Raw genomic sequence first — 133,685 nt, forward strand, 5'->3', positions numbered from 1 at the left:
CTCTCTGCAGAGCTTTATTTTTATGTTTTTCACCCAGATACAACATGTGTCAATTCACTATTTTTGCAGAATTTTTGCACAACTGTTTACCATAAACTTAATTTCTTTATTTTAGCAGTTAATAATAAAAACTCTTATTGTAACTTATTGATCAATAAATTATAACCTATTTTTCTTGAGCAAGCTTCTTGGAATATCATGAGTTTTCTGTAAAGCATCTATAGTTTCTAAAAGGTCAGTTTCTACAAAGCAAATTATCTTGTTTATAGCATCTCGATTAATATCTCTGTCTATTTCTGCACTCTTCTGTTTCACGTAAGCGGTAGATGTCACATCCCTGCCTTTCATAGTATTTATTAACATGCCTAATGGTAGCAATTTTCTGTTTTCGGGAAAGCAAACACCATGTGTCCTGTCCAGCAGGACCTTCAACATGGGTAAACCTAGGAGAGGGAGTGAGGACAAGGGAGAGGGAATGGGGACAAGAGACGCAAGAGAGAAATGAGACAAGACAGGATTCTGATCAAGTCTGTTTATTAGCACCAAATGTGCTGTTTTTAAGGCCAGGGTAAGGGGGAGGTTAGCAGCTGGGGGCAGTTGGTTGATGTGGCATGTTGTCATGGTGATCAGCTGTTAACTGGAAGGTCCTGGGTGATTCATAGGGAGGTGGGCAAGTTACCTGACTTACAAGAAACGGTACAGTGGTGACAAACAAAAACTTTTCTTTGTCAAGACTCTAGTTAGGAAACAGAAACTTATCTTGTAAGCAAGGCTTTCTGTGAACAATGGCTATGTGGCCATGCCAATAGCAACCTTGAGGGCACATGTGGCTCCCCACATGTCCCCCTTCCATATAGATATGGATACATGTCTTGATGTTTGGTGGACTTTATTTTGTGGCAGGGTGGGCTGTGCCTGTCTTAGGTTGGGGATCAGCCTTTCCATCTTACCCGTCATTGGAACACATGGTTGTTTTTTCTGCCCAGTAGTACCAGGTGCCCTGTCTTAGGTTGACTGGATAGTACTAGTTTCCCCTTTACCCGTCATTGGCTAGCCAGCCCTCTACATGGTGGACGTCCTGATGGAGGGGGGCAAATCCTCCGCAGCAACTCCATTTTCTGCCATGTCCAGCCTATGATAGTGAACTTGTATAGGTTGCATTTTTATGGCATCAATCTGTTGCCGCAGAAAGGCCATGAGCTTGTTAAGAATTATAGGACCTACTGTGAGCAGAAGTAAAACAAACAAGGGTCCCACAACTGAAGGCAGCCAGGTAAGGAAGGGGGAATTTATCCATTGGTGTGAAGAGTTGGGATTATATCTATTTTGTAGTTCTCAACTGAGTGTTTGTAGGTTTTCAACATTTTCTTCTATGATCCCTGATTCATTAATGTAAAAGCAACATTCTTCTTGTAGGGCTAAGCATGTCCTCCCTTTCTCTGCAGTAAGGAGGTCAAGGGCTCGTTTGTTTTATAAGGTAACTTTTGCTAGGGATGTAATCTGTCTTTGTAGTGACTCAAGACTGTTTGTGGTGGAGTCTATAACCTGTTGTAATTTGTCAGAAAATTCATGGGAGGAATATATAGAATGTCCTAGCGCACCACCAGCTATGCTGGTAGAGGTGGCTAACCCTATGCCAACTATCAATGGGAGCTCTTTTATGAATGGAGTGTAGGAGCCATGTGAACTCGTCGGGTTCATACAGTGTAAGTTGGGGGACTATGGCCACCATGAGGCAGGGTCCAGGGGTGGTGATATTTATAGTAGTCAGGAGTGTCCCGCATCACCAATAGTAAGTCAGCGGGGGCGCTGTATGGACAGAGCTTATTGAGACATTACAGATGCAAGTGAAATTAACTGGGCTGGAGTTGTTGGTATAGAGGCATACCAGGATGAATGAGTTACTTATGTGTTCTAAAAACAGTGGAACTGAGGGGACAGGGGGATATGGCCCTGCAGGGGGGCTTTTTGTGGTAGCATCTGGGAAGATTGGTGATGTGTTATTTAAAGGTGCTGCAGCGAGGATGAGTCGAGAAAGGGATGCGCACAGCAAGCAGCGGGAAGTGCTGGGAATGATCTGAGAGTGATTTAAAAGATTAATTGCATATTGAAGGTATAGGGGTCAGGTAGCCCACTTATTATTATTATTAGTTTCCATGGCTGAGTTAGTTTGAAAAGCCAAATGGAGATTATTTTCTGTTTCTATAATGACCTGATTTATCTTCTCTCTGCACTCGGCCAATGTCAGTTGCCGGGAGATAGATATAGTCCCTGCAGGGTATGAGGAGTACCCATTATTATATAATTTACCTGTAACTCCCTCTTGCCAACGAGTATCCCAGGGATCAGAGATTTGAATAGTGAATTGGGACCCCTGTAACCTGAGGACACTAGGTTTTCTGGCTTTAGTCTTTGGCGAGAGGGCGTCATGGAAAATGCAGGACCAGTAACGGCAGCCTCCATAAGTGGGGATGTCAGTGAGGCATCCACTTCTATCTTTATTATCAAAGGGAAAACAGGCATAAGGCCGATATGTGCTAGAGATAGTCTTGGGAGAAATGTTAATAATGACAGTTTCCTGGCAACCTTTAGGAGGACAGCGTGCCATGCCAATGTTTTGGACTGTAGTGTGTGTATCTTTGGTTTGTGTCTCTCTAACCTGGAATTCCCATTGATAAACAAGAGTAGTGCGGGCAGGGATGGCCAATAATAGGGGTGTGTAGAGAAGAAAGGGAAGCATCTTATGGCTGAACTTCTCTGGAGCCATCTTCAGAGTTTAGTGTTATTTTCTGAAAGAGAGAAAAAGTAAAGGGCCTCAAGAACTTGTGTTCTTGGGCATGGAATACATTAGTGACTCTCAGGGGTTTAGGGAGGTTCATCAACTTGTTTGACCAATCTTTCGGGGAGCCAACAAGCAGAATTTGCGGTTTGTGAATATATGCACACTGCTCCTCGTTCCCAGATCAGTACTGGGTCTGGTCCATTCCATTTGTTGCCTAAGGGATATTTCCAGATAACAGAAGCAAAATTTTTATCTGTGTGGGGGTGCCAAAAACAATCAGCTGTTGAATGACCATCCTTGTCTAAAGTTTAAAAATTCAGGACAAAAACTGAGTATGCAAGAATGTTCCTCGGGGTACCTTTTGTAGGGTACCAGTCACCCCTCTTAGTTTTTTCAATCATATTCTTTAAGGAGAGGTGGGCTCTCTCTACGATACCTTGACCCTGAGGATTGTATGGGATGTCGTTAGTGTGGGTGATGGCAAGTTGTTTGCAGAAAGTTGAAAAAATGTTGCCTGTATAGCCGGGCCTGTTATCTGTCTTAATGTATTTATGCAAGCCTAGGGTAGAAAGGGCAAGAAGCATATGGGCAACTACATGTTTACCGGCTTCCCCTGATTGTGCAGAAGCAAAAATGAACCCACTGTAAGTATCGATAGAAACATGAACATATTTTAAATTTCCAAAATCAGGGATATGGGTGACATCCATCTGCCAAAGAGCATTGGGGACAAGCCCTCTGGGGTTTACTCCAAGATGTGGGATGGGTAAAAAGGTGACATAAGATTGACATTGTCTAACTATTTGTCTCGCCTGTTCACGAGTGATCTTAAACATAAGCCTAAGTGTGGTTGCATTAAGATGATGCAGAGCATGTGCCTTTGTGGCAGAGATGACCCGGTCCTCAATGGTTTCTAAGGTGGAGAGAAAAGCAGTTTGAGTGGCTATATCTGCCTGTGCATTGCCTTCGGAGAGGGGTCCTGGAAAGCCAGTATGTGCCCGCAAATGCCCAATAAAAAAATGGGTGTGCACAAGCCCAGATGAGTTGTTGGATCTGGATAAACAAACAGGCTGCGGCAGAGGACGATCTAATATGGGCAACAGTTTCTAAAAGGGGAATAGAATTAGCAATGTATGAACTGTCAGTATAGACATTTAAAGGGGTATTTGGAAAAGTGCTAAAAGTTGCAAGGACTGCATGTAGCTCTACCAGCTGGGCAGATTTAGTAGGGGTGAGAAAACTGACCTTATTGCCTTCATGACCATAGGCAGCCTCATGCCATTTGAGGATCTGTCAGTAAAGACCGTAAGGGCCCCCTTTATAGGGCTCTGTGATGTTCTTTTAGGGAAAACAACTGGATGAGTTTTGAGAAAGTGGATAAGCTTATTGGGGGGATAGTGATTATCTAATGTGCCAGTATAGGCAGCACAGGCTATGGGCCAGAAATCAGTAGTCTGAAATAGCCAGAGAAGTTGGCTTTGAGAATATGGTTGGATAATAATTTCAGGTTCTTTTCCAAAGTATCTCCTCCCCTGATCTCTTCCCAGTATCACAAGGTCAGCCACAGCCTGATAGTAAGGATATAGAACTTTTGATGGTGAAGAAGGGAGATGAATCCATAGTATTGGGGAAGTTTGATAAAAGACAGCTGTTGGAGCTATGGGTGTGTTACAAATGATGAAGGACAAAGGGTGGGTATAATCAACAGCAGTAATGAATTGATTTTGTATAGCTACTTCTACTAGCCGTAGTGCCTGATGGGCTTTGGGGGTGAGATGCCTAGGGGACCTGGGGTCTGTGTCTCCTTGTAAGAGATTAAACAAGGGTTTGAGGTCCCCAGTGGTGAGTTTTAAATAGGGGCGGAGCCAATTAATATCTCTAAGGAGTTTTTGGAAATCATTTAAGGTTTTTAGGGGGTATGTGTTGATCTTAATTTTAGGCATAGAGATTGATTTCCCTATTAGTTGAAAACCAAGATAAGTATATGGGTCTTTGAGTTGTATTTTTTCTGGGGCAATTTTTAAGCCTTTATTTTTGAGGGCAGTGTTCAAATTATGAAAACATTTAAGGACTTCTCCTTTTTGGCTGGCTACGAGTATGTCATCCATATAATGTACAATATACATTTGAGTCCATTGTTGTCGCAAAGGCTCAACAGCTGAAGCAACAAATTTTTGACATAAAGTCGGACTGTTTGCCATACCCTAAGGAAGAACTTGCCATTGATATCTCTTCATAGGACCCCTGAAATTAACCGATGGGACGCTAAAAGCAAATCTTTTTTGGTCTGCGGGGTGAAGAGGAATAATAAAGAAACAATCTTTAAGGTCGATGACTACCTTAAAATATCCCAGGGGGATGGCAGCGGGGGTGGGGAGGCCTGGCTGGAGGGCCCCCATCATTACTATGGTTTTATTAACCTCTCTAAGGTCTTGTAGGAGGCGCCATTTTCCAGATTTCTTTTTAATGACAAATATAGCTGTGTTCCATGGGGATGAACTTTCTATAATATGTCCTGCTTCCAACTGCTCCTGTACTAGAAGTTGGATGGCTTGTAATTTTTGTGTAGTTAATGGCCATTGGTCGACCCACACTGGATCATCCAACTTCCAGGTTATAGGGTCAGCATGGGGTACAGGTGGATCAATGGCCATTATGGAAAATTTCCTAAACCTTGTCTATGGGGGTGTGGGGTAGGTTGTACAGGTTGAGTGATGCCTGTTCCATTCCTCCCCAATCCTTGGCCAGGAAGAAAGCCCTGAGATAACATCTGAGCTGTTACAATATCATTTGGACTGCACATAATAAGTCCCATTTGAGAGAGTAAATCTCTACCCCATAAATTGACTGGGAGTCCAGTTATCACATAGGGCTGAATAGTGCCTTGATTACCATCTTTGTCTTTCCAGTTTAGAAGTCTGGAGATTTTTTCTGGATTTTGACTCTGTCCTATTCCTTTAAGGTGACTAAGTGTGGCCGAGAGTGGCCAGGTCGAGGGCTAAGAATCTTTTTGATAATGGTTACATCAGCACCTGTGTCTATGAGTCCTTCAAATTTTTTTCCATCTAGCCAAAGTTTTAGCATGGGTTTATTGTTAGAGACAGTTTGTACCCAATATGTATCAGAGGAGCCAAGGCCTTCATCTCCCCAGGTTGTCTTGCAGCTGGGGTTGTCTGTGGATGTCAAGGGTAAGAGGAGTAGCTGAGCCACCCGCTGACCCTTTGTAATTGTAGTGACCCCATATTGGGAGGAAATCATGAGCTTAATTTCTCCTGTATAATCATTATCAACAACACCGGGGGTGATGAATAGGCCTTTAAGGATCATGCTGCTCCTTCCTAATAATAATCCAAATGTGTGAGGGGGGAGTGGGCCATAAATGCTGGTGGGCAAGGACTGAATAGCCATGTCTGGAGTTAAAACTGTGTTGGCGGTGGCACAGAGGTCCAGTCCTGCACTCCCTGAGGTTGCTCTAAAGAGATCTGAGATGAATTGTCGGCGGAAGGGACAAACCTCACTGCCCCAAGGGCTTGTCTCGGGTGGGGGGCCTGGGGCTGGTCTCAATTCCTGTTTCCCTGGTGGGGAGGTAGGGGATTTCCCTGAATCTACGATCCCTCTCTATGATGCCTGTGGCAGACCACCGTCACGCCGCATCTGCCCCAGATGAAGTAGGGGTCGCAATTGTGTTAATGACTGCAGATCTAAAACAGACATTCAGTAAGGTCTCAGAATTAAACTATTTCAGTCTGCATCCTGCTCTTCTCATTACTTTCTCATAGAACTTCTTGTACAAGAAGCTATACAGAATATACTGTAAGGCCACTGCACTCCACTATGTGCACCACTGTGTAGCCCCTTGATTCAAGATGTTGAAGGACAGAATAATCGTTTTGATTCAGAGTAATAGTGCACAGTGAAAATTAATATGCTTTGTGCTCAGATACTATTAGACTCACAAGTACTTGCAAAATATTAAGAGAAACACACATGGACACAGTACTATGGACACTAAAGTGGTCATGAATGGCAGAGTCTTCCTTTTAAGATAAAATTACTGTCATGTGCTTTAAGATTATGATATAGTCTAATATTCATATCACTCTCAGTGGGGAAGAATTTTTGGAGTATGACAAGCCTCCCGTGATTTGGCTTATAATTGATAGAGCCCCTGACTCCCAATATCAAAGGAATGTTTCCTCATTCATACATTGCCTTTTAATCCAAACAATCAGTCAAGGAGTTCTTAGAACTAGAAGAGCTCACTACCTGAAGAGAACCTTTACCCAGATGATTATATAGCTGAGAAAGACACTCAGTCAATCGGGTTAAAAAAAAACATATATATTTAACTGCATCAGTAACCATGGAGTAATATTAACAAGGTATGTGTGTATAATACAGCTAGAAAAAGACAACTAAGAAGTCCATTCATTACTCTAGAAGATTTTCCAAGGAAATAATGTTTAAAATATTGAAGGAAACCATAGACAACTGGCATGGATAGCTGGCATTCAGAGAGAGAGAAGTGGTGATTTGTTTCCATCCATAATGTCACAAATTGTGAGTGACCTGAATTAATGTATGTAAAAAGGGAGGAGTATAATGGTTCAGGAAACAAAATTCAATGTCCCATTGTAATTCAGAGGTGCATCTATGTTTAAGAAACATGAACTCAAAGTAAAAATGGTTTCAATAATTTCAGATACGTTTACTCTGGTATTAAATTCCTAAGTAGAAATATCTAAATGTAAAAATATTAAGGAATATTATAATGAAATATTAGTTTTCAGGCACAGACATATGACTTTAGATGGGTGATTTGGCTTTCAGATGTTAATCTTGTGTTTGATAACATGTCCACAAAAACACCTGATTTGTTTAAATAATTTTTACTAATACCATGAAACAGACAAACATCTAAATTAGGTAAGTCTGAATATCTTGGGAGAAATCTTTCACACATGGACTAAGTGAGGCTCCCCCCCACATACTCTCCACTATGAATTCTATGAACTGCTATTTCAGGAACAATGAAGACAAGTGATTCTCTAAATCACCCCCCAACCCAGGACCACCACGAGACATTTTATCTTGATAATTTGATTCTGCACATTATGTCTCTGAGAACCTGGTGAACCTGCTTGTTCCTCAGAGTGTAGATGACAGGGTTCAGCAGTGGGGTCACCACTGTGTTCACAAGTGGGTATAAGGTGAGAAAAATAGACAATTGCATCACTTCACCACTCATGAAGTTTCTGTCTAAGAGGTGGGTACTGGGAGCTTGACCCTGTGTCCTCATGCATATTAACTGATGTGCTCTTGTGTGTACCGCTGCAGGGCGTTTGTTGTAAAGCATTTTATTTTACTTTAATAAACTATAACTTTGTAAATATACAAGTATAATGTTATTAATACTGCATTTAAATATTCCTGTTAGAAAAACACCCCCAAGTTTTTCTCTTAACTGTATTTTGAATGTCTAATAAAGAATTTAAAAACCATAAAATATCTATGTATCCCTTTTAAAGTATTCAAGATGTTATATGGTTCAGATGATCATCAACATCATCTTTTATTGTGAACTTTACTAATTTTAGGTATTTTTCTTATCACTTAAGTTTAGAATTTCTATTACAATTCGCTGTAACCATGCTTACTAGGTTGGTTTTATTTGTGTATGTAATATTTATTTGTTTGTGGTTTTTTTTTTTTTTACCAGAGCACAGCTCAGCTCTGGTATATGGTGGTGCTGGTGATTGAACTATCCCCACTTGCAAGGTGGAAGCTTCATGAGCTATAAAAGAAAGGGTAGGGGGGTTGTTGAGACAGTATAATGCTTATACAAAAGACTTGCATGCCTGAGGCCCCAAAGGAAGCAAGTTTAATCTCCAGCACCACCAAAATCAGAGCTGAGCAGTGCTCGGGTTAAACACACACACACACACACACACACACACACACACACACACACACACACAACAACAACAAAAACAGCTAAATAAATATTACATACACAAATAAAGGCAACCTAATAAGCATGGTTACAGTGCTCTTCCACCATGTGCTTACCTTCCACCTGAAGAGAAAGCCTTGCTTTACTTATCAAATGAGAAACAGCAGACATTTGATTGTTTGACCTGTGATAATTTTTCCACAAGACTAGTTGATTCCCAAGTAGGATGTAAGAGGACCTTAACATCTTGTACAACTCCAGAACTTTACTTGATGATATAGGAATAGAAAGGAAAAAAAGGACTAGTGCCCTGGGAGCAATGAATTAATTGGTCACTTAGAGAAAAGGAGCATTTGACAAAATCTTTGTTGTATTTCCACTATCTCTGATGATATTAGTTCCCAGATGACCAGTCTGGCCTCTGCCAAGAATTTTCAAGGAAATTATGGAACTTAATCTCTTCAGAGTTTCTAAAATATTGATTGGAATATTACTACTAATTCTAGGTAAAAAAAAATCAGGCTAAATTTTCTTGTGCATGATGTGTATATTGAGACAAGTGACAGTGGTTAAAAGAATAGATTTAATGTAAATAGAATGAAGTGATTATGTAAATAGAATAGTGTTAAGCAGGGGGGATTTAAACCAAATGAGACAGAAGGGGTCTCATGCATACCAACAATTTGTGAGACCGAAACCATGGAGACATGATGCTTGATACTTTCCCCATCAATGTGGCCCCCAACAAGCATAGGCCTCTCCAATGGTATCCCTACTCCTTTGGAGATCTTAAAGAATTCCATCAGGTAGTAATAGAGGATGAAATTCATGCCACTTGGACAAAAAAAATCTCCTCCTTAATCTTAATCAAAATCTAAATGCCCCCCAAGATTGAAGTGATACAGCTCTCACCACCCTCACAGGGCCACTTTTTGTGCAATGGGAGGCAGTTTTTAGATATCATTGCATTCAGCAGGACAAGAGAAACTGGGCCAAGGCCAAAGAACCAGGAGAGAAACCTGAGTGGGACTTCTGGACGCTCATGAGGGAAGGGGATTATGACATGGACTTAAAGTAGGTTGAGTTCCCTTTGGGATATTACGAATAGGTTCACTGGTGTGCCCCCCAGTCCTGGGAAAAACTCACCCCAGCCCAGTCTGCCTCAGATTCTTCTCTCTCCCTTTTGCATCAGGAACCTGACGAGATACTCCCTAAATTTATAGTAAGAGTAAAGGAGAGCCTCGACCGTAAGATAAAGAATCCTGGCACTCGAGTATTATTATTGCAAATCTGGTCTGGGATGAGATGCTACCTGACTTTCTTTTGGCTTGCTGGCACTGAAAAGATGCCCATTACAATAGGTGGATAATAGATACCCAGGTAATAGGTGCCCGGACCCATCAGGCTACCACTATGGCAAGGACCTTCATGACTGCCATTTCGCCTGATAAAGGGGGTTGTTTTAATTGTGGTGGATCTGACCACTGGCTAAGGGAGTGCCCTGCAACCCTGCAAAAGGTACTTAAGTTTCCTTCATCAGTATGCCTCAGGTGTCAGAAGGGATTTCACTGGAAAAAAAGATTGCTGTGCCAAATACCACAAAAATGGCACTCTGTTGCCACCTTTAAACTAAATGAGGGGCAGCCCTCATCCCCATACCCAAGAGAGAAAGCCCTAAGCCAAGCTACTGAGTTCCATTGGACAACTTGTATAGAAGAAGGATGGCACCCCAAGATTAACATCAAATTAGAGGGACACTCATTCAAATGTTTGACTGATACTGGCACAGACAGAACCATTCTCAGAAAACAGGATATCCCTAAAAATTGGGAACTTATCCCTGGCCCCTGCCTTGTTGGAGTTGGGGGAGTCTCCCAAGCCTCCCTAACAAAGAAAACTAACTCCAAACACAGTTTAATTTTTTTTAGTATTTTTATAACTGATATTGTTTATGTTTAGTTCAGAGTTAACAAGTTTTACTCTTATCAATAGACTGTACATATTATGGAAGAAAGCATATGAGTTTCCTGGCAAGAGCATACATGTATAAAATTTTCACATATGTGAAATTTGATTTTTCTGTTTTCCTGAAAGGTGAGGTTGTTGAAGGTTTTGGTCTTGCTGCCTTTATTCTCAAACTGGCAAACAACCTTAGGTACATTAATCTTAGCTGTCTGGAACATGTGGCTTTGAGTGTAAGACCTCTGTGGAATACTTTTGACAAGGAAGAATTTCACCCACTTAATAGAGGCTCATTTAGTTCCTAGTATGGCTCTTTCTATGTTAACTTCTGCTCCAGAACAAGGGCAACTAAGAGGGCAGCTCTATATTCTACTTTCCTTAACTGGAATTATCAGAACCTCTTTCTGGTATACACCCCAAAAGTGCTGAGATATGTCATATTGCTTACCTTGAGCTGGTAGAGGGTTATAGTAGTAATCTATTACATAAAAATTCCAGAAGTGATAGCTAAGTCACTCCACACACTAAGTGACTCCACATCTCTGTCAGAGGTACTCCATGCCTTTTGACAGAGATGGAAATGCTGGCCTCCATGATCTGAACTGGGAGAGACTGATATATTCAAATATTAGGCAAAGAGCCCAATATCATCATTATTCCCTTCTCCTTTTCTGATATTCAGTGGCTGATGCGTAATCATGTCCGAATTGCAGTTAGCCTGGAGGGCTTTCTCAGCCAGCTGGACAACCACTTCCCTCAAAATAAATGGACCACTTCCCTTCCACTCTTGCCCTGGGTAGGACCTTGTCTTTTCTGCAGCTCCCCTGTCCCAGTTGCCCCTTCCATCTTCACTGATGGAGGTCCCAAGGGTGCTGTGGAAATTGTACAGTTTCCATCTGATCGCCCACCTTGTTCTCTTTGAAAACCTCCCTGATTGTTCTCCCCAGTTCAAAGAGTTATATGCTGTCTATTTAGCCCTCCAGGAATTCCCTGAACTTCTCAATCTCTTTTCTGAAGGTGAGTATGTTACAAAACTCCTCCCTTGGCTCTCATGCTCCTTTGTTAGACTAGATGGCATCCCCCTCCTCCCCCTTTTAATTCAGGTTTATTCCCTACTTGGTTCTAGAAAAACACAGATTTACATCCAACATATTAGATCACACAGTCCTTTACTGGGGCCCCTCTCTGAAGGAAAAGCCCTAGCAGATAAAATGGCCTCCACAGGAATAACAACAGGCTCAGTGGAAAACCACAGAGAGGTTTTATTCTCTGACTCATATAAACCTCAAAGGCCTATAGGTCCACTTTCCTGACATTCCTGTTGCTCATCTTAAATGAATCCTGAATACCTGCTCCTCCTGTGCCTCCTTCATCAACATCCCTGGTATTCAAGCCCCCAGGGTTAAACCCCGCAGCCTCAAGGCTAATGCCTTGTGGCAGATTGACATCACCTATTTCCCCAAGTTTGGAAAATAAAAATATGTCTTTGTATCAATAGATGCATACTCCAAATCTATCTCGGCCATAGCCCAGTTTGGAGAAAGTACTAAGAAACTCATAGCGTGTATGCTATCCTGTTTTGCCATCATGGAGCTCCCATTGCAGATGAAAACAGACTACACACCAGCATTTACAAGCCAAAGGTTTAAGACCTTTTGCTCTCTCTGGAATATCACTCATACCATAGACATACCATATAACCCCCAAGGTCAGGGGAATGTAGAAAAAGCACATCAAACATCAAAAAAAATCAAATTATAAAAGAAAAGGGGGAAATACACTTCCCAAATATACAATTGACTATAGCCCTAGCCACCCTAAACCTTTATAAAAATTATAAAAGTTTGGAACATCTCCCTATGGTTACTCACTGGCAAATTCCACAACCCCTTCTAACCATTGAGGTTAGGTGGAAGGACCCCTTATATGGCCTATGGAATGCAAAGGGCTAGACCCCCTACTAATAACAGGAAGGGGATTTTCATGTGTCTTTCCACAGGATTCCCCCCGCCCCATCTGGATCCCAGCCTGGAATGGCAAGCGTGTCCCCACTAGTCAGAAAGATGGCACAACTATCCCTGATGGAGATGACTGGGCAGTGGAGAAAGCAGAGGAAGCCCCTATGAAGAACACCAAAGATTCAGACAATTTAGAAGAAAGTCCACAGTCTAATCCCTGAGGCCCAAATAAATCACTTTCCTCACTCCTCCCTTCTCCTTATCCTTCTTACAGTTCTCACACTTCTGTGCACTAACCCTGTCTCGGCCATCTCTGTTTATTTTTGGCAATTTCAGGTACATAAGACTTACAACAGACATAGCAGGATTAATAGGAACAGGGAATTGTTCCCTGCAAGGCTGCCAGAGCACCTTGGAAATTCCGGTTCACTCTACCTCCACTTATGCTAGTGCTTATGGCAACAATCCCTATGTATGCTTCATACATAATAATTCAGGTAGCTGTCTTTGGAATTTGGTCACTTACAAGGGCTGTTATTACTTGTCCTGCAATATTCATGGTGTCCAAAATTCATTCGGCCAGTACAAACTCTCAACAGATGTTCAAAATTGACAAGACCAAAGGACCAGGTCACTATTTTATTAAATTTGTGATTTATGACCCCAGGGATAATCACTGGCAGGCTGGGCTGCATGGAAAAATGTACCCATCTATGTCCACACATCTCCTCACCATGGACATTTATATTTCCAGACAGCTGGTGCAAGCACCCAGAGCAATTCAGATTGAAAAGGATATACAAAAGCAGGAACATGCATTAGCTAAGAACCTTGGTACCTCCTAATCAGAGGCCCTGATGTGGCCCCAATATTTTCAGTATGCTGTATCAGTACTCAACCAGACCACCATACATCCTAATACCTCTCACTGTTTCCTCTGTGCCTCCTTAATCAGAACTCTTTTAGCAGCTGCGTCGTTAAACAACACCCCTCCCACCATTGCAGCCTTATCCACACCAGCACCTACCACTCATAACTGCTACCCTCTCCATGCTACTAGCATTCCGGTGTTGAGCTGCGCCGCGGAGAAGAGAGAGGAGATCCGGAGTGAAGAGGGAACACAAATCTTTATTTGAGCTGGCACCTCAGAGTTGGGTGGGAGAGAAGCAGCTTGGATCATGTGGAGGTAGCAAAAATGGCTGCCTCACACAGCAACCTTCCCTGCGTCTATCCACCAAAATGAAGGGCCGGCAAGAGAATGAGGGGCGGTAGAAGGAGGGCTTTTATGGGAATAGCTCTCGTGAGAATGGGAAGAGGGAGGAGTAACCATAGCACTCCAGGGTAGAATAATAACTCTCATGAAAATGGGAAGAGGAAGGAGTAACCATAGCACTCCAACTATCGTGGGGAATTGACAATGCCCTGAGGGCACAACATGGTAGAACAGGCGCTCCAAGAATGTCCCAACTCTCGCGGGAACTAGCAATAGCCTGAGGGGACAACATGGCAGATGTGACTGCATCTGCACTATTTCCCAGCATCCCTCTTTTTTTTTTTTTTTTTTTTTTTTAGCATCCCTCTTTTTATAGAAGGACTTGGAGACCATCACATCTTGGTCTGCCTCATTACTAGCTCCCCTGCTGGTTCCTCCCTCCCTCCCCCTGCCTGCCCCATGTTCCATCAATCACACTGTTTCTAATGAACTGTATGCCCCCCACTTTTCCATGTTCTGGTGCAACTGGACTCTTTCCCCGTGTATCAATAATTCCTCCCCAGGTCCATGTTTGGTGGTTGCAGTGGTCCCTCAACTCACCTTCTACAGAGAGGACAAGTTTGCCTGACTGACCCAGAGAACAAGAGAAAAGAGGACCATGTTCCTCTCTTTGCTTGTTGGCATTGGACTGATCACTTCAATTGATGTGGCCGGTGGAGCACTAGGGCACACACTACATTTTGCAGCTGGCTTTCAGGGCTGATTACAACAAGCTGTTGATACCACCACCTCAGATAGCCTAGAATCCCTGCAGTGACAGATCACCTTCCTTGCCCGGGTGACACTTGAGAATCAGTGTGCGTTGGACCATCTGACTGCATGGGGTGGGGCGGGGGGGCATCTGCCTTGTGCTCCAGGAAGAGTGCTGCTTTTATATCAACGAATCAGGACTGGTTGAACAGAACATTAAGACTTTAAATAGAATCAGTTATGAACTAAAAGCCCACTATAATCCCAATTCCCCTGGCTTCTGGTTTAACATCCTCTTGACCTTGTGGCTTCTCCCTCTTAGGGCCCCTGTTAGCAGTCAGCATATTGTTACTTGTCGCCCCCTTGTATGGTCCAATTTTTGAATACATCAAACATCTACTGAAAGAGCTACAGCAACATATTAACAGCAACACAGTAATAGTAGGGGACTTCAACACCTCACTCTCTCAACTTGACAGATCATCCAGGCAGAAAATCAATAAAGACATGAGGGAGCTAAATGAGGAGATAGATAAACTAGATCTATTGGACATTTTCAGAGTCATTCACCCCACAAAACTGGAATGCACATTCTACCCAATGCCATATGGGTTATTCTCAAGGATAGACCATATGTTAGGCCACAAAGACAGCATCAGCAAATTCAAGAGCATTTAAATCATCCCAAGTATCTTCTCAGACCACAGTGGAATTAAACTAACACCCAACAGTCAACAAAAGATCAGTAATAGTCCCAAAATGTGGAAGCTCAACAGTATGCTACTTAACAACTACTGGGTCAAAGAGGAAATAAAGGAAGAAATCAAAATGTTTTGAGAGTTCAATGAAAATGAAGACACAAGCTATCAAAATATTTGGGACACAGGTAAGGCAGTTCTGAGAGGGAAGTTCATAGCCATACAAGCACATATTAGGAAACAAGGAAAAGCACAAATAAACAGCCTTAAAGACCTAGAAGAAGAACAAAGGAACTCTAAAGTAACCAGAAGGACAGAAGTAACTAAAGTTAGGGCAGAAATAAATAGCTTTGAAAATAAGAAAACCATAAAAAAGATCAACAAAAGTAAATGTTGGTTCTTTGAAAGAGTGAACAAAATCTACAAACCTTTAGCCAGTCTTACAAAACAAAAAAGGGAGAACACTCAAATAAATTGGAATGTAAATGAAAGAGGAGATATCACAACAGACACCACAGGAATTTAACATATCATGACACCTGCGAAGTTCCAAAATTAAATAAAGAGGAACTAGATAATATGAATAGGCCCATCACAGCTTACAAAATTGAAATAGTTATCAAAAATCTTTCCAAGAATAAAAGTCCTGGACCAGATGTTTTTACAAATGAATTCTACCTCAGCTGTTTCAGCTTTTAGCTCTCTAATAACCTTGAGATAATTAGTGTTTTCTTCCAGAGTGTCATTTGTTGTTTCTGCATTTCTGATGACAATTCTTTCAAACTCTTTACTCAGTCCTGTTACTATCTCCTTAACTAGTGTTTGGATGTTGACCTCACTATTTTGTGGTTCACCCTTCAGGATTTTTTAGCTGGACTCTTGTCCTAGTTCATTTCTCCAATATTTCTTCTTGTTGGCTTAACCATTCTATATAGTATGTTATGAGGTCCCTCTCTCAGTACTTTTCAAATTACTGATCATGCTTGCCTGGATTGAGCTGTGTCTAAGTAAGGTACTTAAAGAGTTCACAGTTGTGGAAATTAACAGTTGTTTCAATATTTTAATATTGAAAAAAATAAATAAATTTATTATTCAATATTTTAATCCCTGAGTTGGGGCACAGTGGCTGTTAAAGCTTCTTTTGTGTTTTCCTTCCCTGTAGACTGTGGGAGCCTGAGGGCTTTTAAACTATAAGTAGGCTTCTTAGCTAAACCAATTACTCTGGACCAAGAGATAAAACCGGGTGGGGTAGAGATAATACAGTGGTTATGCAAAGTGACTCTCACACCCCAAGGATCCAAAGCTCTGGGCTCAATTCAGCTTCTCTACGAAGCCATGCAGCACTGCTGGGCCCTGTGACATTCTAAACTAGTCCTCTTTATAGTAAGTAGCTTCTGAGGCAATTATTCACCATATTCTCTTCAGGAGAACAATGTGTAAAGACTCTCACTATACAGCCCCACTGCTAGGCCACTGAGGTGTAGATTTTCTCCTGAGTTTCCTGGTCAGTTCTCTGTCCCCCGATACCAGCACAGGGCCACCCCCCTGCTACTCCAGCCTCTGAGGACAGTAGCAATGGAGACTCATAGTTGCATTTGATGAGAGTCTTAGGGGAGTCCTCTACTCCCTTCAGCAGTCTTTTTGTTGGTAAAACAGACTGGAGGTGGTGCCTCAACCGGTAAACTGCTGGACTGTTACCAGCCACTGCATCTTTCCTTAGGCTCCTTTTTGTCCACCAGACACGTGTTTGCACTCACCAGTTATTTGGTGGGTTTCTGAAGTCATTTTAGTCCTGTCTTGTTGCATCCCAGGTGATCTCCTTTTGTATTCCTAATTGACCTGGAGGAGGAGAGGAGAGAAACACAGCTGCTGCTGCTGCTCCATAGCCCCACCTCCAGTAGTCACTCAGGATAGTTCTTAATATTGGTCTTGTGATTGTTTAAACATAAAGGAATACAATGAACAAAAGCTGTTGGATTTTGCTCTACAATATATTACCATGTTCACCATAATGCTATGGAAGTACTCTTAAAAAGTCAGGCTACACTAATATCAAGGATATAGCATCAAAACTAGTTTGACTTCATTGTAGGTGGTTTGTATAATCTATTTGAGGGACTAGGCAGTGGCACAGCTGCTAAAGTACATGCATTATAATGTACAAGGATCTGAATTCTAACCTCTTGTCACCACCTTCAGGGGAAAGCTTCATGAGTGGTGAAACAGTGCTGTAGGTATCCTTCTATCTCTCTCCCTTTTTATCTCTCCCTCCCCTCTCAATTTTTCTCTGTCTCTACCCAATAATAAAATAAATAAATAAATAATAAAAATATTATACTCAATTCAAGTATTGGATCCCTAAGAAGATTAAGTCAAGTATATGGGAAGTTAGACTCAATCATCTATGGTTTTGTGAAGGATTGGAGCAAAGGACACTAATATGAAAAAGAAGTGAGGTTGAACTGAGGAGATGCACCATAAGTGGGTTGAACACCACTGTGAGGGTAAATTTCCTATAAGCCTGATAATATATTAATAGTCAAACTGCCTTCAAGGAATTTTCATAAAAATATTCCAACGATACTAGTATGAACTTATCAATAGAACACATCAATTCCTTTCCTGAAGGTTCATTAATATCATAATCAATACCTTTCCATCTCTGTGAAGAAAACTATATTAGTTTATGTAGCTTGGAAGTAGTAGGATGTGCTGGAACATCTGGATTTCTTATTCTTTTTACATCTTGATTTCTTAAATTTCCTTTGTATCCATACAAATGACTTTCCCAATAATTAAGTCAAATTATGTGGTGTTTTAGGCAGAGATGGAAAAAGTTATATGTAGACCTCAGAATCAAGGTCTTTTGTTCTGTACCCTGAACTTCTCATTACTACTTCATTGTAGAATTTCTTGTACAAGAAATCTCATATAATATCTTGCAGGGTAATATCTGATATGTTGGTGTTAGTGGGAACCAAGATTCTTAAGCACTGCCATCAGTCTTAAAACTTTTAAGCATGAAATAGTAAATGAAGTATTTTGCAAATTGCTACATTTTATACAATTGCATAGTAGTTCCAAATTAGCTTTCCAAATTAACGTCTTTGAAACAGAAGTAAAGTTTATCTTTATTCTTCCCTTGGAAGCATCTGGGACATCTGAGCAGGCTAGTTATTTGTTATTTCAGTATATAAGTCTTCCATTTCTTTGATAGTGATTCCAATGGCATTTAATCTTCATTAATGTTTTAAAAATTTTATTGCCACCAGGTTTATCACTGGGGCTTGTTGTCTGATGCCATTTTTCCTTTTCTTTCCTTTTTTTTCTTCTTTTCTTTCTCTATCTCCTCCCTATTTTGCTAGTACAGATAGAACAGAGAAACTTAGAGAGGAGGAGAAGGTGGAGGTAGGAGAAACAAAGAGACACCTGCTATGCCGTTCACCAGTAGTAAAGCTTCCCTGCTGCAGTTGGGTGGTAACATGTGTGCTCAACCAAGTGTGCCTTGCCCAACTTTAACTCTTTCTTTCCTGTATTTTTATTAGTGATTTACAAGATTTTAAGATAATAGAAATATTTTTCTACATCATTCCCACCACCAAATTCTGTGCCACTCCCAAGGAAAAGTACCATAGTTGTCCCAAAAATCTTAAATATGGGTTTAATATATATTCCATTCCACGTTTCAATTCTCTATATTACACACATGAGTAAAATCATATGGTAGCTGTCCTTCACTTGCTAATTTTACTAAGCATAATTACTACCAGTTACATTCATTTTATCCTAAATACACAATCTTTTTTAATTGCTGAGTAGTATTCCATTGAGTATATGTCCTAGGACTACCAATTCTTAGTTCTCACCCTCCTCTTCTTCCTCCTTTCCCTCCTTCTCTTTCTTTTTCTCCTTCCTTTCCTTTTTCTTCCCCTTTTTTTTGTATTTATAAGACTCAAATGTGTAATATGTATTCTATTGTTAAGGACCTTTTCCTTTCTACTCTATCAAAGTGTTTCTTATAGTTATTTTTTTCCTCCAGATATGTAAAAACTTTTAATCAGGAAATTTTTTTCAAAATGAAAAAACATGCTTTAGAGAACCTTGTGGGCCATTCAGACAAAGATGGATGAAAGCTGATGCCTGTTTTTATTCACTTCTAAGGTCCTGCCTTCACTTCCTTTCTAAGCTATTGCTACACCTATTCTAGCTTTGGGGTATTTTTTCTTTTCCCTCTTCATTCTCCAGTAAGGGAAACAGGGCCTGACTTTCTCAGATATTCTCCAAATTTCCTTCCCTTTCAGTGACTGGGAAAAATTTAAATATATATATTCCTGGTTACAAAGTTACAGGTCTCAATGTGACTGGATCACAGGGCCCTAACATTTCTCCATCTTTGGTGTAGAAGGAAAGAGGTCTTTGCTCCTTTGCTGGACATGAACATTGGCTGGTTAATCCACATCTTCTTCTTGTCCTACTAAGGGTAAGACTCTGGAAGGGTGAGGTTCTGGGACACATTTGCCTTGATGCAATTATATTTTCCCCTTCGTCATTGCAAATAGAAATGCAACAGATTTATGTATATTAATCATGTGGCCTTTTTGTTATTGAATTCAATTATATCTTGTAGCTTTTTGGTAGAATATTTAAGGCTTTCTATATATTAGCATATAATTTACATAGAGCAATAGTGTTATTATCTTTCCTTTTATATATCTTTTCTTGCCTGCTTTATCTGGTATAACTGTCTAAACTATGCTGAACAATAATGATGAGGGTGAATAACTTTGTCTTGTACCAGATAAAGAAAAAAATACTTAGTTGTTTGCTGTTGATGTGACAGTAGTGCAATCCTTGCGCCGGTCCTAGCACTTTAAGCCATGTGCTCTTAACCCATTGCGCTACCACCCGGTCCCCAAGTAGTGCATTAATCCTATATGGCCTTAAATATATTGAGATATGATCTTTATTTTTTGTCTTATTATTATTTATTTTGAATAGAGAGTGAGAGAAGTTGAGAGGAAAGGGGAATTTGAGAGGGGAGGAGAAAGGAAGTAAGATACCTGCAACAATGCTTAACCCCTTATGAAGCTTCCCTCCTACAGGTGGGAACCAAGGGCTTGAACTAAGCTCTTTATGCACTGTAATGGGTGCACTCAACCAGGTGCAGCATCACCTAGTCCCTTGAGATGTGTTTTTTAATATTCCCATGGTATTAAAGTTTTGTCATATATTGTGGCATCTTACTCAGTGCTTTTTTGGTCTAAAGTGAAATGTTCATATTACTTTATATTTATCCTTTTTAATGTGGGATGATCTCACTCACAGGCAGAAGTTGAAAAACAAGATCAGAAGAGAAAACACTAAGCAGAGCTTGGAATGAAGCTGGTATATTGCACTAAAGTAAAAGACTGGCGTGGGTGGGGGTGGGGGGAAGAGTTCAGGTCCTGGAACTCGATGGCAGAGGACCTAGTGGGGGTTGTATTGTTATGTGGGAAACAGGGAAATTGGATGCATGTACCAACTATTGTATTTACTGTTGACTGTAAAACACCCCCCAATAAATAAAAAAGATTTATGGACAAAAAAATACAAAACAGGGAATATATGAAAAGTTCCTAAATCTAGTTGAAACTATATACAAGCCTACAGCTAACATCATATTCAAGGGTGAAAGAGTGAAAGCATTTCCACTTAGATCAGATACTAGACAGGGATGCCCACCACCACTGTTACTATTCAATATGGCATTGTAATTAGGCAATTAGGCAAGAGAAAGAAATTAAAAGGCTACAGACTGGAAGAGAAGAAGTCAAACTGTTATATTTGCAGGTGACATGATAGTGTACATAGAAAATGCTAAATAATCCAGCAGGAAGCTCCTAGAAATTATTAACCAATATACTAAGTTGGCAGGTTATAAAACTAGTATACAAAAATTGCTGACATTCCTTTACATAAACATTAAATCAGAGGAAAAAGAAATTCAGAAATCAATCCTCTTTGTAATAGCAACAAAGAAAATCAAATATTCATTGATAAACCTAACCAAAGAAGTGAAAGATTGTATACTGAAAATTATATTACTATTCAAGGAAATAGAAAAATATACAAAGAAATGGACAGATCTCTTGTTCATGAACTGGAAAAACTAAAATCATCCAAATGACTATTTTACCCAGAGCTATATAGAGATTTAATGCAATCCTCATCAAGGTCCCACCAAATATTAAGTGAATAGAATAAAAGTACAAAAGTTCATAGAGAGTTAGAAAATACCTAGAATCACCAACGTAATCTTGAGAAAAAAGAAAAGACTAGATATGTCACACTCCCAGGACTTAAACTATTTTATAAGGGTAAGTAAAAAACAGATACAGTGACCAGTGGAATAGAATTTAAAGTCCTGAAGTCAGTCTTCACACCTATTGTCATCTGATTTTTGACAGTGAGTGGGGGGTTCAAAATATTAAATGAAGAAAGGAGAATCACTTCAACAAATAGTGTCAGGGACATTGGGATGGGACATGCAGAGGAATGAAAGTAAATTACTTCATCTCACCAAAAACAAAAGTAAACTACAAATGGATAAAGGGTTTGGATATTAAAACAGAAATCATTGAATATTTAGAAGAAAATACTGAAAAATTCTTTTCGTCTAAATTTTATATGAGTCTTCAACAACTCAAATCCATTTACAAGAAAAACAAAAATAAATTAATGAAACTACATGAAATTGAAGTGCTTCTTCACAGCAAAATAAACCACCACCCAAACTGAGACTTTTTAAAATTTTATTTATTATTGGATAGAGACAGAAATTGAGAAGGGAGGGGTGATAGAGACACTTGCAGCTCTACCACTAGTGAAACTTTCCCCCTGAGGGTGGGGACAATGGGTTTGAACCCAGTCCTTGCGCACTGTAATGTGGGTGCTTAGTCAGGTATGCCACCACCTGGCCTCAGTAGAGAGACTTTTTACAGAATGGAGATCTTTTTAGGCCATAATTCTGGGGAAAAGTTAATAACACCATATGCAAAGAGCTCACCAAACTCAGTAATAAAACAACAAACAACTCCATCCAAAATTGGGGAGAAGATATGGACAACATATTAACCAAAGAGATTCAAAGGGCCAACAGACAAAGGAAAAAAAAAAAAGCACAAAGTCCTTGATTATCAGAGAAATGCATTCCTCCTTTTGCAAGAATTTGAGAGCTTCAAGCGTAAATAAAGGGAAAGGGAACACGGTAATATCCTGCTGTCCCACAGTGCAAAAAAAAAAAAAAGTACCCTATATTCTTGGTGTCCTTGACTGATGAATTCTTATTTCTGGAGTCCAGAATCTTTCTTACTACAACAAAGTTTAATAGCAGACTTAGTAATGATACCACAGAAATAAGCAGACAGAAAATAAATCACTTTGCACTACCTATAATTCTGGGTAAGAGATTGACCCTACTTAGGGTTCTTATTAAGTCAAGGAATATCTCTCAGGGAGTAAAAAGCCAGCCTAATAAGAAACCTTATGATCAACACCCTAGGTCAGCTAATGGGAGTAGTCAGTTTCTCCTATTTCCATCTCCAGGATCTGCCTAGACGATTCTTTCACCTTAAGCATTCCATTATTTTGGGTGCACCTTCAGCACCCCACTGTGGTCTTCCATGTATTTTTCTTCCACTAAAAAAAAAAATCCTTGTTCCACTCTGTAATATCTGAGACCTCTACAATGTTCCCCCTAAGATTGATCACCAAGCAGGGTTACGTACAGGTTGTGAATGAGATCACAAGACCCCCAAACCTCATTAGATGCTGAAGGGACAGAGATAGAAAGTGAAGTCTGGGTTTGTGCCTTGGGAATAACTAATTGGTCACTGTTGAGAATGAGAAATGCTGACATAACTTCTGTGTTTTTCTTTCTACAGTATGTGGTAACATTAGTTCCCAGATGTCCATGGTATTCTCTGCCAAGGATTTTTAAGGACTTAATTTCTCAGGTGTTGCTGGACTCCTAATTTGAATGTTGTTACTTTTTCTAGGTAGATGTCCAGATTAAAAATTTTCATGTGTGGTAAGTATACTGAGGTTTTAGTTGGAGGTTCAAAGAACAGATTTATTTATAAGGAAGAGACAGTACAGCTCTGACTTTCATCAAATTTTTGGGAGTAATTTTTGAGGAAGAACCTAGAGGAAATCTCACATTCCTTTCTTAACCATTCTTTATGCCTTAATATTATATTCTTGACCATTCTTTATGCCTTAATTACTATTATGATTCTTTTCAGTACTTTCCTCTGTTTTTGTGTCTCTTACATTGTCCCAAAAATAAATGCTAGGTGGTTTCTGTGCCTTTACTTTTAAGAAACCTGATAAAGAAACCCTTTTAAAAGTCCTTCTAGATAGAGAAGAGGAAGGAATAACTTTTAACGACAGGGTGGATAAACTGTTGCCACAGCAACAACCATTCCTAAACTCTGCTTTCCTTCCTGAATGACTCATCAATAACCACAAAAATATCTTCCTTTTTTTTCTCCCTTCCTACTTTCCTCTCCCCCCCATTTATCTCTCTCCATCTCTCTTTCTCTCATCTTTTTCCTTCTTTGTTTTTGACTTTCCATCTAAACACCAGTAAACAGAAACAAACTTCCAAAGTGTTTTCCCCCCAAATGTTGTATATATGATAATTATCTGGAGACCTGTTATGCCAAGTTCTGTACTCTGGATTAGATCATAGTAATTCAAGATAAATATCACAGAAATAATGTCATTGATGTAGGTTCTTGCTGGATTCAAGGGTTTTCAGTGTAAATTAGTTTTTTTTATTTCTTTATTGGGAAATTAATGTTTTACATTAGACAGTAAATACAATAGTTCATACATGTATAAAATTTCCCAGTTTTCCATATAATAATACATCCCCCACTAGGTCCTCTGTCATCCTTTTTGGACCTGTATTCTGCCCTCGCCTACCCCAGAGTCTTTTACTTTGGTGCAATACGCCAATTCTAGTTCAGGTCAAGTAAATTATTTTAAACACCATCAGTGGTAAGAGAAGTGTTCATGGGGCCAAGAGGTGGAACAACTGGTTAAGCACACACCTTAGAGTGCACAAGGACCCAGTCCTTACCTGTGGGGAAAAAGCTTCAAAAGTGGTGAAGCAGGGCTGCAGGTGTCTCTCCCTCTCTATCTTTCTCCCTCTCTATCTCCCTTCCATCTAGACTTCTTTCTGTCCTATCAAATAAATAAAGTTAAAAAAATTGAGAGGTGTCAAGTACTAGCTTGTAAACTAAGATGGAATTGTATTTCAAGTACTAGCTTGTATCCTAAGATGGGATTTTATTAGTATTGCATATGCAGACCTCCACCTTTGCATTTTTATTGAGCATATGCACATATATCAAAACAGCTATATCAAGTATATATATATTTTTGTTTCCAAGCAGAGTTTTTACTCAGTGCCAGCTGCATGATGCAGAAATACTTATGCCATCTGAGGAAGTCTCAGTACCAACAGAAAGGGGTGAAAGGTAGGAAAAGAGGGCTGGCTTATTTTATGGTGAAAAGATTTACAAATGAGTATGCTTAGATAGAAATTGGGTGAACCACTTTAAGCTTCTAGCCTATGAGAACGTTTGCTCATAAAAAAATTTCAGTTTTCTTGGTCTATATATTTGTTGCATAGTGTTTTTATTTTAAACAAACCTTTGATATTTCATTTCTATAGAAGCAATATTGGTAAATACCTCAAATTGGAAGCAACCAAATGATCAACAATATGTGGTTAAGAAAGTTGTAGTACATATACACAAAGGAATACTACTCAACTGTAAGAAATGATGAAATTTTTTCCTTTGTCATATCTTGGATGGAACATCAAGGCAGCATACTGAGATAAGCCTAAAGGAAAATAAGGGATACTGGATGATCTCACTTATAGGTGGGATTTAAGATGCAAGGAAAGAAAAGGAAAACACAGGGTGAACACTGGACTACGTGTATTGTAAGGTATCCTTTTCTATCCACTGGCCAATTGCACATCCACCTGTGGTTAAGTGAGTTTCTTCAGAAATCTCAGTTGTTATTGGTAAGGTTTCAGATGAGTTTTCATTGCCTTTTCCAACTGATCAGATAAACTGATGCTATACATAAGTGTTATGATAATGATAGAATAATGATTACTCTGAAGTATTAGAATTATCAGAAAAATTGAAGTAACATACCAGATGGTAATACACTAAGGTCCCAGGTTCAATTCTATCACTGCTGTAAGTAAGAGTTGGGTCATATTCTGGTCTCCCTCTATCACTTTGCCTCTCTTTCATGGAAAAGAAAATTTGATGTCCAGCCTTCCCAAATTACTTTATTCTCAATGGGTGATAGTTGATCAAGATTCCAGAAGATCAAATAACCAAAACCCAGAGATAAAATCTAACAATTTAAAAACAGTTCTAGCTGACTCAGATATTATTCCACAAAGCTACAAATGAGTTATTTTTATATCCTAGTGGTACAAGTGATGATAGCAAAAATAAGGAAAAGAGAAATTCATCAGAGTATTTGAATTTAACAAAAATAAGACCAGGTCGAAATAGAACAATATGTTTTTAACAAACATGATAGAGAACAACAAAACTAATATGAAAATTATAAGTTATTAAATATTCAAACAAAGAATGAATTAAAAGAAAAGAATAGAGAACTTAAATACATATGAAAACATAGCATATGGAACATGTTTAATTAGAGATTTAAAAAATGAAAGGAGATGAGATAGAACAAATATTTGGATAGCAGTTCATATTTTTAAGTTCTGTGAATGCAAAGTGGGTTCAATACGATAAAAAACATACCTGCTAATTATTGCAAAACTAGTGAAAATCAGAGACAACTTAAGAAGACTCAAACAGGGCAGGGGTAGATAGCATAATGCAAACAGCTTCTTATGCCTGAGGCTCCAAAGTCTCAGGTTCAATCCCCTATACCACCGAAAGCCAGAGCTGAGCAGTGCTCTCATTAAAAAAAATTTTAAATTAAAATATAATAATAATAAAAATAAATTAAAAATAATAAAATAAGAAGAATCAAACAATAGTAATAAAACTGAAGTTAAATTCTCAATAGAAATAGAAGTTAGAAAAAATATATCTGTAACTGAAAGAAAATAACTGTTAACATATATAAATACATAGAAATAGTTCCTTTAGAAATAAAGATGCAGTCCCCATATAAGGAGTTGAGTGGTAGCGCAGTGGGTTAAGCACAGGTGGCGCAAAGCACAAGGACAGGCATAAGGATCCGGGTTCAACCCTCCACTCCCCACCTGCAGGGTATTCACTTCACAGGCAGTGAAGCAGGTCTGCAGGTGTCTTTCTCTCCCCCTCTCTGCCTTCCCCTCTTCTCTCCATTTCTCTCTATCTTATCCAATAACGATGACATCAACAACAACAACAATAATAAAACAACAAGGGAAACAAAAGGGAATAAATAAATATTTAGGAAAAAAAAGAAAGATGCACTAGAAACTTTATTAATATTGTTCATTTAATTATGATCAACAAGACCGTAGGATAAGAGGGGTACAATTCCCACCACCAGGTTCTGCATCACATTCCTTCCATTGGAAACTGTCCTATTCTTTATCCTTTTGGGAGTATGGATGGACGTAGGATTGTTAGGGAAGCAGAAGGTGGAAGGTCTGGCTTCTGTAATTGCTTCCCTGCTGGACATGGGCATTGGCAGGTCGATTCATACTCCCAGCCTGAGAAGTTTTTTTTTTTTTAAGTTTTTTTAATATTTATTTACTCCCTTCTGTTGGCCTTGTTGTTTTATTGTTGTAGTTATTATTGATGTCATCGTTGTTGGATAGGACAGAGAGAAATGGAGAGAGGAGGGAAAGACAGAGGGGGGAGAGAAAGATAGATACCTGCAGACCTTCTTTACTGCTTGTGAAGCGACTCCCCTCCAAGTGGGGAACCAGGGCCTCTAACCAGAATCCTTACGCCTGTCCTTGCACTTTGTGCCACCTGCACTTAACCCGCTGCCCTATCGCCCAACTTCCCTGATGAGTGTTTTTTTTATATATATATATACTTACTTATTTTCCCTTTTGTTGCCCTTTTTTTTCATTGTTGTTGTTGTCTTTGGATAGGACAGAGAGAAATGGAGAGAGGAGGGGAAGACAGAGAGGGGGAGAGAACGATACACACCTGCAGACCTGCTTCACAGCTTGTAAAGTGATTCTCCTACAGGTGGGGGGTAGCTGATGAGTGTTTTTAAGCAAAAACTGGAAAAATTTATTCCCAAGGTATTCAACTAAAGTAAGCAGGAAAAAATGAAATTCTTCAGGAGGAATAAAAAAAAAGAAAAGAAAGGCCAAGCAGTGGTGGACCTGACTAAGCGCATGCACTACAGTGCACTAGGATCTGGATCCAAGGACCTGATCCCCATCTGCATGGGGAAAGCTTCAAGAGTGGTAAAGTAGAGCTGTTGGTATATTCTTCTTTGTCTCCCTCTCTATCTCCCTCTCCTGTCTCAGTTTCTCTCTGTCTCTATCCAATAATAAACAAATTTAAAACATGTAAAAAATAAAATAGAATGTGGAAATATAGAAGGGAATACAATTATGAGAAAATAATAGGAATATTGACTATGTAAAGATATAGTAGTTTAGTACACCATTAAAAAATGTCCACAATATTAATACATGCTATACATAAGTGTTATGAGAATGATAGAATAATGATTACTCTAAAGAATTAGAATTACCAGAAAAATTGAAGTAACATACCAGATGGTAATACACTAAGTCTCCATATTTAATTTGCTATGGTAGTAAATAAAAGATTAAAATATTGTATAACAGAAAGAATATATGTCATACATTCATTTAAATTAATACATACAAGTACACAAATGCTTCTCTATTAAAAATATAAGATGGTAAATGTATTTGGATAAATATATAAGCCTTGCTTTATATCTATAAATGTAATTATGTTAAGTATGAGTAAGTTTTATTTCTATAGTTTAAATAAGACACTCAAACTAATAGAAAATTAATCAAGTTATAGGCTATTTATAATAAAAGACATAGTTGAGGATAGGAAGTTTGAAAGTAAAATGAAGGGAGAAGGGAAGCTATAGAAAGAGTTAAAAAAAAAAAAGCAAAACTAGCACAATTTCTAAATCAAAGTGTCTGTAAAATGAAGAGAATTACTAGCAGAAAAGGAGCAGAAGGCTATATTTGGTTTGATGACATGGGGAGAAGGGTAAGTAGTCTAAAACATAAAGAAGGTTTTTGGTTAGATATATTGGAAGAGGAGGCCTAGGTAACAGAATCTTAAAAGTGTGATTCCGCTTTCTTGGCAACAGGTCCCAACAGACTTAGAACTTTATTAACTAGGCACCAAAATCCAAGGAAAATAACAATTTGAGCTCATTTGACTAGAGACAGCCACTGGAACAAAATGTTTTCTGAGCCTCTAGGCTAAAGGGAATCGAGTGAGAGATACCACAATTTCCGCAGACATCAACTTGCACAACTCTGGTCATTTGGAAGGAGGCACCCACAGGTAAATAAAGGAAGACATGGTATATATAAACAATGAAATACTATCCAACTATTGAAAAGATGATGGATTTTTTTTCATTTGTAGCAAAATGGGAGGAATTTGAGTCAATTCTGTGCAACTAAAGGAGAAGGGAAAATGTGGATGATTACTCTTTATAGGAAAAAAAGACATAAAGACAGACAAAATAAAAATAAGTCAGTGAATATCAACAAGACAGAATACTCAGAAACAGAGCATGGGGAGTGGGAATAAAGGTAGAAGGTGTCTAATCTGTGGTCACAGTGCTTGTTTATTTTTATCATTTAATATGAGATAGGAAGGGTGCTGTGTACTATGAAATTTTAAAAATCACAAGGCTGGCAATTAACCAGGAAATAACATGTTTTTCCCCAAGGGGAAAGGTCTAAATTCAAGCAGAGACAGAAAAGCAGCTGAGAGCAGTTCAATGGTTTCCACATATGCCCTTAACCTCTCACTTTCTGGGACCTCACACACTTCTGACCATTAGGTGGTAATGGTGGGGGATCCTTTTGGAACAAGAAAATTGCCCAATGTGACCAGGTCATGAGGTGTTAAGCACAGACTCTCATCTCTGAATGGAGAAAGTGTGCAGAAATGCACATCTTATTGTGTGGTTAGTGAAAACATGAGACCAGAGGCCGTGGGCCACGCAGAGATACAGTACATGACAGCTCATCATCTCAGGATAATTTCTTTTAATTTTATTTTTTTATATTTATTTATTTTCCCTTTTGTTGTCCTTGTTGTTGCAGTTATTATTGTTGTTGATGTCATCATTGTTGGATAGGACAGAGAGAAATGGAGAGAGGAGGGGAAGACAGAGAGGGGGAGAGAAAGACACCTGCAGATCTGCTTCAACGCCTGTGAAGCGACTTCCCTGCAGGTGCGGAGCCAGAGGCTCCAACCCGGATCCTTACGCCGGTCTTTGCGCTTTGCGCCATATGCGTTTAACCCGCTGTGCTACCGCCCCACTCCCAGGATAAATAATTTCTAACAATAGTACTTCTTGATTGCCTTATCAGTATTCAGTAGTAACTGTCTTCCACCACCTGCACCTTATTTTCAGTTTTATCAATAGGGTCATGTATAGTCCATCTATTTTTGTTTTCTATTTGTTAAATGAAACCATATGGAAAATCTCTCTAATTGGGGCGTCAGGTGGTAGCAAAGCAGGTTAAGCGTACATGGTGTGAAGCTCAAAGACCAGCGTAAGGATCCTGGTTCAAGCCTCGGCTCCCCACCTGCCATGGGGTCACCTCACAAGCAGGTCTACAGGTGTCTTTCTCTCCCCCTCTCTGTCTTTCCCTCCTCTCTCGATTTCTCTCTGTTCTATCCAACAACAATAACAGCAATGACAGCAAAGACAATAATAACAAAAAGGGCAACAAGAATGTGAAAAAATGGCCTCCAGGAGCAGTGGATTCGTAGTCAGGCACCAAGCCCCAGCAATAACCCTGGAGGCAAATAAATAAATAATTAGAAAGAAAGAAAATTGCTCTAATTGTGTATGTGTGTGTGTGTTTTGCTTTCTTACTTAAAAATACTCAACTAGTGTTAGCACCCTCAAGTTTGGGATGGTTATAATCAAGTAAAAGTTGTTTGCCATGATTTTAACAGGACAAAATAATAATAATAAAACCTCCACAGGCTCCAGAAGGAAATTTCACTCCAGGGAAATTCCTGCAAAGAATTGAAAACAGGGACTCAAATGGACACCTGTACACCTGTGTTCTGGCATCATCATTCAGATGTGAGAAGGAATGAGAGGTCAAGAGATGTTGAGACCTTCCTGTGCATGAGGTCCTGGGTTCAGTCCCCAGAACTACATGGAAACACTGTAGGACACACTGATGATGGAATGGTGTAGTGTCCTCTTTCTCTCAATAAAAAAATGAAGAAATTGAGGTGCTACATGAAAATATATCCAAGTCCTACCAAGAGTTTATAAATCATAATTTTAGCGTATATTCAAATCATATACTGTAACTTTTAATCTTTTAAGTATATAGTACCCCGCTGTGTTTTTTCTTAATCCGTTGCTTTTTCTTACTTTATTGAATTGTCTTATATTTCTGTATAGTGATAAGTAGTTTAGTTGAATTTATTTATTTCTTATCAAGTATTTTTATGACAAAAATAACATATCATGCAAACACCAAAATAACCCAAGTTTTTCTTCATAAATAGAAACTTTCCTTCTATAACACCAATTCCTATTATCTACTTCCCCAGTTGCAGAATCTATATTCTACCTCTTTCTGTGAATTTGACTGTGTTAAGTCCTCATATAAGTGAAACTATTATTTTTTCACTTCACTTTGTTCATGCTTTTTCATATAGCCCTGTATCTTCAAAGTTCATGTCAAATAAATAAGTGAAAATTCAACACATTAAAAAATGCCCCTTGACTGCTTCCATAGCATTTCATAACAATGAATATCTATATTGTTGGACTACTTTACAGCATTGTTATTGTTTCTCCTTTTTTAAGTTTTTTCCCCATAATTTACAGTGTTTATTTATTTGACAGAAACAGAGAAAAATCATGAGGGAAGAGGGAGATAGTGAGGAAGAGAGACAGAGAGACACCTACAACACTGCCTTCCTTACCTCTCTTGAGGCTTTCCCCCTGCAGATAGGGATCAGGGATTTGAGCATGTGCAGTCAAGTGGGTGTGCCACTCCATAGCCTGTTTCTTCTTTTTAAAACAAACCTGGAATCACCAATCTTCATTTTGCTATTTTCTCACAAGTTGTTATTATTATTAAAATATACGCATTTAGTTTTTTTTATTTTGTGTGAAATTGGGGCTTTATGTATGCAAAGGATGTGCTTTACCAACTGAGCTATCTCTGTAATATCCAACAATAAACTTTGTAAAGAACCTTTAAATATGAAATCTGAGTTTGAACATCTATGATAGAACCCTTCAATATAATCCCAGTGCATGTAGAATACACATTAACTCTTTACAAAGCCTTATGAATTGAGACCCCTGCCTTCCTCTCCAACAATATCCTGTAGGCCCAACCCTTCACTAAACTCCAGTTCTGGTGTCTTTTTAGTTTCTGGAACATGGTATGACTTTTTTTGCTTCAGAGATTTCCTGTGGTTCTTCCCTCTATCCTTAGTTTAAATGTCACATCCTTGGAGAAGCCCCTGACTAGCCTGTTTGCAGATCACGTGACACTCACCTGTCAAAACATACAACTCTTATATGAAAATGTCTTTGTTACTGGTTAAATTGTCTTTTATGTATCCCTTATAGAACTAGACAGTCCATGAGAATGGAAATATAGTCTGCTGATGTTATTTTTCTGACATTGTTAGTATGGTGGATTTGTAAATATTTCTTAGCATGGTGTGCTTGGAATAGATAACAATTTGTTCATTTTTCACAGTTATATTAGCTCATAACTCCTAATTCTGCATGAAGATTAAAGTACAAAGAGACTACATCTAATGTCTAGCTGTCACCCAGTGTATGTGGCAGCTTTTTGATTTTGTTTAGAGAAAAACTAGATCAGATAATGGGAGAGAACTTCATCTAGAAGACTGTGCATGTAAGGTACACCAAAAATCTTTTAGAAATGTCTGCACCCAGAATCACTTCTTTGACCTTCACCTCCATCAAAAGGTCAGATTCTCACTTTCAACAGACAATTTACCTGGGACTAGGTGCTTGTTGGTCACTGGGCTGAATGGGACAGAGAAAAATGGCCCAGTACTTGTAATTGTCACCATTTGCTGTGTCTTTGGTGAGCTCTAGCAAGTACTTTATCTCCTTATTTTGTACTACCCTATTGCTGTAGTCCCATGTATAAGCACCTCACTCAGATGTCACCTGGCGACAGTGAAGGAGTCTTTAGTGTTGTGGTGTCTTTCAGAGGGATAGCAGGGATACCTCTGTCTCTCTATCTCTGTGTCTATCTAAAACAGTTATCTTGGAGACACAAAGACATGACTACAGTGGAAAAGATATTATTTCAGCCTTTTTGAGAGCTTAACATTATTAAGCAACATAAACATTTACCACAACTTCTTTATACACTCATCCATTGCTGGAACTTAGGATTTTTCAAAGCAAATAAGCAGTTGGAGTTAACAGGACTACATACAAGTAGAGATGAGACAATTTCATGTCCAGTCTGATCCCACTGTCACTACTGGCTTTATTTATTCAACATGAGTGTTGACATTCTCCATAAATCCTGAAGATAAAGTTTCAGCTTAGCACTTGCAAGCATAGGGAAGCTTAAGGGGCTGGGGAGACGGGCCGGGTGCAGCAAACAGAGCAAGGGGTCTGTGTGATGACAGCACAGTCAGCTTTGAACCCCTCAAAATCTGGCACACAGTGTGGTCTGGTCAGTGTCTTATTAACCTCAGTGGAGGTTTGAGTCATAACACATCTGTCAGCTCCCTCAAGGTCAGCTCCTGGAATTCATGAGAGCTTGTTTGGAGGTTCTAGCAGGGGAGCCAATATCACTCTGATACCAAAAGCAGACAGGGACACAACCAAAAAAGAAAACTACAGACCACTATCTCTGATGAACATAGATGCGAAAATATTGAACAAAATTCTAGCCAACCGGATGCAGCAGTATATTAAAGAGACTGTTCATCATGACCAAGTGGGGTTTATCTTAAGGAAGCAAGGTTGGTTTAATATAGGCAAATCAATCAACGGGATCCACCACATCAATAAAAGCAAGACCAAAAACCACATGGTTATATCAATAGATGCAGAGAAAGCCTTTGACAAAATATAACATCCCTTTATGATCAAAACACTACTAAAATCGAGAATAGATGGAAATTTCCTGAAGTTAGTGGAGTCTATATATAGCATACCTACAACCAACATAATACTCAATGATGAAAAACTGGAAGCATTTCCCCTCAAATCAGGTACTAGACAGGGTTGCCCACTATCACCATTATTACTCAACATAGTGTTGGAAGTTCTTGCCATAGCAATCAGACAGGGGCAAGGAATTAAAGGGATACAGATTGAAAGAGAAGTCAACCTCTCCCTATTTGTAGATAACATGATAGTATACACAGAAGAACCTAAGGAATCAATCAAGAAGCTTTTGGAAATCATCAGGCAATACAGTAAGGTATCAGGCTACAAAATTAACAGTCAGTGGTATTCCTCTATGCAAACACTTAAGTTAGAAGAAGTTGAAATCCAGAAATCAATTCCTTTTACTATAGCAACAAAAACAATAAAATATCTAGGAATAAACATAAGCAAAGAAGTGAAAGACTTGTATACTGAAAACTATGAGTCACTACCCAGGAAATTGAAAAAGACACAAAGAAGTGGAAACATATTCCATGTTCCTGGGTTGGGAGAATTAACATCATCAAAATGAATATACTACCCAGAGACATATACAGATTTAATGCTATCCCCATCAAGATCCCAAGCACATTTTTAGGAGAATAGAAAAAATGCTACAGATGTTTATCTGGAACCAGAAAAGACCTAGAATTGCCAAAACAATCTTGAGAAGAAAGAACAGAACTGGAGACATCACACTCCCAGATCTCAAACTGTATTATAGGACTATTGTAACCAAAACTGCTTGGTACTCGAAAATGAATAGACACACTGGCCAGTGGAATAGAACTGAGAGCTTGGAAATAAGCCCCCACACCTATGGACATCTAATCTTTGACAAAGGTGCCCAGACTATTAAATGGGGAAAGTAAAGTCTTTTCAACAAATGGTGTTGGAAAAAATGGATTGAAACGTGGAGAAGAATGAAACTAAACCACTATATTTCACCAAATACAAAACTAAATTCCAGGTGCATCAAGGACCTGGATGTTAGACCAGAAACTATCAGATAGTTAGAGGAAAATATTGGCAGAACTCTTTTCTACATAAATTTTAAAGACACCTTCAATGAAATGAATCCAATTACAAAGAAGACTAAGGCAAACATAAACCTATGGGAGTACATTAAATTAAAAAGTTTCTGCACAGCAAAAGAAACTACTACCCAAACCAAGAGACCCCTCACAGAATGGGAGAAGATCTTTACATGCCATACATCAGACAAGAGGCTAATAACCAAAATATATAAAGAGCTCACAAAACTCAACAACAAGAAAACAAATAACCCCATCCAAAAATGGGGGGAGGACATGCACAGAATATTCATCACAGAAGAGATCCAAAAGACTAAGAAACACATGAAAAATGTTCCAAGTCTTTGACTGTCAGAGAAATGCAAAGAAAGAAAACAATGAGATAACACTTCACTCCTGTGAGAATGTCATACATCAGAAAAGTTAACAGCAGCAAATGCTGGAGAAGTTGTAGTGTCAAAGGAACCCTCCTGCACTGCTGGTGGGAATGTAAATTGGTCCAACCTCCGTGGAGAACAGTCTGGAGAACTCTCAGAAGGCTAGAAATGGACCTACCCTATGATCCTGCAATTCCTCTCCTGGGGATATATGCTAAGGAACCCAACACACCCATCCAAAAAGATCTATGTACACATATGTTCTTGGCAGCACAATTTGTAATAGCCAAAACCTAGAATCAACCCAGGTGTCCAACAACAGATGAGTGGCTGAGCAATTTGTGGTATATGTATACAATGGAATACTACTCAGCTATAAAAAACGGTGACTTTACCGTTTTCAGCGGATCTTGGATGGACCTAGAAAAATTCATGTTAAGTGAATCAGAAGGATGAATATGGGATGATCTCACTCTCAAGTAGAAGTTGGGAAACAAGATAAGAAGAGAAAACACAAGTAGAACCTGAACTGGAATTGGCATATTGCACCAAAGTAAAAGATTCTGGGGTGGGTGGGCTTGGGGGGAGAATATAGGTCCAAAAAGGATGACAGAGGACTTAGTGGGGGTTGTATTGTTATATGGAAAGCTGGGAAATGTTATGCATGTACAAACTATTGTATTTACTGTTTAATGTAAAACATTAATTCCCCAATAAAGAAATTAAAATAAATAAATAAAATAAAATAAAAAGGATATTTCCTTGAGCATCATTAAGGAAATTTCAAACCATATATTGGTGAAATTCTTTCCTCTTAATCCAGAGTTAGAAAATCAGCATCCATCTCAAAGTTCCTTCCAAAGTATTTTCTGGTCTCTTAAACACCTTATGACACTGACTGACATGGCAAGTCGTGGCTCTTCTTGTATTTGCCAGTTGGCCTTCCAGAAGGCTTAATATTAGAAATGAGCTAAGTATGGTGTCAGTTTGTAAAGCATATGTCAGATTCAAACGGAGTCAAATTCTACACCCTAGAAAAAAAATTTTGAAATCAATCAGTGTTATTAGTTTTCATTTTTCATGACTGAATAATATTTTATTTTAAAATAGGTCATCACTATTATGTAAAATACATTTGTCCATTATTAATAAATCACTTATAGATATTTGTGTATAGCAGTGGACATTTTTATTGTTCAAAGATATATATATATATATATATATATATATATATATATATATATATCTTTTCTGAGTAATATGATAAATATGTTCTCATTTTATTAGAAAATAAGAACCTACTTTCCAAGTTATTAAATTATTTAACACAATTAACTGCAATTTGTTAGACTTTCTGTTTCTTCTACTTCTTTTTTTTTTTTTTGCCTAACCCTAGTTTACATTATTTTTTAAATTTTGGCCATTTTAGTAGGTGTATAGCTTGTTTTATTTTCTAAATGTATGAGTTCTTAATTCTGTATAATAAATCAAACTTTAGACTTTATTAGACTAATCATTAGAAAGTGAAAGTAAAAAATTTTTTTGGAGACTGCCTGTTTTTTTACAGGAGAATTAAGTGTATACACATAAGTTCATACATAGTTCCCTTAAATACCATGTTATACAAAATATTAAGTATTGGAGACCGATACAGAATAGGTCCTATTTTTAGTGTTATTCTATTGTATGCTTTAAAAGTAATTAAGGAGGTAGATCTCATTGATGTTCTGACTGTATAAAGGAAATCCAACAACAAAAGTAGCTGGAAGAAACTTTTGGCAGTGATAGAATGATAAGATTATAACATTAGTAGTGATGACTTTTCACAGATAAATAATTGTCCTTAAGTATATACTTTTTATTTATTTATGGGGGATTAATGGTTTACAGTCAACAGTAAAATTCAATAGTTTTTACATAACATTTCCCAGTTTTCTATATAACAATACAACCCCCACTAGGTCCTCCTCTGCCATCTTGTTCCTCTCCACCCCAGAGTCTTATACTTTGGTGCAATACACCAACTCCAGTCCAAGTCCTGCTTAGTGTTTTTCCTTCTGATCTTGTTTTTCAACTTCTATGAGTGAGATCATCCATCCTTCTGTTTCTGACTCATCTCGTTTAGCATGATTCCTCCAAGCTCCATCCAAGATGGGGTGAAAAAGGTGAAATCACTAAAGCATGTTGTTTCATACAATACATCTATAGTTTTGTATACCAATGATACTTCAATAAGTGGCTACAGTTATTACTGTAACTCTCTTTCGTGGATAAATTAGATAAAAAGATTAGTCTTAATGCATACTTTGTGCCACTAGACTCTAGGATATTGATTTTCATTGTGTACTGTCAGGCTGTGCCACGGAGAAGAGAGAGAGGAGGTCCGGAGCAAGTGGAGTACACAAATCTTTATTATTGGATCAGGAGGGGGTGGCTCAGGCCAGAGCGACCATGCAAGAGAGAGAGAACAAGGGGGGGAAGTCGGAGGGCTTTTATTGGGCAACAACCAGGGGTTACGTGTCGGGACAGGATTGGTTGAAAAGGGCACTGCTAGGATATCGCAGGGAGTGCTAAAACCTGGGGGCATAGAATGCATCTGAATAATTCCTCAACATCATCTCCTCCTTTTCCTTTATTTCTAAATGGACACAGTAAGGAAATATGGAATGGAGCAGGCTTAAATGTTTTTAATGAATGCCGTGCTCAGGTGGGAAGATGTAGGACATTTCTGTGGAGGAGGGAAGGCTTAAATGGCCACCAACCTTGTGATATTTATGTGTCCCCCCTGTGCTCAACCCCTCTTTAGAGAGAGAGACTTACCTGGAGGGACTCATCTTATAGGTTAAGTACTGCCTGCTCAACCATTTCCTCACAATATCTCTACATCTTTTTCTATCTTTCTATCTAGTCATTGCATAAGATGGTTCAAAGTCTGTAAAAGACTATCTATGACAGAGGAATAGTAGTGTAGGGGTGAGCAGGAACCTTTTGGGCATAAACCTAAATGATATAACAAAACAGGAAGGGACAAGTAGGGGAGTAGTAAAAGCCAGTGTGATGTCAAGGGAAGGATTGGTGCGTAAAGGAACGTTCCCTGTTTGGGGGGGGCAAGGGTACATAATGAGAGGGAGGTGGGAGGGCATGACCCACCAAGAAGAGGGGCTATTTGGCATTGTATAGTCCTCAAGGCAACAGTCTGTAAAGTCTATGAAATACTTAGGGTCAGTCTATGAAAAACCAGCAGTGTGAAGGGAAAGAAGCTGCTTTAAAATTGTGTAAAGTGTCCAAAGGGTATACCAGCAAGTCCAATAGATGTCTCAGTCCAAAGTAGATGGCTAGGGGAAGAAATGGCAGGGGATGAAATGCTGCATGAGGAAGGTCAGCCACTGGAATTCTGCTTTTCTGTAGAGAGCGAGCTGGAACTGCCAAAATGTGACAGTCAAAGCTGAATCAGGAAAGGCAAGCAGGTGGGAATTCAGCTTTTCTGTAGAGAGCGAGCTGGAACCACCAAAACGTGACAGACAAAGCAGAAGCAGGAAAGGCAAGCAGGCATTAAGAAAGTTCTGTCCGGGGGTCAGGCTGTAGTGCAGCGGGTTAAGCGCAGGTGGCACAAAGCACAAGGACCGGCATAAGGATCCCGGTTCGAACCCCGGCTCCCCACCTGCAGGGGAAGCACAGGCAGTGAAGCACGTCTGCAGGTGTCTTTCTCTCCTCCTCTCTGTCTTCCCCTCCTCTCTCCATTTCTCTCTGTCCTATCCAACAACAACAACAATAAAACAATAAGGGCAACAAAAGGGAATAAATAAATAAAAATTAAAATTCAAAAAAAAATTCTGTCCTTGGAGTCTGTGTATCAGGTTCTTCAGATTGCGTCAGGTGACATCTAGGGTTTCGGGGGGTGTGCCACAGTAGTCGTGCAGTCTAGTGGGTGACGTCAGGGTGTGCAGGGGCTCAGATGGTTTTTCCCGGGATTCCTGTCAAAGAAACACAAAAAATCTGCTTCTCGTGGTTAGCAGGGTATCTGATTTGATTTTTTTTTTAAATATATATATAGAAAAAGAGGTTTGGTGCCTTAGCCAACTGAGCATTGGGGGACGAGATACATCAGTTAAGTGTAGAAGAATATGTGAATGTTGTTGATTCACATAAGTTGTATATGGAAGAACCTTTTATACTTTAATACCTTACCATATGAACAAATGATTCTGATTCTTCTTATGAAGGCTTGAGAGCTGTGATCTCGAGCCTTCATAAGCCTTTCATGTTTTGTGAAAAAAATAAACTTGTAACAAGTTAGAGGTTTGCTATAGTTGATACCTCGATGATTATAATTGGTTTAAATATCTTTATGATTTTGTTTAAAGGTCATCTAATGTGACCTGTTGTAGCAGTCTCTACAGCAGGATCTTTAGACCAGTTTTAGTTAAAATATGTATTTTGATTTTTAACTATATTTACTTTGGACTATAAACAGACTCAAATTACTTAGAGAGTTAATGCATTTTCATGACAATGATTTAAACATTTACAGTGCCAGATTGATGCCAGATCTGTTGTGGAGTAATTTCCAAAAGATAGTTTACAGGGCACTTTTGGGGGCCCTCCTAAAGCGCCCTGTATAGAGAATTTGCATTTTAGTTTTGGGGATATATTGTCACGTTAAATATTTAGACTTTACCTTAAATAGTTAGTTACTTTAGCAAATTAACTTTACCTTGCCTGGTAGTAATATAGCTTCAAGGTTACACTTTTAACCATTAAATTAATGTTTTTCAAACTTGAAACATACATATAAACATTTAGTTATAACACACAGGAGGAAAACAACTTTTGTTATAAAAACATATCATTTAAAAAAAACAAATTTATATCTATCATTACTCACACAGTTTAAGACTGAACACTTACATATATACCAAAACTTATATATAAAAATCAAAAGAGGGAGAGAAAAAGAGAAAAGAAAAAAAAATTTGGAATGTTTCTGTACATCTCCAGAAACTTTGGCTGCATCCAGAATTTTTATATAAAGTCAATTACCTTTTAGAGTACTCTGAGCAGATGGGTCATGCAAAAATTTTTGATCATTCAACACACTCACTCACAAAACACAACTGGCCAGTCATAATATAAGACATTCAGGGAAAGGGTAGAAGAGAAGTCTCTGTGAGCCAGATTTTGTAGGTTCTGCCATGTCATATTATGGGTCCTGGGATGTATCCTGCATCTAATCCTCTTGTATTTCTTGTTCTTCAGGGATAACAGTGCCATCATGCGGGTATTGTCAGATATGGCAGGCAGGAACCCAGACAGGTTTAGAGTAATTTTGAGGGGAAACACATTTGAAACCCATTCCCATGGTCAATAGGGGGTCAAGCCCTTTCCAAATTTTATCGAGTGGGTCTTTCCATTTGACCTTAATAGCTTCTTTCCCTAAGACCTGCACAGACCTATTTCTTCCTTGACGAACCATTAATGCTAACACATCTATCTCAGTGAGGAGTCTTGGAGCTCCACCTACTGGCATGTGAAGCCACTTGAGAACCCCATGGTTTTGCCACAATGCCCCTACTACTGTGGGGGTGGAGTTAAAGATTAGAAGGTTTACAGGAGAGGAGGGGGAGAATCAAACAAGGTGCATGTCCTGGAGGGCCTGGTTAACCCTTTCCAGTGCCAAGGAGGCTTTGGAAGTTAACCAACATTTTGAGGAGGGCTGTTTGTTTGCTTTTAACAGGTCAAACAGTGGTTGGAGGCAGCTAGTAGGCAGATAAAGATACTGCCTAAGCCAATTTAAATTTCCAAGAAAACTTTGTAAAGAAGCAAGAGTAAGGTTAGAAGGGAAAGTAACACTAGGTTTTATGGGACGAATTTGCGTTAGAGAAATCTCTGAACCTAAGAAAGATATTGGAGGAATTAGCTGTATCTTCTCAGGAGCTACATTAAGGCCACTTTTCCTTAAGGCAGGAATGAGAAAATCACATAGGGCACAGAGATCTGTATCTGATTTTCTCCATATCAATATGTCATCTGTGTAATGAAAAACATTAAGGCCCTTATGAATATATGGAAAAATGGCAGATATAACAGCCTCTTGACAAACTGTAGGACTATTGGCCATGCCCTGGGGCAGCACCACCCATTCAAATCTATCAGCAGGGCTGGCGTTATTAATAGAAGGAACAGAGAAGGCAAAAGGTTTACAATCTTGCGGATGCAAGGGAATAGAGAAAAAACAATCTTGTATACCAATAGCTATGATTGGAATTCCCATGGGAATTGCAGAAGCAAGAGGCAAACCCCTTTGAGGGGAGCCCCAGACCTGCATGGTTTTATTTACCACACAGAGATCTTGGAGGAGGCGCCATTTTCTTGAGCGCTTTTTAATCACAAAGACAGGAGTATTCCATGGGCTTCGAGAATGACGAATGTGTCCCAAGGATAACTGCTCTCAGACAAGCTCTTTTAAAATTTCTAGCTTATCCCTAGTCAAAGGCCACTGTTCCACCCAGACAAGCTCATTAGAAAGCCAATCTAAGCAGGGAGTTTCGTTGCGAACAGTGGCAGTTAGTATTGGGGGTGCTGAATAGGTCTGGTTTCACAGGAGCGGGTGTTACACTCTGCAGAGGCATCTGTGGATATCCTAACATCAAGACATTCTAGAATATCCCTGCCCAATAGGTTGGTGCTAATATCAGCTACCAATGGGTGGAAGTGTCCAGTAGAACCTTCCGGGTCTTCCCACATGAGCGAATCTCGTGTGAGAAAGTATTGGGTCACCCCTCCAACTCCATGTATATGGGGCCCCAGGAGGAGTTCCCAATTTTGGGGAACCTCTGCTTGCCTTAAAAATCGTCTTTTCTGCCCCTGTGTCAATCAAAAATTTAAAAGGAATACTTCCAATCTTTACTGTCATAGTAGGGTGACCTCGTTCTAAAACAGGAGTGGTCCACAAAATCTCTGGCCCCGAATTTGTACCATTCAGGGGAATGCCATCTTTATGAAATTTGGACCAACAATCTCTCTTCCAATGAAAACCTTTCGGACCTCTAGGATAAAGTGTTCGTGGCTTCTGGCTCCTTGACTGAAGGCGGGGTTGTCCTGACTGGAGGTGTGGTTGCTCTAACTGGAGGTGTGGTTGCCCTAACTGGAGGTGTGTTTGCCCTGACTGGAGCTTATCTGGACATTGGTTACACCAATGCCCTTGGCGGCCACACTGAAAGCAGGCCCCATTTTGATTACGTGGGGTAACTGCATAAACCTGTGTCATAATGGTTGCCTCATAAGAGCCTGATGTAAGCTCCTGTATCGCTAAAATCCAATTATCTGGGTGTAGGTGTTTAAGACTAAGGCATGCCTGACAGAATTGTGGGACCATGCCATCCCAGACAATAGAACGCAGAAGGAGAGAACGGACTTCAGGATTATAAATCTTCCTCTCTAAGGTTGACTGCACCCTGGAGATGAAATTCGCTAAGGATTCATCAGTGTTTTGGCAAAGAGAGTTAATGGGGATTGAGGCCTCTACTGAGGTTGGGGTTAACCTTTCCCATGCTCATGTTGCGCAGATGCATACCTGTTCTAAATAACCAGTTGGAAACTTGGCTTCTGCCTGCTGAGTTCCAGTTTCAAACTTTCCTGCTCCAAACAAAGCATCAAAATTCCATTCTATCTGTTTGTTACTATTTTCCTGCGATTGTCTAGAGCATTCATCATGGAAGCATGCCTTCCATTGCAAGTAGAGGGAGTCTGGGAGTGCAGCACAAGCCAGGTCTTTCCAATCCTGGGGGGTGTTAAGGTGCTGGAAAAAGCTTTGTAAAATGGACTTGGTCCATGGGGCATGAATTCTGTCTTCCTTCACGGCCTGCCTGAGTTCTCTGAAATCTTTGGAGGAGTATGGATCCCACATCTAAGGGTTTTATCTATTGGGGGCCACATTTACCAGGAAGGTGTGGACTTGGTTTGATGACGTGGGGGAAAGAGTCACAGAAGTGGAAGCTGCCATAGTGGCCGCAGGGGAAACTGAACACGTATCTATGGGGACAGAGCTCTCAGGGCAGACTGCAAAAGGTTTAAGGTCTCTAAGCGCTGAAAACATATCCTTTAATTCTTGTATCTCAGCCACAAGGTCTCTTAATGATGAGGTATCTACAGGGGGAGGGGTCAAAGAAGCAGAAGCCGCTGTAGAAGAAACCGAACATGTGTCTGTGGGGGCAGCAGGGGGAGGAGTCAATTGAGCAGAAGCTGTTGCAGAAGAAACCGAACACATGTCTGCAGGGGCAAAAGTTTTGGGGCTGACTGCAGATTGCTTAGGGCATTTAAGTCCTGAGCACATATCCTTTAACTCTCATATCTCAGCCTCAAGGTCACTTAACCTTTTGGCAGGAGGCCTTGAACATATCCTGAAAGTAACAAATATAGCCATGAGAACCCACAGTGTAGCAAAAATTAAAGTGTCTCTGAGATCAAGAGCCTGTCCCAGGAGAGAAGGATATAATGTCTGGGACACCTCCTCATAAAGCGGAAAAAATCCCATGGTGGGGTGAAATGTGGGGCCACAGAGGCAGGCAGATGCCACTTACCTGTGTCTGGGTGACTTTTCTGGACCTCAGGCTGGGCCACCCAGTGGGGCGTGAGTGCAGGACATGATGGGCACCAGGTGTTGGGCTGCGCCGTGGAGAAGAGAGAGAGGAGATCTGGAGCAAGTGGGGTACACAAATATTTATTATTGGATCAGGAGGGGGTGGCTCAGGCCAGAGCAACCATGCGAAAGAGAGAGAACGAGGGGGGGGAAGTGGGAGAGCTTTTACTGGGCAACAACCAGGGGTGACGTGTCGGGACAGAATTGGTTGAAAAGGGCACTGCTAGGGTACTGCAGGGAGTGGTAAAACCTGGGAGCATAGACTGCATCTGAATAATTCCTCAACATCAGTGTACCATAAGTAGATGGTAAGGGTAAGACTAGATTAATTGATTAAATTTGTAGTTTATCTTCAGGTCATTTGATTAGTTTGAGTGTTATAAATGACTAAAACCTTGGAAGGGGCAGACTCTTTTTAATAGTTTGACTATAACACAATGCTTTGATTTAGTTCCACACTTGCTAATTCTCAAACACTTTAATAGTTCCACTCTCAGTGTGGAACATCTTCTTACAACATCCTAATATTAGTCTCATGATTACTTTTAAATGATTCTAGATTATCTAGAGAAATCTCCACATTTAGGGATATGGTGACTAAATTGTTTCAGGGAATTTGTAGCTCAGAATTTGGTGGGGTTGTCTGTCCAGGGAAGTCTGGTCAGCATCATGCTAGCATCTGGAACCTGGTGGCTGAAAAGAGAGTTAACATACAAAGCCAAATTGTTGAACAATCATGAACCTAAAGGCTGGAATAGTGCAGATGAAGAGTTGGGGGGTACTCCATTTTGTAGATAGCTAGTAGGCATATTTTAGTTATATTCCAAAGGACCTGTGGCTGTGCTAGTTTTTTTTTCCTTTTCTTTCTTTCTTTTTTTTTTTTTTTCCTTGAGTCTGAAATCTGATATGCAGGTGGATCCAATTTATTGTCTGGGGAGATGATGTCATGGCTGGAAAAGGAACAGAAAGTTGGATTAGGGAAGAGAGCAGCTCCCTAATATGGAAAAGGGGTATAAATATTGTTGATTGTAAACCCCATCGATTTGATTTGGTCAGACTTCCCTGGACAGACGACTCCACCAATGTGTCCTGGAGCTCCGCTTCCCCAGAGCCCCACCCTACTAGGGAAAAGAGAGGCAGGCTGGGAGTATGGATAGGCCTGTCAACACCCATGTTCAGCGGGGAAGCAATTACAGAAGCCAGACCTTCAACCTTCTGCATCCCACAATGACCTTGGGTCCATACTCCCAGAGGGTTAAAGAATAGGAAAGCTATCAAGGGAGGGGATGGGATATGGAATTCTGGTGGTGGGAATTGTGTGGAGTTGTACCTCTCTTATCCTATGGTTTTGTCAGTGTTTCCTTTTTGTAAAAAATAATAATAATAATTCAGAATTTGTTCTATGCACAGTGGTTCTTAGTCTACCATTGGCTCCTGTGTATTACATTTCTACTCCTAAATCCCTTGAACATCATTATCTCTCTCTTGCTTTATGTAACACAGTCCCTAGACCAGCTTTCATACTCAAATCTTGAATGTTTCAAGACTTTTTCACACAATGTCTGCATCTATGCAGTATGTCGCTAATTATAGCCTGTTTATGATTTTTGCGATGTCACAGACTCTTAGTTGTCTATAAAATAATATATAAACCCTTAAAATAAGACTTTCAAAGTTGAGGGAGATCCAATTGTCATAAAAAAATATTTTCTAAAATAAAATTGTGACACCCGACTTCATTATTTGAGTAAAAATAAATTTATGTTAACATTCTAGAGGTATATTCTCTGAAAAAAAAAGCAGACACATTTTTATTCTGGAGTTTAAAAAATAAGAATATAAATGTTAAAGACTGAAATAGTGAAAATACTGCTTTTCAAATAGCTTTCCATTAAGAAGATAATGATTTGTTTTATTTTCATTAGTATTGTGGAAATAGATAGATTCCATTGTACTGAATCTCTGAAAAAAACAAAATTTATTAATTTATTTTCTATTAAAAAATTAGGTTACAGGATTGTTTGATTACAGGGTATAGTTCCACACCACGCCCAACAACAATGAAAATTTGATGTAAGTATTTACTTCACCTGATGTACACATTCATTTTTTATTAGTGATTCAGTATTGATTTACAAAATTATATGTCAACAGGAGTTCAATTCCATACCATTCCCACCACCAGAGTTCTGAATCCCAAGTCTCTCCATTGCAAACCACCCAAGGTTGCAGACATGGTTTAATTGTCATGTCTACAACTATCTGTCTACATTTTCACATAATTGCCCCCTTTTTCTTCCAAGTCCAATCCTCTCTTCTCCTCCAAGCTACACACAACCAAATTACTGCATCTAAATATCTCTCCTCTTTTTGTCCTCTCTCTCTCTCTCTGGGATCTGATGGAGCTGGTGTTCAGAGCCCTCTTATCCTCTTCCTCCTATTACTTCTCTTCTACTGGGAGTATGGATTGAAGTTGTATTTGGGGCACAGAAGGTAGGAGTTCTGGCTTCTACACATGCATGTTGTAGTGGCAATTTAGGATACAAAATAATAAATCAAGGTTTTTCATTTGAAGGGCAGAGATAGAATAAATGACTTAGGAAAAATAGGGTAATTTGTCAGTTATGGTTATTCCTTCTCTTTAGATGAGAATATTGCACTCAAACGATTTCATTCATAAGGGAAATGACCTACGCATGTGAAGGCAAGTCAAGTATCAATAACAGCAATTACGAACACATTCAATGCATATGTATATGCTTTATGTTAGGTCTAGAAAAACTGTGGACCTGAGCATGGTAGTTACAATAGGTTGCTTCATAACTACAATTCAACATAAAATTTTCCATCAATTAGTTAAACATCTTCCTTGGTAATCATTTGATTGTTCTAATGACCCACGTGTATGGATACAAATAGATAATATGAAAAGAGTACACATTGATGACTTTTGGAGTTTTCTAGCACATGGCACATATTAGAAGAAAATGCAGGAAGATTTTGCAATTAAAGTTAATTTTCATAATATGTGGAATTTTTAGGTATCTAAGAGATATAGACACAAATGTATAATATAACCTTGACAAAACTGTGATTTTATTGTGAATGTGCAGAGTTCAAATAAACTCTCCACTAGGAGCTCTGTGAACTGCAGGATCAGCCTGAATGGAAACAAATGGCCTTTTGAAGTTTCCTTTTAGAAGACCATACCATTTTTATGTTGCTATTTGCATTCTACACTTCTTCCTCAGAGCTTGATGAACTTGTTTATAGATGGCAGGTTCAGCAGTAAGGGTCACTGCTGTGTTCAAAGGGCAGCCTCCTTGTTAGAATCTAACCTGTTTTACTTCAGTTTCACACAACTGCCATACATTGGAGGACAATGAGGTGAGATGAACCCAGTGATGGTGAAAACAAAGGATGTCATAATGACAAAACATGCAAGGAAAAACAAATAACTTTCAACAGACCTGGTGCCAGAACAAGATAAAAGAATCAGCAAAGTAAGATTGCAAATGAATGAAGGATGAGATTAGAGCCACAGAAAGATAAATGGGAAATCCTCACTACCAGATCAGTGATGAAGGAAGTAAAGACTATTGCAAAGCAGGAAGTAACCAGGGGAAAACATGTCTTCAAGTTCATGATGGCTGCGTAGTGCAGAGCCTTGCAAATGGTCATGTATCCAGCCACAGACATTAATGCCAGAAGAAAGAAACCTATTACTCCCAGAAATAGAACACATATTTATATAAAACAGCCAGTGAAAGAAATTCTTTGCCTGCCTAAAGATGAGAGGCAAGTTAGGGAACTGGGCAGTGGTGCACCCAGTTAAGCACACATAGTACTAAGAGCAAGGACCTGACCAAGGATCCTGGTTTGAGCCCCCACTCCTCACCTTCAAAGAGAACTCCTCGCAAGTGGCAAAGCAGGTCTGCAGGTGTCTGTCTTTCTTTCTCCCTCTTTATCTCATCCTCCCCTCTCAATTTTTCTCTGTCCTGTCCAATAAGATGTAAAAAAAATGGCTGCTAGGAGCAGTGGGTTCATAGTGCTGGCACTGAGCCTCAGTGATAACCCTGGGGGCAAAAACAAACAAAAAGCCCCAAGCAACTTGGAAATAACAGTACTTGTGAAACAATACTCATTGAAGGAGAAAATATTGAGGGAAAGGTATATAGGTGTCTGCAGGCCTGAGTCAGCACAGGTGATGGTGACTATATATATAGTGTCTGAAATGGATGCCAGCTATGCTGGCAGGTGGACCAGGAAGAGGACCTTTCCCAGATGCTGCACAGCAGGAAATCCCTTCAAGATGAATTCCTGGACAGTTGTGCCACTTTTATTCTCTTTCTTTCTTCCTTCCTTCCTCCCTCCCTTCCTTCCTTCCCCTTTCTTCCTTTCTCTTTCATTTCCCTGCCCCCCTTCTCTCTTTTTCCCATTGTTCCTGAAGGCCATTTTGCCCATTTTTTTGTTGCCCTTGTTCTTGTTGAGAGAGAAGGGGAAGACAGAGAGAAGGAGAGAAAGACACTTGCAGACCTGCTTTACCACTTGCAAAGTGCCCCCCACCCCTTGCAGGTGGGGAGCCAGGGGCTCGCACTGGGATGCTTATGCTGCTCCTTGTGCTTCATGTTATGTGCACTTAACCCACTGCACTACCACAAACCCCCATCAATTGTATTTTATTTATTTTTTTTACCAGAGCACTGCTCAGCTCTGACTTATGGTAGTTAGGGAGATTGAACCTGGGACTTCGGAGTCTCAAGCAAGCGAGTTTCTTTGCATAACCATTATGCTATCTCCCCCCACCTGAACTGTGCCATTTTCCATTCCCATGATCATCTTTTTTCTATAGCAGCATCACACACTGGACTTAATCTACAATAAACAGACATCAGGAAGTGGGTTTTATTAAATATTTATTTATTATTTATTCCCTTTTGTTGCCCTTGTTTTATTGTTGTAGTTATGATTGATGTCGTTGTTGTTGGATAAGACAGAGAGAAATTGAGAGAGGAGGGGAAGACAGAGAGGGGGAGAGAAAGACAGACACCTGCAGACCTACTTCACCACCTGTGAAGTGACTCCCCTGTAGGTGGGGAGCCGGAAGCTTAAACTGGGATCCTTAGGCCGGTCCTTGTGCTTTGTGCCACCTGTGTTTAACCCACTGTGCTACCGCCCAACTCCCGAGGAAGTGGTTTTTTTAATTATTTTATTTTATTTATAAAAAGGAAACACTGACAGAACCATAGGCTAGAAGGGGGTACAACTTCACACAGTTCTCACCACCAAAACTCCGTATCCCCTCCCCTGATAGCTTTCCTATTCTTTAACCCTCTGGGAATATCGACCCAAGGTCACTGTGGGATGCAGAAGGTGGAAAGTCTGACTTCTGTAATTGCTTCCCTGCTGAACATGAATATTGACAGGTCAATCCATAAATGAACACAGTATCAGCTTATCTGACAATCTGAGAAGGCATGTGGAGTGGCTAAGAATCCATTCAGTGAGCAGCTTGTTTAAATATTTTTACTGATTTATCACTGATTTACAATACTATAAAATTTCAAGAATATAATTCCACACCTTGGTACACCAAAGTGCTAATTTTCATTTCATTATCAAAAGGACACCTCTCCATATTTCCCCAAACTCTTTCCTCAAGTAATCCCCTACTTTCTCCTGCATTTAAGAATTAATTTTGCTAATATTTATCTTAGATTTGCAAAATGATCAAACTACAATAATGGGATCAATTGTTCATGGATCTCTAAAAGTGTATCTGAAAATATAGCTCTGCAAACATCTAAATCAACTATAGCTTTAGGTGAGACAAGTCAAGACCTTTTGACCTTGTAAGTATTTAAAATACAGAGGTTCATATTTCACTAAAAGTGTTCAAATCATAGTGAAGTCAAGTATACTAATATAGATACTAACCCTTCCCCAACTAACCTGGCTATAATAATTAATTATTGATATTTTAACTATAAGACTATAAGAAACTCATTGCATTCTCTTTAATACCCGCATTTCTCCTAGTCCTGGTACCGCTAGGATTTGCCCATACTTCCTGATATTCCTTCTCTATATTTCCTTACTGCCATATCAACTTTGTCAACTTCAACCAAATCACTACTGGTGCTGCCACCCCGCATTATGCTGCTAATGAAATCCTACTGTGGACTGCAACCAGAGATACTAGCCTCAGAAGTCAACCTCAAAACTCTTCAACTCTGGTGAAACCTTTCCTAACACATAAGACTACCTACATCAAAGTTAGATGACACATCATTTAACTGATTAACAGATACCAGGTTAGGCTAGGGTTTAGGGCACTGGATACAGGTGTACATGTATCCATAAATAAAGGGCAGTCATATAACTCAAAGTGCTTAATAATGGTTGAAGTGCCTAAAGAAGGCATCATAAATTCTGTAATTGATTTCATTTAGACCAAATTAGCAGGACAGCCTAGCAGAAAGGCCCAAAGAAAACAGATCCCCAAAACCTAACTATGGTTGGGCTCAACAAAATATACTCAATACTTAAACAACTGAGATAATCTAAAATAATCAGTCTAAACTAATCTAAGATAATCTAAAATAATCAGATAAAGAAAGGAGTAAAAAAGTTGGATAAGGGCAAGAGACTGGCCTACTTAATAATGGTCTGTTTGATACATGATGGGCCTAGACATCGAATAAATCCCTCTCTCCATTGTTACTGGTAATTTCTATCAGGAACAACAAAATAGACCCCTTTGTGGGCCCCCATAGGACCCTGCCCTCAACTTAGATTAACAATGGTATAGAATGTTCCATCCTCTGAAGGGAGGATCGACAACATATTCTATGCTACACCTGAGGAAGATGGGTCCTGATATTGGGGCAGCTTGGAATGTTCCTACTCATGACCACAGAATGTGAGCTCAGATCTACAGAGATACAGAGGTCACATAGGCTCCTAAGCTGAATTGGGCCCCAAATCACATTAAGCCAATGGGATTTACAGTCAACAGTATTTATACCCCTTTCCCATATTAGGGAGCTACTCTCTTCCCTGATCCAGCTTTCTGGTCCTTTTTCCAGCCATGACATCATATCCCCAGATAATAATTAGGATTCACCTGCATATCATATTTCAGGCTCAGGGAAAAAAAGGAAAAGAAAAAAAAAACTAGTATAGCCACTGGCCCTTTAGAATATAACTAAAATATGCCTACTAGCTATCGAAAAATTGGAGGACCCCCAACTCATCATCTGCACTATTCCACCCTTTAGGTCCATGATTGGTCAATAATTTGTTTGCCTTTATATGTTAACTCTCTTTTCAACCACCAAGTTCCAGATGCTAGCATGACTTCCCTGGACAGACAACCCCACCAATGTGTCCTGTAACTCTGCTTCCCCAGAGTCCTTCCTCACTAGTGAAAGAGAGAGACAGTTTGGGAGTATGGATCAACCTGTCAACACCCATGTTCAGTGGGGAAGCAATTACAGAAGCCAGACCTTCAACCTTCTACATCCTACAGTGACCTTGCGCCCATACTCTCAGAGGGTTAAAGAATAGGAAAGCTATCAGGGGAGGGGATGGGATACAGAGTTCTGGTGGTGGGAATTGTGTGGAGTTGTACCCCTCCTATCCTATGGTTTAGTCAATGCTTCCTTTTTATAAATAAAAAATTTAAAAAAACTAATAATGGCTTGTTTGGTCAATATCACACCACCTGATCATCTGGGTTCCTAATTAGAGAATGCTTGGATTCCCATACACATATGATGAGCTTTGACCTCTAAAGGGTCCCTCTCTCCATTACCACTGGTCGCTTCAATAAGGAACAGCATCTTGTGGACCCTCTCAGGGCCTTAACTCTATCATAAAGCAATGACAGTAGGGCTAACCCCAGTCTCTGAAGGGAGGCTGGGGGTATCCTACCCTGCCACTTGAAAAAAAAAAACTGGTCCTGAAATGAGTGCAACCTGCAATGTTCCTCAGATGTGACCATGAGCTATAAGCTCAGACCAATAGGGACTTAGAAGTTACAAAGTCTCTGTTACTAAATATTAATATGCATTTAAATATGGGCCCCTGTTGATATGCTTTTAGTTCTGCATTCACCGCCCCCTTGCATTTTTTCCGTGGATGTGTGCTTTGGACTGGAACTTCTATCGGACTCACTGGTACACCTCTTGGACACTTAGCACAAAACTAGCAGCTTCCCTTTATGCTGCAGGGTTTCTCAAAGACTGACTGCAGCCAGCTGCCATGGGACTCTATAGGCCATACCCTACTCCCTTCTTACTAGGTAATGCCCACAGAGGCAGGAAAGGCCCATTGAGGCAAGAAAATCCCACAGAGGCAAGAAAAGTCCTTTAGCTTGATAAAGCCTTGCCCACAGAGGCAAGAAATGCCCCTCTCAGGCCTTCCCTTGGCAGCACACACCTTGATTCTTGTTGCTCCCTTACTTGTTCCTCCATGTTTGTGCCAGTTTCTTTTTTAAAAATAATGCCTGTACAATATAGGTTTTTGTTCACCCCACACTCCTGATACTATGGTCAATTAGTTAAAAAGAAAAGGGGGGAATTGTTGGTATGCTTCTAGTTCTGCTTCTGGGATCTAGTTCTGCTTCTGTTATGTTGCATGACATTGTGGTCTATTTACATGGTCTTTTCTGTTACATTGGTTTGGTCTCACTCCCCCCACCTCTGGGAGATTTGGTTTAGCCCTTGCTAGTTTTGCACTTCTTCCTTCTCCCCGCCCCCTATCCTACGTACTTCCTGAGTTCCTGACTCTGCTGCCGGAGGAGAAAGATGGAGGAGCACATGGTGTGGTGATTAGATGTTGGACTGTTTGCCTGCTGGTGAATAAAGATTAAACTGCATTCTCAGCTCAGCTACGAGTTTCTGGTCATCTGTTACCCGCCTGTGAACCCAGCCCGGAGAAAACAACAGGCCCTGGAGCAGGTGGATGGAGGTAAATAGTCAATGTTAGCCACAAAATTCTTTTTGATAAGAATGGGAGCTACTCCCTTCACTGATCCAACTTTCTAGCCCCTTTCTCCACTCTGACACCATTCTCTCAGACAATATTCTCATCCAACCTCATGCTAGCTACCAAACTCAAGCAAAATTACTATAGTTGTATGCCCCCAGGTTCTTCTATCTTTCTTCTACCCTAAAATTCCTAAGCTCATCTGCTCTGATCCTACTTTATGGTTCCTGTTCATTAACCATCTTGTCTTAACTTAGGTCATGCCACCTTCCAAACACTAGGCTGCAGATGCTACCATGACTCCACCTGGACTTCTCTGGGCAGACGACCTCACAAATGTGTCCTGGACCCTCACCTCTCCAGAGCTCTGGTCCACTAGGGAAAGATAAAAACAGGCTGGGGGTATGGATCGACCTGTCAACGCCCATGCTCAGCAGAGAAGCAGCTACAGAAGCCAGAACTCCTACCTTCTGCTCCCCATAACCAACTTTGATCCATACTCCCAGCAGGGGAGAAGTGATAGGATGAAGATAAGAGGACTCTGCACTCCAGCTCCATCAGCACCCAGAGAGAGAAGGAAAAGAAGAGGGACATATGGAGGTAGTTATGATTTCATGAGTGGCTTAGAGGGAAAGAGAAGAGTGAATCAGAAAAATAAGGGTCAACTATGTAAAATGTGGACAGATAGTCATAGAGAAGTTGATCCATGTCTAAAACTTAAGGGGAACAGTGGTGAATTGCAGTGGGGAAAGTGAAGATTCAGAACTCTGGTGGTGGCAATGGTATGGATTTAAACCCCTGTTGACATGTAATTCTTTAATATAAAAATATTAAAATTAAAAAAATAGAGATCTAGAACTAAGAGGGGCCAGGCAGTGGTGCAACTGGTTAAGCATACACACTACAGTGTACAAGGACCTGGGTTCAAGCCCCTGGTCCCTTCCTGCAGGGGTAAAGCTTCACAAGTGGTAAAGCAGGGCTGCAGGTCTCTCTCTCCCTCTCAGTCTCCACCTCCTCTTTCAATTTCTGTCTCTATCCAATAATACATTAATTAATTAATTTTAAAATATTCAAGAGAGACCATAACACTGAATGCCCTTCAATGCAGTGGAAACCAGGCTCAAACCAGGCTCACACACATGGCTCACTATCCAAGTGAGCTATTTTGCTTGTTCCACACTCGTTGATTTGGAAAGCACCAGGTAAGGACACCCTGGCCCCTAGAGTCATTGCCATCCTTACCTGGTGAAGGAGCTTGGTCCAGTCCATGTCCCTGTCTTATTGCTTGAGGCTGTAACTCAGGGTCCTTTGCTGGGATACCAACACCTACACTCACTCCAACTTGTGCCTCTCAGAAATTTGGAATTCTGGAGTTTTAAGACATACCAGATTACAGGTATCTAAGTCAACTCAAGGATAGGCCTTTTGTTGATAAAAAGGACAGTGAGAGTAAAATGTCTTAAGGCTGCAAGACATGAAAAACCTATATGATCACAATAGTGTTGACAGCCAACACTGTTCTGAGAACATTACTAATTATCCCTGGCATGCACAAAGAGTCCACTGTATGCCATGAGCTCTACTTGTTCTTGAGTAGACAACCCTCATTAACTGTTCCAAGATCCCTTTTGACAGTGTGGAAGTTGAGTCTTTTGTCAACCTCAGGGGAAGTGTTCTGTGAAGATGGTCAGATTACCTTCTTTTCATTCTCTTCCTGCAAATGTGGCATGTGGAGGACTCCAGGTCAGATCTCTGGGCCTATAAGACAGCTGACTCAGCACCTGATGAACTCCCCTCCTCAATTCCCAGGACTTCTGGGGACCCCAGATAATGCCCAAAGTAACTGGCAAGTGTAAGAAATGATAGCATTTCATTCACACTCCTACTTCCCCAGGATTTCTCCCAGGCATGGATTCATAACCATTAACAGCTGTTTCCTTGAACTGGGGGAACACAAGGGCAGTTATGTGATCAGGGTCAGGAAGGCAATTGGTGGCCACCACTAGAGTCTGACTCAACCTCCCTGTGCAAATGGAGGAGACACTCCATTATGTGCTACAAAATTTAAGATTTTTTTTTTTTCCTTCCCACTAGGGTTATTGCTGGATTTTGGTTCCTGCATGATTAATCTACCACTCCTAACAACCATTTCCTTCTCTTTCTCTTTGATTGGACAGAGAAAAACCTAGAGGCGAGGGAAGGAGAGAGAAAGAGACATCCACAACTCTGCTTCACTGCTTGTGAAGCTTGTTTTGCAGGTAGGGACCAGGGCTTTGATCCTGGATCCTTGTGCATGGTGATGTGTGAACTCAACCTGGTAGAAAATTCAAGCTCATACTCGGGACATAGAGAATTGAACACATGGATATGAAAAAAAAAGAGTCAGACTGTGAGACAACTATAGTGGCTATCTGTGAGGGTGGGGATGGGAGTGGTTAAAAAGGGGGGGGGCAGGAGATGGTGCACCTGGTTAAGTGCATACATTCCAGTGAGCAAGGACGCAGGTTCAAGCCCCTGTCCCACCTGTAGAGGGAAAGTCTCATGAGTGGTAAAGCTGTGTTGCAGGTGTCTCTCTCTATATATATACATATACATATATATATATATATGTATATATATATGACTGTACTGTAAACCAGTACGCAATAAAGCTCTAAAGTTAGGAAATAAGCTTTGCAGTTTGTACTTGGCCAACGTTTTTGATTTTGTAGTAATCCAAGATTCTTTATTAATGTTTAAATTGCAGAAGACCTTGCTTGCTTAAAAATTCCAGAAGCTGATCTTGAGGAAACTGATAGATGTATTAAGACTCAAACCTCCACTGAAGTTGACAACACTAACCAGATCACTGTGTGTCAGACTTTGAGGGGATCAGAGCTGACTGTGCTGCCAGCACATAGACCCCTTTTTCGCTGTTTCACCTTGCCCTTAAGCTTCTCTATGCTTGAAAGTGCCAAACTGAAACTTTACCTACAGGATTTATAGGGAACAATCCTGAAAATGTCAACACTCCTGCTGAATAAATAAGCCCACTGCTAATGAGTAGAGGTATACATAATGGTTATGCAAAGAGACATTCATGCCTGAGGCTCTCAAGTCCCAAGTTCAATCCCCCACACCACCATAAGCCAGAGCTGAGCAGTGCTCTGGTAAAAAAATAAGTAACAAAAATAAACCCACTGGTGACAATGGGATCAGACCACGCATGAAACTGAACATTCTAAGGTGGTGCCCATGCGAATCGAAAGTCTACCTCATCTGAAATAAAAGCTTTTTATTTCTGGAGATATAGATGTTTGGGCAAAAAAATTATGGTTTGTTCATAAAAATACTGGCCAATAATAATTATGAATAAAATTGAAATACTTATGAATGTATAGAAACCTAAGAAAAACAAGATAAAAAAATCACTCGTGTGAGAACTATCATTTACAGTGGCATATAGTTTTCAAAGATACAATCTTTTAAAACATGCCACAATTACTTTTTAGAATCTGCTGGCAAATTTGAAGATTGTCAAGACCAATTTTCTCCTACGTTCAGATTAAGTATTTCAAATAACAAAGAAATATCCCACACAACTAATACATATTCTCTAATCTTCTCCATAGCATGACTTTAATAGAAAACTGGAGGATAGCTAGTTTACAAATGATCCCATCATAAAAAAATAAGGTGGCAGATGGAGACTCCTGAAGACTGACATATTATTAGTGAAACAGACTGGAGGTGGTGTCTCAACTGGTAAACTACTGGACTGTTACCAGCCACTTAATCTCTCTCTAGGCTTCTCTGTCCACAATCCACAGGTTTGTACTCACTGGTGATTTGGTGGGTTCCCGAAGTCCTTCTAGCCCTGTCTTGTTGTGGTCCCAGGTGGTCTCCCTTAAGACTGACATATTATTAAGGGGCCCTGTTGTTTGTAATTAATTTATCCTACAAACTTGAGATACCAAGCCCTATGAGCCAGGCAGGACTCTCATGTTCTTACTTCAGTGAAGTGGATCTTTGCAGGTTTTTCTCTAAGTGAAGCTGTACTCAATCCTTGACTCCCAGTGACCTGCAAACCTTAACCTTTGTCAAGAGGACCCACCACCACTGCTACCAAATTATCAGACTAAGAAGTGTGTGAAGACCCAGGAAAGATGAGCTTTGTGTGGCAGCCACTGAGATCTGTTCTCAACTATTTTCTTCTCTACTTAATATGCACACCTTCACTTATGAGGACAAACACACATTGAATGTGACCCAACAAAGCAAGTTCTGGTAAATTTAGTCACAAAGTAATTGAATGTTGAGAGTAGCAGTTTCAGGGTGACCTCTTATTCAGAATCATCAGTTGAAGCATAATCCCTACATACAGTTAACAAGATGCCACTAATTATAGACAGCCTGCTCCAGGTTCAGGAGGGAGATTGCCAGTGTAATGACAAAACATCAGGGATCCAGGCAATGACTTGGCAAAGTGGAGTGGTCAGCAATGCTGGAATAGGATCTTGGAGGCCCCTTCAACATCCACGGGAAACCATTTAGATCACTGAAAAAGGCTCAGGTGGTAGCTAGGTTTGAAGCTAAGGGAAGTTGCTACCTGTCATGGAGCATAAGAAATAGTAATAGTATCAACAATACTAGTGTCTAAATGTTAAGACACACTGTGGCTTCTGTGAATTTCGTATTAAATTGGCACTCAGTCCATGTTTGATATTGGGTCTGAGTCATATTAAACTCACTATTAATTACACAATTGTTAAAGACACCCAATTTCAATGATTATCGCTATGCAGTGAAAGAACCTCTAGCCTCTAATTCCCAGGAAACCTAAGGAATTGTCTGTTCTTGCCCAGGTTCACAAACTAAAACGAACATACCACTTAGGTATAGGATCTTCTATAGTAGTCAGAGAGGAGGACTTTGACCCTTCTCCTTTCTTTCACATACAAGACTCAAGGTTCAGTGTAAGAGATAGTATCTAATTTAAGCAAGCATGGGGAAGTTAGAGAACTCCCAGACTGTGAAATAAAAAGGAACACTATATAAACAAATTCAAAACTATTTCCCAATATTCCTTTATCTAAGGGTAGGAGGAATAGTCCCAGCACAGATAATGTGCACCAGTTCTGAGTTGCTAGTATTAAAATATATATAATAAAATGTTTGCCTTACCACTTTTGCAAAGTTAAAAATCTTAGTATTATTGAAAGCACACACAGGCTTACAGGGTACAAAAAAAATGTTCATTTTTATTACTGATTATTTTTACAAAAAGTCTGAGAAAGAATGTAATCAATACCTATGTAATTGTCTTGTGTAATGGAAAAGCTAAAATACAGCATTTCATAGATTACAGTACAATCTGAAAGGACAGCTTTAAAAGATAGGTACTACAAATCAATCACACTCTAACATTACAGCATGAAACTAAACTTAAGAAATATTTTTTTTAAAGTAGCTAAAATACTGTATGTTTCCTTTTAAACATTATCTGTTTGGGGCATGTATTATTAACTTTTTCTATTAAGAGGAAAATAGGTCCTACAATTCTCACAGGACATCATGTTCACCATTAGATTTTCAAGTGTAAGCTACAGTCTTCTGAGCACTGGCTATAACCATCGAAGCCTTTTTTCAATAACACACACTTTATTTCCATAATGCTATTTCTTTGCAGTCAAGGCTCATTTTCCCCCTCCATCTACAAATGCCTGCTTGTAAAGTACACTGAATTATATTTTGCAATGCCATCTTAAGCGTCTAACTTCTTCCAATAGGTCCTTTCTAAAACTCACCTCAATACCACTTTTAAACAATCAAATAATATCTTTTATATCAGTAGGTATTATTATCACTTGACTTCTGATATGTAAATGTAGTCACTGGTTAGACACTTATCAGGACAGAAACCAAAAATTGTACCCATTTTCTTAAACTTCTCTTCGTAAAAGTTTTATCTTAATACTTCATACTCTGCGATAGGCTTACCAGAATCCACACTGATAGCCTTATTATACAAGACTTGCATTTCATAAAATGATGTTTTTCTACTGTAAATAACCCTTCTTGATCGAACTGTTATTATCATGAAATTCTTGATCCTTGTTGAGGTAATTTAGAAGATTCAAACTAGATGCTTAGAGAGTTCAGGAACTATTTTTTTGAATTTCACTTTATCAAAACTGATACTCTCTTATAACAGGGCTGACACTGGGTGAACTCTGCGGATGGTGGAGAGGTACCATGAGGGTGCAGTCAGTAATGTGTGCATGTAGCCATGTGCAAGGACTTGGGTTCAAGTCCTTAGTCCACACCTACAAGAGATAAAGCTTCACAAGTAGTGAAGCCGTGCTGCAGGTACTTTTTTTTCTCTTCCTCTCCTCTCAATTTCTCTTTGTCCTACTAAATGAAAGAAAAACAAATAAAAAAGGAAAACAAAAGGCCACCAGGAGTGGCAAATTCATCATGCAGGCACGGAGTTCCAACAACAACCCTGGTGGCAATAAAGTAAAAGAGAAAAGAAGGGAGGGAGGAAGGGAAAGAGTAAGTGAGCAAGGAAAGCTAAGTGGATACATAGGTGAGGCACTAGGTTTATTCTCCAACATACTAACAACAATAACAACAAAATCTTGGCATAACCATTACTTAGAATTAACTGACTGATATGTCACTAGAGGCAGAGGAGCACCAGGATCAAATCTGAAATTGTCAATGTCAAAAGTGTGGCCATAAAATTAAGGAAAATATTATTTTATTTTAGCCAGAGGAAAAACTCTTGGGAAAATAGGAAAAAAAAGTATAAAGGAAAAACCATCTAGTAATTTTCTAAGAGAAGTTTAAAACTATGATTTTTTTTTTTCAACAGGAAATTCTTATTCACTAGTTTAAGTTGCTTACAAAGGAAGGACAGGCTATAGTGCCACATATTAGATACCAAGGATGGTGACTATGATATCTTGGTGATGTATTTACTTTTAGGGCAAACTACAGTTGAGTCTGGGAATGCATCACAATATGGGGTATTTACTTTGCTTTTGTAGAGTATATGAAAGACCACTAAGACAAAAATGCAAATTATGAAATTTAACTAGAGGTTCTCTGTTGCAGAATCCCATGTCTATTGCCTGAAATGGTAAATTCACTGAATTTAAGAAAGTGATACTGACTCCAGTAAGAAGTTACTCTAGATATAAAACTGCTGTAAGTTAACAATGAAGTTACATTCCTCAAATAGCCCCACAGCAATAGTCCTGCTACAGATCAACTTGGCTGTGAGATTATTTGCTTTTGTGACAGTAAATGCAATCACCTCATTCTCATAAAACACTTGGTGGTTATCCTGTTGAATGAAACCATAGCCAACATGGCCTTCTTCTATGACACTGCACTCAAATGCATTTCCTGGAGAAAGGCAAAGTTCAAGTCTGAGGAAATTAAAAGAAAAAAAAAAAAAAGGCAAAATAAGCAAGCTACCCAGTGATTTTAGATGCTGCCTAAGTCATTAAAACAATTCTCAGGAGGAAAATAAAGGTTGTATGCTATAGCACCCATTTTTTAAATTTATGGATTATTGTCATTAATACAGGAACTGTCATAATTACAAAGTATACAAAACACAGAGAGGAAAAGATGGCATGGGGAAGAGGAAGAGGAGGAGGAAGTGGAGATTGTTAGAATTCAAAAGAAATCAAAACCTAAGCAGAAAGCTGACCAGAGGGAGTCAAGTGGTAGCGCAGAGGGTTAAGTGCACATGGCTCAAAGCGCAAGGTGTAAGGATCCCGGTTCGAGCCCCCGGCTTCCCACCTGCAGGGGAATCGCTTCACAGGTGGTGAAGCAGGTCTGCAGGTATCTATCTTTCTCTCCCCATTACTGTCTCCCCCCCCCTCTCCATTTCTCACTGTCCCATCTAACAACAACAACAAAAGTAACAATAATAATGACAACAACAATGAAAAACAAGGGCAACAAAAGGGAAAATAAAAAAAAGAAGAAAGCTGACCAGAATGTCTTGACACTTTTGGCACTGTTCTGATGGAAGTTAAGAAACATGTTTGCCAGACTCCAAATAATTCAAAGGATTCCAACTTAGATTTCAAATGAGTTCGAATGCACTAACACTTACCATACATGACTTTTGTTGTTCACATTTTAAGATAACCAGGGTCATCTAAAACTCTCAAAGAGGAAGGCAGGGAGGCATGTAAATTGCCTAATTAACACGTTGAAATTTTTTTTTTTTGGTAAAATGTGGTTATTTATTTACATAGACCTTAACGGCCAATTCAGTTTGTTAGAAGAGAGTCCCAGACACCACATGGAAATACCATGCACATGTGGTGTGTCTGTGTGGGGGTGGGGTTGGGATGGTGGTGGAGGGAAGTCCTAGTACTTCTCTCAGTTTCTATCTAAATTAACAGGTAAAGAAAAGTTAGGATTGGTGGAAATACATAGGCTAAAAGCCTAAAAAGAGATAGGGAAAGGCAGGCAGGCATAAGAATGCAGTAACAAGTTCACCCCAATTTTGGAGGGAAAAGTGATGTGTAACACTATCACAAAGAGATTTAGTATATAAGTAGGAGACGTGATCTAATTCAGTTATTACTTTGGTTTCTAGAGTATCTCTTACTAATAATTGGTAAAAAAAAAAAAATGATTATACTCTTCCAATAACTAATTGTCCTTATGTAAAAAGGAAGAAACAAACGCAGTCTGCATCGCATGATGGTCTTGTTGATTAAAAATCCAAACGTGAGTACATTCTAATATGGTGAATCTTGAGCCATACTTACAAACCAACGGTTTATAAACTACAAAACTGTGCAAACATAAAAACTTCATCTATTGCAGAACTCCAGACCTAATGAAATTTCTTTTTCTTTTCTTTTTTTTTCTACTTACTCCTTCCACAGAAGTCCTAAGAACAGCTGAGTAGTTGTTAAAATTCCTGCACTTAGACATTATCAACAATAATGAAGTAATTTCATATGTGAGCAAGGATCTGATATTCTCTTAAAACAATTTCAGTCTTTTTTCCATGTTATAAAAAGGAAAGAAATGAGGCTAGCTGAACTTATGTAATGTCTTTCCATCCAATGACATTAAACTTCCAATGTAGACATGCTCAGAAAAGACAGTATTTAAGTGCTCTATTATAAACTATCTCCAGTTCTAAGAGAGCTTTTTCCTTCTTTTCCTCTTTCTCCCTTCCTTTTATTACAGGAGCTGAAGCAGTGCTCTTTACTTAGCGGAGACCAGCCACTGATTTTCTTCTTGTACCAGCTTTCCAAGATGATCCTAAGGGACGTTTCACCCTAATATTTTTGCCTCGGGTTTTACGAGGCTTCTCTTCTTCGTGTACCTTCATGTGTTGCCTAAGGTGAGAGCTCTGGCTGAAGCATTTGCCGCATTCGCTGCACTGGTATGGTTTCTCCCCTGTGTGGGTTCTCTGGTGTTGAATTAGATGGGAACTCTGGCTGAAGCATCGGCCACACTCATCACACTGATAGGGTTTTTCTCCAGTATGAATTCTCTGGTGCTGAATAAGATTTGAGCTCTGCTTAAACCTCTCTCCACACTCATCACATTTATAGGGCTTTTCCCCAGTATGGATTCGACGATGCTGAATGAGATTAGAACTCTGAAAGAAACATTTCCCACATTCAGGACATTTATGGGATTTCTTCCCGCTGTGGATCTTCTGGTGTTGAAAAAGAGTTGAGCGCTGACTGAAACTTTTATCACATTCAACACATTTATAGGGCTTTCCACCTAAGCTTCTTCGTAGTCTACTCAAATTGGAGTCAAATCTAACAGTCATTCCCCATTTCTGCTTCTGCCGGCCTGTTTTGCGCTGGTTCTCAGAAGCTTTATTTTGGTTTGATCTCCTAGACTTCCCTCCTTTAGGTTTCCCTACACCCATGGTGAAAAACTAAATGCTTTCTTGAGACTGTTCTCTTCTGAAATATTTCACTTCCTACAGCTCTGGAGCCAAATTTTCTGTGTGCAGAAAAAAACACAAACAAAAAAAAAAACAAGTGAATCATTATTCAGCTTTAACACCTCACTAGCCTATCAAAATTAGATCAACATTTAAATTAAAAAATGTGTTCAAGGTATAATCTCTGACACCACCATAAACTCAAGTTGTACAGTGCTCTAATAAAATAATCATAATTAAAAAGTAAAATGTATTCACTGCTAAACACAAGGTAATATTTGAGAAAGATATTTGCCAAAAAAAAAAAAAACTCAGAAGGTATTTTGTTTTTGCTGTCACTGGAGTCAATTTTTTCAGCTGGAAAAAGAGACAGTGGGAGAGACCACAGTATTGAAGCTTTCTCCAGTGAGGTGTGTCAGGAATTTGAACTTGAGTCCTGTGCATGACAAAGCAGGTACACTCCCAAATAAGCTATCTTGTAGAACAAATTTAAACAAAATTGGAGTTCTTATCAGCTAGGATATAACCAAAGCTGATAGTAGGAAATGTAAGTATTAGTAATTAAGTATTTCTGAAGGATTAAAAAGTGAAAATACTATCTGGGGCACAGAACTGTGGTGGTTGGTGCTATGTAGAACTATAAACCCTTGCAATATGAGCTTCTAAACCATCATTAAATCATCAATAAAAAATATATACATATATATTTTAAAAAGTGGAAATCCGCCCACAGGGAGGATGCAACATGAGCAGTGAAGCAGGTATTCAGGTGTTTCTGTCTCTCCCCCTCTCTATCACCCCTCCCTTCTCAATTTCTATCTATCTTATCCAATAAAATAGAAAAAAAAAGTGGCGATAACATCTTTAAAGTACTGGAACTAATTTTCACATCTTATATGAAGACGTAGTGTTTGAAATGGGAATAATCACGCTACAGGTATATGAATAAAGTCACTGAAAACAAACTGCTATCATTGCCCCTGTCTTTCATTCATTATCTTAACTCCTAACTACAACTCCAGTTACTAATGGCTTTCCCAGGATGTTTGGTCATTATATTTGCCTAATCATGGCCAGTATCAGTAAAAATAAATAAATAAATAAATTGCACACAACACAAATTTAGAGACTATTATTCTTCATATTAGTCACTCCTTGCTTCCAATAGCATTTATCTCAAAAAAAGACATTTCTTAGGCTTATGGTGCTGATGTGCAAAAAAAAAAAAAAAAGGGCGAAAAGTCAAAATAATAATGGGATTTCCATACACACACACACACACTGTTTAATAGTCTATGGTGTTGGTATGCAAAAAAATCAGTAATAATGGGATTTCCACACACTATCTATCTATCTACCTATCTATCTCTTTATTTAATATTCTTTAAGTCTGAGAGCTGCGGAAGGCAGCGGATTCCGAGCCTCGCGCCTGGGCAGCCTGCGCCGGGCCTGCTCTCAGTGGTCGAGCGCTGCGCGGGCCCCCGTCCCCACACCCAGCCCGGCTCCCCCGCTGCACCGCAACCACAGGCAGGGCAGCATCGGTGATTCCTAGAAACTGGGGTGCAGAGCTTAGTCCTGCAAAGCCAGGTCTCCGGAAAGCGGCTCGGCTTCCTCATTCACACAGTTGCAACGGAAACAAATAAGAGCTGCGTTCAGAAGCAGCGCCCTGGGCGACCTGGCGAGTTGCTCAGTCTTTCGCCCCGAAAAGCGGCCAAGATGGTGTGAGCGCGGCCCTCCCGAGCCGACCCCGACTTCCCCGCCTCCCTGCAGGCCTTCGCTCACAGGGCCGCCGCGGCGCGGAGCAGACGCCGCAGGCCGCACAGGCCACCGTACTCTCCGGATCCACGCTACACGGTGTGACCGGCTTGCGCCCACGGGGCCTCGGCGGACCGCGCCACGCGCCCACTCACCGCGCTGCAGCCGCCGCCTCAGTTCGATCGCTCCGCTCCCCTCGCGCCACCGGAAGTGCGGGTCCTGCCGCTGCTTGGAGCCACAGCAGTCGCTCTAGGAACTTGGAGGAGCGAGCCTCTATGGTCTGTTCTTTCTCTTTTCTTGTTTACTTCACCCCCTAGCCCCCCAACCCAGGTTGAGTCCTTTGGTCTACAAGATCTATGGATGCCCATACACCTTTGTGGTGGAGGCGCTGCCGAAGGGTCTACACACCATAGGTTGTTTATCAAACACCACCAGACTACCCAACCTGAGATTTCGTTCCACTTAAAAAGGAAATTGTTATAAAGAAGCATTTGGAGGGGAAGAACCTGAACTATTCTTAGTATGCTTCGCGATCACCAAAAAGGTTCTGTCACATGGGAATGATACTCATTTAACAGCTATGGAAATTAAGGCTTCAAGAAGTTTGCACTCAACTTTACAAACTGAGTGGAACCACACCGAAGCTGGTGATTTTCAACATAGCGCCATATGTCTGTTTTCTAATGGTCCTGTCTTTTTCTCTTCTCTTAAAGTACCTTTCTCAGCCTGGACTTTTTTCATTCCACCAATATTTTTTTAAGATTCCCTCATTCCCCTTGGATTCTTCTCCATTCCACTCGCTGACTTCAAACACATCCTTTTGTGCTGAAGAATCCCAAGCTCAATTGGATCTACATGTTTGCTGGATACCGCAGACGGAATTTACCCTCAAATGAACTTATGATATGAATCTAATAGCCTTCACCCCAGCGATTGATGCAACTCAATCTTGCCAATTGCTCAGGCTAATGTAACCTGGATAGAATTGGTTTTATTTTTAACCCTAAACCCAAGTCCAATCCATTCTCAATTCTGCTGGCCCTATCTTCCAAATACATTCAGAATCAAACCACTTTCAACATCCCCACAGCTAGAAGCTCCAACAAGCCTTTGCTATCTTATCTTCTGTCTGACTGCACTGACCTCCTCACTAATCTCTCTACAGTCTGTTCTGTTCAAAACTCCCCATAGATTTCCCATCTTAGTAGAGTAAAACCAGTAGCAAAACCTGTCATGCTTGGTCTCCTGTACTTCGTCATGACTGCATTGCCCAAAATTATGCTCAGTAGATAACAGGCACTCAGCAAATGTTTACTGAATGAGTGGATTTTTAGAATGCCTCATTGTTTACAACATGCTTTTACATCTGCCCTTTGATCATTCATTTTCACTGCAGCCTCGTGAACTAGGCATCCTTTAAAAAAAAAAATTCCCTTTTGTTGCCCTTGTTTTATTGTTGTAGTTATGATTGTTGTTGTTATTGATGTCGTCGTTGCTGGATAGGACAGAGAGAAATGGAGAGAGAAGGGGAAGACAGAGAGGGGGAGAGAAAGATAGACACCTGCAGACCTGCTTCACTGAAGCGACTCCCCTGCAGGTGGGGATCCAGGGGCTGGAACCCAGATCCTTAAGCGGGTCCTTGCGCTTTGTGCCACGTGCACTTAACCCGCTGCTACCGCCTGACTCCTCTAGGCATCCTTATATATTTTTTGCACGTGAGAAAAATGTAGTTTCGGTGCCAGACAATGGCGTACCTGTTTAAGTGCTCACATTACAGTGCACAAGGACCCAGGTTCAAGCCTCTGGTCCCCACCTGCAGAAAGGAAAGCTTCACAAGTGGTGAAACAGGGCTGCAGGAGTATCTGTCTCCTTCTCTAATGCTCCCTCCCCTCTCAATTTCTGTCTGTTTCTATCCAATAATAAAATAAATAAATATTTTTTAAAAACTTAAAAATGAAAATGTAGTTGCAATAGTGGGGGCATTATATCAGAGGCCAGATTAGATTATATAGCCTGGGACTCAACTGTAGCTTTCTGCTATGCAGATGCCAAAGCATGAAACTGAGAAGGGCCTATACAAGGATTTCAATTCACTAATTTAGATAACTGAATTGTGGAAATTAAATAAAAGCATGTAAGGTACTCATAAAATATGCAACACATAAACCAAATGAACTATTGGTATTATATTTATTATCAATTGTTTTTAAATTTTTAAATATTTATTCCCTTTTGTTGCCCTTGTTGTTTTATCGTTGTGGTTATTATTATTATTGTTGTTATTGATGTCATCATTGTTGGATAGGACAGAGAGAAATGGAGAGAGGAGGGGAAGACAGAGATGGTGAGAGAAAGATAAGATACCTGTACACCGCCTGTGAAGTGACTCCCCTGCAGGTGGGGAGCCAGGGGCTCAAACCGGAATCCTTAATGCTAGTGCTTGTGCTTTGCACCACCTGTGTTTAACCCGCTGCATTACCGCCTGACTCCCTCAAATTTTTATTAACAAGTTGTTGATGTTAGTGGTTAGAAGAGGTAAGTACATGTGGCAACAGTTTAAGAAAAGTTAAGATTGGGGCTGATGAGATAGGTCACCTGAAAGGGTGCTTACTTTGCCATGAGCACAGTCTAATTTCCAGCTTGGTCCTTATAGCACTGAGCTAAGATGTGTTGCTGTGGCATCTTTATATTTATCTGTCTGTCTCTTTTTGTCTGAAAACCTTATTCCAGAGTAGTGAAGCCCCAGCAATGAAATAAGTTAAATAATTAAACAAGAGATAATTAAATAATTAAACCTTCTTTTCCTGTACCAAAAAATAACTGCACCAGCTAGATTAGGGAGACTTATGTAAAAAGACATTAATTTTTTTTTCCCTTCAGGATTATTACTGGGGCTTGGTGCCAGCACTATAAATCCACTGTTCCCAGTGGCCATATTATTTTTCCAATTTTTTATTGAGTAAGACAGAAAAAAATGAGTGGAGCCAGAGAGGGAGAGAGAAAGAGAGACATCTGCAGACCTGCTTCACTGCTCTCGAAGCTCTCGCATATGGGAGGGGGGAGCTTGAACCCAGATCCTTGCTTGGGGTCCTTGCACTTAGTACTGTGTATGCTTAACCCATTAATGCCACCACCTGGGCCTCTAAAGAGAAAATAATTTCTGAAAGGACAGAGCAAGTCAGGAAATAAAGGATTATTGAGTAAGAGCAGGTAAGGTGGGAGAGAGGTAAGAAGGGATAGAAAACTATTTGGGGTTGGAAAGAGGAGGAGGAGGAAGGATTTGAGTGAAAAGGAGAAAGGGGCCAGGAAACAACCTGTATTTAATTTAATTTAATTAATTAATTTATTTTTCCCTCCAGGGTTATTGCTGGGCTCGGTGCCTGCACCATGAATCCACCGCTCCTGGAGGCCATTTATTCCCCCTTTTGTTGCCCTTGTTTTTGTAGCCTCGTTGTGGTTATTATTATTGCCATTGTTGATGTTGTTCGTTGTTGGATAGGACAGAGAGAAATGGAGAGAGGAGGGGAAGACAGAGAGGGGGAGAGAAAGATAGACACCTGCAGACCTGCTATGAAGCGACTCACCTGCAGGTGGGGGAGCCGCGGGCTCAAACTGGGATCCTTATGCCAGTCCTTGCGTGTTGGGTAGTATGCCAGCTCCCCCGGCTTAAAGCTTCTGTCTCTAATCCTACTTAACTAAGCACAGGCATGCCTGCAGGGCATTGGTTTGATCCCACTTAAAGCTGCGATCTATTTACATAAACCACTGTTAACTAAGCACCACCCTCCCTCCAGGGCATTGGCTTAATCCCCACTGGTTCAGGATGTCTTTTTGCTCCGCCCCCCTCTCGTAGTCACCCTGATCACCACTACTGTCTTTTTGCTCCACCCTCTCTATGTCACACCCTGTTTCCACCCTACTTGGTTAGTGTATATACAAGCTGCTTTTCTGAGTAAAAACACTTGGAATTGCTTTCCGGCTCCAAGAGTTCCAGAGTGTATCTCCTGCAACATTAGCTTGGCACGAGTTCCTGATCCCTCTCCCACACAGCACCCTAGATTTGCTCCAGTTGAGTTCTCTTCAACCCAGAGAGCACTTGCTTGGGAAGAAGCACCCTCAGGCTATCCCGGCACTTGCGTTTTGCGCCACATGCGCTTAACCCACTGCGCCACCACCGGACCCCCGTATTTTATTTTGTTGGTATAATATCATGTGCCTCCAGGTAAACTACATCACATCCACTGACGTTGACTTTACAAGTGACTAGTGTTGACATGAGTGGGCCAAAAGTATATTTTGAAACTTGCAGTCAGTGTATCTTAGTCACCTTTGTGTTCTTCCCCATTGCCAACAGAAAAACATATCCTTTAGGGCTAAAAATGAGAAGATAAGTGGAACAGTCATAGAATCTCACCTGTAGCCACCTAAACTCACCTGAAGAGAAATGAATGCTCTTGTTCTTATCGCTGAGATTGTTATTTTTGCTGTTACTGCAGCAAAACTTAAGATACTTCCCATAGCTTTTAGAGAACAAAACTACTACCCTCATTTTGCAGATGAGAAAATGGAGGCAAATAATTTGTCTAAGGTCCCACATTCATAAGTAGCAGAATAAAGTTTTCAAGTTAGACAGTCCTACTCTATAGCTTGTGCATTTAACCTCTATAGAGTAAAATCTCACACATGAGATTTCAGGTTAGTTTTAAGCAAATTAAACTGTTGAAGTTGGTCACATATTGTAGGACTATGTGAAAGCTTGGTAGAACTTAGGGGAGCTCTCCCATCCTCGGATGAAGGTCTGGAAAGACACCCCACTTGTTAGCCTCTCCCTTATAGGGGATGAGCCAAGAGGGAAAGCCTCCCGAACTCAGTTTCCCCTAGTTAGTCTCTCAAGCCCACAGAATGCCCCCAAGCCTCTCACACTTAGTTTCCCCTGCTAGCAGGCTAAATGGCTGCCTGCTTGAGGGTTCACTCAAAGTTCACTATAGTCATTCAAAGTTCACACATTCACTATATTCACCTATTTGATCACATAAGAGAACATACTCAATCACAAGCCTTGCCAGTACCTCAGCAGTGAGACCCCACATCTATTTCCTTGTCTTTGATATCTATGATTTACATTAAGCCTCTGTTTCATCTCATTCTACTGGTTTAGCCACTATGTTTTTCTTAATACCTTTGGATAATTAAGATGGAAAACAAGTGTCTTGACCTTTTGGTATCACATCAATTCTTGTCATTCCTACCCTTCCCCACCACAGGGGTAAGCTGACCTTTAAGAAACCTGTAATTTCTGACATATGTGAAAAATGTCCTTTGTTCTGTTTGCTATAAAGCCTTGTGTTTTACCCTGAATAAACTAGAGGTTCATACTAGGGTCTCTCATGGTGCTTCTTTTCTTTGCACGTGGTCCCTTGAACCTTTAGCAGGAAGGCCAGTGGTTTACCTCCTGGTTGGAGGCACTCCCCGTGAGCGCCAGCAACATATGACATTTACAAAATATCCAATAGACGCAGAAGTAGGAGGAATGAATAGTGAGGGAAGCAAAGATAACGTACTGCCACTACTTCCTTCTAAAAGCATGCCTTTCTAAGGAGATTAGAGTGAGAGAGGCCTGCCTTGGATTTTTACTTGGCAACAAAACAAAGAAGGCCAATCATATGTGTGACCCAAGTGCAATCACAAGAGTGGCCCATTTCCCTGTGGAGGGCTCCTGGACAATGGTTCTGTCCACCAAGTCTGAGACTTTGCTTTCTGTTTCCTCTGGGTTCACTGGGACAGGAAACTCTGGGAATTCCTATTGCTGGCTTTGCAGGAAAGATCTTCTGTCAAAAACCCTCAAGGAGAGTGTAGCCCCACCCTGCACACAGAGTCTAGGGGTAAGTCAGCAGCTGACTTTCTCCAAGACAATTATAGCCCCTGGGGCTTTATACACTGTATGAATTTGTCTGTTTTTACACTTGGAAGGCCTTGGCTGTAACCATACTTCCTTCCTAATCACAGCTGAGGGACAGGGGCCTGCTGCCCACCAGAGCACCTGACAAGGATTTTCCTCTGCTGCCCTGAAACTGCAGGGGGGCTGTGTCCTGCCCACACAGGGTACATTATACATTGCTGGCTCTTCCACAATTCACCTGGTCAGACTGGCTAAGCTTCTTGCTTTGTTTCCCTGCACGAAGGAGCCAGATGTATCCGGGGTGAATGTACGACATTATTTTGACAGTGGGAAAGTCTTTAACTCACTTTCTGGTAAACATTCCAAGATGTAGCATATGGTTATCAACACAGGAAAAACAAGCTGTTTTCTATCTTTCTTTACTTTTTTTTAATTCCATTTTTTTTTTTCTGGGAAAACCACCCTCTCTTTCCTGAGCTGTCCTTCTTTTGCAATCATGTTGATTTCATCTAGTGTTTATTATTTTCCATGGTTCCTGAGGTCTGACCTTGGAAGGTACTCCTGTTTTACGAGAGGACACTCTCTCACAGAACTTGTCACTTTTTCTTTGGACACCATTATTATCTGAGATACTAGCTAGTAGAGAAAAAAGTCATATAAGAAATACTGTAAGCTCTGTGGATAGAGAGAAAAAAATGAAATTTCCCAATAAGTCTGCAGAAGCCTAGCAGAGAAAGAACAAAATTGTATCCTTGCAGAGAGTTTAATAAGCAGTTTTTTAATTGCTCCAGAAAAAGCAAAGATAGAATCAATAAAACTATGTTAAATCCTCAGGTGATCATAGAAGCATATACTTTCTTTTTTCTGTGCAACTTGCTAGTGATTTTTCTTAGCTGAGGTATTCATGAGGTATTCAGAAGTTAGTTTGGTAACATCTATTTCAAAAGTGACACCTAGACAGATTTGAAATTAAGCAATATTGTAATGACTTAAAAACAAATGAAAACCTCCCAAAACAAACAAAAACTGGGAAGTGTTTACAGAGGAGCTAAAGATCAGATGACTTCCCACATCCCTGTCCTGCTCCTGGGCTGGGGACAGGTTGACTCAGGACAGCCTCAGGTCTCCTTACAGGGATGTTCAGAGCTCTGCCCTGCTGACTCCCCCCACCCCCACCCCCACCCCTTCTTGTTTTCCTGATGACAGACCCCCTGAGTAGAGGGCCAAGTCTGACTTTACCTTTGTCACTTCGGTGCCTCTGACAAAGCAATTACTCAGTTACTGATGAATAATGGAGGACAGCCTTGCTGGAGCCAACCTACATGCAAGCCAGTAACACCATGTGGGGAGTAAGAAGTCTGACTCCTATTCCATCTTCTCCTGGTCCAGCTGTTATTCCACTTGAACCCTTCTGAGCATTCCTTAGGTCTTCCTGGTTCTGGGGTTTTGAAGTAAGGGATGACCCTGTTTTATTATTCAGGCTGACCACAAACTTCCACCAATGACTTTCATTCTGTGCCCTACAAATGTCTTCCCTGGGCCTATCTATACCTGGCTCCAGGCTGTACACAGACATGAAGAAATTGTGTCATGATCTCAACAGAAGAGGATTGTGACTCACTTTCAACTCTGCCAAATTCAATCACAGACATTATCAGATAAATGAGTCAGGGTAGATATATATTGTCAAAAAAAAAAAAAAAAGACTTGGTCTGAACACCTTCATATCAACTCAGTACCCTTTTACTGAGCATCTAAGAAACCAAGTTCTTGACACGGGTAAAGACAACAGAAACTGTATCTGAGTCCCTTCACACTGCATCTCCATGCACTTGTCTGTGACTATGCAGCTAGACTGGGAAAGTTTTGGCCTTGTCCCTGAACAGTGGGTTCCCACAACATGGGAACTCTGTTCCTATAAGTGCCTATGAAAAGCAGAAATTCCTTCTCTACTATCTATGGAAGCCTGTATCCACTACCCAGACACCCCAGTGGGAGAAGAATTCAGTCTTAAGTTTGCTGTTTTGATTAGGACTTTACATACAAGATGTAAACTATTGCATAGCTTTACAAAGAACATTTGCATTGCAGAAATTCCCCCATCAGATGAAAAATGCACATTGTTCAATATCTGGCCCTAGGGAACTCAAGAAATTTTTCTCCTCGGTCATTTTCCCTTATCATAACATTTTGATGGGAAGCATGGAGTGAGGAAGAACACAAGCCTAGATGGAGCAAAAGACACAACGGCACCCACAGGATGATGATGATGAGGGTCCTGGAAGACCCCAGACAATCCTGAACCCTCACCAACATAGAATTCCCTTTTCCAATTTCATGCAGGTTGTCTCTTCTCTCTGTTCAGATCAATATCTTTCTCACAAGGAACTTCTTAAAACAGTCCTTTCTGATCTTACTGAGTAAGGTTAGAATCAGAGCTATGGAGACAAGATGGCTCTACTCTTAGTCTGACCTCCACTGCTCAGGTGCCAGATTATGTGAGGCTCAAAGATACTTAGCAGCCAGGGGCACCATGGTGAAGTGATGGCTAGGAGCAGGGCACATATCAAATCTGCTGGCAACCTCAGTTTTCCTAGGAGTGCTCCTGGTGACAGACATGGATGATGATAGTGGCTTGTGGACCTACAAAGGCTCTGCTCCAGACACTAGGAAAGCAGGTGGAGTCAATGCCCAGGTATTCAGTCAAGTAATGGTCTCTTACATGGAAAGGTGGCACCAACATAATTGACCATGTCTTCCAGTCACATAATATGGTTGGTGCTATAACTTTAGGCCGGGCTTCCACACAGTCCCCACTAAAGAAGCTCTTGGTTCAAGTCTGGGCCCAGGTCCTCTGAGGCAAGAGCTAAGGACATTGGGGATTCATAGTACTCTGGCAGGTAGACAAGACGGTGCTGGATCCCTCAGCCAGCTGTCATCAATGTCACTAGTCAGAGATGGCTAGGACATTTAGTCTATTTTAGCTGCTGGGATCTCATGAAGAAGCAGGCAACTGGCAGACTACTTGGCCTCCACGAGCTGCTCCAGGCGCTGCAGCATTGTCAGACGCAGGGCTTGGAACCTGTAGGGAAAGACAGTCAAGAGGACTCACTAATGCTGGAGGTGACAGAGAAGCAAGTCAAAGTAAAGGAGCACACAGATGCCTGCTCCAGGAAATTGACAGCTCCTGGTTGGCAGATTTGTAGCTATCATCTCTCTTCTGCCAAGGAGAGGAATTAGTCAGGCTCACTTTCTGTGAGGAACTGTCAGCAAGAGATGTGAATCTGCCAGGCTTCAAAGCAAAACTTCTATTCAAAAGAGTCTCCAAATTGACAAAAGCATGGTGGAATGAGCAGGGTGGCAGAACAGAACTCAGGAAGTTTGTGTTTAAACCTGGCTCAGCAAAAATGTCTGTTGTGGCCTTCCTCATCTTGGGCCTCTTTATACACTGAGTAGACTGACCAATTCCCTTCCCCCCCCCCCCCCCCCATTCCACTGCTACCTCAGGTTTTCTTCCAACTCTCCAAACCCACAGCGACACCACTGACTGCATGGCAGATTGCTGTCTCTGATGGGGCCCTCTGCTCACTGTCCACTTGTGATCTGATTGCAAGGCTGAAAACATCATGGAAGGGGGCATTCTGTTTTGGCTTGTTGGCTTGCTTTCCACTAGAGTTATCACTGGCTCAGTATCTGCACAACTCTACCACTCCTGGTGGCCATTTTCATTTCTTTTTTTTTAAGATAGAAAGTCACAGAAAAAGGAGAAGCACCTCAGCACTTCCCTACCATTTGTAAAGCTTCCCCTCATTCAGGTGCTCCCATGTAGTATCTGGGCCTTGAACTCATGCTCTTCAGTTTCTTTGCTCTACTAGGTGAACCACCTGTGGCTTTTTAAAAGATTATTCAACTAGAATCTAGAGTCTTAATCTGTTTCCCCACTCTAGCCTCTGGAAACTAGCAGATTCATTCCTGGCAAATTAATAGGGACAGTAACGAGGGCACTGACTGAATGTTTCATAATCCCACCCACAAGGCTGATATGGATCGTTGGGACATACAACCCAGTTCACCTCACACAAGTGGACCCTGATGTAGCTTTCCCGGTAATTGGCAGATGATACCTGTTCACCTTGAGAGAACTGGCTCCCTGTTCTCACAGACAGCTTGGCTCCTCTCCCAAAGCTGTGTCACCAGTCAAACCTATACCCTAATTCAGACCCCACCCATGCCCCTGCCTGATGCTCTTGCCCAGTTTGCAGTCACTGGTGTCCCTCCTGTGCTGGTATGAAGTTGAGGATGGGTAGTCATTTTGGTAGGTGGTTACCCCAGCTGGGTATCAGTACTGAGCAGAGGGTGGTACTGGAGACCCAGGTTAGGCAGTGCCCCCAAGCCTTGCAGCAGCCCCTGGTGCAGCTGAGGGAGAGATATCTCTCATTCCTCGCCCTGGGTGCTCTGCCTTGTAGACTCTCCCTGCTGTTAGGACCCATGGCTGGCACTTTCAGTGCTGCTTACTTCATGGTAAGTTTGATTATTTCTCTTTCCTCCTCTTCTTTTAATTTTTCAACAAAACTGTCCAGCACCGGCATTTCAAACTTAATGTACTGAGCGACCTAGAAAATCCAAGAACATTTTAATGTGTTTAAAGTTAGAAGCCCCCAGTGTGTTTTCTTGTTCTTACGGCTTCCACAGTGGCCAACTCAGCAAAATCTCCTCTCTGTGTAATAACTGCCCCTCACCCCCACTCTGATCTATGTGCCCCATCCCAATAACCACACCATCCTGGGTTGCTATTGATAGTTTCTCTGAGATGGGAGATGGAGTGAGTGCTACCTTACCACAATGGCAACTATTATCCCAGGGAGGAAAGACAAAGTTGAATGTTAGGAAAAGCATAGTGAGCAGAGCTATGGCTAAGTGTTCTCAGGGGTTCATGTGGGAGTGGTGAGAGTACCATTGTTTCTAACAGTGCAGTGAAACTTGCTTGTGAATGGCCTGAGGTTCTTGGGGGCTTTTCCTTGGAGACCAAACTCAATGGATGCTTTCTGTGCAGGGGGATTACATAATGTTCTTAATCTCCTACTAAAACTCACGCTTTCATTAACACTCAAACCTCTGGGTCCCATCCAAAAACCTTAGTCCAGGAGCCCTTATATGGGTTCTTAATGGAAAGACAATAAAACACACACCAAGGCAGGGAAGAAAAAAAAAAAAAAAACACTGCTACCAAATCATGCTTTTTTCTCCTAAGCCAGTTCTGGGAGAAGGTGCCCACACTAACAGGCCAAAAAAAAAAAAAAAAAAAAAAAAAAAAAGGTGGGGGCAGAACCATCTCTAGTCTCGTTTTGGCCCCCTTCAAGGTAACCTGTGAGGCATGAAGACAGAGTCTGACAAAACTCTGGTCAAGGTAACTTTCTAAGCCTTCAGGAATCCCTCACACTGTCACCCTGCCCCTCTCTTGAGAGTAGCCTTCCCAGAGCCTCAGCCCCCACTTACATCATGGGGGACTTCCTCGCCCAAGTCAGTCTCCATTAGGAAAATCCTGGCTATCTTCTCACAGGGTCCATGCAGGATTCTGGAAATTAGTGGAAACTCACAGTCTTTTAATTTTGTTCTCTCTGAAAAAGAAGGCAGTTCATAAGAATCCATAGACCATCATTAGGACTGTCACTCTTTGCTCAGTACAGAATTATCATAAATTCTGGAGAATATTTTCCAGACCTTGCTGAGAATGTTGGCCAAAATGGTATGTGGTGTTGTCACTCAGCAAAAGTACATCTGGCACAGAGACTGTTTGTGAAGGAGTAGGAGAGCTTGGAGATTGGAGTGGAAATGATAAATATGCCAAGATTTGAGCTGAGGACAGGCTTTCACAATGGTGACACAGTGTCCCAAGTCCAGGAAATCAAACTGCCCTGTCCCCACCACACAGGCCAACATAGCCTTAGTTTGGTGAGGTTGACAGAGACTTTTGCTTTTATGACCTGAGTAGAGGCAGAAACTTACCTCCAGACTCGTGAACGATATAGAGTGCAAACTCCCCAGGGCCATTTTCCACCTGCAGAGGTAGTGACAGGATTTTTTTTTTTTTTTAGACAAAAGAGTCAGAAAAGAACCCCAGTAATGAAGCCATCTACATAATTCACCACAGATCCTCCTCTCCCCTCTTTAATTTCTCTCTGAATCTGGCTCTGAAACTTGGGGACCAGCTGGGACACTGGAGTATATTCCTCAGACATTCCAAGTCCTGGGTGTATCCTGAAGAGAGCAGAACCAGCCAACTCAACAAGAAAAACCTTGCTGAACTTTCTACTCAGGAGAAGCTGAATGCCCTTCCTCCCACTTCTCCTCTCTCCAGTTACACAGCAAACCACCATCATCAGGGCAAGGCCAGTCACAATCAGACTTACTCGAAACTTGTTCAGCAGCAGGGTGAGCACTTGCAGGGTTGTCATGGTGCTGTTGACCCGCACGTTGGTCATGGACCCATAGGCAGGAGTGAATACGGAGGTCTGTGCAGGGAGTAGAGTGGTTCAGGGAGGGGTCAGAGGGATGTGGAGTTGAGATTACAGAGTGTGAGTATACAGTGGTATAGACAGTGATGAGCAAACCAAGGTAGCAGACAGATGTGGGAACACGTGTGCTTATCCATCCACACATACATTAGCTGTGACCAGGACTAAGCACACTCCTGGCAACTGCAATGCCCCATGCCTGACAGAAGACTGTAGAAGATGCCTACAAATCCTTGAGGGCTAGCATGGAAATATGATTATACTCAGAATGATCTTACTTAACTAGGTAGTATGTTGTGTGTGGTGGTGGTGGGGTGGGGGAATCTCTCATTCTTTTTATTGATCAAATCATCACGTGCTTTGATTCAAAGGTTGGAAGTTCTCAGATCTGTCTGATTCCCACTATTCTCTCAGCAGTGGCAGAGAAGATGTCCTCAATTCCCAATATAGTCCTTCCTAGTCTTGGTTCTCTCAGTCCATTCACCATACTGCTGCCCAAAGAAACACTCTTCATGCAGTTTTAAGTATGTTATGGACCAGTTACAAATATGAATCAGTCAGTATACAACTTTAGGTACCTTGCCCTTAACTTACAAAACAGAATCTGCATTTAACCAGAAAAATCAGGCCATCTTTGTGTACAGAACAACTTGAAAAGCACTATCTCTTTATTTTTATCTTTCAGAAAGCATCCTATGAGAGATAGATTTCATATGTGACAGAAAGGGGAAAAGAAAGAGAGCAAAGAGCTAGGATATTACTATATCATTCAAGGTTTGTGTGGTCTGGAGTTACAGGCATAGAAGTCTAGTACTCTACTGGCTGAACTGTTTTCTCAGCCATGAAAGGCACTGTTTTACAGCATAATTCTGGTTAAAAATATCTGAAGATAGGGCTGGGTGATGGTGCAGCTGGTTGAGCGCACATGTTACTATGTGCAAGGACTGGGTTTGAGCCCCCCCCCCACCCAATCCTGGCCCCAGTCTGCAGGGGGAAAGCTTAGCAAGTGGTGAAGCAGTGCTACAGGTGTCTCTCACCCTCTCCCTCTCTATCACCCTGTTCCACCCTGATTTCTGTCTGTCTCTATCCAATAAATAAATACAAACAAAATTTTTTTTTAAATATGAAAACTTCCCATGGTCCAAACAATACCACCTATAGTTATAGATGTGTGATACCTTGACACTCGAGAGCCTATGTCCCAGCCACAGGGCTAATTTATAGCTTGTAGGGTGAGCAGGGAGGTATTATATTCTTAGAGATAGCACATATGAAGTTAAACAGGGAATTTTCTAAGGCATACAAGTTCCCTGTGAACACTAGGTAGTAGACCTTTTAAGCATTTTACATATATCTGAGATTTAACCGATATAGTAGCCTGTTTGATGTGCCTGGTTTGAGTTATTTATACAGCACAATGTGAGAAGCAAGCGTTAAAGAGGAGCTCCTTCTTTTTCACTTTGCTCTATATCAACTTAGAATCAGTGTCCTGAGAAAACAGGTCACACAGCATTTGACTCATAGGAAACCATTAAAACAAATTTTAAGAATTGATTTCTGAGATTGTTATTCAGGCTTATGCCTTAGATCTGTACATGATTACTTCACTCAATCACTTTTCCAAAGTTGTTCTGATTCCTAGTAATGTTGGTTTGGTGCCCATACTCAGAAAACCTTGTGCTTGTTCCCACTGTTCTGCTGTCATCTCCTGGATTCACATCATAACATTCACATTTATTACAGAGAGAAATCTCTGTGTTCAGATATGAGTAAACAGCTGTGGTACCTTTGTTCCTACTTGGAGCTGTTTGACATTATCTTGAGCAAGAAGCTCCAAACAGAAGAAGCCCTTGAAATACCTTGCTGACAAAACCTTTTCTTCTTCTTGAAATATCCTGATTTCTTCATTTAACCAACACTACTCAGGAATTGAAAGCCTCCTTCTATTTTCTGTCTAACTTAGAATCATTCAACCTCAACTGTAGATGAGATAGGTCCTACTCTGAGTCTGGCTCTGAAACTTGGGGACCAGCTGGGACATTGGAGCATATTCCTCAGACACTCCAAGTCCTGGGTGTATCCTGGAGAACAGAACCAGGACCATAGAGAAGACATATGTGAATGTGAATTGGTTTTTGAAAGTGGAACTTGCAGGAGAACCCAAGTGTCATGTAGTGGCATATATGTATAGTGGGTGAGATGGGAAAAGCATGAGGATTATAGTAGCTTTCTGCTTTCTAGATGGGTGATCAAGATAAGCTGTTTAACTTCTCTATGCTTCTGTGCCTTGTATTTTTCTCAGACATACCTCTAATCCTGTGACATATGCAATGACTAAAATAACATTTACTGTTCCACTCAGCAATTCCCCCTCCACCACCACAAACAACCTCATAGAGGTGAAAAAGCCTATAGAGGAGGCAGGAAGGTACTTCAATATTTAGTACCTTGACTCATGGAGAGAAAGGCTCCTTTCTCAGAAGCCTAGAACTAGAGGTAGCCTAAACTTACACAAATCTTCTATACTATTTATTTATTCATTGATTTTACTGTCACCAGGGTTATCTCTGTACAACAAATCCACTGCTCCTGGTAGCCTTTTTTTTTTTCTTTACACAGATAACTTGAGGGAGGAGAGGGAGAGAGAAAGTGATAAATCTGTGACATTTCTTCCCTTGCAGACGGGGACCTGAGTCTTGAACCTAGATCATTGTACACAGCAATGTATGCCCTCTACTAGCTGAGTCATGTCCTGGCCCCAATATTTTTTAAATAACCTATTAAAATAACTTATCAATATGTATAATACAGGGATTGGTACAAGTACATCATGTTTCAGACTAAACTCTTTTTAAACAAAATTTAATGGATATGCAAGTCAGATCATGGGTCCTTTTACTAATTTGAATCATCCTTAATCTCCGATTTCCTTTGACCTTGATTCTCCCTTCATTCTCTCAAGAAACTACTCTCAATAATACTACAAAACTAACAGGGAGAAGGAAGGAGGTCTAGGACCCCTTAATTTACATGGCTGCATTTGCTATCCCCAAGTTGGAGACATACATAAAACAACCTGAATGGTTTCTGGCAGGCTTAACCCATGCTACATATTGCTGTTCAGTTCTGACCCTGAGTCCTTCCTTTGTCCGCCCCCTCCCACCTCCCATGACTCATCATCACCTATCAAGAAGGGCAGCTGCTTCAGCTGGAAACCCCTGCTTCCACAGTCCAGCACTGCCGGATGTGGCCCCGCTACAGGGTTACAGGACACTCTATCCCAGGCCTCACCCAAACTGCCACTTGTGCCATTTATAGTAACAATCAACTTCTCCTTTTACAGTTTAGTTTGTTTATGGAATGATGTCATCTGGGGAAGGAGATCTTTTCCTGAAGTCAGTACAATACATACTGGGACAAAAGGCCATGTACTGGGAAATGGGAACAGTTCAGGTTCTCTGGGACACAAACACACATGCCCCTGGGCACACCTTAACCTACTGTGCTTAATTGCCGATAAAGAATGGCTACAAGATACATGATGTTCCTCTGAATCAACCAGTCTAGTACTGGTAGAAGCCTCATAGAAAATTACCTTGAGGGGCTAGGTGGTGCCTCACCTGGATGAGTGCACATGTTACAATGCAGAAGGACTCAGGTTTGAGCCCCTGGTCCCAACCTGCAGGGAGAAAGCTTTGCAAGTGGTGAAGCAGTGCTGTAGATGTCTCTCTGCCTCTTTTTCTCTCTATCTTCCCCCTCTCTTGATTTCTAACGGTCTCTATTCAATAAATAACTATTAAAAAGAAAAAAAAAAGAAAGAAAATTACTGTGGCATGCTCAGAAGACATCATAGTGATTATGTGAAAGACTTTTATGCTGGAGGGTCTAAAGTCCCAGGTTTAATCCCCAGCACCACCACAATCCAGAGCTGGTCTGTGCTATAGTCTGCCTGTCTGTCTGTCTGTCTGGCTACCTACTTATCTATCACTCTGCATCTTTCACTAAATAAATAAAGTATTTAAAAAAAAGAATAACATCTTGGCATGGCTTGCCAAAACTTTATATGAATTGTGAGACTGTGTTGGCAGTGAGTAAGTTGTGATGGAGAAAAAAAACTGAAATGCTATGTTGGTGTGACTTTGAGCAAGATGGTTCTCCTTTAGAAGACACAGGGACACCACACCAGTACACAGAACCACAATGAGGGTGAACTTTGACATGACTATCCTGGGTTCAGGTCTAAAGAAGGCTCAACAGTAGGGAGCCTGAGGGGAGAAACCAGACTGGGATGTCACCTTGTGATTGTAAAAGTGCCCATTGATGGAGAACCGGTGTCGCCGGATCCTCTGGGCCTCTCCAGGTGTACGGCACCTGGGTCTCCTCTGGATCACACAGCCTGCATCACTCTTGGTCCGCATCAGCTGTGGGGTTTCCTCATCTTCCTCCAGGGTCTCTGCAAGGAGAAATGAGCAAGAGGTTCAGGCCTGGATGGGGCATGGTGACAGAACTGTTATGTTCCATCTGTGTAGGGCATGGCTGCCTCTCAGTTTGCCCTGTGCTGCAGCAGACCATAAACTCAGTACTATTCCTGTGATGGGCTCTGGTACGATCCAGCTGTTCCAGTTCGCTTCAGGAAAGGTGGCTCTGAGACAAGGTAACCTGAGTTATTATTCATACAGCTATAAGTCTCTGGATCTCCATTTTTGGGGTACTAGAGGCAGGTTGCTGGCAACCTCAGCCCTATCCTGAGAGTGATTACCTTGGGAGAGTCTTGTCATCTAGTGTGAGGAAAGGGCACAAAAGCAGACAGATAAGTCATGAAGGGCCCTGGAGTATGATGAACAAGTCTCAATGGCCTGGAGCCAGGAAGGCACCATGCTTTTTGGCTTATGTCCCCTCCTTTCAGTCACAGCATGATGTAAGCTTTTGTTTCCATTAGGGTTAAGTGAGAAAGCATTTAGAATGCATGTGGATTATATCCCCTGGAGGAGGTATTTAGCAAGGATTGTCCCCCAGAACAAATAAAGCCATTCTTGGCTACTCTACAATGCTATTCCCTAGAAGTGGTGGTCATGAGCCAAGCACCCCCTCTCTTACCCTGGACAAATGAGCCAGGGTCCTAGCACCTGGTGATTCCACTTACCTGAACTGTCTTTGGAACCTTTAGTTCTTTGATCTGGCTGAGCACTTGACACTTGGGCAGTGACTCCATCATCTTGAGGAGGTAGGTCTTTTCTGAAAAGAGACAATCATGTATCAAAGGTTTTGTCTGGGGAGATGGTTTCAGAGTTGGAAATAGGATTAAAAAGCTGGATCAGGGAAGAGAGTAGCTCCCAAATATGGAAACACTGCTAAGGTGTTGGGCTTGGCCAAGGACTGGTAAAGTCATAGGCCTCTTGGAATATACCTAAAATAGATCTACTAGATTTTTTCAGAATGGAGACCCCAAATCTCATCTGCTATATTCTTGCCTTTAGGTTCCTGATAATTAAACAATTTGTTCTGCTTTATATCTTAATGCTTTTTCAGACACCATGTTGCAGTTGCTACTATGATGCAAACTGACTTCCCTGGGCAGACAGCCCCACCAATGTGTCCTGGACCCCTGCCTCCCCAGAGCCCTTCTCCACTAGGGAAAGAAAGAGGCAGGCTGGGAGTATGGATTGAACTGCCCATGTCCAGCGGAGAAGCAATTACAGAAGCCAGACCTTCTACCTTCTGTACCCCATAATGATCCTGGGTCCATGTTCCCAGAGGGATAAAGAATAGGAAAGATTTCAAGGGAGATGGGATATGGAACTGGTGGTGGGAACTGTATGGAATCGTACCCCTGTTATCCTGTGGTCTTGTCGATATTTTTTTTTATTTTATAAGTAAATTAAAAAAATCATGGTGCTCAGAGCACTGCTGGCAGAAAAAAATGGAACTCAGGACAAAGAAAAGTGTATATAGGCAAGAAACAGGGAAGGCTTAGTTTAGACCAATTTTCTTTTATAAGAAAATAATTAAATTAAAATATAAAATAGTGAGGTGGAACCAAGATGGCAACTTGGAGACAACAACTGGTATGCTCTCTGCAAGGAGTCTGCTTCAAACCTGAGAAGTTCGGCCACCAGGTTCTAGATGCTACCATGATGCCAACCTTACTTCCCTAGGCAAACAACCCCACCAATGTGTCCTGGAGCCCTGCTTCCCCAGAGCCCTTCCCCACTAGGGAAAGAGAGAGACAGGCTGAGAGTATGGATCAACCTGCCAATGACCATCTTCAGTGGAGAAGCAATTACAGAAGCCAGACCTTCCACCTTCTGCACATACCGCCCCCCCCCCCCCCCATAATGACCTTGGGTCCATACTCCCAGAGGGATAAAGAGTAGGGAAGCTATCAGGGGAGGGGAGGGTATATGGAGTTCTCGGGTGGGAATTATGTGGAACTGTACCCTTCATATTGTATAGTCTCAGTCTCATCAATATTTCCATTTTATAAATAATTATATATATATATATGGCTGTGAAGCAAAAGATTTCCACTATATCTTACAGGAAAAAGAGTATGCCTTGCAGGCCTAGTAGCCTGTGCAGGGCTGAGCTACATAAACAGACACATGGGCACACACAGTGCCTGTGTGTTCCCTGGCATTGAGCCGAGGCTGGCGGGCATCTGTGGTGGTGAGTTAAATGACCTCTCTGGGTAATCAACAGTTCTGTGTAGAATCAAGCAGGGTCCACCTTCTGGTGTCTGGGTGGGGCAGACTCCAAGACAGGACAGCCTGTGCCAGTCTGCAAAGGGAGTGGGCATGATAGGAATTAGCCCTCTTGACAAGAGAATTGGGAGGAGTAAAGGAGCCAAGCCCCAGCTGCAAAGTCTCTGAGGGGCTTACTGTCTGTGATGGCTCTTGTGGATCACTTTTATCTGAGTCATATACACACCTGCTCTAAGGAGCCCATCAGAACCCTGAACTGTAAGTCTGCGATATTTCCAATGTACATGAGTGATCTGGGGGCTATAATACATGGTGTTAACTGCCCTTGCAACAGCAAGTTTGCTTGAATATTTGAAGAGGGAGATGTTTTGAGTTTCTGCTTCACAGAAGGATCCGTTACTTATAAAAGCAGACAAAACTCAGCAGCTCACTGGCTTTCTCTGGAGGTGGAGGCAAACATCTATTCAATAATAACACTAGAGGACATTTCATTCTGACAGAAACCGCCTTCTAATTTTAAAATAAGCTCTGACATTAATCTGATAAATCATTAAAAATAAATTCTCACCTTAAGAGGTTCCGACCTGCAGGAGGTTAAATTTATGTCCGTCAGAAGAGGAGATGTTCAGAAACATTTGGTTTGCAGTGGTTATTGCCCCTCATCCCTGTTCACATCCTCTTTTGCCTTTATATTTATTTTTATTACTTTTTCTTTGTATTGCCACCAGGGATCTCACTAGGTCTTGATGCCTACACTATTAGTTCACTCTTCCTGGTAACCCTATTTTTCCTCCCCACCTCTTATTTGATAAAAATAGAGACAAATTGAAAGGGGGGTGATAGAGAAAGAGAAAAGGAGATGCCTGGAGCACTGCTTCACTGCTTGTGAAGCTTCCACCCTGAAGGTGGGAACTGGGGACTTGAACCCAGCTCCTTGCACATGGCGATGTGTGCACTTAACTAAGTGTGCCAAATGGGAGGTGACTTGGTCTCTCTCTAGAAAGACACCCCCCCACGGGGGTGCACCTACTTGAGCACACACATAGTGTGCAAGGACTGGGGTTCAAGCCCCTGGTCCACACCTGTAAGCTAGATAGCTTCATGAGTGGTGAAGCAGGTCTGCAGGTGTCTTTCTCCCCCACCTCCCTTCTCTATCTCTCTTTTTTTATTATTTATTTATTCCCTTTTGTTGCCCTTGTTATTTTATTGTTGTAGTTATTATTGTTGTTATTAATGTTGTTGTTGTTGGATAGGACAGAGAGAAATGGAGAGAGGAGGGGAAGACAGAGAGGGGGAGAGAAAGACAGACACCTGCAGACCTGCTTCACTACTTGTGAAGCAACTCCCGTGCAGGTGGGGAGCCGGGGGGCTCGAACCGGGATTCTTATGCTGGTCCTTGCACTTTGCGCGACATGCGTTTAACCTGCTGCGCTACCTCCCAACTCTCCTTTCCTTCTCTCTTTTAACTGCTCTCCATTTCTATTCAAATAAATAAAATAAAATATTAAAAAAGTAAAAATAAAATGGCAACTTAAAAAAAAAAAGAGATAGTCCTCCCCCCCCACCCCCCGGCAAAGGCTGCATATTAGTAAGCAGGTTAGGCTAAGGACTGAGGTAGTCTGGGGGTAACAGGTATGGGGCTGGGTCATGTTTTCATGTTTGTGTCCCAGTGGGTGGCTAAACTTTTACCCCAAGGCTGTGGAAACCCCCCTTCCACCTCAGACAGTAATCTGGGCTGAATATGTGTCATGAAGGCCACCTGGCACTCACAGGGGGCAGGTGGGAGGTCCAGGTATCCAGGAGGTGGAGGAGAGGTGAATTCGCTCTCTGTCATCCTGCATCTGGAGCCTGATGGGCCGCTTCAATCCCCAGGAGATATTGAGGAGCCCTTCGATGATCAGAGCCCCTTTTTCCTGTGGAGAGTCACATGGGTCAGCCTCCTCCTCCAGAATAACCATTCTTAGCCATCAATGCCCATTATCTCTGAAGTCTGCCACAGGAATAGCCCCTTTTGTCCATTCATTCTACTCCCTGATACCAGCCCTCCCCTTCATCACACTTGGGAAAGCCCCATAAGCCTGTACGTGCTCTAAGATACAAGGCCAGAGAGGGTCGAAGCAGAGGAAGTCTGAGACGTGCCTTTCTACCGCTCAGCCCAAATGTGGCCAAGGCTATGGCTCCAGACAGAGCAGCTGAGTCAGGTGACCCACAGGAACCTAACTGCTGTCCTTAGGCACGTCCACACACACAGTGTTCAGGAAACGCATTCCAGGGAAGCACAGCTGAGTGCAAACACCCATGCTAAAAAGCAGGAGGCCTCTCTGCCGCACACTGCCACGGGGCAGGGAATCCCATGGTTACCTGGTCCCACTGGGAACATGTGGAGGGTGCTGGATCCTTTGCTCCTCAGAGCTGGGTTGCCATGCTGTCCATTCCTGATTTCCAACTTCCTTTTGTCTAAAGGCCTCTCTTGCTTTTTCTCATTACCTGAGATACTGCCAGCCCTAGTCCCACCATTGGCTCCCATGGTCCAAATAACAAAAGCCCTCACCCCATGTCCATGACTAACTTTGATTTCTCCAAGTTGGCAGATGGCATGGCTAATTACTGTGCTGCCTAACCCCGAGATTGTAATTGACTGAATCCTCCAGAGGTGACCTGATTATTAAGTTCTAGTCATACACACACACACACATACACACACACACCTGCACCACCCCCCTCCCTGGCTCATTTCAGACCTCTGCCATCCTCTGGCCACCTCCAGGTTCTCTGTGCTCTGCCTGTTGGCTTCCAGGCATTTGCCAGACCCAGAAGCTTTGCACCCTCAGAGCTCCTATAGAAACTTCAGCACTGTCCCAGAGCTACAGTCCTCCTAGCTACAAGCTTCAAATCTACCTTGATACCAGTCCTTTGGCAATTAATGTGAAACATCATTCTCTCCTTGTGTGCTTGAGCACCACTTTAGTGCTCCAAACTATTGTGTTTCTTTTTCTTTTCTTTTTGCCAGCAGGGTTGTAGCTGGGGCTCAGTGGCTGCACACAAATCTACCACTCCTGGTGATTGGCTTCCTTCCTTTCTCTCCTTCTTTTTCCTTTCTTCTTTTTTTCTTTTATAGGAAAGAGAAATTGAGAAGGCAGGGGTAAATAATAAAGGAGAGAGACTGAGCTATCTGTGGTACTTGCTGCACTGCTCATGAAGTCTCCCCCTGCAGGTGGGAACAAGGGGCTTGAGCCCTTGCACATTGTAATGTGTGTCCTCAACTAGGTGAGCCACCACGATACATACCCCCCACCCCTGCAAACTGTTTCTTTCTCATCTTTGGCACTGAAACCCCTGTAAGAGTAAGTCTCATGGAACCAGTCTTAATTTCATAGTGCTGGTTCTTACAGAGGTGTCCTGTGATGTTGAACTCATGGTTACTTAATTCATGATAGTTTAAAACATCTGCCAGCCACAGAGAAAACAGTTCTTTGAACTTGGTTCAAGGGTATAAAAAACACACAGAGCTTTTTGGGATGACCTTGTATTATTTACTATGAAAAAAAAATCCCTGGAGCTATTTTTTTTTGTTTTGGACAATCATGAGTGGACTATAGGTACAGATATGTAGCCACCCTACCCTACAAAGAACAGGCTAGATTGATCTACTGGTATTAAAGGTTTCATGGGGAGAGTGTGTAAACCTTAGGTGAGGTCAGGCCTTTGTAACTTCCATCTTAGAGGTCTCCATCAGATGTCAACATGTCACTGGAAAGAGTCCCTGCCCCATGTAGAACAACTCAGCTTGTAGTCCATGGAGACTGTGCTGGGTGCAGGGTGGAGTGAAATGAAGTAAATGGAGTCACAGTGCTTTGGGTAGTGGTACGTGTGTGTGTGGGGGGGGGGGATGTCAAAACACCATTTGTTACTCCAGGTGGATGAAAAGAGGGCACATCTGGGAAAGAAGTGGTGGGGATAGGCCTTTGAAGATTCTAGAGGGAAGCCTTACAGAGAAAGGGCGAGTATTCTGTGACCAGGTGTGAGGAGCAGAGACTCTGAGGTCAGGGATTAGCTATGTTGGGCACTAGCCAATTCCATATGACACAGGCCTGGTGTCTCTACATAGGCAGCACACCGATTCCTCAAACTGCCTATTCTCCTACTGCAATTTGTCCCTCTGTCTGACCCATGAAAACACAGGAGTGGCCAGAGCAGAGGGGCCTCCAGCCTGCTGGGCAGCCCTCTCCACTAAGGTAGGAAGTGTATGCAGGTACAGAAAGGATGAGAACACAGGTCTGTGGCATTGAATTTCCACAAGTCAGAGAGTCACTGTGGAACCTCTAATTCTCTGTTTCTGGTAAAATATACCCTTCTTCAGGTCAGTTTAATCACTAGTGTATTCATTGCTCATGAATTCAAAGAGAGCTAGAGGAAGAGACAAAATTTCTCAAAAGGAGAGAATAGTCACAATGGACTGATTACCAGCTCAGGGGACCTTCCTGGCTCCATACCTTCTTTGCCCTTGAAGCATATTACTTCTAGAATGGGTGAGTGCTTCAACTGGGACCATCAGACTGCCAGCTCACTTAGAAGTCTGGGGGATGTCCAATAATCTCACATTTGGACTTGGGCTATTGTCCTAGTGTCTGTTTTCTAGCCCCTGCACCAGGTAGACCTATCCCAGATGCATAATCTGGTGCTGGGGAGTCGCTGCCTCTGATTCTACCAAGACTTCTTCCAGAATCAACACCTTATGCTCAGCTGCTCCCATGCTGATATGCACAGTTCTGGACATCAGCAATGGCTTTCCAGCGCAGCCTAGCTCTCCCCATTAGCTATCTGTATGCACAATGGCTATGTCAACACTTGAAAACAAAAGCCACACAACCGCATCCTTGTTTAAACCATGCTCTGTCCATTCTGGGTGGTGGAGAATACAGCATCCATACCAAGGTCCACTGACTTCCTCCGATGGAGGCCAGAAATACAATCCCTTGCTGTTCCCTGAGGATAACAGCACCTGCCCTCCATGGGGTATTTGCATTTATCTTGCCTCCTCCACTGAGAACTAATGACCTCCACTTTTTCAGGCCTCATATGAGAAGTCCTCTTTTTTTTTTTTTAATTTGTGATTAATAGTAGGTTACAAGTTTGTAAGATTACAGTGTATAGTTCCACACCACACCCACCACCAGAGTTCTCAGCAGTCCTTTTATAGAAGATGTCTTAATTATCTGCCAGGGTAGCAGCTGTTACTAGTACCTACAGTTACTGTACCTGTTTACTGAGTACTCAGTTGGACAATGAGTCTGCTCACTGCTATGTTCTCTGCGCCTAGCCACATGGGGTGCAAGGGAGCTGTTGATTAAATGCCAGGTTTGCATCTGAAAGCACCATATCTGGGAAGCAGCAAGCCCAGGACCCTGTTGGTTGCCCTTGCTTCCAACCTGAGGTGGTCCGGGTGGGCCATGTCTGGTCACTTCCAGGCTGAGCCCTGCAAGATGCCTTGAAGGTGTGGGCCCAGAGCTTTGCCAGAACTAGCAGCAGGCTAAGCGTCTGGAGGTCGCAGGTACTGGTGTAATCTGCAGAGGGAAGTGTTTCCAAGGTGCCTGTGGTGGTCTCTAGAGGTGGCCCTGGGAGACCAGTTGAGGCCCCTGCCTCTCTCTCCCAGCTGCCTGAGGTGGCCTGGCCCTCCTCTCTCCCACAGGCAGAGTAAACACATTCCCAGCTCCTCCCACAGGAGCAAACACTCCATCCAGGCTGGCAGCTGGGCCAAGCCCCACCCACCAAGCTGTTTTCCTCAAATCCTTCCTGAATGCTGCTATTTTGGGCTCTCCTGACAGTAACTAATGGCTGGTAGAAAGGTATAAAAGGAGCTGCAGAGCTAGAGGCTAGCCAGACAGCCCAGGGAGGAATTTGCCCTGAATAGTGAATGGTGACACCTTGTCTTACTGTCTTACTTCGAGCTCCCATTGCTGGAATCCCATCCAGCCTCCAGCTTCCAGGGGCTTCCAGGACCTGACCTTGCTCCTCCAGTATCCCTGCAAACCCCAAGTCCCTTTCCAGGTAAGCGAGAGGTTACCCTGTGTTTGAGATAAAACTGAAAGACTTTTTTTTTTGGTCATCTTTCAGGTGGAGTTCAGCCAAGTCTAGCACAGTCTCACTGTGGATTAGAGATCAGGAGATGTAAATTTGTAACAGTGAGGACAGTTGTACAGAAGAGCTCCATATTCAGAAATGTAGCCACATGAGATGCTTACTCTTTGTGTTTCATATACTGTCTTTTCAGGGCAGGTATTTATAAGTCAATTTTATAAAGGTATAGGTAAAGGCTTGGAGTGGTGACCTTGCCAAAGGTCCCAAAGTCAGATCTTGGTTTTAAACTCAAGTGTTTTTGACTTCAGCCCCCTTACTTTGAATTTTATTATTTGTGTGAGTTCTTTTTAAAAATCTTTTTATTTATTTATTATTAGATAGAGACAGAGAGAAATTGAGAGGGGGGAGAAAGAGAGAGGAAATGAGACAGACTGACACCCGCAGCCCTGTTTCACCACTTGTGAAGCTTTTCCCCTGCAGGTGGGCGACCAGGGTCTTGAACCCTGCTCCTTACACATTGTAAGGTGAGCACTTAACCAGGTCTGCCACCACCTGGACCTCTTGTATGTGTTCTTAAACAAGTAATGATATAGTATTCACTACATAAGCTTTTAATATTCTCAGAAAGAAAGAGGCCAGGAGTCCAAGCCTGATTTGAATCGGTCTCAGACAAGCAGGCTAAGATCACTCTCTGGTACATGATTCACAAAGGGGACCTCAGCTGAGGAAAAGGACATGGAAGGGTGTCAGGACAACTTAGCAGACCCTCACCTCTGTCTTCTCTCAACCCGCAGGTTGCTGCTTACTTGGCAGAGATGAGGTCCAGGCTTCTGCTTTCTGTGCCCCACCTGCCCACAATTCGGGAGGCCTCAGAAGAGATACTGCCGGGGTCTGGGCAGGAACCGCCAGCCTCCCCGAGCCTGGATGACTATGTGAAGTCCATCTGTCATCTGGCACAGCCCACCTCCATTCTGGAAGAGGGTGCAACTATGACCGGATCCAAGAGAGCACAGTGGCCAGCCAGGTCCTGTGAGAAGAGCTGCCCCACTGCTTCCCTAAGGGACATCAGCACCTGCCTCAACTGCCAGCAGCGTGACCTGCTTGGGGTCAGCACTGGTGACCCCCTGGACTGGCTCTTTGGGGCATCTCAGGAAAAGCAGACAAGTCAGAGAGACACTCTGAAAACTGGTCCATCTGCTCATCCTTGGGGTCTGTTCAGAAAGATGGACAGTAGAAAGGTCCAGGGGACCCCCAAAGGGAAGCTCTCTGATGGCAGGGTACCAAGGAACTCTCTGGAAAGTCCTTCTAGGAACTGGAACCAGGACTCAAAGGCTTTCAAGCAGCCTGGCAGAGCTGCAGCCTCCCATTCCAGCAACTCCCACCCCAATAGCATCCTCAGAACTCTCTATCTGCACCTCCCGGTGATCTATGAACTGTGACCTCTTCCTAATAAATACTTTTGTAAAGAACCTTCTGGTCAGTGTCACCACCCTCAGTCCCTCCATGAGATGAGCACTGCCCCTGGCAGGTCTCTGAATTGCAGTGATAGTTTAGCTCACCTGTGGAGGGCAACAGGCACATAGCTTTTTTGGCTATCACCTTGGGCAAGCTGTTTAACATCTCTAATCCTTGGGTTTCATCATAGCTAAAATAAGGGTGATTAACAGGACCTAGCTTTGGCTGTTCTAATGAGTGAATGGGGATTATAAAAACATAAATCCATGAGAATTCACACACGACAAGTCCATTTGTGGAGTAGCTATGATGAATGTGGTTGTCTTGTGGAGGGTGTGGAGACAAGGTAGAGGTGAAGGGAACTGAAGGTCTCTGACTCCCCTAGTTTCAGAAGGAGGCTCACTCTCCTAAGTCAGTCAACACCCTCAGAGCTCATGTTCCCTGAGGCCTGAAAGAAAACACTGGGCTCAGCAAATATACTTGCTGTTTCGGGGGGGACAGATCACTGGATCACTGGGAAACTGGGGGCTACATCACAAGTCTAACTGTGTACTGGCAGTTTTCCTCACACTGAGGACTAAGATAGAGCCTGCACCAGCTCCTTCTAAAAGGTGCCAAATGCCTAGACCAGGTGACCCTGGCCCAACACACCCACAAATCCACCTCCACCCAGGGGACCTCTACCGTGGGATGTAGAATAGGGTGCTGTCTAGTCACCCGTTTTTTTGGCAAGTGCAGCTAAATTTGGGGCAGGCCTGGCTTCCTATGGCCTGGTGAATCCCATTTACCAGAAGTGTCTGGCTAACAAGGAGAAGTGAAGTTGATAGTATCTTCAGAAGGTTCTAAAGGAAAGTGGATAAGGGCGGGGGTAGATAGCATAATGGTTATCAAAGAGACTGTCATGCCTGAGGCTTTGAAGTCCCAAATTCAATCCTCCCCCCCAACCTGCACCACCATAAGCCAGAGCTGAGCAGTGCTCTGGCATCTCTCTCTCTCTCTTTCTCTATCAAAAATAAAATAAATAAAATTTAAAAAAAAAAGAAAGAAAAGTGGATAAAGAGCTAGAGGAGTGGCTAGGGAGATGGAGCAGTGGATTAAGTATTTGATTCTTGAGCATGAGGTCCTGAGTTTATCCCTCATAGAAGCTGTGCCAGAGTGATGTCTGATGTCTGGTTCTCTCTCTCTCTCCTTCTACCTTTCTCAGTCATAAATAACATGAGAGAGAGAGAGAGAGAGAGAGAGAGAGAGCCAGAGGAAGGGGCTCCTGGCATTATCCCAAGTTCTTGAAGGACAGGACAATCTAGTGGGAATTCCTCATGGTGAAGGCTGCTATATAGCTCTAATTTCCCTTCCACTCCCTACTGGAGTTGGGAAGGCACACAATGTGCAACCCAGAACAGACAGCTGGGAAGTACTTTGGGTTCGCAGAGAACAGCTGTCTATGGGAGACCAGTATAACCCAAGAGCCAATGATTTGTCATAAGCCCCACCTTCCTTTCTTCAGGTCTTACACGAAGGAAGACCATCACAAAAGGGAAAAGAATCCTGTTCTTTCTGCCTCCTTGGAAAGGCAGAGACAGACACTGAACTAGAGGAAACACCTAAACCTTTACTCTGCAAAGGGGGGAGGGAATAAAGTGTGATGAAGGCTCCAAGCCACCAGGGGGAGCTTCCTGCCCACTAAGAGCCGAGCTAAAAGCAGCCATCTGTGAGGACTTGAGATCCTGTCTAATAGTTTATCCATAATGTTGTAGTTATCTAATGGTGTTTCTTGGCAGTCTATTTTTCTCTTGAACTGCTCACCAGCTTGGTTAAATGCATTTTAGAGGTTCATAAGACACAGATTGTTGTCAGCTGCTCACATTTTTTATTACAATACAAATAAAACTATCCCAAAGGTGAGATCGACAGTAAAGGAAGCTAGTGTTTTGGCATCCTAGGAGGGGATTCTACACCTCTAGTCCTTTAGAAACTGGTGGACAGTTCACAAAGAAACACATAACCTTGGATAGGAAAGTAAGTCAGACACTCCTTCCCTATCCACCCACCCTCCAGCTCCTGCCTCACCTATAAAGCAGGGTGCAAGAGGGACAGGGTCAGTCCCCCTACCCAGACCCACCTACATGAAATGGCAAGGTCTATACCACATGAAATGGCAAGGTTAGAGAAAGATGGACGCTGGCTCTTCCCTGGACACACTTCATCTTTCCAAGTTCTTCAGATCCCAGATGAGACAGTGGAAGAGAAAGAGATCACAGACTAATAATTAGACCACAATAGCTCTGGAGGAGGCCTGGTATTTATAATCAATAACATAGAGGCAAGTATCTGGTGCAGTTGGAAGTGTCTGGAGTAACTGTCACTTCCTTCTATCTTTTATGCCATCAAAACCTTAAGTGCACAAGGAAAGGTGGGGGTGGGTGGTTATACATCAAGGGCTTGGAACTGAGAGTTCTTGAGGCCCAAGGGGAGCCACACTTGCAAACTGAGGAACTGCAGAGCCCAGAAGCTGGATGGTGAGTGGGTGGGTCACCAAGAGACATAGTGTCCCAGGAACCGATTGTGTACTATCAATAGAACACCATGAATCCATCTGAGAATGCCACACCTTCCTGCAGCCTGACTTTGTGGTGGTGGTCACCACCTTTGGAGCACAGTTCTATAAGCTGCACTAAGACTGCAGAAGCTTTCTGAAGCATGATTTCTGGTTCCAAAGAAATGAGGTCAAATTCTCACACCTTGTTTAGGGTGTCAAATGTGAGTCATTACAATACAAATAAAACAATCCCAAAGGTGAGATCGACAGTAAAGGAAGCTAGTGTTTTGGCCTCCTAGGAGGGAATTCTACACCTTTAGTCCTTTGGAAGTTGGTGGACAGTTCACAAAAAAACACATAACCTTGGATGGGAAAGTAAGTCAGACACTCCTTCCCCACCCACCCTCCCTCCAGCTCCTGCCTCACCCAGAAAGCAGGGTACAAGAGGGACAGGGTCAGTCCCCCTACCCAGACCCACCTACATGAAATGGCAAGGTCTATACCACATGAAATGGCAAGGTTAGAGAAAGATGGACACTGGCTCTTCCCTGGACACACTTCATCTTTCCAAGTTCTTCAGATCCCAGATGAGACAGTGGAAGAGAAAGCGACCACAGACTAATAATTAGACCACAATAGCTCTGTGGGTCATTAGTACTCTATCATTAGTACTCTATCACTGGTGCTGTCAAGAATACCTTCTCCCAGACCTAACGTGGTGGTGGGAATGGTGTGTAGACACCAATCTGGGAAAGATAAGAAATTATATCTATGTGATGACAACTGTTTTGTGAATCATTTTTCCCAATCACATAACCTCAATAAAAAATAATCCTTCTTCCCCATTTCAGATTCTCACTTCTTCATGTACACTGTCCCATTACAAAACCCAGGGCCCAGGCTTGGATCTTCCCATCTCCACTCTGCACATGGCTTTTCCTAAACAGAGGACCATCTTGGGGGAATCCCAAGTGCCAGGATGAAACTCTTAAACTATCAGCTCAGTTCTCAAACTTGGCCTTCATCAAAGTCCTCTGGAGGACTTGTCAAAACACAAGACTCTGACTAAGAAAGACTAAGGATAGGAGGGTTACTAGAATTTTCATTTCTTTCTTTCTTTTCTTCTTCTTGTATTAGTGATTTAATAATGATTAACAAGATTGTAAAATAACATGGGTACAATTCCTCACAGTCCCCACCACCAGAGTCCTCTGTCCCTTCTGCTCCACTGCAAACTTCCCTATTCTTTATCCCACTGGAAGTACTGACCAAAATTCTTTATGGGGTGCAGAAGGTGGAAGGTCTGGCTTCTGTAATTGTTTTTCTAACTAGTTCTCAGGTGATAATGAAGCTGCTAGTGTGAGGAATATAGGCTGAGATTCCCCTAGATCTTAGACCAGCTCCTAAAAGGCCTAGAGCTGAAGGGTAACAGTTCAGCTTAAAGACCTCACCTAGTTTCTCCATACAATAACAAGTGTACTTCATTTATCCCCAAAGATCATAACAGCTCAGCACACTGGAGTTTAGATCTCATCTTCATGAGACCCAGGCCTGCACCTGCTGGTCAGTTCTTCCACACCTATGTACTTGTACCACATTGCGACTGCTGTTAGGAATTTGGAACCAGGAACTTGCTTGGCTCCAGCTCTAAAGGACTTAGCACTCAAGTAACAAAGACAACAGCATGAGAGACAGAGTCAGAGCCCTGCCCTTAGCCATAAAGAGCAGGGCCAGTAGATAGCTGTCAGAAAGGTTGCTTTGCAGAGGAGAGAGAACATGTGCCAAGAAGCACTGACATAGCAGGGGGTGGGAGGATCTGGTGTAGCAGCTGGCTACATGAAGGTTGGGGAGGTCAAAGGGAGATAGAGTGTGAAGTTTCTAACACTTTTGTTGTCACATGTCGCCCAGTATTGCCTCCAGGAGGAGCTGGCAGTTTCCCTACTGAGTTCTGAATGGCCTGTTCTGAATGACCAGGCATATCAGGTGGCTGACTGAGATCCTGTGGGAAATGAATCCTAGCCTTTTTCTCCCACAACCTCTCCATATCCCAGAACTGCCCAGAAATCAGGGTTCACTCTCTGATATTGAAACTGCAAAATGATATTTAGCTGTTTAAATAATTAATGGAAGTGAGGACCATTGAGCAGAGTGGCTTCTATCTGGAAGAAGTCTCTGTGAGCTGACTGGTATTAAGCGGTGCATTATCCTGCATAAGAACAGAAAGGGGAGGGACTGGGTGGTGATTCAGCAGGTTGAGAGCACATGACACAATGCATAAGAACCTGGGTTCAAGCCTTTGTTCCCCATCTGTAAGGAAAAAGCTTTACAAGTGGTGAAGCAGTGTTGCAGGTATCTCTCTTTCTCTCTTTCTCTCTATCTTTCCCTCCCCTCTTGATTTCTAGCTATCTCTATCCAATAAATAAATAAAAACACTAAAAAAAAATTAAAAAGAACAGACAGGGGCTTGAACATCAGTGGTCCTTGTTGGACACTGATGGTATGGAGAGTCCAAAAACCAAGCTAATATCAACCTCAGGAAGCCCCCAGTTAACTGTGACATGATTCCTTAGAAGACTGTAGAAATAAATTAGACCATGGAGGGAATCCATTACCCCACCTAGGGTTTCCATGTAAAAGGTCTAGGGTTTTAGATGGTGGAAAGACCAGGCATCTACTTTATCTGCCCAGTGAGTGGCTCCCCAGATCTGGACACTGATGGACACTCCCTGAAGTTGAGTTGGTGCTCACAAGCTGTGTATGAGCCATGGGCAGGTTTTGTTTACCTCACATGACATTTCAAGTTTTGGGAAATTCCACGTGAAGTTCCAGATATCTACCTTTTTTTGAAAACTCATAAAGAGTCTGGCTGTACAGAGCCCATACTCCCACACAGTAGTGATGGGGTTAATTTGACAGGTAGCAGGGGCCTAAAAATGAGATGGTACTCTTTTGAGTTCTCCCCTCCCCATGCCAGTCCCCTCTCAGGTTGAGACCTGTCTGACCTTCTATGCATCTCTTCAGGGAGCTCACCTCCACTTTAAGACCCCCTTCTGCTGTTTATTCTGACTGCCAAGCACATGGGAATCTGCTTAGACCTTCTACTCACTGTCCCCACAAACCTGGAACAGTCAGCATCCTGCTCTGTGTTCCTTATTTGTGCTGTGGGATATGCATAAGGAGATTTGGGATAACTTATCCCAAATGTCAAACTCCAGTGTCCCAGAAATTTTTCTAGACAAAAGTCCCAGATGGAGAGAAAAAAAGCTCAAGGTTATTTCCACTGGCTCTGAACTCTTGGGGATTCCCAGGCCCTGAAGTTCATTCAGTGCCTCTAGAGGCATCAAAGAGATACCCTGCTTGCCATCAACCTAGTCTCCAGCTCAGAAGATGGATGAGTCTTGGATGGTGATGAGAGGAAATAGGTAACTCATTTTCCAACAGAGGACACCTCTGAGAGTGAAGGGGATGGTCTTAACAATTCCCCTGGAATAATAGATATAAACCAGGTCAGTCTTTATCAAACCAGGATAAAGGGTGACCCTGTGAATTAAGAAGAGAAATGAGACTTACCTCTCGGTGTCTCAGCTGGAAGCTTCCGCCCTCATGGTAGCAGTTGTAGGTTTTCAATAGGCTTAAGAGCTCTGACCTAAAGTTAAACACACACACATGCACATGCATTCTTTGAGTATAATGGGGTCTGGGGCAAGATACTCAGCTTCACTAGCCTCAGTGCCTTCACTTGTATAAGCATAACAGCTTATGCATTTCCAGCTATACATAATCCATTGAGAAATTGGATTTTGCCAACAAAGAAATGTGTTTTGATCTTCTTGAGGCTTTTCTGTCAGCCTGTACAGAAGACATAGGGGCAGGGCCTGAGAAGGAAGCAAAACTCACAGAAGGGCCCATAGCACTGAGCATCTAATAAGCTGTTTACACACTTTCACTATTACAGATAAGTGTTCCCGGTAATCTCTGTACTTTACTTATGAGTCATTTCCTCTGAGTATATAAACTCAGAGACTTGGCACTTTAAAGATTACATATATATGTGTGTGTGTGTGTGTGTGTGTGTGTGTGTGTGTGTGTGTGTGTGTGTGACTTTTTTCCTTTTTTTTTTATAAAAAGGAAACACTGACAAAGTCATAGGATAAGAGGGGTACAACTCCACACAATTCCCATCACCAGAATTCTGTATCCCATCCCATCCCCTGTTAGCTTTCTTATTATTTATCCCTCTGGGAGTATGGACCCAAGGTCATTGTGGGATGCAGAAAGTGGAAGGTCTGTAATTGCTTCCCTGCTGAACATGGGCGTTGACAGGTCTATTCATAATTCCAGCCTGCCTCTCTCTTTCCCTAGTGGGGTGGGGTTCTGGGGAATCGGAGCTCCAGGATACATTGGTGGGGTTGTCTGTCCAGGGAAGTCTGGTTGCCATCATGGTAGCAGCTGGAACCTGGTGGCTGGAAAGAGAGTTAACATATAAAGCCAAAAAAACTGTTGACTAATCATGAACCTTAAGGCTGGAGTGGTACAAATGAAGAGAGTGGGGGGGGGGGTCCTCCATTTTGTAGATAGCTAGTAGGCATATTTTAGTTATATTCTAAAGGGTCTGTGGCTATACTAGTTTTTTTCCCCTGAGTTTGAAATCTTTTGGAGCCCAGTTATTTTTCTGGGGAGAATATTTTTTCCTCTTAAAATGTCTTACAAGAGCCTGGTATGGAAGGGTGGCTACTGTGAGAGTGTACTGAGCAGTGCCTGTCTCTTCCCTGTCTTGTCCTTCTAGAAATATGAAAGTATGATTAAGTAATGAATGCTATGAGGGTGTAATGGATATCATAATACAAAGATACATAATCATGCCTGAAGCTTTAATATCATAATACAAAAATACATAATCATGCCTGAAGCTTTAAGGTCTCTGGTTCAATCCCCTGGACTACCACATGCCAATGTTGAGCAATGCTCTGGTAAATGTCCATGTTCAGCGGGGAAGCAATTACAGAAGCCAGACCTTCCGCCCTCTGCAACCCACAATGACCCTGGGTCCATGCTCCCAGAGGGATAGACAATGGGAAAGCTATCAGGGAGGGGATGGAATATGGAGACTGGGTGGTGGAAATTGTGTGGAGTTGTACCTCTCCTACCCTATGGTTTTGTTAATTTATCCTTTCTTAAATAAAAAATAAATTTAAAAAAAAAGAAAGAAAGAAAGAGAGAGAGAGAAAGAAAAAGAAAGAAAGAAAAGGTAATGAATCTTATGACTAAGATGGTAAAAGCCCAAAGGCTCTAGGGAAACTACTCTACCCAAAGACCCTCTCCCATAAGTCAAGGGTAAGGTATGGCTTATACTTTGTCTCGGCTGCAGTGTGTCAGAGAGGGGGCAAGATAAGTTCCCAGCATTCAAGCTGGATTCTGCAGCACAATTCAATAGGTATGAAATGTAGCTGCCCATAGAACTGTAAAACTTCTAGTAAACTAATTACAAAGGAAAAAGAAAACAGGTGAAAATAGCTTTCATAACATGTTTTATCAAGCATGGTACATTAAATATTATAGCAACATAAACATGGATGAAATTCTGTTCACTGATTTGACTCTTAAGAAGTGTGCCACCTCACACTTTCCTCCATGCTTCTCTCAATTCATGCCAAATAATATTGCATCCGCCGATCCCAACCTAATCAATGCAACGAGTACCACCTCAGCATGCCTCACTTCAGACTGTGTCCAGAGACTTCAGTTGTGGAATGACAGCCCTTCAGCTTCATTACTCAGGTGAGACCTTTCCTTTCATAGTATTCTCTAATTCCATTCCAGGTGGTTCACTTCCTAACAAAGTCCCAAAACCTGGATATAGACCAGGTCCTGTGAGATAGAGCAGATGTTCACACGTATCCATAAACTAGGGCAAAATATATACCTGAAAGTATAAGTAAACAATAGTCTGCAGTGAGTAACCCCCAACACTTCATCTGCACTATTCCAGCCTTTAGGTTCATGATTAGTCAACAATTTGCTTGTCTTTATATGTTAACTCTCTTTTCAGCCACCAGGTTCCAGATGCCAACCAGACTTCCCTGGACAGATGGCCACGCCAACGTGTCCTAGAGCTTCGATTTCCAAGAGCCCCACCCTACTAGGGAAAGAGAGAGGCAAGCCGGGAGTATGGATCGACCAGTCAATGCCCATGTTCAGCGGGGAAGCAATTACAGAAGCCAGACCTTCCACCTTCTGCATCCCATAATGACCTTGGGTCCATACTCCCAGAGGGATAAAGAATAGGAAAGCTATCAGGGGAGGGGACGGGATACAGAGATCTGGTGGTGGGAATTGTGTGAATTTGTACCCCTCTTATCCTATGGTTTTGTTAATGTCTACTTTTTTAACTAAATAAACAAAACCAAAAAATGCCCTCCACTCGGAAAAAAAAATTAAAAAACAGAAGTGTGCCACCTTTTATACTGGGTTGTCAGAAAAGTTGTGGCACATTTTTGCATAGAAAAAACAGCAAAATATGTCAGGAACTTTCCTAAAAAACCAACAGTAACTTAACTTCTGCCCCAGGTCACATAGTCACACACTCAGCAGCCACAAGAGACTGGGGGCTTCTCTGCTGGACAGCACTGCTTTACAACCTCTTAAGACAGAGCTGGGGAGACAGTATAGGGTCATGCAAAAGAGTCTCATGCTCAAGTTTTTAAAGACCCAGGTTCTATTCTCACTGGTCTCTCTCCCTCTCTTTATTTTTCTCTCTGTATCAATGCTATAAAAATAAATAAATAAATAAATAAAACATAACAAAATAAGGAATCTCCTGAGACACTGTCCTCACCCACATTTCAGTGACCCAAGGAGTGCATGAGTAAAACCCTTCTGGTGCTCTAGTGTGACCCTTGAATGTGATAGAGGGATTTAAGTAACAAAGCACAACTTAATGTTGCAGGTTCATTGCATTTATAAGCATGTAAACACTGAATGTAAAATTCTTAGGATATATATATATATATATATATATATATATATGTATTCATATGGCTTTTACTATGCTTTTTCAAGTGACATTTAATATCATTATTCTTTTTAAAATTATTTTCATTTATTTATTAGATAGAGGCATCCATAAATCAAGAGGGAAGGTGGTGATAAGGAGAGAGAAAAAGAGATACCTGTAACACTGCTTTATCACTTGCAAAGCTTTCCCCCTGCAGGTGGGGACAGGGGCTTGAATCTGGGTCCTTGAGCATTGTAACACATGCACTCAACCAGGTGCACCACCACCTGGCCCCTACAATATTCTTATTATGCTATTTTAATAGGACAAATGATAGTATGGGCAGCACTGTGAAATGACATGATGGCATGTCATGTCTACCCTGGATACTTACATGGAGGACCCAAAGGGGCAGCTTCAGCAAAACCTCAACCATTTCAAGGAGGCTGCTAATCTTTACGGTGGCAGATAGAAGTTGCTGAAACAAGGGGGCCAGGTGGTGGCGCACCTGGTTGAGCACACATGTTACAGTGCGCAAGGACTGTGGTTCGAGCCCCTGGTCCCCACCTGCAGGGGGAAAGCTTTATGAGTGGTGAAGCAGGGCTGCAGGTGCCTCTCTGTCTCTCTCCTCTATCATCTCCTCTCCTCTCAATTTCTGGCTGTTTCTATCCAATAAATAAATAAAGATAATATAAGAAAATTTTTAAAAAGAAGCTGCTGAAACATAGAAAATATTTCAACATAGGACTCAAAAACCAAGATGAAATAAGATATTTAGTTTTGCAGAGTTCCGAAATAAATTCGACAAAGGGAAGGTTAGGGACTGAAGTCCCTATGGTGGAACAAGATGATGGTCTGGTGGAGGGTGAAACATATTGACACCTGTCTTGAGGAAATAGAGAAATGTCTGTTGTGACAACATAGTCCTGAGAATCAGCACTTCCTCAAGAGAGTGATACTGGAGTTGGAAAAGAAAAGAAAGAAAATTGAGGAATTTTACAGAAGCCAGACCTTCCACCTTCTGCACCCCATAGTGATCCTGGGTCCGTACTCCCAGAGGGATAAAGAATATGAAAGCTGTCAGGGGAAGAGATGAGATATGGAGCTCTGGTGGTAGAAACTGTACCCCTCTTACCCTATGGTCTTGTCAATGTTTCCATTTTATAAATAAAATAATTTAAAAAAAAGAAATTAAGGAAGTATCCCAACTAAATCTTTATGATGAGACAGAAAGTAAACAAAATAGAAGACAACAAGACTAAAGAATAACTGCTATAAAATGCACTGTTTTTCAATAAACTCTCTAAATCAGTTTTGAACCACCCCCCCTCCCCTTCCTTCCTTTCTTCTGTCACCAGGGTTATAACTGAGGCTGTGCTCAGGGCTATGCCTGTACAACAATTCCACTAATTCTCATAGCAATTTAGTTGTTGTTGTTGTTGTTGTTATTTTACTTCAATAGAGTGTGAAATATAGATAGAAAGGGAGAGAGGAGAGAGTCTGCAGCACTTTTTCACCTCTCATGAAGCTTGTTCCCTTCAGGTGGGGACCAGGGACTTGAACCCAGGTCCTAGCATATGATAACATGAGTTCAACAAGGTGCACCACCACTCAGCCTCTGAACTGTTTTATGAAATCAGAGAGTTGGTATGACTAGTTTTTAAAGAAATTAAATGTCATCTCTGCAGAGTCAAAGATGGCGTTGTCATAGTTTTCTGCTTTTGTGTAGCCTACAAGGCAGGGTTAAACCTACATCTCCAAAGAGATTCTTGATTTCCAAAGAGACAAGCTACAAAAATAAGTACCTTCATCACCAATCACTATCTCAAACCAGACACACTTATGGTGTCTATAAACAAAAAAAGCCTAGAATTCCTCTACCCAAAGACAACATGTGGTGGGAGGAATGAAAACAAAGAGACAGTTTGTGTGAAACCTCCCCCAGCACACAAAGACTTACTTTTGAATGAACTTGCTGTCACTGACGGGAACATGTGAACTAGGTGGACAATCTTCCTTCATCTTCTTTTTTTGTCTGCAGACTCAGGAGTTACCTTCCAGGATAAAGAGGAAGGGTGGGCAGACATGTGAGTCTGGGGAGTTCTGTCAGGGGGGTGGCAGCCATGAGTCTCAGTGCATATATGTCATCTCCCAGGCTTAGCATCATTTCTTACTTCTCATTCTACCACCCTATTATCCCAATTCCCACTCCACATTGGGTGAGGATTTGCGTGAACTGACATATTTGATATGCCAGTTATGTGCCCTCTAGTAGAGCAAGAATGTTGGAATGATCTGTACTGGTTCTAGCATGGGATGTCTGCTTCTAAAGTCTTTGTACAATCCCTGGGAATTGGATCAAGCTCCTTAATATGTCAAACTACCCTCAACAGGAGCACCTTGAAAAGATGGCATCTGCCTTCATTGCTCCTACAAACCTACCAAGCTTCCTGGACTTCCTTCTCTGTTCCAACTGTGCCCAAGGGGTTGGGCTCATGGCAGTATGAAGCTGACACATCTGGGCCACCTCTCCTAGGGATGGGCTAAATGGCACCATGGTTACTACATCTCAGAGACTATACTGAACATTTCCCATGTTTAATCTTCTTCACTCTTATTTTTCTTTCTAAAAATTTTTAGTAATTATTTAATATTGATTTACAAAATTGTAAGATAATAGGGGTATAATTATATATAGTTCACAACACCTGAGTTCTGTGTCCCACCCCCTCCACTGGAAATTGCAGTAATTCTCCCAAGGTCATCAATATGGGCTGACTCCATAACTATCTATTTCCATCTATGTATATATGTATTTTCCCCAACGTTTTTAAAATTTCTTTATTAGGGAATTAATGTTTTACATTCAACAGTAAATACAATAGTTTATACATGCATAACATTTCCCAGTTTTCCATATAACAATACAACCCCCACTAGGTCCTCTGCTATCCTTCTTGGATCTGTATTCTCCACTTTCCTTCACTCTTTACAGCATTAGGAGAGTAATTATCACAGTATTTATATTTTGTAGATGAGTAAACAGAGACAGAAATTAATTAACATGCCTAAGATTTTCAGCAAAAAATTAGCAAAGCACTGCTTTAATACAAGCATGTAGATACTACTTATTTTTTTTTAACTCCTCCTCTGTAGTAATATTGAACCATAACATTTAAAATTAACTTAACACTGGTTTGCAATACTACCAGATTTCAGGGTACAACTTTGTTCCTTCATATGAATTTATGACTCACTACAGTCAAAACTGAAGTTTTAATGTTGCATAGTGGTTTAACTCCCCACCACACCTGTATTCATTCCCTTTCTCATATGGACAACAGGGCAATCTCCACTTTTGAGAACTGCTATTGGATTCATACATAGGTTTAGACAACTTCCCATTAGTAATCTGCTAAGATTTTTCTAGAGTTTCTTAAATTTACACCATGTTTTTCCCCCCCATAGGTGATAAATCCACTAGCCCTTTTCCTACGCTTTTATCTTCCACAGATTTCTTACTTTTATCTTTCCACATTAATCCTTTAAAGACTTTTATCTATGCCATTGTAACATGCACAGCAGTGAGCCTAAGCTACACACACACACACACACACACACACACACACACACACACACACACACACACACACCAATCTTTACCTTGCCTCTACCCTTCTCCTCTGAAATTACAGCTATGAATGTGAGAGTTAAGTTATAATGAGGGCATAAATCCACCCTTTGTAAAACCCCAACTCTTGAGGCCCAGAAGGTGACATGGTAGATAGGGTGACAGACTTGATACATGAGGTCCCATTTTTGAACCTCAGCACTGCATATGCCAGAGTGTTTCTCTGGTTCATTCTCTCTTACCCAAATAAATAAACCTCTGAGCAAAAAAGTAACATCTAGTCACAGAAACCTGGCTCTCAGCCTTGTCTTCCCAGCCTATGTGTACAAATGTCACTGGGGAACTACATCTCAGGCCTAATGTCTCATTAATGTCCTCAGAGCCTGTCATTTCAGTGTTCGCTGTCCCCTTGGGCATTCACTCTGATCAGTCCAGTAACTCCTTTTCTTCTTGTGTGACAGCACCCATAGACAATATCACATGGCCTCTGTGCTGGCTTCAGCCTTGAGTGAGTATTTGAAGCAAAGAAGGGGAATGATTTGAGGGGAGTAGGTTTACCATTGACCTTAGAATCATTCTAGAAATACCTCTCCTCTAGTTGATAGTGAATCAAGCTATGGCCTGAAGAGACCAACTTCTGCTCCCCACACCCCCCCCACACACACACACATTGCAGGGGATGTATCCAGTTGATAATAACAAAGTCCTCCCACGTCAGCCACAGGAGCCTGGAGTGGGAGACACACAGCTGCATTTTTCTCTGCTAGACAACAAGGATTTCAAAACAGTATTTCAATGCCTAGGTCCTTTAGCTCTCCTGTGAAAAAACAAACAAACAAACAAACAATCTTCCAGGCACCCTTTTTGGATAGTTCTAACATATCTGGTGCAGAACTGGCTTCAGCAGCCAAGGAAAAGTCTGTGTGTCTGGGGTTCTCATTCAGTACTTTTCCTATTAATTCATGACACATCTATGTCTAGCTTTAACAAGTTTATTTTAGGATAGGAAGTTGAAATTACTTTACTTTCTGGCCTTACTACTTCCTGCTCTGAGCTTCAGCCTTCTTAAGCTGCCTATAACTTTATCCTCTCCTTGGCTTTGAGGGTGCTACTTTCTGCTCAGAGCATAGCATCCTTCCTGTCTTGATGTGAACTCTTCCAGGAGAATCTTGCTTTTGTAGTCCCTCCTCCAGTGTTAGTGTCTTTTCTCCTGTTTCAACACCTGCTCCTACCTGTGTTGAGCCCTGTGGGTTCTGTCTCTTGTTGTCACTCCTTGGGTAAAAAAAAGTGTGGGGCAGGGAAGACATAGTTTTTTATGAGGTCTCTACATGATTAAGCTATAAGAATATAAAAAGCCAGGATGGTGGCTCATCCAAGAGAGTATATGCATTAGAAGGTGCAAAGAGCGGTGTTCAGATTTCCCAGACCTCTTCCTCAGGGGACAAGCTTTATAACTGATGGGGGAGTGTTGTAGATTCATTTCCTTCTCTTTGTCTTTCACCCACTACATAAAAAAAAAAAAAAAGGTCACAAGGAATGGTGGAGTCAAGAAGGTACCTAGCCCCCGCCCCAGTGATAACCCTGGTGGAAAAAAAAATAAGATAAATACAAATACATTAATTCTCATGGGTTCTTCAAGACCTACTTTCCCAGAGATGTGCACATACAGCTAGAATAACAGATGTGAAAAGTATCCAGGGATCAGAGCTGTGACTCAGCTAAAAGATACTACGTGTCTGTGGATCCTATGGGGAGCTGGGAGAAACATCTTGTATTGAGAGGGGGTAATTCTTAGAGTAGTTCATGAGAAGCCAGAAGTGCAGTTATTTTTGTGGGCTCAATTCTTCTGTATAAAGTTGGCAGACTGTGGCTGGGCGGTAGCTCATCTGATAGAGTACACATGTTACAGTGTACAAAGATCCCAGTTCAAGCCTTTGGCCCCCACCTGTGGGGGGAAAGCTTTATGAGTGGTGAAGCAGTGCTGCAGGTATCTCTCTTCCTTTCTGTCTCTACCCCTAATTAATTAATTAATTAATTAATTAATTAAAGTTGGGGAAGCTATAGTGGAGACATCTGTCCCTGGAATGGCCATTTGATGGCTCAGCCTTCCTAGCTCATGGCAGCTGTAGGGTCAAGTGATTAACTCTCAGACAAAAGGATTGTGTGTTGCTTTGGGGGAAGTGCATTTGAGTCACTGTGTGACCCAGTAGCATTCCTGTCACCTGCTTTGGTAACGTACATGTCCCTGTTGGTGTCACTTCTCAATGGTCAGCTGAGCTCTTTATTCTTTCAAGTTTCCTAAGTTAAATAAAGAAAGGAAGGAAGGAAGGAAGGAAGGAAGGGAGGAAGAAAGAAAGAAAGAAAGAAAGAAAGAAAGAAAGAAAAAGAAAGAAAGAGAGGGAGGAAGAAAAGAAAGCAGACAAGGAGGGAAGAAAAAAGGAAGGCAGGAAGGAAGGAAAAGAAGGAAGAAAGGAAAGAAGGAAAGAAGGAAGGAAGAAAGGAAGGAAAGAAGGAAGGAAGGAAGGAAGGAAGGAAGGAAAGGAGAGAGGGAGGGAGGGAGGGAGGGAGGGAGGGAAACAAACAGGCAGAAAGGAGGAAGGAAGGAAAGGAGAAAGAGTTTTTCTAACTTGCCCAGTTGGGTCCTTACAGGATGGAGACCTTGATAACATATAAAAATGCTTGCATTTTTGCATGTTTTTTGTCCTCTGACATTGATCATCTGTGTGGCCTTAAGCAAGTTATGTAGTCTCTGAGTTTCACATGCCCTGATTAAGTGGCCTCTTAGTCTCCCTGAGTTCCAGTTCTGAGTTCTAGAGTCACTTAGAGAATTCTACTGAGTCAGAATGTTGTGTACCTGTGTCTCTTTTATCTTTTATTCTTCCTATCAGGCTGAGAGGAAGTTTTCTTTTCTCCTTTTTCTTCTTTTATTTTTATTTTTACCATAGTACTACTCAGCTCTGACATCTGATGGTGCTGGGTACTGAATCTAGTTTGGTGCCTCCAGCAATAAAGTCATTTGCATAAACATTCTCTCTCTCTCTCTCTCTCTCTCTCTCTGGCTCTAGGGTTACTGCTGGAACTCCATGCCAGCACTAGGAATCCATGCTCCTGGTGGTCATTTTTTCCTTTTTTATTGGATAGGACAGATAGAAACTAAGAAAGAGGGAGGGAGGTGGGGAGACACCTGCAGACCTGCTTCGCTGCTTGTGAAGTGGCCCCCCCTGCAGGTGGGGAACCAGGGGCTCAAACCCGGATTCTTATACAGGTCCTTGCGCTTAGTACTATGTGTGCTTAACCCAGTGTGCCACCATCTGACCCCCCAGCCCTTATTCACTATTTTTATACTCCTAGTGCCTTGTAGATTTCTAAAGTGAGCTGTGTGCATGTTCCTAAGGGGAATCCAAGAGGGAAATATTTAAGGGGCCTAGGGAGTGTAGCTATCCCAGCAAGAAGCAGAGGTTTCTCTTTATTTGGAGCATACTCCTTTAAATATTCCATTAAAGATTCTCTAAGGCCTGCCCAGTGAATGAGGAAAATGTGTGGGACTCTTTTAGGCAAAACAAACAAACAAACAAAAAACTCCACTATCTTTTTTTAGATAAAACTGTAGGCAAAAGACCAATGCACAAATGGATTAAAGGCTACTCTGGTTGAAACAGAAGTGGGGAGGGGAGAGGATAGGCTGGAACCAGGCTGGTCTGAAAATCACAGTGACAGATGCAGCTGGGCAGGCTAAATCCTGCTGCTCTGAGGAGTACAACCTCCTTTGTCTGGCCTGCTCCCCTCCCCCAGTCTCTGGCCTTCTAGCTGAAGGAGGCCTTCAAGCTGGAGGAGGCACTGTCCCCAAGCAGAGTGCTAAACTGCAGCCAGAGCTCACCTTCCCCTAGAAAGTGGGGCCCTGAGTGGCGCCAGCCCTGGTTACCTGTCCCAAGAGAAGAAACCAGGGAATTGTTTTCACTTTCCACTTCAGTGGCTGCTCTGTCAGCCATGTGAAGGGGCTACTGAGGACAGACGGTACCCCAACTGCCCTTGCTATTGTTCTTTGCCTATGGTTTGGGACAAAGGACACTGAAGCCGGTCCACCTGCTAGGCTTGGCTCATCTTGCCTCCTTTGTTGGTTATCTCAAAGGAAGGCGATTCTGTGACTTTTCAGGTCACCAGCACAGCTCAAACCAACTGGCCAATGGAAAAGGGAGAATTTGAAAGCTAATGAGAAAGAGTTTTCAAGAAGCTAAATTGAGTGCATTTAAAAGCCTTCTATCTCCAGGCTATGTACTGTCTGACCACATTTTAGTCTGACAATGCCCTCTCTTTTATTGTAGTACAAATAGACAGTAGCTGTTGTCCTTTCTTGGCAAAGTAGAAACTATATCAGCATCCAAATTAAAAGATATGAAGGATGTTAATGATATATGAGAACTAGGCAATCTCTGTTTAAAGACTTCCTAAAATTCTGATTCTTACTTTTTTATTGTGGAAGCACAAAATATGTGAAGAAAGAGAAATGAGACGTAAAAGAAAGAAGGGTGGAAGCCTCTCCCATGAAGAGACAGAAAACACAGAGGGAGGAGGGAGGAACTAGAGACATGGCTGTGTATTCCTCAAGGAGTCTGAGTTCTCTGCTCTGTAGTTATGAATCCAACTTTTAAATGACTGTCTTGGCAAGCAGAAAGGCACTGAGGACAATAAACCTCAGTGGCTGACTTCCACACCTGTTAGCCAGCAAGTGGCAGGAACTGGTCCAGGCATGAAGCTTTAGTGCCAGTTGGTACCAGCTGCCTCTGATAGGGAGTCTGGCAAGACACAGGCTGTCTGGAACAGCACATTTCTGCAGAGAAAGCCAATTGCTGGGATGTGGATGGCAGGAGACTCAACAGCTGCAGTTCCTGCTCCTCCTTTAGTTGCAGTTCCTGCCTTCACCTCTCTGCACTCTACCACCAGCTCTCTACTCCAGTTTGGCCACATCCCTCTCTACTCCAGTTCTGTCTAGGAAGCCCTGGGAGAGCACTTCACCGAGCAGATGGAGTTGATGGTAGACAAGGGAGAGCAGGAGAGATGGGTGTAGAGCCACTGGCCACCTACACATTACCTTTTCCCGGGCAGGTCCCTGACCCCTTTCATTTTCTTCACCCCCACTCAAGTCCCCCCCACATGTCTCTTTCTAAGTTCACTCCAGCACCCACACCTCCTCAGCACCCTTGTCCTTCCTCAGACGAGCTTGGCCCTCTGTACCTATGCAGGCCAGCTATCCTCACAGCTTCTTGTCAGCTGCAGGTCAGAGGCAGTGTCTCACCCTGATCCATGCAGCCATATTTCTGGTTTCTACCCTTGATTTCAAGATACTCAGACTCAGGGAAAAGCATTCATATTTAATATTCCTTTTCTACCTTATATGCATACTCCCTGGACTTGTGGAACCCTCATTCCACTAACTAGCTCATCTCCTGCCTCTGGGAGAGACTATCTTGGCAAAGAATATTCTCCAGCATGTTTTTGGTGTCAAACTTGTGCTCAGAATGACCACTGTCAACATCCTTATTGCCTAGATTCAGGAGATAAGCAAAAGAAATCCAAATTGGGGGAGTTGGGCGGTAGCACAGCAGGTTAAGCACACATGGTGCGAAGCACAAGGACCGTAGTAAAGATCCCAGTTTGAGCCCCCAGCTCCCCACTTTCAGGGGAGTCTCTTCACAGGCAGTGAAGCAGGTCTGCAAGTGTATATCTTTCTCTCCCTCTCTCTGTCTTCCCCTCCTCTCTCCATTTCTCTCTGTCCTATCTAACAATGACGACATCAGTAACAATAATAATAACTACAACAGCAACAAAAAAGGGCAACAAAAGGGAAAATAAATATAAAAAAATCCACATTTGAAGAGAAGCAGCTTATTGTTTTCTATTTGCATATATATATATATATATATATATATATATATATATATATATCCACCAAAAAACTGCTGGAAAGAATCAATAAATTTAGTAAAGTAACAGGATGCAAACTCATTGCATTTCTATACAATGGGTTGGTGCAAAGGAAGAGCAAGGAGCAATCCCATTTATAATTGTACCAAGAAAGACAAAAAAAAAAAGAAAAACCTTGAAGAAAATCTAACAAAGGAGTGGAAGGACTTTTCCAATGAAAACTATATGATGTTGTTAAAAGAAATAAATGAAAACATAAGGAACTGAATGGGGCAGATAGATGGCTCACTGGGTAGGCTGCATACCCTGTCATGCATGCAACTAGATGCAAGCCTTGGTACCACATGAAATTATCATGATGGCACCAGGGGGAAGCTATGGTGCTGTGGTGTCTCTTCTTCTGTTTTCTTTGTCTTCCTGTCACCCTGAGTGGAAAATTCACCATTTTCTAGGAATGGTGAAGTTGTGTATATGTGAATTACAAACATGGCAGGAAAAAATAGAAAGATAATTTATACTTATGGAATGGAAAACTAAACACTGATAAAGGAGTCATTTTACCCAATATAGTTTGTAGGTTCAGTTAAATCACTATGAAAGTCCCAGTGACGTTCTTCAAGGAAATAGAAGAGTCAGTTCTAAAAATTGTGTGGAAACACAAAAGACACATGTAGCCAATAAATTCTGAGACAGAAGAAGAAAAGCAAACACAAAGCCACCATGCTCCCTGATGACAAACAATACTACATAGCAACAGTAATTAAAACAGTGTGGTATCAGAACTCAAACAAGCACTCAGACACATGGAATAGAATAGAGAGCCCAGAAGTAAATGCACATATGGGAACATCTAATCTCTGACAATGGAGCCCAAAGCATACAATAGAGTAAAGAAAACCTCTTCAACAAAGGGTGCTGGGAAAACTGGACAGTCAGTCACATGTAAAAATGTAACAAAATTCAATTGCCACACTCAAAAATTGGTTTTCAGATTTGGACATTAGACCTGAAATTATAAAATACATAGTAGAGAAATAAGGACTTTAATATCAGAGATGTATTGAGAGGTTCAACCCCATCAGCAAGGCTTACAAATGTCAATATAAAAGAATAGAACTATTGTATGGAAGTGTACCAATATTATCTCACTGTCTTGTTGATCATTATTAAATCACTAATTAAAAAAAAAAAACAGCTAGTAGTGACCAGCAAAAAAACAGACAAACAAAAAAATCATTTATCTATTGAGAGGCTGGCAAAAAAAAAAATCACCTAAAAGAGAGCCTGTTTGTTATATAAACAACCCAGTTTGTCTCCAGTGCACAATATGGGAGTGCTATAGAAGCAGGGAAAGCTTTGGTTCTCTATCTCTCTATCTCAGCCATAAACAGGTGGTCTGGAACAGTGAAACCCTGGTGATCACAAGACAACTTTTCTATATTGAAAGGACCACAAAGGTAAAAAGGTAACATAAGAAACAGGATAAAATATCTGCATATCACACATCAGTCAAGGGATTTATATCTAAAAAAAACCAAAAAAAAACAAAAACGAATAAATAAATCATGCAAGTCAGCATCAATAAAAGCAAACCAAAAGGAAAAAAAAAAAAACAGGTAAAAGGCATAATAGATCTTTCTCCAAAGAAAATATACAGGTGACCCACGGACATATGAAAATCAACATCACTTATGATTAGAGCAAACTGAAACAGCAATGAAATGCCCCATCACACCTTTGAGAATGGTCTACATTAAAAAAGATTGGAATTAACAAGTGCTAGTGAAGAAATGGAGGAAATGGAACTCAGGTAGGATTGGAGATTGGTGTATCTGCCTACAGAAATTTTATGAAAAGCCCTTAAATAAATAAAAATGTAAATAACTGATGATTAGCACTACTAATCCTAGGCATATATCCAAAGGACATGAAAATACTAATTAACACGCTACATGCATCTCTATGTTCATTGCTGCACTAGTTACATAAGAAAAATGTGGGATCAACCTAAATGTGCTATCAACAGATGACTGTATAATGCTACGGAGGCCAGCAAAATAGCTCACCTAGATAGCGCTTGCTTCACTATGTGAACTGCACAGAAAAAAGCTTTTGTGCAGTGGTGTCATTCCATATTTATCTATCTAGCTATCTAGCTATTTATCTGAAAAATTTGGCCCAGAGCAGTGAAGCTCTGAGGGTGACATAAATAAAATATGAAGGTATAGAATATTAACTCAATAAAACACTTCTCAGACATTAAAATTCCTAACGCTGGGAGCTGTGTGGTAGCACAGCGGATTAAGCGCACATGGCATAAAGTGCAGGGACCAGCTTAAGGATCCCTGTTTGAGCCCCCAGCTCCCCAACTGCAAGAGGGTCGCTTAACAAGCGGTGAAGCAGTTGTGCAGGTTTCTATCTTTCACTCCCTCCCATTTTCCCCTCCCCTCTTGTTCTCTCTGTCCTATCCAACAACAATGACGGCAATAACAACAACAATAAGCAACAAGGGCAACAAAAGGGAAAAAAATAGCCTCTAGGAGCAGTGGATTTGTAGTGCAGGTACTGAGCCCCAGTAATAATTTATTTTGGAGAACAAAATAAAATAAAAATTGTTTAAACAAATGACACTGTGGGGCTAGGTGGTAGTGCACTTGGTTGAGCAATCATGTTACAGTACACAAGGACCCAGGCTCCAGTCCCAAGTCCCCTCCTGCAGCAGGAAAATTTTGTGATTGGTGAAGGACTACAGGTGTCTCCATGTCTCTCTCCTCTATCACCCCCTTCCCTCTCAATTTCTGGCTGCCTCTATCCAACAAGTAAATAAAGATAATTTTATATATATATACATATATATAGAAGCTGACATTGTGTGCTAGGGACAAAATGAGTGGAACTAGAAGTGATGATGCTAATTGACGTGCAGAAAGAAGTGAAATACTGCTACCAGATTATTTCACTCATATGTTGAAGATATATAGCTAAAATAAACAAGCTTGTATACACAATAATAATAATAACCAAAGTGACTCTGAGACAGACTCTGGTAACCATAGCTGTTATCAAAGGAAATGAGGGTCTGGGGAGATGGAAAAGAGATCTCTTAAGCAAAGGGACTTTGGTGGTGGGTGTAGTAACTTGTACACACATGTGTAGTTATGGAACTGTATAAACTGATATAAACTAATGAAAATAATTTTGAAAAAAAAAAGTTCTGTTTGATACTGTGACCTTGGACAAATCCCTTGCCCTCTGTGAACTTTAGGCGGCTCATCAGTTGAATCACTGTTGTAATGGTGAATGAAGAAACAGGTAAGATGACCTCATACAGGGCTTACCATAATAAACAGAAGCTAGCACTGTTTGTCACAAGGGGAGTCAGGAACTCAGGAGAGACAGCAGGGCTCCAGAGACTTTCTATGGAACCAAAGAGCATGACAGTACTCCTAGCCATAGCAGTTGTGAGCTATGAGGGTCCTAGATCCCAGGTGCTCAGTCCAGAATGCTTTCTGGTAAACCCCATAGTTAGGGTCTTCCTTTTTTAGTTTTTGCATTTATAGGATCTGAATTTCAACACATATATCAATGCCTGTCCTATATCACTGACAAAAGAGTCTAACCTAGAGGGAGAGGTCCTGGATCTTCACTCTTGCTTTCCACCTCCAAATAAGCCACTGGGGTCCCAGGGGGATGAGGAGAGGATATAGTCCCATCTCCCAGCTTTCTCAAGGAAACATTAATCTGTGACCTCATTCTCATTTTCATTGTCTAGTCCTATATCACCAGTACTACACACACACACACACACAGAGAGAGAGAGAGAGAGAGAGAGAGAGAGAGAGAACTGCACAGAGCTGATATTACAGAAAGAGAGTTACAACAAGAATTGATAAAAGTAGACTTAACACTGACAAAGTCCTGAGACACACCCACTACAGCTCCCAGCCAGCAATTTCTGACCTAAATTTAATGTGTTTCATCTTCTCTTCCCCTTTTTTTTTTGTCTTCCCCTTCCTTTCTTCTCCTTTCTCCAGCTTCCTCCTATTCCTCCCCCTCCCCCTCACCCCCCTGGTGGTAGCAGCTAAGCAATTACACAAGAAAGGTGGAGGCAGACAGATCTGCATTTACCTGAAAGTTCTACCTATGTAGAACTCATTCGCTCATTTTTAAATCATGGGTTCCAGCAACAAATCTTGACTGCACTGTGGGAAGATAAACTACAGAGTTATCAGTGATGGTCTTCTCTTCTGCCTGTGCAAATGAGTGGGTTTAGAGTCAGATTCCTTAATCCCTGCCTTCATTTGCTGTGATTTTATTTAATTCTTCAGTGAAATGAGGTTTCAAAATCTCACTGGGCACTGACCCTGGAGAGAGAGGAGGTACCTCTCTCTCAGCAGAATCATGTCAGATTAATGAAAACACTGAGGTGTATCTTGGAGGTGGAAAGTGCAGGACTGAGAATCAAGAGCCTGGAGGGAAAGCAGGTTGTCCAGCAGAGTGAACTCCAAGTCACTGTGAATGAAATGAATGAGACCTGGCACAACAAAACCTGGTTCTAGTCATTATTGCATTTAAGACTCATTTGAGTAAAACCTTCACATGAAAGTGGGGGATAATGCAAGTATCAATGCTATGAGGAGTCAATGGTATAATTTCTCACTTTCTCATGACAGGTGCCTGAAAAACATTCTCACCCCCAATTTAGGTCTTTTCCTACAATCGACTATAGACCAGTATCCCAGAGCGCCACCCCCGCCCACGTCTCTTCTCAGACCCCCATTTTCCTGGCGTTGGTTTTTTTCATCTACGAAATCTGAGGTAGTGGAGCCTCTCCCCCAAAAACTGTAAGACCAATCAATACATCTAGGCTAAGATGACAGACTAGGTGGGCAAATGTATAGCCTGCCCCGTGCTCACCTGTCATACTCTGGTTTTAGCGCCCAAAGTGTCTTCCCTTTGCAGGAGGCGTCTGGAGCAGTGCCCATTCTCTGCTTTGGGCCCAAGGCCCGGCTAGTGTCAGACTGGCAGGGGGAGGGGACCCTACACGAGGCAACCTAAGACACCTGTGCCCAGTCTTCGGCACCCAGATTTGAAAATAGTCTCAAACTCGGAGGAAAATGTGGGTCGGTACTACGAGGCTGCCCTCCAAACTCTCCTCCGGTGCATGACTCACCTTCCACTCATAGTGCGGTCCAGAAGCTGCTGGCGGTGCTGCACCCTCGCTGGCAACAGAGCTGTGTCCAAAAAACGATTGTAGCCGGTGGCCTCTGGACTCAGCGCATCGGGCCCGCCCCTCCCCTCCCCTCCCCATCCCCGCCCCACTACGACAGCCAATAGCGCCGCCCCGTCTGTCCTCTAGCCACGCCCTCTAACACACTCCCCGGACCGCGCTGGCCAATGGCTCCTCCTAGTCGGGTCCTCCCAGCTCCCGGCACTATGGGGCTCTGGGAGGTTCTGGAGGCAGGCAGGCAAGAGCAGTCTCAGGGCTTTGCGTTGGTCGGGTTTTTCCATATTCACCTCCACACCCAGAAGGAAGAGGAAGCCGCTCCAGGCTGAGAGGGTCTGGACTTCGGGCCATAGACAGGGACCTGGGGGTAACTGGGACATTTGAGTTTCCAACAAAGGCCGTAGCTGGGGCGCCACTGCGACTTGTGTGCTGATCCTTGGAGAGGAGGTTATCAGTGAGGCCAGGAGCATTGTGGTATGTTGCCCAGGAGGCAGCTTTCTGCTGTTTGTTTGGATGGCTTCTTCAGAGCTCCACAACATTTAAAAAAATCAGACCTGGAGTAGGGGTAGGTAGCATAATGGTTATGCAAAGAGACTCTCTCTTGCCTGAGGCTCCAAAATTCCAGGTTCAACACCATCTCCCTCCCACCACCACCATAAGCAAGAGTTGAGCAGTATCCTGGTAATAATAATAATGAAATTAAATTTTTAAAAAAGCATACCTGGTGCTAACAAGATGAACTTTTCACCTAGTCACCACCTGTTCACTTATTCAGAGACAGAATGGAAACAAGATCTCAGGCTTTGGTGAAAACTGGGAATAGTTCAGTGTTTCTGGGCATGGAGGTAGCTAGGTGAAGGGTGAGGATAATGGAAATATTTGTAACTTCTGTTCAGTCTCATCACCCACCTCTATTCCCTATCTCCCCCATAAATGATTTACGTTTAATTCAATCTGGTTCCTAACCTTTTGAGAATTTAGATAATTGTTTTCTCAAAAAATGCCGGTTCGAGCTCCCAGCTCCCCACCTGCAGGGGAGTCACTTCACAGGCTATGAAGCAGGTCTGTAGGTGTCTCTCCCTCTCTCTGTCTTCCCCTCTTCTCTCCATTTCTCTCTGTCCTATCCAACAACGACAACATCAGCAACAACAACAACAATAATAACTACAACACCAATAAAAAACAACAAGGGCAACAAAAGGGAAAAATAAATAAATATAAAAATTATTTTTAAAAAATGCATTTGCCCACACAGACAAAATCAGCTTGGGATTTGAGTCTTGGGTCCCTGGACCCTGCTTGAGAAGGATTGCACTAATTATTGCTGTTCAAACTGGGCGTGCCATTGTCCAGCATCTGACTGCTTGTATTTTTCATGCTGCATTTAAATTCAGTAATGGGTCATGAAATTAATTTAGTGGATGATACAATTAGTATCCAGAAAAAGTAGAAGAGGAAATATCAATATACAGCTCACATATTATATGTATTCTATGCTTAATTAAACTTTGTTTGCAGTATTTTTTTCAGTTATATGTATTAGATTGTGAATATTTATCTATTTCTCTCTCTCTCTCTCTCTCTCTCTATATATATATATATATATATATATATTAGATAAATAGATATCCAGACTGCTCAGCTCTGGTTTATGGTGGTGTAGGGAATTGAACCAATATAAAATGTTTTTCTCACTATGAATCATAATTTTTAAAAAAATAAGGGCTGAGGAGACAGCATAATGGTTATGTATAAAGGTCTTCATGTAGTCAAAAGACATTAAGACTGAGGTTCTAAGGTCTAAGTTCAATCCACAGCACCACCATACAGCAGTGTTAAGCAATGATCTGTTCTATCATTTTTTCTCTGTATATCTCTTATTAAGACAAATAAGCTAAAACTGTTTGAAAATGTTGGTTTCTATGTCAGTTTTGCAAATCCTTTTCATGGCTTTCCCAATATTTTTTTGATGCTAGAATTGGACAGATGACTACTTCAGGGGAAAGAGACAAGAGACAGAGAGGATGAAGACAAATCTGCATTCCTGGAGGAACAAATAGAGACCCCCTTCCCTAGTCGTTCTGTTTTATATGTGGATATAATATGTAATAACTGGAGTGTTGACAACTATTTTGAGGTTGCAATGCAATATGACCATATGCAAAGGATTTATTTATTTATTTATTAAGGAATTAATGTTTTACAGTTGACAGTAAATACAATAGTTTGTACATGCATTTCCCAATTTTCCACATAACAATTCAACCCCCTACTAGATCCTCTACCATCATGTTCCAGGACAAGGATGAGTTTTTACTAATGCTGTGGTTTTACTGCAATTAGTTTATACAGCCTGCTCTAGATTTCTTGTGAGGGAGAAAAATAAACTCTTGTATGTGCAGGGGTTGGTAAACCTTTTCTGTAAAAGGCAAGTTGTAAATATTTAGACTTTTTGTTGCATCTATTTAGTTCTAGTTCTAGCGTTATAACTTAAAAGCGGCTAAAGGCATCACTTAAGACAATGGGCATCTTACTGTGTATCACTGCATATCAACAAAAATATCTATAGGATTGGAAGCCTGTGACCTGAGGGAAATAGTTTGCTACATATTTCCCTAGATTTTTCTTTATTTCCCTTCTAACTTCATCTCCTCTTCTCCTTCTCTCTGCTCTGTTCTCATTTTTCTTCCCATATATCAGGTTCACTCCTACTTGTGGTTGTTGTACTTCTTTTTTCAGTCTGAAAGGAGTTTCCCTCAAATGTCTGCAGGAATTCACTTCATCACTTCGTTTTTTTTTTAAAAAAAATACTATTTTTATTAATTTATTGGATAGAGATTGTTAGAAGTTAAGGGGGAGGGGAGAAGGTAGAGAGGAAGAGAGACATAGAGACGCCTGCAGCATTGCTTCACCACTCACAAAGCTTTCCCCCTGCAAGTAGGGACTGGGGGCTCAAGCCCAGGTCCTCGTGCATTGTAACATGTGCTCTCAACCAGGTGTGCCATCACCCAGCCCCTCAATCACTTCTTTAAAATATTTACTCAAAATCACCTTCTCTTGTTTGAGAATTCTTGTTTTTTTAATATTCATTTATTTCCTTTTTGTAGCCCTTGTTTTTTTATTGTTGTTGTTATTGATGTCGTCATTGTTGGATAGGACAGAGAGAAATGAAGAGAGGAAGGGAAGACAGAGATGGGGAGAGACAGACACCTGCAGACCTGCTTCACCGCCTGTGAAGCGACTCCCCTGCAGGTGGGGACCCTAGGGCTTGAACCAGAATCCTCATGCTGGTCCTTGCGCTTTGTGCCAAGTGCGCTTAACCCACTGCGCTATCCCCCTACTCCCATTTGAGAATTCTTTTTAAAAAAATCTACATATATATATATATATATATATATATATATATATATATATATATATATATTTTTTTTTTTTTTTTTTAATTTCTAATTCTTTTGACCCGAGCATTGCTCTATTCTTGTTTATGGTAGTGCCAGAGATCCAGATTGAACCTGGGATCGCTAAGCCTCAGGTATAAAAAGTCTGTTGTGTAAACCTGTGTGCTCTCTCCCTGGCATCCTTTGAAATATCTCAAATGACCTCCCTGGCCCACACATAGTACTCTTTGGCAGGCTGTACATTTCACTTTATCAAAGCCCCTGCTTGGAGGGAAATTGTGTCTATTACCCCTGATATGTATTTTCTCTGGAACATCATAGTGCTTAATTGATACTTGTGATATGGTTGATTTTATTTGCTCCCTTTGGTTAGATTCAAGTAAGAAAACAAAGCAAGGGAAATTTACATACTATCTAAGGGAACACAATAAGTAAAATGGTAGGACTTGGGCTTGTAGCTTGGTGGTACCAGGTGGCCATGTTTGTGCCACTGAGGAGTGAAGGTAGTGTTGGATGGCATCTTAGGGAAAGCAGCATCCCTACCTCTGTACCCTGCAGGAAGCCTCGAGAAGGGACTAGAGGAAGCACCAGTGTGTTTGCATCCTACACCATCTCTGTAAAGGTCATAAAATGCAGCTGGAGTACCTGAAGCAGATTCCCTAAGGGTCCTGCCCTTCCTCTGAAGAGACTATAAGACTTGAAAGACCAGGAGGCCCAGGGCCTATTTCTTTCTCAGGGGCCCATATGTTTCCATAGTATGTACTTTCTTCCCCTTTCCTGTCATTACTTTCTCCCAATAAATGCTCATCTCCCTGAAACATGACTGTTTCTCTTATGATTCTTCCATGTAGAAATCAGCCTAGAACTCCATGGGAAGGAACTGGGGAATGGCCCCAGTTAGCTCTTCCTGCCTCCCTTTACAGTAGAACATCATCTGATTTTTTTTTTTTTTCCTTTTTTGGATGAAGGTTTTCAGAGGACTTGAGGCCACACAGAAGTTTCTGCAAGACTCCTTGCCCTTAGGTATTAATCCAACAAAGGAGGCCTCTGGGTGTTCATAAAGCAAGAGGCATTACTCTCTTTATCTTGAGCAATCTCAATTTTTAATAACAAACCTGTATTAGGAAATTTTAGAAAGATATTTTGTGATCAATCCAGATTGATTTGTAAGAGCCATAAAAAGTCTAATAGAAACACTGATGGGCCAGCATTTTCAGTCAAAAAAAAAAAAAACTCTTAAAGAATGAATTTGTATTTGATTGGCAAGCAGGGAACCTCAAAGGAGACTGAGAGTTTGATGAAACACATGTGACTGCTTTGCTCCAGCAAGCAAAGCTACCATTGGAAGCAGGGTGCTTGTTCTATAAGCTTTTGCTTGAGGCTTCTTAGCATTGGGGCACTGTGCCAAGAACATGAAAAAAAAAAATCTTCCTTTTGGTACTTTGAGTGGCAAGAGCTTAAAAAAAAAAAAGGATGTATAAATCTGGTTGAGATACAACTTAGATTTCTCTGAATCTTAAGAAATAAGTTATATATGTCAAATAAATGTCACGAGTAATGACCATTTTCAGGGTCACTCCTTTAAAACACTAAATGAGACTTTGAATTAAAATGATTAGTTGATTGCCTAAGGACTTTTATGGGCAACTTTGCCTGATTTTTTTTCCTCTTCATTTTCTCTGACATGAGATTCAGAACAAATGACTCTTTGTAGTAATTTCTCAAAAGGTCTATATGACTATAAATGTATGTTCTTTAGAAAATAATTGGACAATTGCATCTGATTAAAATCTATAAGATCCATCTTGAACCAAGCAGCTTTTCTTTGCCATTAATGGGTTCCATTTTATTAGCAATGGCCTCCTGCAGAAAGGGTCTGCTTTATAGAACGCTCCTTGCATCATTTGCTTTGGTGGAATCCTTGAATAATGAGGTCATTCCATTGCATGATCTAAAACATGCAAAATAATTCACCATTAGTTTTCAGATGATTTCTCAAACAGTCTGCTATTTACTTTCTTTCCTCTGTGAAATGGTTTTCATTAACTCAATTGTTAGTATATAATAGTAACTTTACCTTAATATATGGAAGACTTCAACTCATACCAGAAACAAGCTATAAATGATAGTTCATTCTCCATATGTACATAAATTCCAGTGATGCATGCCACATAAGTGCCTTCTCATTAAGACACACAAACATATCTTATATGCTACTTTTCCTTCATGATTACTTTGGGAAAGCATTTTTATCCAGAACAACAGAAAAATATAATAAGTACTTAAGGGCAGAGATTGCTGGGAGGGAGAGACCTTGCTTAAAAGGTGAGATAGTGGGGGGCAGGCGGTAGCACAGTGGGTTAAGTGCATATGGCATGAAGAGCAAGGACCAGCACAAGGATCCCAGTTGGAGGCCCCGGCTCCCCTCCTGCAGCGGGTTTCGCTTCACAAGTGGTGAAGCAGGTCTGCAGGTGTCTATATTTCTCTCCCCCCCTGTCTTCCCCTCCTCTCTCCATTTCTCTGTCCTATCCAACAACAACAGCATCAATAACAATAATAATAACCACAACAACAATAAAACAAGGGCAACAAAAGGGGCAAAAATATCCTCCAGGACCAGTGGATTCATGGTGCAGGTACTAAGCCCCAGTAATAACCCCAGAGGCAAAAAAAAAAAAAAAAGGTGAGATAGCTAAAAATTACTACTGACACTTCCTTTCTGTGGAAAAAGTGCTTAAATAGAGCTTTTCCTCTGCTTACTCTTGAGAAAAGGGTGAGAATGTACATATGGACTCTTAAGAAAAGAAAAAGAAGTCAAAAGAAGATTAAAAGAAAGGAAAAGCTTAAGTGCATAGCCAAAACAGATTGGTACAGTTTGCAGAGGTAGGGGATAGAGGGGGACAAAATGGGTGAGAGTAGCCAAAAGATAAAACTTTCAGTTATAAAATAAGTCATGTGTATATAATATACGGAATGGTTATTATCTTTAATACTGTATTGCATGACTAAAAGCTGCTAGGAGGGTCAGTCTTTAATGTTTTATCACAAGAAAAAAAGTATGATGATGAATGTTAACCAGATTTACTGTGGTGATTATGTCCCAAACTCTACAAATATTGAATCATTAGGTTGTACACCTGAAATTAATATACAGTTAAAGATTAATTATACCTCAATAAACTGACAAAAAGTTGGAGATCCTTTGCTTCTTTTCAGTAATTCTTGTGAGGCAGAGTTGGTGGTGATAAATGCCTTCAGTTTCTGTCTGTTTTGGAAAATTTCAATTTCTCCTTCATACTTGAAGAATACTTTGACAGGATAGAGTATCTATGGTTGAGGCCAGGTGGTGGCATACCTGGATGAGTTCATATGTTATAATGAGCAAGGACCTTGTTTCTAACCCTGGTTCCCACCTGCAAGGAAGAAGCTTCACGAGCAGTGAAGCAGTGCTACAGGTGTTTCTCTTTATCTCTCCCCCCTCTTGATTTATCTGTCTCTGTCCAATAGGTAAATAAACAAATACATAAAATATTTTAAAAAAAATTTTAAAACTGTGAATGTCATTCCACTCCCTTCTTGCCTCTCCAGAGATAAGAAATCTGATGAGAGTCTGATGGTTCTACTTACCTGGACATCAGATTCTTCCTTTCCCTAACAGCCTAGAGTATTTTTTCCTTGTCTTCTCTTTTGGATAGTTTTACTATGGCAAAGCAGGGGGCTCTGGGGTGGGAGTGGAAAAGGTGGACTGGGAGGGGGCCTGAGTACTAGGCTGGAGGCAAAAGTATTTTGCAGACACCCATCAAGCAGAGATGGGAAATTGTGCCCATGTGTAGACAACAGCACTGTAAACCATTACCCCCTCAATAAAAATAAAAAGGATTAGACCAAAAAAAGAATTTAAAAAAAGCAACCTTCCTGAGGACTTCTCTAAAAATACTTGAGTGTAGCTGTGACAGTAACATCAATAAGACAGAGAGCAGAATTTAACCTTTTAAAATAAGTCAAAGTTTTTTCTTGTGGCCTTCTCCTTAATCACTCTGCCTCTGGAAACGGATACTTGTGTTGACATGACAGTACAAATCAGATGTCTAGGTATGATGCCAATAAATTTTCTCCACTTGACCTCTCCTTGGCTTCTGAAGCATCCCCCACCCTCCAACTTGTGTTACCTCCTTGTCCATCCTCAGATCATGTATCCTTCCACCTTCTACTTGGAACTATATCTAAATGATGACCATGTCCTGCAGAAAATTATTATGATTATTATGGGGGCTGGGTTGTGGCACACCTGTTTGTGTTTATGTTACAATGCACAAGAACCTAGGTTCAAGCCCCCAGTCCCCACCTGCAGGGGAAAAAGCTTTATGAGTAGTGAAGCAATGCTGTAGCTCTCTCTCTTTCTCTCTTTCTTCCCTGCCCCCTCTCAATTTCTGGCTGTCTCTATCCAATAAATAAACAAAATTAAAAATAAAAAATAAAATTATTAATAGATAACAACTATGAATTTATGATGTCTAGAAAATTAACTATGACAATTCAGGACACCTGAACAAACTGTATTTTCATCATAAGTATAATTTTAATATTGAAACATGACTTTACACTCTTCAGTGTTAGAATTCATTTACTAAATCATAGGACTGCTTATTAGACGCAGAGAGCTAGGCATAAAGTGGAACAAGGGCGGGAGGGGTTACAGACGAATGATGTCTCTCTAAGGAGAAGGCTGAAAGGATTTTCCTCCACAAAGACTCTGGTGTTGCTTGGGAGCCAAAATTCCTATGAATAGAAGAGAACTGACTGAGAGACAAGGATGAGAACTAATAAGCCATTAGGACCTTCCCTCAAGCCAGGATATTAAACAGCCAAAGGAAGTGGAGACCTTCTAGATGGAAAAGAAAGAAACCTTGAGAAAGCACAGAGCTTTTATACAAACAAGGGTCATTTGTCCAGTTCTTGGATTGTGAATTTCAAAGGAGATCACCCTCTGGGCAGTCTGGGGAGAATTGTCAGTTAGAAAATGTTGCCTCTACTGTCTTGGGCAAGCACAGTCTCTTCTACCTCTTCTAAGCTTGCAGCTTCCCAAGGAATGTAAAACATCCCTAGTGGGGAAGGGGCAGGCTGGACAGACTTGATCTGTTAACCCTGTGCTTAAAAAGCTGATTGAATTGAGTTGACCCCACCTCTGAACCTGCCCTTAAAGTCATTTCTGTTTAGCCCCTATGTGAGAAGGATTGATTATATTTTCAAGTTTCCTTCCTAACCTTTCTAACTATGAACTGAGGGTCTCTGATATAGAGAAGGACAGCACCATATAATAAACTTCTTAATTTCTCTGTCTATTTGGGAACCCTCTCTTGCTTTTCACTTTGAAAACACCAGCTTATTATAAAATATAATATTTCAACCTTAAAGCTTGAGTAGAGTCAGAGTGACTGATGCATTTACCAGGGAACTGCAGAAAAACAGAGCTAATCAGAGATGTATCTTATAGAGAGGAGAAAGAAAGCTTGAGTGAGATCCCTTTATTTTAAGGAATTGACTCTGGTGATTATGGGGGCGGACAGGTCTGAAACCTTTCACTTAAGTCAGTAGGTTCCAGATATTGAGCTGATGTTTCAGTCTTGTGTCTGAAATCTGCAAAACAGAAAGCTAGACACTTGGCCTTTTCATATTGCAGTCTGGAGGGAGAATTGCTTTATCCTTGGAAAATCTGTCTTTTCTCTTAAGACTACTTCTGGATTAGGAGAGGTTCATCATTTTGTAGAAGATATTTGTGGTTCGAGCCCCCGGCTCCCCACCTGCAGGGGGGTCGCTTCATGGGTGCTGAAGCAGGTCTATAGGTGTCTATCTTTCTCTCCCCCTCTCTGTCTTCTCCTCCTCTCTCCATTTCTCTCTGTCCTTTCTAACAATGACAACATCAATAACAACAACGATAACTACAACAACAATATAAAATAAAAGGGGCAACAAAAGGGAAAATAAATTAAAAAAAAAAGAAGTTAATTGTTTGACTCAAAGTCTACTGAATTAAATGTTAAGCACATCTGAAAACATACATAAAAACAACAAAAACACCTCTATGCTGCGACATCTAGACAGGCATTTGTCCAACTTACTAAGCATCATGGCTATACCACGAAGATACTTAAAATTGACCACCATCACAACCAGTGAATTTGATCGACAGCTAGAACCCATTCATGATACTCTTAGGAAAGATTCCACAGTAATTTGTGGTCAGATAGTAGGCATTTTGAAAATCTTCAGGATATAACCAGGTCTTCTTTTCGGGAATACAATATATATTTAACTATTTTTTCATTTTTAATTTTTTTACCAGACTGCTACTCGGCTCTAGTTTGTGGGTAGAGAAAAGGATTGAAGCTGAGACTTTAGAGCTTCATTCGAGAAAGTCTTCTGAATAACCACCATATTACTTCTTCCACCCCAGATGACTTGTTTTCATGTAGCTATATAATCTGTAGCAATTTCTGAGAAACTTCTATTTCTCTTTTTCAATTAATTAATTTATTATTGGATAGAGACAGAGCTAAATTGAGAGGGGAGGGCAGATAGAGAGAAAGAAAGACAGAGAGACACCTGTAGCTCTACTTCACCACTTGTGAAGCTTTCCCTTTGCAGGTGGGGACCAGGCACCTGAACCCAGGTCCTTGCACACTGTAGTGTGTGTCCTTAACCAGGTGTGTCACCACCTGGCCCCAAGTAATTTTATTTCTCTATTGAACTAGTGGATTTAAATTAAGAGTTGAGCAGATAAAAATATTTTTGTCTTTGTACATCAAACCATCTCTTACTGAAGTAAAAGCAGCCACAGACAACCTATAAATGAATGGTGTGGTTGTGTTCCAATAACATGTTAGCTATAAAATCAGGCAAAGAAGCTAGTTCAGTCTAAGAGTAAAGGAAGAACTTAAGGAAGATATTAGACCTTTTCTCCCTACCACAGCTGGCAACATTCATTTTGTTTTATTGGGATGTTAATGGTTGACCATACAATTGTTGACACATGGGTAAAATTACTTCTCTCTCTGTAATTGGTGCCTGTAGAACACTCTCACCTCCAACTTAGGTCTTTTTTCATTCCAAGGTCCTCTTTATATCTCCATTTCTTCTTCCCCAAAGTATTTTCTTTTGGTGAAATACATTCTAAGTTAAGAAACATTCAGCTTAGAGGAATAAACACACACAGGAAGGGAGGAGTCAAGAAGGTGACTCTAGCTCATAGCCATGAGGTTCTCAGTTCAATTTCCAGACAATGCAGGAGCAGCATGGAGAAATCTCTCTCCCTCTATTTCTTCTCACTCATATTAAACAGAATTTTTTAAAGTTAGACTGGAGGGCATGGGTCAGTAGTAATGCACATAAGTGAAACCCTGTGTTTAGTTTCCAATGTCACATTAATAAAAGTAAGTATGTTAGCCTGGGGTGAGTGGGTGGTGGGTAAGTCATTATATCATACTGTAAAGAGTTCCAGGAATGGAGAATCCCAAAATTAAGTTTGTGTTTCAAAGAAACCTTCAAGGACGCCAGGTTTTTTCCATCTTTGCATACTGTTATCTTCAGCACACTGATTCAGTTCCCCGTGGCATTTACAAATAGTTCTTATATTGCCTGGCTGACATAACCACATTCAATTGAAGAAGTGGAAGGATGTGTCCAGTGATGTTCATTTCAGTATTAAGAAAACCTTTCCCAGAAAGGGACTATCTCCATTCACTTTTCTTTGACTGGAACTAGGGTACAAATCAGGAGTGGGAAAATCTTTCTTCTGCTCAGGCTTATTTGGATATTTATAGCATCACTTGTGGGCCATACAAGAGTATCAATTTAGGGACTGGGTGGTGGCAAACCTGGTTGAGTGCATGTGTCACAATGCCCAAGGTCAACTCTCCAGCACCCACCTACAGGGGAAAAGCTTCATGAGTGGTGAAACAATGTTTCAAGTGTCTCTCTGTCTCTCTCCCTCCCTTATCTCCTCTTACTCTCTAAATTTCTGACTTTCTCTATCCAGTAAATAGATAAAGATAATTTTTAAAAATTACCAACTTAAAGATCAACACTTAATGTGCCTTTAAAATGTTATCAGTTGTCATGGCAGGGCCAGACTAAATGAATTTGCAGGCCAATATGACCCATAGGCCAGATATTCCCCACCTGTGGAGATGATGGCCAGGGGAAAGAAGAGGTAAGAAGAGGAGAGGAAGGTAGGTTAGCCAAGCAAAGTCAGGCTTTACTAGCAGGATGGGCAAACAGGGACCCTGGGAAGGTCTCTGGCAATGTTTTGTCTAACTTCAGTGTCTCAGAAGACAAGGTAGATCCTCGGGTTGCACTGGATCGACCTTCTCTTGGTGCATCCCGTGAGTACCCATTCATTGGGGAAACTGATGATCCTTCCTAGCTGACTGAATCCACATGGATCCCAGTCACTTTCAAAGCCAGCAACAAGCAGCTCCTGATAGCTTTCAACCTGATGCTGTTGACTGGCTATGGAAGAAGGGCAAATGCTAGAAGAAGAAGGTAGATCCTCTCTAAGGAGAGCAAAGTCACTGCTTTGTTATGGGTGAGTAGGGTTTGAAGGAGAAGGAGGGAAACTGGCTAGAGGGAAGTTGCTGAAAGCAGTTCCCTGTCTAAAGCCTTGTGTGAAGGCACAGACTCAGAGCTACACATGCTAAGTAAACCAGAGAAACGGGAACTGGAGATGCCTATGGAGAAATGAAGAAATTCCATGGGGTTTCTGAGCTCAGAGACACCCTCACTGGCCACTGAAGTGTGGGGTTGGGGCTCTAGGGTCAGGTCATAGACTCCAGGGTCAGAGGAGTAACAGACTGGAGAAGTCATGCTGGCTGCTCTTTCTCCACAATATTTTTTTTTTTTTTCAGAAACCCCAGAGAGTGGAGTGCTGCAAGCAGGATCAGCAAGAGACCTAGGTTTGGGAAGGAAACCTGAAGAGGTAGCCCTCCTATATGCTTTACTGTTAAGTGTCAAGGTCACTTTTTCTTAGACACCACTTATCTACATAGGGAGGGGATTGAGGGGAGCCTGCTGAGTATGGAATTTTTGTACTATGACTGGAGGCAGGTTTTGTGGGAGGGCCTGACACAGCTCCCAAGTGCTGCCAGGTCCAGAGGGAACCCAGAAATTACTAAGCAGAATAACAAACACAAAGCTGAGCATACTGGGAGCAGGGAAGCCTGGCAAGTGCTGCTCTGGCTTTGTGTGTGTTGGGGTGAGGGTGCTTAGTGCTCAGTTTGGACACTGGTTTTGAGAACATGAGTACAAGGACAAAAGATAGTCAAGTATGAACAGTCACCATCAAAGCTGGGAGTTGGTCTTCTACCTTGTCCCGTCTGAGCTGGTTCTTCACAACCTCTTACTTTCTTTATCTAACTCTGCCCCATTTCCTCTTCTCTAGCCACTCCCTAGTCCAAAAGGACTTAGTTGAAGGGAACACTAGTTCATCTAATCAATGCCCTTTTTATTCAAAGGATGAGGGGCAGTGTTAGGTAGGGAGATGGTGATGTGGTTAAGCCTTCAGTTGGTGATGCCTATTTCTCCTGATGGCATTAAGAGTACAAAGAGGAACTGGGTGGTGACTTACCTGGTAGGGTGCACATGTTACCATACATGAGAACCTGGGTTCAAGTCCCTGGTCCCTATCTACACAGAGGAAGCTTCACAAGCAGTGGAGCATAGATGTTTCTCCTCTCTGTCTCTATGTCTCTCTCTCTCCCACTCTTTCTCTCCTACCTGTATCTCTACTTCTCATAATCTACAAGAAAGAAAGAAAGAAAAACAAACACAACAGGTCATCAGGAAATAATACAGCATGTACTCCCTGAATCCCAGATCTAACCCTGAAGAAAAAAAAATCATGGATGTCTGAAATGCAAAATGGTCTATTGGTTGTTAGCACCAGCTATATACTACATACTACATACTGAGGTCTGTGTTATAGTTACCCGTCTTTCCTTCACAGCCTGTGAAGATTGTGAAGATGGAGCTAGCAAAGTAACCAATACCCAGCATTTCCTCAAGTTTCAATTCTATTGCTTGTTACTATTATTGTTGGGTAGGACCACTTACCTTATAGTATTTCTGCTCTACAGAAAATTTTGTTATGTGTGGAACCACACCTGCTGGCTTAGACTTTGATGAATTTCCTTTGCACCAGGAAAACCTATTATGTACCTAGTAATATTATTTGTCTTAATTGGAAGCTCAACATATATTTGCTTTACTAGATTTTCCTCTAGATACATCTCTCATGCCAACTTGTTTCCAAGTTTGTTACACCTATGAAGAATATTTCCTTGTGTCAGCCATGCACCATGCTTAGGGTCCAGCAGCCTACCTGACTCACTCATCCTGCTCAGCTCCTTATGTGGTTCCTGGCCCACCTCCACCAATAAGTGTTTAATGAATTAGTAATTTAAATCAACTCTTGTCCCTAGCAACCTTTTATCTAAGTAACCTTTTCTCTAAATGAAAAAAAAAAAAGTTCCTCTCTGAAAAGAGGAACGTTAGACATGGGCCCTGAAAACAGTTTCCTGGAAACTAGGAACTGAAGTGACAGTGAGCTGGTGACAGCTTCATTCCATCCCAACCCCATCCCCCAAATCTGGGTCATAAGCAGTCGCAGATAAAATGCAGCTGACTAGAGACAAACAAATCAACACAGTTATTGTTTCCCTTTTTTTTTGGTTGACTTATCTGCAATACCACATGGGAGTACCATGCATAGTCCTATGGGGAAGCTCCCTGGGTGTTGTGGTATCTCTCTATTTTTGTATCTTTCTCTGAGATGGGAAATATCATCCTGGGAACAATAAAATTGAGCATGTGTGAGGCCTAGCACTGGAAAACAAACAAGCAAATAGCAATTTGATCTGAGACTCGCTGAGATTCTCAATATCCATTAGGTAGTAAACATTCCACTGAGTGCGTTCTTGCTCTTGTCCCAGTATATTCCCAGTGTATTTCTCTAACCCTAATGCCCCCTACTTTCCCAGGCACAGTCCTCAGGGACTGTGCAGATTTCCCACAAACTCATCCTGCAAAATAATCTCAAAGTCTCACACAGCCTATCTTTAGACTCAGTACTGGATTTTCCTTGTGCCTGCTCTAAATCATGGTCAAATGCTCCCTGTTAATTTGTTCAACTGGGTCTCCCTGAGGTTTGGAGTTGGCAGAACCTTTAGAGATGACCTCATTTGTTGGGTTACATATGAAAAATGACCCAACCCCCCAATCTCAACAGAATCAAGAGGGGGCTATACTCCTGGCTTCTTGGCTTCTTTTTATGAAGCCAATTGCACTGTAAAACTTGGAACACAATGTTTTACTTAAATGAAACTTGGGTCCTCTTAGTTCATCTTCTCCCTGCGCAAAGGTCTTATCAGTTCTTCCTTATACTTAGGATAACAATTCAACAACCAGCCAGGAAGGTCCCTTAGAGAACAGCCCCTATGCAAGTAGTCCCCTATCTGAACAATCCCCTATCTCCCAAGAATATTACCCTTTCCTCTCCCTTCTGCAGGTGTTTAAACAGTTGACTGTTTCCAAGTAGATAGCAACTCTGAACTCCAGCCTTTGAAGACTGGATGACTGACCAGTTTGCAGAGAAAAGTTACATTTTTGTGGAAACATGTAATGGGACAGTAGAATATGTTTCCTTAAAGGAAAGTTTTCTTAAAGAGATAAGTGAGGTGTGGGGTGGGTAGATTTCCAGGAAAATATGTTCAAGTTTATTTCTGGGACAAACATGTCATTGTCAGGTTCTGGCTCCACATGAGCTGAAAGCAGTAAGACTATGAGGAAAGTAAAGTGTAGCCTGCAGAGAGTTACACTCCAGTAGATGTAACTAAGGAGTAGGCAAATGATTCTTGAGTGGCTATAGGTGTCCCTATTTAGAAAGGGAACACTGAACAGAGCCCAGGGGCTGTCAGCAAGTGGGTGCTATACTTCATTTATATCATCAATTACTGAGGCATTTCTTAGAAGTAGGTGCCACTATTATCTCATCTTTACAAATGGGGGAGTGAAAGCTAGATGAGTTATGTGAGCTCTGGCTGCAAGACTGGTGAGGAGTAGAGTTAAGGCTCAAGCCTAGGTCTTGTGTACCTCACAGTCAGATTTCTTATATATGTACTCCAATTTTTCATGGTCATGATAAAAAAAAAGAATAAGAAGACTTCTGAATAGAGCACCTTCTCAACAGAGCAGTTAGTTAACCAGATAAAATCATATATATACATACTGAAAATTGCCCTAATACTATACCACAAATGAACAGTTACCAAAAAAAAACAAAAAAACACTCTGATTAAGTCTTGGTAAGAACAGTGAGGCTCTCACCCATTTAAACCATGTTTTTTTTATGTTGTTGTTTGTTTTTGCTTTGTTTTGTTTTGTCTTGTTTTTTTGCCTCCAGGGTTATTTGTTGGGGCTTGGTAGCAGATGCTGGCACTATGACTCCACTGCTCCTGATGACCACACACCCCCATTTTAAAGGATAGAACAAAGAGAAATTGAAGGGGGTGGGATAGAGAGGAAGAGAGGAAGAAACCTGCAGACCTGCTTGACCACTTCTGAAGTGAGCCCCCAGCAGGTGGGCAGGGGGCTTGAACCAGAATACTTGTGTGGGTCCTTGTGTTTAGTACTATGTATGCTTAACCACCCCCTAAACCATGATTTTCTTTTAAAGATAATGTATTTGTTTATTTGGGACTGTAATAAATTGAGAGAAGAGGGAGATAGGTGGAGAAAGCAAGTAAGAGAGATGCCTGTGGTGCTGCTTCACTGCTGGTGAAACTTCCCCCTTTACAGTGGGGATGGGGCTTGAACCTGAGTCCTTGAGCATTATAATACTTATGCTCTACTAGGTACACTACCTCCTGGCCTCCAACAATTATTTTATTAATTTTTCTTAGTTCTATCTCATGGAATCTCTTCTCCAGGCACTTTATTCCAGACAGGGGCTTCTTCTTTCTCCACCTCCTACTTTTTGTACATGGTTGTGCCCCAAGTTGGGCAAGATGCTGGTATTTATCATCCTCCAAGATTATGCAGTGTAGAAATATTGAGAAATTTCATGACTGGTATGACCGGGGCCTAACCACTGAGTTCCAACTCATACAAATTTCCAGGCACAGAAGGTTGAGGTTATCAATATCCTACCCCAGTTCACTCCTAAGATAGAGACTCTTTGCTGGAAGGAGCAAACTGAGAATCCCAGAGTCTTCTATCACATTGTCTACAGGTAGAGCAGAAGCGTCACTCTGGGGAAGCTGGTACCCCCCCCCCCCACTGCCCCATCTCAACTTTATTTATTTATTAATGAGAAAGACAGGGGAGAAAGAACCAGACATCACTGGTACATGTGCTGCTGGGCATCACATTCAGGACATCATGCTTGAGAATCCAATGCTTTATCCACTGTACCACCTTCTGGATCACACTAAAATATTTGTTTTTTTCTTTTAATTTTATTGTAATGAGAGAGAGATACAAAGAGGTAGGAGAGAGAGAAAGAAGCTAGAGCTCTGCTTAGCTCTGACTTATGGTGGTGCTGGGGATTGAATCTGGGACCTGGGAACCTTAGACATGAAAGTATTTTACATAACCATTATGCTATCTCTCTAGACTCAGAAAGCTGAGGTTCTCTATAGAAAAGGTAAAAATTACTGGGGTGCTTTTGTTGGAATTTATAAAAGCGGCAGGTTTATTAAGTACATAAAAAAAATGTGATGGGGAAAAATAAGCAAGAGAGAAAAATGTAGCCAGCAAGAGCTATTAGAGTCTTTAAAGTTCATCAATGTTTTGTTCATCTTCATTACGTGCAAGTCCTGGGAGAAGACTAGATGATCAGGTGAAATGCAAGCAGAGTGCAACAAAAAAAGAGGAGAAAGGCAAAGGGCAAAAAGACCCTTAAATAATTTTTAGCTCCCATAATTCCTCATGAGTTTACTTCCTATGCTATACTTCTTTGATATGCTGGTAATGTCATCTCACCATGCCCACTTGGTCCAGCCTCACTCACATTTAAAGCCAAAATGCAAGGCATTCCCAACATTTCTCCCATCACTTAATGCTATATGGTATTGCAGAGGTTCTGCCCAGGAGAAATCAGGTTGTAGAAATGAAGGACACTTGCTTACTTTTTAACAGAATGTGGAGAAGTCCATGTATCAAGTCTGAATTAGGCCCAGACTCAAATAACTTCAGGGGTGAATTCTATCAAAATGTGAAGGAGATACAACATCTATCTTTCACAAAGGCTTTTAGAAAATCAAAGCAGAAGGAGCACTTAACTCATCCTAAGAGATCAGTATTACTCTGATACCAACACAAGAGAAAAATATCACAAAAACAGAAAAATGCAGATCAATCTCCCTTATAAATATAAATACAAAAAAATCCTCAATACATGTAGGGAAATGTAAAACATAATGCAGCAACATATAAAAGGATTATACATTATGAGCAAATAAAATTTACCTGATGAAAACATGGTTGGTTAAACATCTGAAAATTGATAGGGGCCGAGTCGGGGCATACCTGATTAAGTGCACACATAACTATGCAGAAGGACCTGGGTTTGAGCCCCCACTCTCCACCTGCAGTGAAGAAGCTTCATGAATGGTTTGTAGGTGTTTATCTTTCCCCCTCTGTGTTCTATCAAGTAAAATAGAAAAAAAATATTATTTTAAAAAGAAAATTGATGAATTTAATAAGCTGTTTTGACAGAATAAAGTATAACAGTGATGGATGATCATCTCAAAAGACAGAAAAAAAAAAAGCTTTGATAGAGTCCAGTGATACTTTGTGTTACA

General features: G+C 41.4%; 3 protein-coding genes, 1 long non-coding RNA gene and 1 pseudogene across 7 annotated transcripts; 2 read left to right on the forward strand and 3 right to left on the reverse strand.

The window, feature by feature from the left end:
• Positions 1-28,727: 28,727 nt before the first annotated feature.
• On the forward strand, positions 28,728-30,809 carry LOC132541947 (uncharacterized). Its single transcript, XR_009553057.1, has 2 exons — positions 28,728-28,884; positions 30,553-30,809. It is a non-coding gene; the product is annotated as an uncharacterized LOC132541947 (long non-coding RNA).
• A 16,334-nt stretch (positions 30,810-47,143) lies between these two features.
• On the reverse strand, positions 47,144-49,955 carry LOC132541399 (olfactory receptor 6C75-like; annotated as a pseudogene).
• An 8,056-nt stretch (positions 49,956-58,011) lies between these two features.
• ZNF22 (zinc finger protein 22) lies at positions 58,012-64,751 on the reverse strand. The gene is made up of 2 exons (XM_016185426.2): positions 64,630-64,751; positions 58,012-62,778 (listed from the first exon to the last, which is right to left on the reverse strand). The coding sequence occupies exon 2, from the start codon at positions 62,699-62,701 to the stop codon at positions 62,024-62,026; it is 678 nt and encodes a 225-aa protein (XP_016040912.2). The 5' UTR covers positions 62,702-62,778; positions 64,630-64,751; the 3' UTR covers positions 58,012-62,023.
• A 6,366-nt stretch (positions 64,752-71,117) lies between these two features.
• On the reverse strand, positions 71,118-115,496 carry RASSF4 (Ras association domain family member 4). 4 transcript variants are annotated; one of them, XM_060191805.1, is made up of 12 exons: positions 115,379-115,457; positions 114,334-114,407; positions 102,613-102,706; positions 97,229-97,304; positions 85,360-85,502; positions 82,032-82,123; positions 81,184-81,341; positions 76,784-76,885; positions 76,380-76,431; positions 75,870-75,991; positions 74,889-74,986; positions 71,118-73,455 (listed from the first exon to the last, which is right to left on the reverse strand). In XM_060191805.1, exons 3-12 carry the CDS (start codon positions 102,672-102,674, stop codon positions 73,395-73,397), a joined length of 966 nt encoding a protein of 321 aa, XP_060047788.1. In that variant the 5' UTR covers positions 102,675-102,706; positions 114,334-114,407; positions 115,379-115,457; the 3' UTR covers positions 71,118-73,394. The 4 variants fall into 4 exon arrangements, with proteins under 4 accessions (XP_060047788.1, XP_007516878.1, XP_060047793.1 ...); XM_007516816.3 differs by lacking the exon at positions 114,334-114,407 and having other exon boundaries at positions 115,379-115,496; XM_060191810.1 differs by lacking the exons at positions 74,889-74,986; positions 114,334-114,407.
• On the forward strand, positions 89,429-91,136 carry DEPP1 (DEPP autophagy regulator 1). The gene is made up of 2 exons (XM_007516815.3): positions 89,429-89,637; positions 90,462-91,136. The coding sequence occupies exon 2, from the start codon at positions 90,483-90,485 to the stop codon at positions 91,104-91,106; it is 624 nt and encodes a 207-aa protein (XP_007516877.2). The 5' UTR covers positions 89,429-89,637; positions 90,462-90,482; the 3' UTR covers positions 91,107-91,136.
• Positions 115,497-133,685: the final 18,189 nt, after the last annotated feature.

Source organism: Erinaceus europaeus, chromosome 1, assembly GCF_950295315.1.
Source record: "Erinaceus europaeus chromosome 1, mEriEur2.1, whole genome shotgun sequence".
Lineage (NCBI taxonomy): Eukaryota > Metazoa > Chordata > Mammalia > Eulipotyphla > Erinaceidae > Erinaceus > Erinaceus europaeus.

Excerpts from the sequence above, each read along its gene's own strand:
- ZNF22 (XM_016185426.2), bottom strand. The coding sequence starts at position 62,701 with ATGGGTGTAGGGAAACCTAAAGGAGGGAAGTCTAGGAGATCAAACCAA.
- DEPP1 (XM_007516815.3), top strand. The coding sequence starts at position 90,483 with ATGAGGTCCAGGCTTCTGCTTTCTGTGCCCCACCTGCCCACAATTCGG.
- RASSF4 (XM_007516816.3), bottom strand. The coding sequence starts at position 102,674 with ATGAAGGAAGATTGTCCACCTAGTTCACATGTTCCCGTCAGTGACAGC. Across the intron at positions 82,124-85,359 it reads GGACCTCCCACCTGCCCCCT|AAAAGACCTACCTCCTCAAG; the intron begins GTGAGTGCCAGG and ends GTCTCTTTTCAG. Across the intron at positions 76,432-76,783 it reads TGCTGCTGAACAAGTTTCGA|GTGGAAAATGGCCCTGGGGA; the intron begins GTAAGTCTGATT and ends CTACCTCTGCAG.